The 118,450-nt window shown below is 31.1% G+C and overlaps 15 protein-coding genes across 29 annotated transcripts; 9 read left to right on the top strand and 6 right to left on the bottom strand.

Annotated features, from left to right (window-relative positions):
• Positions 1 to 4,760: 4,760 nt before the first annotated feature.
• LOC113855829 (cation/H(+) antiporter 15-like) lies at positions 4,761 to 8,004 on the top strand. Its single transcript, XM_027487459.1, has 3 exons — positions 4,761 to 4,952; positions 5,395 to 6,405; positions 6,766 to 8,004. Exons 1-3 carry the CDS (start codon positions 4,761 to 4,763, stop codon positions 8,002 to 8,004), a joined length of 2,442 nt encoding a protein of 813 aa, XP_027343260.1.
• Positions 8,005 to 11,640: 3,636 nt separating this feature from the next.
• On the bottom strand, positions 11,641 to 14,072 carry LOC113855075 (E3 ubiquitin-protein ligase RING1-like). Of its 3 annotated transcripts, XR_003502822.1 has the most exons (3): positions 13,103 to 14,068; positions 12,144 to 12,175; positions 12,037 to 12,063 (listed from the first exon to the last, which is right to left on the bottom strand). XR_003502822.1 is itself a non-coding variant. In XM_027486531.1 (2 exons), exon 1 carries the CDS (start codon positions 13,969 to 13,971, stop codon positions 13,123 to 13,125), a length of 849 nt encoding a protein of 282 aa, XP_027342332.1. In that variant the 5' UTR covers positions 13,972 to 14,072; the 3' UTR covers positions 11,641 to 12,063; positions 13,103 to 13,122. The 3 variants fall into 3 exon arrangements, 2 of the variants coding, with proteins under 2 accessions (XP_027342332.1, XP_027342333.1); XM_027486531.1 differs by lacking the exon at positions 12,144 to 12,175 and having other exon boundaries at positions 11,641 to 12,063; positions 13,103 to 14,072; XM_027486532.1 differs by lacking the exon at positions 12,144 to 12,175 and having other exon boundaries at positions 11,806 to 12,063; positions 13,099 to 14,068.
• Positions 14,073 to 20,647: 6,575 nt separating this feature from the next.
• On the top strand, positions 20,648 to 24,074 carry LOC113855429 (eukaryotic translation initiation factor 3 subunit J-A-like). Of its 4 annotated transcripts, none has more exons than XM_027487071.1 (7): positions 20,648 to 20,834; positions 20,911 to 20,970; positions 21,571 to 21,689; positions 22,106 to 22,233; positions 23,055 to 23,202; positions 23,291 to 23,450; positions 23,559 to 24,043. In XM_027487071.1, the coding sequence occupies exons 2-7, from the start codon at positions 20,958 to 20,960 to the stop codon at positions 23,648 to 23,650; spliced, it is 660 nt and encodes a 219-aa protein (XP_027342872.1). In that variant the 5' UTR covers positions 20,648 to 20,834; positions 20,911 to 20,957; the 3' UTR covers positions 23,651 to 24,043. The 4 variants fall into 4 exon arrangements, with proteins under 4 accessions (XP_027342872.1, XP_027342870.1, XP_027342873.1 ...); XM_027487069.1 differs by having other exon boundaries at positions 20,650 to 20,804; positions 23,559 to 24,060; XM_027487072.1 differs by having other exon boundaries at positions 20,651 to 20,834; positions 21,574 to 21,689; positions 23,559 to 24,074.
• Positions 24,075 to 26,357: 2,283 nt separating this feature from the next.
• On the top strand, positions 26,358 to 31,897 carry LOC113855828 (probable ADP-ribosylation factor GTPase-activating protein AGD15). Its single transcript, XM_027487458.1, has 8 exons — positions 26,358 to 26,450; positions 26,927 to 26,985; positions 27,825 to 27,915; positions 29,955 to 30,009; positions 30,379 to 30,475; positions 30,579 to 30,780; positions 31,256 to 31,436; positions 31,845 to 31,897. Exons 1-8 carry the CDS (start codon positions 26,400 to 26,402, stop codon positions 31,895 to 31,897), a joined length of 789 nt encoding a protein of 262 aa, XP_027343259.1. The 5' UTR covers positions 26,358 to 26,399.
• Positions 31,898 to 32,431: 534 nt separating this feature from the next.
• LOC113854773 lies at positions 32,432 to 35,758 on the top strand. 5 transcript variants are annotated; one of them, XR_003502794.1, is made up of 6 exons: positions 32,432 to 32,898; positions 33,001 to 33,050; positions 33,198 to 33,285; positions 34,320 to 34,436; positions 34,903 to 35,028; positions 35,455 to 35,758. XR_003502794.1 is itself a non-coding variant. In XM_027485985.1 (5 exons), the coding sequence occupies exons 1-5, from the start codon at positions 32,467 to 32,469 to the stop codon at positions 34,951 to 34,953; spliced, it is 738 nt and encodes a 245-aa protein (XP_027341786.1). In that variant the 5' UTR covers positions 32,432 to 32,466; the 3' UTR covers positions 34,954 to 35,714. The 5 variants fall into 5 exon arrangements, 3 of the variants coding, with proteins under 3 accessions (XP_027341786.1, XP_027341787.1, XP_027341788.1); XR_003502795.1 differs by lacking the exon at positions 35,455 to 35,758 and having other exon boundaries at positions 33,198 to 33,323; positions 34,903 to 35,201; XM_027485985.1 differs by having other exon boundaries at positions 34,903 to 35,714.
• Positions 35,759 to 37,590: 1,832 nt separating this feature from the next.
• LOC113854677 (rhodanese-like domain-containing protein 8, chloroplastic) lies at positions 37,591 to 41,654 on the top strand. 2 transcript variants are annotated; one of them, XM_027485826.1, is made up of 9 exons: positions 37,591 to 37,954; positions 38,227 to 38,280; positions 38,471 to 38,620; positions 38,876 to 39,038; positions 39,741 to 39,832; positions 40,205 to 40,308; positions 40,679 to 40,951; positions 41,095 to 41,287; positions 41,402 to 41,654. In XM_027485826.1, exons 1-8 carry the CDS (start codon positions 37,643 to 37,645, stop codon positions 41,252 to 41,254), a joined length of 1,308 nt encoding a protein of 435 aa, XP_027341627.1. In that variant the 5' UTR covers positions 37,591 to 37,642; the 3' UTR covers positions 41,255 to 41,287; positions 41,402 to 41,654. The 2 variants fall into 2 exon arrangements, with proteins under 2 accessions (XP_027341627.1, XP_027341628.1); XM_027485827.1 differs by lacking the exon at positions 38,471 to 38,620.
• A 1,294-nt stretch (positions 41,655 to 42,948) lies between these two features.
• Positions 42,949 to 43,637, bottom strand: LOC113854679. The gene is made up of 2 exons (XM_027485828.1): positions 43,204 to 43,637; positions 42,949 to 43,115 (listed from the first exon to the last, which is right to left on the bottom strand). Exon 1 carries the CDS (start codon positions 43,588 to 43,590, stop codon positions 43,222 to 43,224), a length of 369 nt encoding a protein of 122 aa, XP_027341629.1. The 5' UTR covers positions 43,591 to 43,637; the 3' UTR covers positions 42,949 to 43,115; positions 43,204 to 43,221.
• Positions 43,638 to 44,792: 1,155 nt separating this feature from the next.
• On the bottom strand, positions 44,793 to 46,784 carry LOC113856306 (universal stress protein PHOS34-like). Its single transcript, XM_027488079.1, has 4 exons — positions 46,601 to 46,784; positions 46,231 to 46,322; positions 45,128 to 45,249; positions 44,793 to 44,880 (listed from the first exon to the last, which is right to left on the bottom strand). Exons 1-4 carry the CDS (start codon positions 46,782 to 46,784, stop codon positions 44,793 to 44,795), a joined length of 486 nt encoding a protein of 161 aa, XP_027343880.1.
• Positions 46,785 to 48,801: 2,017 nt separating this feature from the next.
• Positions 48,802 to 51,278, bottom strand: LOC113856321 (pentatricopeptide repeat-containing protein At3g16610). The gene has a single exon (XM_027488103.1). It carries the CDS (start codon positions 51,216 to 51,218, stop codon positions 48,831 to 48,833), a length of 2,388 nt encoding a protein of 795 aa, XP_027343904.1. The 5' UTR covers positions 51,219 to 51,278; the 3' UTR covers positions 48,802 to 48,830.
• A 4,603-nt stretch (positions 51,279 to 55,881) lies between these two features.
• On the bottom strand, positions 55,882 to 58,786 carry LOC113856470 (homeobox-leucine zipper protein HDG11-like). Its single transcript, XM_027488289.1, has 9 exons — positions 58,665 to 58,786; positions 58,271 to 58,577; positions 57,689 to 58,177; positions 57,508 to 57,609; positions 57,204 to 57,413; positions 56,935 to 57,115; positions 56,582 to 56,850; positions 56,399 to 56,488; positions 55,882 to 56,271 (listed from the first exon to the last, which is right to left on the bottom strand). Exons 1-9 carry the CDS (start codon positions 58,784 to 58,786, stop codon positions 55,882 to 55,884), a joined length of 2,160 nt encoding a protein of 719 aa, XP_027344090.1.
• A 6,912-nt stretch (positions 58,787 to 65,698) lies between these two features.
• Positions 65,699 to 71,090, top strand: LOC113855415. Of its 2 annotated transcripts, none has more exons than XM_027487052.1 (5): positions 65,699 to 66,158; positions 67,399 to 67,460; positions 67,545 to 69,746; positions 69,908 to 70,013; positions 70,304 to 71,090. In XM_027487052.1, exons 1-5 carry the CDS (start codon positions 66,044 to 66,046, stop codon positions 70,927 to 70,929), a joined length of 3,111 nt encoding a protein of 1,036 aa, XP_027342853.1. In that variant the 5' UTR covers positions 65,699 to 66,043; the 3' UTR covers positions 70,930 to 71,090. The 2 variants fall into 2 exon arrangements, with proteins under 2 accessions (XP_027342853.1, XP_027342854.1); XM_027487053.1 differs by having other exon boundaries at positions 65,933 to 66,128; positions 67,390 to 67,475; positions 67,608 to 69,746.
• Positions 71,091 to 71,552: 462 nt separating this feature from the next.
• Positions 71,553 to 75,502, top strand: LOC113854827 (bifunctional D-cysteine desulfhydrase/1-aminocyclopropane-1-carboxylate deaminase, mitochondrial). Its single transcript, XM_027486077.1, has 7 exons — positions 71,553 to 72,241; positions 72,391 to 72,482; positions 73,340 to 73,432; positions 73,694 to 73,751; positions 73,828 to 73,941; positions 74,260 to 74,357; positions 75,033 to 75,502. Exons 1-7 carry the CDS (start codon positions 71,678 to 71,680, stop codon positions 75,235 to 75,237), a joined length of 1,224 nt encoding a protein of 407 aa, XP_027341878.1. The 5' UTR covers positions 71,553 to 71,677; the 3' UTR covers positions 75,238 to 75,502.
• Positions 75,503 to 85,334: 9,832 nt separating this feature from the next.
• Positions 85,335 to 87,241, top strand: LOC113856331 (transcription factor MYB52-like). The gene is made up of 3 exons (XM_027488115.1): positions 85,335 to 85,618; positions 86,002 to 86,379; positions 86,979 to 87,241. Exons 1-3 carry the CDS (start codon positions 85,504 to 85,506, stop codon positions 87,152 to 87,154), a joined length of 669 nt encoding a protein of 222 aa, XP_027343916.1. The 5' UTR covers positions 85,335 to 85,503; the 3' UTR covers positions 87,155 to 87,241.
• Positions 87,242 to 91,607: 4,366 nt separating this feature from the next.
• LOC113854353 lies at positions 91,608 to 101,899 on the bottom strand. Of its 2 annotated transcripts, XM_027485302.1 has the most exons (9): positions 101,788 to 101,895; positions 101,372 to 101,440; positions 100,025 to 101,262; positions 96,104 to 97,463; positions 94,671 to 94,950; positions 93,995 to 94,102; positions 93,634 to 93,912; positions 92,913 to 93,056; positions 91,608 to 92,617 (listed from the first exon to the last, which is right to left on the bottom strand). In XM_027485302.1, exons 3-9 carry the CDS (start codon positions 101,232 to 101,234, stop codon positions 92,429 to 92,431), a joined length of 3,570 nt encoding a protein of 1,189 aa, XP_027341103.1. In that variant the 5' UTR covers positions 101,235 to 101,262; positions 101,372 to 101,440; positions 101,788 to 101,895; the 3' UTR covers positions 91,608 to 92,428. The 2 variants fall into 2 exon arrangements, with proteins under 2 accessions (XP_027341103.1, XP_027341104.1); XM_027485303.1 differs by lacking the exon at positions 101,372 to 101,440 and having other exon boundaries at positions 101,788 to 101,899.
• Positions 101,900 to 103,761: 1,862 nt separating this feature from the next.
• LOC113854719 lies at positions 103,762 to 110,074 on the top strand. Of its 3 annotated transcripts, none has more exons than XM_027485897.1 (11): positions 103,762 to 103,961; positions 104,101 to 104,318; positions 104,413 to 104,577; positions 104,646 to 104,777; positions 104,873 to 105,011; positions 105,122 to 105,160; positions 105,268 to 105,342; positions 105,431 to 105,490; positions 106,130 to 106,194; positions 109,178 to 109,268; positions 109,734 to 110,074. In XM_027485897.1, exons 1-11 carry the CDS (start codon positions 103,884 to 103,886, stop codon positions 109,782 to 109,784), a joined length of 1,113 nt encoding a protein of 370 aa, XP_027341698.1. In that variant the 5' UTR covers positions 103,762 to 103,883; the 3' UTR covers positions 109,785 to 110,074. The 3 variants fall into 3 exon arrangements, with proteins under 3 accessions (XP_027341698.1, XP_027341699.1, XP_027341700.1); XM_027485899.1 differs by having other exon boundaries at positions 103,822 to 103,961; positions 104,403 to 104,577; XM_027485898.1 differs by lacking the exon at positions 105,122 to 105,160.
• The last annotated feature ends 8,376 nt before the right edge of the window (positions 110,075 to 118,450 follow it).

Raw genomic sequence — 118,450 nt, 5'->3', positions numbered from 1 at the left:
AATACCTAACAAGTAATAATATTAAGGACTAAAATAAAATAAAAGCATATATTATATCATATACAACATTACTTTTATCACGTAATCTATCATACATGTCACTTAACGTGATATATCAACATTCTTTTATCGTCTATTAATGGTGTTTAAGTCAAGTGACTAAAATATCTAATGAAAATGGAAGTCAGAAACTAATGTGATATTTTAAAATTTTCTGAAACTAAAATGTTTCATGGATTAAAATAAAGGTTTAGTCACCAATAATAAAGATGTTTGCCACCAAAGTAATCTTTTATAAAATTATTCCTTACATCAAATAAATAATTAATTCCAAGTGCACTAAATAAAGATAACATCATTGTTGTACATGTATCATAATGAATAAAACTTGTGACATGCTCAAATTTTTATTGCGAACTAAATACTCTTAGTAAATTATTGACCAATGATATAGTTAATCATTATCATATACCCACAATTCAGAAGGCATGTTCAAACTAATTTATTTTATAACTCTAATTATACCTACTAGTAAGTAATTTTGCATATCAACAAAATTGTTCATATATTTGCCTTTATATATCTACGCTTAAAAGTGTTCGCTCAAATAATGAGTTTAATTATTAAAAATTCTTTTATTTTTACTGTAGCTAAATATTTATAAAGAATAATATAAGGATGTTAAAGTTGAAATAGAAAATCAATTCCATGGTTACAATGAGAGAAATCTGCTAGTTAACTCCCGCTCCGGCTGCAGCATTCCAATGAAACAGAGCATTAATCTCTTCTTTATGTGCCGGCAGAGAAGAACACAACTATTCACTTCTTGTGCTGAACGACCACGAGAGAGAGATGAAAGTTTGGGAGAGTGTTCTGCGTGAATGATATAAAGAATGTTATAAATTTATTTTATTATAATATTTATTCTTTATAAATTTTAAAAATTTATCAATTTCTTTAATCCATATAATATTATAAAATATTTATTAGATTTCATTTTTTTAAATTATTAAATATAATATTCATTATATAATTAATTTTTATTTAACTTATTAAGATTTTATTTTAATTTAATAATTATCATATAATGCCAAAAGATTTACTAAATTATTTATTAAATTTAAAATTTTAAAAATTCAAAAATATAGATATGAGATAAAAAAAAAAGAGTAAAAATTGTAGGCTACATGCAAGTTTAGTTATAAGTTAGCAACCTTGTTTATATAAATATTCTGTCTATCTAAAATAGTAAAATAAATTTAGTTTATTAATAACTTAAATTAAGATTTCAATTATAACAACAATTTATTGTAATAATTTTGGGTTTTATTGTTTAAATTTATCTAATATATTGACACTAATATTTACAATTTTTACATTAATAAATAATATTTTGTTAAATTATTAACTAAAATTTTAACATATTGATTTAATATGTTCAATCTACATTGAAATAGTATGTTTAATTAGTTTATATTTTTTATAATTCAAATATACTAATACCAATACATATATTTTAAAATAGCAATCGTTCAAAATATAAAGTAATTATATTACTTTATAATAAAACAAATAAAAAATTTACACCATCAATTAAAAATATTATAAATTATTTTTTAAATAATTTATTACACTTACAATTAAATTTTTAAATGTTTATTAATTTTAAAATTACTAAAAAATAGAGACAAATTTAGAGATCGAATCATCTAACACGGATTTTGTTTGTCTTTAATTTTATCAATTTAATGTAAGCAACTATACTTCTCTTAGTAAATTTTTAAATTTTCTTTTTTTATTGAGTTGTAATTTCTAAGTTGCTCTCTATGATACAATTGGAGAGCAATACTTTAGAATCACTTTTTAAGAAAAACTTTGAAGATTGTATTTTTATTAATTGCTTTCTAAAATCATATCTTAGAAAAACACTTTTCAAAATAAAGCATGTTTAACTCATATTTTATGGATCTTTTCGTTGCTAACAACCTGCGTGCTCCAGCACCTGCTTGAATGAAAGTTGCTTTGGATGCATATGGAATATTGTAAGCATCCGAGGGCAAGTGCTAAACTCCTGTATTTTTAGTATTCATTATACATTTTAGTTTTTAAAATTTTAAATTTATTATGTTAATTTTAACTTTTATTTTCATTAGATATTTTATTATGATGTTATATTAATTTATATATATAATTAATTATATGATAAAAGTGTTTGTAGACAAATTTACAACTTAAAAAGTAATAGAGAATTTTAAAAAAAAATTTCAAGTTATCAATTCTTGACATAAACTAGATGAGATGAGCTTACATGCTTTCACCTATTATACTTATTTATGTGTTTTTTAATCTAATTTTAATATTAGTAATATTCATAATTATTCTATTAACACATGATAATGTAATATTAATATTTTTTTCTTAGGTTACCTTTAATTATTATGCAAGATAAAAGGTAAAAAAGTATAAAAAAATTTATGAATTTGTTAATTTAATAATAGTTGATAAGAAAAGTTACATTTAATTCACCTAATACTTTGTCTCATTTTATCTTATAATTTTATTAATTACATATGATATAACTGCCTATAATACAACTAATTATGAGATGTTAAAAATAATCAATTCTTAACACGCAAAATATAATTTAATAGGATAAGTGCCAAACATTAAACATAAACTAACATTGTCATTAAATATAAAAATCAAATAAAGTATATAATAAAATTTACCATAACCCTAGCTGTTAAACAAATTCATAAACACTTGAAAGAAGAATTCAAACTTAAGGGAACTTGAAGGGGAAGAAAATGAAGGAAACTTTTTTCTCCAAAAAGCACTTAATTGCTTGCTCAGGAATATTTGTCAACTTTGCCAATAATCTCTCACTCTCTATTAACTCTTAATGGTTGATGAAGTCAGGATTTAGAAGGTAGTGTGTGTAAAAATCAGAGTTCTTGCCACAATATTTAAGGTCCCCAAAATAGGAGTTATGCATGACCGTGCATACTCTTCCAAGCATGAATGTACCCAAAAGTCTATTAGTTTGCAGTCAATAGCACTAAAAATCTATTCAAATTAAGAATAAATACATATAAACATACTTTAGAAAAGTGTGTCAAAATATAAACTTATCAAAAAGTGACATCGTAACAATATGACATATTTTCATTTTATTTTAGTCTTTGAAATTATTATCCGTAAAATATTTGTCTCTGAAATTTTTTGTTAGTTCTTAAAACATTTTGTGTACCCATCTTTTTTCATCACCGTAAACTACCTTCTCTAGTCACTATCTGCGTTCTTTGCTGTCAACAAAGTCGTTGCTCACTAACATTGTTATCCATGTCTTGATTGGTGTTTGCCTCTAAGTTCTGGACAATAATTTTACAGGATACTCATAATTGAAACCTTTAATTTTTAAATATTTTACCTTTCTTTGTATGCCCCCTCCACTACTCTATATTTCACTAACTAAGAGAACAGTTAGTAAAAAATTACTCTCTATGATACACTTGAAGATCGATACTTTATAATCACTATCTAAGAAAAATTTTAGAGAGTAGTTCTTTGTCAATCGTTTTTTAAAGTCATACATTAGAGAAACATCCTACTAAATGAAGCATGCTCAATTCACACTTTAGAGGCTGAATCCATCTAACACAAATTTTGTTTGTCTTTAATTTCATCAATTTAATGTAAGCAAACATACTTCTCTTAGTAAATTTTTAAATTTACTTTTTTTATTTAGTTGTAATTTCTAAGTTGCTCTCTATGATACAATTGGAGTGCAATACTTTAGAATCACTTTTTAAGAAAGACTTTGAAGATCGTATTTTTATTAATTGCTTTCTAAAATCATATCTTAGAAAAACACTTTTCAAAATAAAGCATGTTTAACTCATATTTTATGGATCTTTTTGTTGCTAACAAACTTGATTTCTTTTACATTAGTATGTTCATTTTATATTCTCTATACTAACAAAGTTGATATATTCTTATGTTAAATATTACTGTTTTTGACTTTTTGTCTTAAATTTTATTTTTTAATAGTGGTTTAATCCAATCAAATTAGTGCAAAAAATCTTTTTATTTCTTTTTTTTTAATTTTATCAATTTAATATAAGTAAACATGCTTCTTTTTGTAATTTTTCAAGTTACTTTTTTTATTGAGTTGTAACTTTTTTAAAATTTGTTTTGATTAAAGATAAGCTTTTAGATTTATGTGCATTAATTAACGTCTGTATTGATTCAACTCTTTTTTTCTTACAATAAAATTTCTTGTGTATACTCAAAATAATTATCTATGATATGGTAGTGATTGATTGTAGTTGCGTTTCACTTCATCAATGGCATCCACAAAGGCAAGAAAGAGGTTTGTGTAAAACAAGCTAAGGATATTATGATTCGAATGCAGCAACACCAAAGATAATGAGTTGGCAAATGACAATATTGTATCCTGTGAATAATGCGTTAAAAAATAAAATAATAAATTAGAGAATGGAAATCCGTTACTGTCATCGTTCCTTTGGAAAAATGACAAAGGAGACACAGCAACAAAAGGCAGCAATAGGAAATTACAACTAATAATAATAAGGTAAAGGCCAGCTCAAATATATACGCATAGGTGGAACTTGTTTTCACCTATATTTGGATTGATTGTTATGATACACATAAATAACACAACATTATAAGCTGAGGTAATCTTTTATGTTAGTCACAATTGAAAAAGATCGAAAGTGACAAGATATCATAGAGGAATCATGGCGATGCAGCAACCTGCATGTTACAATGTATCTGTTGTTAATCCTGGTGGAGCATGGCAAACTGATAATGTCCTAAGATCGGAGCTCCCTATTCTCGCCTTTCAAATTGCCTTCTCCATTGTTTTTTCTCGACTTTTCTTCTTTATTTATAAACCTCTCCATCAACCTCGTCTCATTTCACAAATCTCTGTAAGTATACAATACAAACCTACAATTTAAGTTTCGTTTTTTGAGATGAATGATTATTAATAATAGTAAATTCTTCCACTTTATTTCTAATTTTTTAATCATCAAATATTACCGTTAAATACATTTTTTTTATCTCTCAAAATACATCAAATTTTATTCTTATAATTTTCTTTTAAATTTTAGTCATAATATTTTTAAAAATTGTTAATTTTTCTGTTTAAATAATAATGTGACTAATTCAAATATCGTGACATATCAAATTTCTACGTTATGTGTTGCTTTTTTTACAAAATCACATCAGTGAGGGTGACTAAAACGAACAATTTTAAAAAATTAGAGACTAAAACAAAAAAAATAATTTTATAAGATCTAAAATTAGAATTCAACATATTTTGAAATGCCTGATTTGTGGCATTGGAATAATTTGTGGTTAAATATGCAGGTTGGTTTCCTAATGACTCCACTATTACTTGGGAGATATGCTAGCCTTTACGGTCTCGTATTTCCTGTAAGAGGGGTCCTAAATATCGAAGTTCTATCACACATTGGTCTCATCTATTATGCATTCCTTAGCGGTTTGGAGACAAATTTAAATACCATTTTACACGTCAAAAAAAAGGCTGCATGCATTGCTATTGCGGGAATAATCTTTCCCATGATGATGGCGCCGGGCTTATATGCTTTACATCGAAAATTTTATCACTCTGAAAATCCTATCTTGCGCCTTGAAGAAAGCACAAGCAGTGCTTATCTACTTTGGACTTTGATTCTCACTGTTACAGGTTTTCCAGTGTTAGCTCACACACTTTCTGAGCTTAAACTCCTTTACACGGGTCTCGGCAAAGTGGCTTTAACCGCAGCTATGATCAGTGACACTTATGGTTGGTTTCTTTTCACCATTTTGGTTCCATTTGCGATTAATGGTAAAGTAGCAGTGTACTCAGTGCTAAGTACTATAATATTCATAGTAGTGTGCATTGTTGCGGTGCGTCCAATCATTGGACGCGTTATTGATCGGAAGACGGATAGGGATGAGTGGGATGATAATCAGTTATTGTTTGTGATGATGGGGGTTTTAGCTTGTTCTTACATTACAGATATTCTTGGTACACATGCCATTGTTGGGGCTTTTGTGTATGGGTTAATTTTACCTCATGGAAGATTTTCCGACATGGTAATGTCGGTTTCCGATGATTTTGTTGGCGGTTTTCTAGCACCGTTGTTCTTTATTGGGACTGGAATGAGACTTGCGGTGGTCACACTTTTCCTGGGAGGACATTGGTGCATGACGCTGCTCATTGTAATCCTCTTGTGTGTTCCAAAGATTTTGAGCACTATATTTGCCACTTTCTTCTTTGGCATGCGTACTCGAGATGGTGTAGCCCTAGGCTTGCTTCTGAATACCAAAGGTGCCATGGCCCTCATAATGCTCAACCTTGCTTGGGATAGAACAGTATCGATCTATTTGAGACTTTTTATTTACTTGCATTCTTTTTTTAAAAGGCTTAGACATGTTTTGTCCTTATATCCTTTCAAGCTTTTGATTTTAGTCTTTAACACTTTAATTTGGTCCTTAACAATAACATGACTACTTAAAAAGTTGTCATGTATCAATTTTGTATTAATTATTAGAGATCAAAGTGTTAAATTTAGAAAAGGCAAAGACTAAAGACAAAATTGACTCTTTCAAAAAACTACAATTAAAATTTTGCAAAAATATAGAGATTGAAAACATGTTTAAGCCTGCTTTTTTTTACTGCTAAAACAATAGCAATTGAATCTTTAAGTTCTTATAATGTGTTGTTGCATGCAGATATTTTCTCCACCTACATATGCGGTGATTGCTTCCGCTGTTATTCTAATGACTGTAATAGTGTCTCCTGTGATTAATGCCATCTACAAGCCAAGAAAGATATTTGAGCAAAACAAGCTAAAGACAATACAAAAGCTAAGAGTGGATGCTGAGCTCAGAATTGTGGCATGTGTCCACAGTAATCGCCAGGCCATGAGCATGATCAGCATAATTGAATCTTTCAATGCCACAAGACTTTCCCCTATACACGTTTTTGCACTGTACCTTGTTGAACTCACTGGACGTGCTGCAGCTCTTCTTGCTTCACACATAGAACAGCCTAGTGTCCAACCCGGGTTACAAACTCTCACAAGATCACAGCAAGAGTTAGAAAACATTTCCAGTACCTTCGGAGCATTCGGAGATGTCTATGATGCTGTCAGAATCGAAATCATAAATGTGGTTTCATCCTATGCAACCATTAATGAGGACATTTACAACTTGGCAAATGACAAACGCTCGAGCTTAATTCTCGTTCCCTTCCATAAACACTATAGTTCACAAGGTACGTTAGAATTAACCAGTGCCGTGTACAAAGACATAAACCAAAGTGTAATGCAGCATGCACCATGTTCCGTGGGAATCTTCGTTGATTGTGATCTTGGGTCAGTTCCAAAAGTAAACATGCGTATTGTTATGATCTTTGTTGGTGGGCCTGATGATCGTGAAGCCCTAGCTGTTGCATGGAGAATGGCGGGTCATCCAGGAATACGATTATCAGTGGTTAGGATTCTTTTGTTTGATGAAGCTGCTGAAGTTGATACTTCAATTCACGAAGAAGCACAAGGGATATTATCTGCTGTAATGGATAATGGGAAGCAACAAGAGTTAGATGATGAGTACATGAATTTGTTTAGACTTACAGCAGTGAATAATGAGGATTCTATAACCTATTCAGAGATTGATGTGCATGTTGGTGAAGATATTCCCGCGGTTCTCCATGAGCTAGAAAAATTTGGTTGTGATTTATACGTAGTTGGACAAGGAAACTGTAGGAACTTTAAGGTCTTCTCAAATTTATTGGATTGGTGTGATTGCTCGGAACTTGGAGTTATAGGAGATATTTTGGCGTCAAACAATTTTGGGTCACGAGCATCTGTGCTAGTCGTGCAACAATATGGGCATGGAGGAATGCATTTGGGAAGGCTAGGAGGCACCAATAACGATGGCTTTGACTCGCTTGTTGTGAAGACGCAATAAGAATTTAGGGTGGTATTGGAACAATGGAAAAAGGAACTAAAGTGTGTGCGAGAAATTGCTTGTAAGGATTAATTCATGAAACTTTTGGACAGTACCAGGTTTTTGTTTCGGACTAGAATTGGTACAATGACACTGTTGAATGGAAAATGTAGCTGGGCTCTATTTGAATCTTAACAATAACAGAATAAAAGAAAATTTGCTAAGCTGTCTGAGCATAATCGAAAGATCAAACGACCGCATTAGCATATGAAATTTTGAAGGTTGAAAACCTTGGGTCAATTATGTACATTTTCAAGAATTTTTGGTACAAGTCTATGACTACATTCACTTTTGTTGTGTTATTATGGAATCACAACCGCAGTATGAAGTTATCGTACCATAAAAATTATCTTTGTTAACTATACTATAACAACCAGCATTAAGTTAATTTACTAATTAAAAATCACCAAACATGCGCAAATGAAAATTAGAGTAGGCTAAGTTATATTTTCAATCTTTTTATATTGTTATAAAAGTATCATAATAAAATTCATCCAAATGTGAAAGACTATTATAGGTTTGAAAATCTCTTACCCTTCTTACAAAAATCATAGTTTAAAAAATGAGACCAAATCAGTTAATTCAATCAATGATACGGCGCTTTTTTGGATTGCAATTGAACGACAGTGACTCGACCTTACATGTAAATCGGATGGTTAATATTCAACGAACATGCTTGATGAAGCATGTTCAGTGGCAATAGATATTTTCCGATTTTTGAAGAATCAATTTTGTAGAAATCAATCAGAGAGATAATCAAATAATCAGTCTTAAAAAATTTAAAAAAATGAAATTATAAGGAATTGATCAAAATTAGATGAACTAGTGAGAAACCAATAAAATTATTAATTAGTGTTACAATTCAAGACAAAACCTTCGTAAAGCCTAAAATGGTGTTTGACACCACAAAGGACTTAGATGATGCTTTTAGTAGCAATAAAGAAAAATTAAAAATAATTGATTTATCGCGATTGAACGACCATCAAACCTATAAAGGTAAAATATAATTCAAGTTCATGCATATATCATTAAATTTTCAGTATTCTACTTTTTAGTTCATGTTACTATTTTCTAATAATGTGACATCTATCTAAATATATCACATTACATGTTATCATAGAATAGTCATTGACATTACATGATTAGATGCATGTCATATTATCATAAAGTAGTAGCAGGAATTATTTTTTAAAACTTTAAAAATTATGAAGAATAAAATTTAATAAAAAAAAATTTAGCAGATTAAAACCAAATTAACTATATTTATAATGGATAAAAATATATTTAAATAAATTTATAAATTGGAAATCATTTTCTCTTTATGATTTTAATGATTATATACTTCAATTTTCAAAACATCGTTTTGAATTCATTTTTTGTTGCAAATTTTATTCTGAAATGTAGGAGTAGAGTAAAATTAGTTATCCCTCAGTTCCTTTAGTTGACAAGCCCCACTTGTTACAAAATAAATCATCCAATTCCTTTACATATAAGTTAATTTGACAAGGGCTTACACTCACTTGATTCGCGTTCCTGTTCCTCAAAGATGCTAACAATGTCATTCATCACAAGTACACAACAGCATAATTATATTTCCACTTTCCAGTCCAATAAATAGCAAATCATGGAAGCTAAACATAGCGATAGATATTTGAATATAATTAGGAACCAAGTTTACAACTAAATCCAGAATCAGAGCAAGTTGTTCAAGCAATTCAATATGCCTCTAAGAAGGGAATTGTCAAGACATAATTGAAAAATATACTGAAAATACTGTAAAAGGAATCGGCAAAGGAGTCCTTAAAGGTTCAACATCCAATCCCTTCTAGTACTTTGCCCTTATTCGTCCCTAAGGGGGGTTTCTTCCCTTATTAAATGTACATTTTAATCCTTCATCCTCAGCTTTTGTTTACAGATGATTCTTATTTTTAAAGTGAAGATAAATCAATATGTTAGGAATTGTCGACAACTTGTGTTGATTCATAGAGCGTATGTGATCGGTATTTTTGCATAAAACTAAATAAAATGTCAAAAAAAGATTAATATTCTAACAGATTCAAAAAGAACTATATGCAGTGTAAATGCCAAAATTAATCCAAAATAATTATAAAAAAAAACTTATAGACTTTAATTCTGAACAAGAAAAATACTTGCACCTATTCTCGAGTACTAAGATACAAGTTTAAAAGAAGTTTTCGTAACATCCCAAAATCATTGTTTGATGATTTACAATGTTAAAGTACATAATCGTTTCTTGAAATGGTGGGATGAGATATAGGCAAATTAATCACGAGGAGAAGAGAGATTTGGACAACCACGAGGCATCACACTTGAGTGAGACGATAGTGTGCTTGGTTGCCTGATGGTGGTAGCCATGCTCCGGGATGATATTGAAGCGATGGCATTGGGTGGGTTGTGGCCAATGGTAGGACTTGATGAGTTCGTTTTTGCTGAGTATAACTTCCTTTTCAAGACAAAATTGTTTAGTTTTGGGGTTGAACCTTTGAATTTAACGGTTGTGATGGTTGTTTTCTTGACAATAATGTGTTGCGTTGTTCATTGTTGTATTTGGTATCGGTTACAAAAAATATCCTTCCATTAAGTTAACAATTAGTGAAGGTACTTTACGATGAGCATGTGATGATCCTTGCTTCTACCTTCACAAGCTGAATGGGTTATATTCTTGTCAGAAAAAATAGATTCTAAAAAAATTAATATAAAAATGAATAATTTTTTTTTTCATAAGTTAGAAACAATTTGTTTCTTTATTCTATAAAATTTTAAGAGATAAATTATTTCTTACTTATGAAAGAAGTTTTATTCATTAATTTCTTTCTCTTGGAAGGACTTCTTTAAAAGTTTATCTAACCTAGACAATAGTACACGAGAAAGAAAAAAAAAAAGATTGTTCCAGGCAAGTGGAAAACTTCCTGCTTAAGTTTAATAAACTTGAATTTTCCTACAGTTGAGATTCCCTTTAGCTGGCCAATGTGTGTTGTTATCGAAGATCTCAGATTTCAATGTCACCGAATTCAAGTTCTCACAGTGCAAGCAAAACTTTACTGTTCGATTTTAACCAAATGGCACAATTGGCCGAGTACAGGGAATTTCAATTGCAGCAAATCTGTCCTTTTACCTGCTTTCCAGCTTCTTCTTCTTCTTTGTCTGTGTGTGTGTATCTAAAGGGAACCTCATATAGTAAGCCTTATATGGAGGACAAAAAGATGGAACAAGGAAATGAGAAAGGTGTAGAGCGCATTGTGTGAGGTCGAACTCATGCACTTACTATTTTTGTCCTGCAACTTAACCATCTAAACTGACAAAAAGGAAGTGCCAGCTCCCCAATCTCAAGCTAAGATTAACATGCCAAGAGCATATGGCAATTATGACTGCCGCAAAGTCAATGAAACTGCACAAAATCACAAACCAAATCCTCCACCTCCATTTGGGCACCAAAAACCTCGAGTGATGATTGATCAAAATGTATTACAAAAACCAACACATGGAGCCCATTTTCAAGGAAGATTTCCATGCAACAAAGAAACTAAGGGCCACAAAGTTAATTAAAAACTCAATCTATAGAAAATATGCATTCATCAATAGCAATCCTCTGTTAAAACCATGTAATAAAACTGGGGGAAACTACAGATATCAAAAGGCATCATAGAAAGTTATATCTCTTTTTCTTTTAGAGAGATTTGGATAATGACTCAGTAGACACAGTGGAGCTTCATCACCAACACAACAAAAGAAGCTATTGGCCAACACAAGAAAAGCTGATAGACCACACAAATAGAACAGGTGAACCAACGGAAAGAAATCAGACAGTAAAAATTTCCCAAAAGTTCGAACCGATAATGTACAAGAACAATCTACAAAGAATCTAATGTCAAAATGGCGATGGATAGTTATCTATGTTTATTAGAACCAAATATAACATTTGCAATTGCCACTAATAACTAAATGACTTCTAACATTTTTCTATTAAACAATGCTGCAAATTTGAAACATTCTTCATACCTGCCATGAAAAAAAGGTGAAAATCTCATCACGAAATGGTATCTGCATAAGTAGTAATATGATAAAATTGAGTTTATTACCTATATTTTACCATCCTGCAAAAGGACCTAAACTGACAATGAAACAGTACTTATGGATAATTGGAAGTACAGTAAAGTTTCCAAATACAAGAGCCAAGATTTCTATATTAGACTCAAACCCAAGAACATGTTATTAAATGTAGGAACACTTGGTTTAAGAGGATTCGTTCCACAAAAAATGTAAATTTTCCTCTAGTTAAAAATCCCCAACCCAGCATCTCTAATAAAAATTCTTAAGATACTGACTTGACTTTCTTCGCCATGAATGTTACTGGATAGCGGTGGGTTCAAGTATGACTGGTTTACAGTATTATTACACTCATCGCTATAAATTTGACACCAATACACTACTTGTTGTAGCTATAGGAAAGGGTCATTCTTTCATCCGACATCACAGTTCCATCAGTGATTGGGTTTCTTCATTTGTGAATCAATAAGTTGAAAAAACAGCTGTTAAGTCTTCAAACTCTAAATATCGTTATCCAGTTTTTCTTTCCTCTCTATTTTCAAGAGATAACAGAAGCTTTTGCGAAAACCACAAGTCATATGGAAAATGTTATCACAAGTTTTTAGAGTTGATTTTTAAATAACTAATAGTAAGCTTTTATTGATTAAAAGAATTATTACATTGAGAACACAAAAAATGCAATCGATTTTTTTTTTTTCAAAAAAATCTTTCGACTTTTATACTCTTTAAAGTTAAAATTAGTCGTAAGAAGTGATGTTAACAGCCTGGCTCTTTAATTTATGCTCAGGAGGGTAGGGAGAGTTGCATCAAGCATGCACTTCTTAACCCATGTCATGTCCTTTGCTAAAACTCAGATACAAGAAAAAACAAACTCAATTCCATGAATCGCAAACCCAACAGTACCAATGGCATTCACCGCCATCACAAGCACGATACAATACAGCAATTACAGTAACCATATGAAAGAAAGAAAAGGAAGCTACATACTTACATATGAAACATGGATGATACTCAATCAAGGTCTTCTTGCCTGTTTTCAGACTCAAAATTACGATTCGATTCCCCACTATCGTTCCCATTGTTATTGCTGGTCTCAGCAGCGGCAGAAAACTGGCTAAACGGCCAAGGCAAAGAAACCCTAAACCTACGCTCTCTTGGGGAGGTATTTGTATCACCAGATTGGGAGCGATTCCTTTGCTCGTACTCAGGATCATCCGTTGGTAACTCAAACCTACACACGGGACAAGAATTGTGCAATTCCAACCAAGGTAAAATGCAATCGGAATGATAAATGTGTTTACACGGCATCTGCTTAGCCAATTCCCGAAGCTCGAACGTGTCTTTGCACACCGCACACTGTGAAGAATCGGAAGCCAACAATTCCTCCGTAACGGAGATGTTTGGGAGCGCTTCGATTGCGGACTTGGAAGCAGGAGGGGTTCCGTAACGGTTGGGATCGTTCTCGGCGAGGTGCTGAATCAATTGCTCGAGACCAGGCCCAAAGAAGTAATCGCCGAGGTTGAGATTTGAGGGAAGACGAAATGCTTCGGAGGCGGTGGGGTCCTCGGAGTTGTCGATGACGAATTGAACATTAGCGCCCCCGGCTCTGAGGGTTTGAATGTAGTTTTGAAGGAATAGGAAGGGGTTGAAGGCGTCGGCGTCTCCGAGATCGTGGTCGCCAAATTCGTAGGTGAATGAGAATGGATTAGGGATAGGATTTTGGAGTTGCTCGACGAAGCCACCGTTGCAATTGGGGCAGATGAGATCGGTGGAAGGAGTGATGGAGACGTTGCGGTTGCACTGGTAGCAGAAGTATTGGTTAGGCTCGTCGGGCGTAACGCCGGCGGTGGCAGAAGACATGTCAATGGGAAGGTGAAGAGAGAGAATGAAAAGTGAAAGAGCAGACAAATTATGAGTTGTAAGGAACTGAGGATACGCCCGTGGATCAGTGAGGTTGGGTAATGGGTAGGATTGTTTTTTTTTTAGGATGAAGAGTATAAAGAATTTAAACTCTTTACTACACTTTTTTTAATAAATTACAATTTAATAAAAATTCTTATATAAAAGTATATAATTTACATAATTTTTTTAATTAATAATTAAAAATATATTATAATAATATGTTGAGAAAAATACATTGTTATCATTTTCTTTTTGACAAATGTCAGTAATATCTATTCTTTAACCAATTAGTTAGCAAGACTTGATAAATATTAACTATTATCTTAAGTTATGTTTAAATTGATGAAAAATAATAAAATATATTGAAATGTATTAAAATGAAATAAAGTAACGTAAAAATTAATGTATTAAACAACTCTAACTTTCTTGATGTTAGCTCTTTTTCTTTTCTTAGAGAGGATAATAGAAATAAGTTAGATTCTCTTGTTTCTTTGTAAGAAATTAAAATTTCCCTCAAATCTCCGGAATTGGATGGACTCCATGCCTTATTTTTCAAAAATCAATGAAATTTTTTAGGCCCTTTTATCCATAATTTTGTTTTAGATGTTTTTCAAAAACCTATAAAATTGTTGAAGTCAATGATGCTTGTATTTCTCTTATTCCTAAGATTGATAATCATGAACATATTAGGAGTTTTAGACCTATTTCTCTTTGTAACGTGAGTTACAAAATCATAACTAAAATTATAGCTAATAGGCTTAGAGATTTACTTCTCCATATTATCTCTCCCAACCAGCCCAGTTTCATCCTTGGGAGGTAGGGCATTGGTAATTCCCTAATTTTGCAAGAAATGTTGCATTCCTTTCACAAGCTGAATGGTAAAACTGGGTATATGATGATCAAACTTGATTTAAAAAAAAGCATATGATAAGCTCAAATGGAGTTTTATTTCTGATTCACTTAATCTGGGTGACATTAATTCTAGTTTGGTATAGTTGATAAACCACTGTATTTCTTCTTCTTCTCTGCGTATTAAAATAAATAATGTTATGTCTCCACCTTTTTATCCTTCTAGGGGGATCCTTTATCCCCTACCTTTTTGTTATTTGTATTGAGAGGTTGGCCCACCTCATTATGGATAAAGTTAGGAACAGTGAATGGAGTCTTTTTTGCTTTAGGGTGGATGGTCTTAAAATTTCTCATTTATTCTTTGCAGATGACCTTATTCTTGTTTTCTAAAGCCTCTGTTTAACAAGCTTCTCTTAACAATTCTATAGTAAGAACTTTCTATTTTGCCTTTGGCTTGAATATTAATACTAATAAATCTTCCCTTTATTTCTCCAATAACATTGATGTTGTTTTAACTCAAGCTATTAGTAAGGAATTGGGCATCCCTCCCTCTAACCAATATGAGAGGTATCTGGGAATCCCTATTAGTCATAAAAAAACTTAATAGGCAGCAGTTTTCCTATCTTATAGATAAAATTTGGAGGAAGTTATTCCTTTGAAAAATGAATTCTCTTTCTATAACTGGGAGAGTTACCTTAGCCCAATCTTGTCTTAGGAGTATACCTTCATATACTATGCAATATGTTCTCATCCCTATTTCTGTTTGTAATGAGATTGATAAATTATGTAGACAGTTTATTTGGGGCTCCTTGGGAGGGAGGAAATGTCATCTTATTAGCTGGGGAGTCATTTGTAAACCTAAGATAGAAGAAGGGGGTCTTAGTTTTAGAATCCTCCATGAATTAAACTTGTCTTATATCATGAAATTATGTTGGAGGTTAGTTTCCTCCCCTATGAATCTATAGGTCCAAGTTGTTAAGAGTAAGTATAATTTTGTTCTTGGAAGGACCCCTATTATTAGAAATAAGAGTAATGTTTTTTATGTTTGGAATAGTATGTTGTCTGTTTGGCCTAATTTTGCCCAAGGTTTAGGGTGGATTATTGGAGATGGTATGTCAGCTAACTTTTGGAATGATAATTGGGTTCCCCAGGTGCTTGTTCTGTCCGAATTTGCTATAAATTCTATCCCTACCCTTGAACTTGATTTTCCTGTAGCTTTATTTTCTAATAATAATGGTTAGGATTGGGACAAGATTAACAATATTCTTCCTGCCCCAATCGGTAATAATATAGCTCATGTTCTTCCTCCAGATCAATCTAGGGGCTCTGATGTTGTTTTTTGGAATCTTTCAACTAATGAAATTTTTTCTATTAAAACTGCATATAAACTGTGTGACAAGGTTACTCATATTCCTAATCCCGATCATAATATTTTTAAATACTTATGGAATTGGAAATGACCTCTTAAGATTACTTTTTTCCTTTGGAAATTAGCTCACGGTAAACTTCTGACAATTAAGGAGGGGTATGTTAGGAAAATGACTAACTCTCCTATTTGCTCTAGGTGTGGTGAGGCACCTGAATCAATCATGCAGGTACTTAGAGATTATTTCTATGCAAAGGAAGTTTGGGAATATGTCATTTTTCCTGATCAGTGAGTCAAGTTTTTTAGCTTAGGTATTATAGATTGGCTGTTTTTGAATTTTGCTAATAATAGTTTTAGCAAATTCTCTAATTGGTTTAGTCTATTTGGGTTTACTACTTGGTATATATGGAAAGATATAAATTCTTTCATTTTTCAGTCCTCCTCTATTCCTCCCCATCTACTAGTGTACAAGGTTTTTTGTGAATTTAATTTCTGTTTCAATTGCTGCAAGGGAAATATCAAGCCTCTTTCTAACCTTGCTAACGACCATAGTAGAGTTAGATGGATTCCCCCTCCTCATGGCCAGCTTAAATTGAATGTCGATGGAGCAGTTCCTCATCTAGGGAAGCAGCTTGTGGCAGTCTCATTCATGATGAACATGGTAATTTTGTCTCTAGTTTTTGTAGCAAAATTGACTTTTGTTCACACTTGGTTGCAGAATTATGGGGGATCTTGCTGGGTCTTCAAATGGTTTCCCTCAAGGAGATTTATACTATTTGAGTGGAAAGTGACTCCAAGAAAGCTCTATCCCTAGTTCTTCAAATTCAACACTCCTCTCACCCCTGTTTGACTTGATTTGTAATATTAGAAAATTGATCAGGTCTATTAGGTTTGTTCATTTTACTCATATTCTTAGGGAAGCTAATTGTTGTGCTGACAAAATTACTAAAATAGATATAGAGGCTTCATTACCTTTCCATTATTTTGACATATGTCTTTCCTAATTGTTTCTATTTTTATGTTTTGATGCTTGTGGTAGTTGAAATAGTAGGACTCTCTTGGAGATTTGGTTTAGGCGTTTGGCCCCGTTTTATAGCAAAAAATATATATATTACATTATGCTATTTAAATGTGTAATACAACTATTACATAAAAAATTTAGTTATGTGATAAATATTTTTTTGATGAAAAGTTTAACCATGCAAAAATATTTACTTCTATGATCTCTCTAATAATACATAATTCATTATTAATAATATTTTATGTTTTCAATCAATATAAATTAAAAATAATTAATAATTGTATTTTTGTAAGTCATGAAAATTTATATGATTTAAAATATTATGTAAATTCTGTTTAATTGATTTTATTATATAATGTTTAAATTAAAAATTCAATTTAAAACATTATTATAGTTTAGAAAAATATATTTAAATGCATGCTTTTATTGAAGAGATAAATTCTTTTGATGATTTTTGAAAGAATATCACTGTAAATATTCATAATTAATTTCCAATAATGTGTGCAAACGAAAAATATTACAATAATAATTTTAATTATTAGGATAATTTATATTATACGTGTGTTTGTGATGAAAAGGATCTAACGCCCCTTTATAAACTGGAAAGAAATTATCTCCCTCTAGGCTCTATTTTCATCTTCAAAATTTTACCTATTAAATTATAATATATTTTAAGTAGGATTCTTATTTATAAATTGAAGCTTGGATTTATTATCATATATTTATTGATAAAAAATCCTAAATATGTGATTTTTTAAAATAGATAAATTTCAATCATTAACTGCTCGAAAAAAAAAGATTTTTACATATATTATATGAACGTAACTGTTGAAGTAAATTTATCAATTAAAAAAATATAAATAATGTGAGAATGAGTATAATTTTTATTAATAGAATTGTATAAAAACAGGATCGATTGCTATACATAAAAATTAATTTTTGTCATGTAAATTTTACTTTAGCACCTTTTAAAAAATATATGGAAATGTTTTTCTATCTATAAGTAAATTTGTCCAATTCTACTAAGAAAAAGAAAACTTGATTTGTTTTGTTAAAACATAATTTGTCGTTTATTGTATGCAATATAAGTACTGAAAAGGAAGATAAAACTGGTTTATGTTACTACTAGATTTAAAGATTTATATCAAACATCTTATCCAACTATAGCATAAATATTTTTTAATTTGTACAAGATATCTAACCTAGTGTTAAAATAACGTTACTGAAAAACAAATAAACAACCCACATTGCAGATAACTACCATTTGCGTAACTACAGATTATTGAGAATGACCAATGGAGCAGGTAAGCATAACTTGTGAAAAGAACAAAGCATTTTCCTGAGAAGAGGGAACTCATCAAATTGGCAGTATATATACAATGAATAAGATCGATTTTACTTCCATTAGCCGATTGTATCCACCAACGTTGATTTCTGATTCAATGGGAAACAACCGTTCATCAGAAGCAGTCAAACGCGTCTACGAGGATTTTGATCCTAAGTGCAAATATCACATGAAGAAAGATCCAATCACCATAGATATTGAGCTCAAAGGTAACGCCAATCTCATCCTCAAACAACAATCACCATAGAATGAATTTTCTTTTTACCCCACAATTTTCTATCTATTTTACAGATTTCAAAAAACAAGAAATTCAAGTCCGAATCGAGAAGCGTATTCTAGTAATCACAGGAGAACGAGCCCTTCAACCACCTAAATGGAAACGTTTCCGCAAAGAAATTAAAGTTGAAAGAGAGTGGAACACGGAAGGGATCGGTGCAGAACTTAGTAGCAGCGGTACTCTTTGCATTACTATACCTAAAAGAGAAAAGTTTGTGCTTAAATTGAAGAATTCAGTTTCAGCAGCGTTTTCCAAGATGATGAACTCTGTTCCGCAATTGCAACTCACAAATAGTAATTTCCTGGTTTTGGGGCTAAATTGGTTGTTGTTAACGGTTTTCCTTCTATGCTGTTACTATATTTTTTGCTTATGTAACAGTAACACCAAGGCATATACACACATACCAAACTGAGGCTACCAACTAAATCGTGTGTGATTATTGTATTTCCTATTTCCGATCTTTATTTAATCGTATGAAATGTGATTTTTATAACATTTTCCAATATTGCTTATATTAAAATATTGTATGAACTGGATAGCCATCAAAATATATAAAGAATTAAATAAAAATGCAATGATGTGTGTAATTTTTTTAATACTGACTTTCGATAATTAATTAGTTATTTTTATATATCTTGATTAAATTATATATATACTGTGGGTCTTAATGTTTATTAATGAAATACTTTTTTAATGATAGACATTTTTAATTTAATGAGAAATTTTGTAAAATAATTTTCAAATTAAAAAATTTATTAAATTAGGTAAGAATATTTTAATTTTTCTCAATATATTTGATCCTTTTTCTTATATTTATGTACACAGACGTTAAGATATTATTGCTAATTGAAATTAATGACCTTGGTAGAAATGGACATTTTTATTAGTTTAATATATAGATTTTGCTGATGAGTATTTTAAGAATATTGATTAAAATAGCATAAATATTTTTATTAAAGTCATGTTAAAAATATATTAATAATGTTTTTAACATAATATATATATATATATATATATATTAAATTTCTTAAAGATGTTAATTAGCATTTACTTAATATATATTATTTGGCAACGTGACTAATTGACCATGTCTAAGAAAATTAGAAAAAAAAATTATGTGATAGTTTTATAATGAAAAATAAAAATATAGTCTTTGAAACTAAATAACATTTAGCTTTTTAACTTTACTTTTGGTTTTATTTTAATTCTTTATCTCTGTTTTTTTTTTCTTTTAATCTTATTGAGGACTGTTTTAATCATTAAAAAATGCGTTTGTTTTGTGAATTTTAGCAAATTTAGTGACAAAGACATTTCTGTCGTTGTATTAATAATAAAAATATAAAAAAAATAAAATATATTATTAATTCATATACATTTATAAAAAATTCAAATAAAAATAATACTTGTTGTATTTTATTTTTTTTACTATTTTACACATTTTAAAGTTATTTTATAAGAATTAATGATGCATAAATTTTTTAATTATATTTTAAATAAAAAAGCAATTTAAATAATTTCAAAGTTATAAAATTAAATGTAAAAAACTAAAATTAAAAACTCTAAAATTACAAATAAATTAAAATACAAAAATACAAAAATACAAAATACAATTAAACTTAAATTTATAATGTAAATCGTGCCCCGGTAATATAGCTGGTTGCCAGAACACGCGTAATGCAAAATATGGAACATGATTTTTAAATATTGTTATGGCAAAAAAATGTAATTTTATTTTTTATTAGAGACTATATAAGAGAAAGCGATTTAGTTTTTGGTGTGAAAGAAAACAGTGCTTTTTGCAAGACAGAAGAGAAACTTTGGAAAGTAACGCAGCAGCTTCACCGGCCAAGTCCATTCCGCCCTAAACCCTCAAACAGAGTCTTTCCGATTAAGCGTTTCGGTGGCATCTCTTACCCTAGCAAGATTAGGGAAGGTGCAAGAAAATTAGGGAAATTTTGATTAAGTACTTGTTCTTCACACATTGTTATTTTCGGTGTTGCCATAGCAAGATTCGCATGACAATTTTCCTCTTCATGCAGTTGCTCACAACATTTTCTCTCTGTTGTTGACTAAGTGAGACTACCAAATGGACGACTGGGGTAATGATTCTTTTTCGCTTATTTCATCTTTCTTCGTTTGTTCTTTTCCCTTTTTATTCGGAATACCATTTTCCCTCCTTTCTTTTGGTTCTCCTGAAACCATCTTCGATCTTTTCCCGTCTTATCTGCTTTCTTGTTTGTTGGTTGAAGATGTGTTTACTTGCCTATGACTATCCGGTATGAGACTACTGTTCCATATTTTGAGGTGTTTCATCATTCGTCTGAACTATGCATGGGGAGAAAGAGTAAAACTGACCGTATTTGGGTATAATATAATAATGGAAAAAGGAAGGAACTGAATAAGGTCCATAGAATATTGGATTGCGAGGGAATGCATGTGTTAATCGGTTGGTTTACGTGTTAATTTGTCACCTCATGGTTAACGGCTTAACATGTTCTGAAAACATGGTCAGCCTGATTTATATGTGGTCAATACGTGCTATCAGATATTTCTGTGAAAATGGTTCATTCCTTAAGATTTCGGAGTCCAATTTTTCTTATGGTTTTCTAGTACAATAATTATAATTGAAGTATATTCTGTTTCTTCTATTGAATCTCCCATTATTATATTTTGAACAAATCTTATGTATATTTATTCAGAAGACGCGGAAATTCCACCTCTTCTTTCAAAAGATTCACCTAGAAATAAATGGGATGATGAAGATGTGGAAGAAGATGATGTGAAAGAATCATGGGAGGATGAAGATGAACCTGCTCAGGTATGAACAATTTAAAATGATGACGTGATGACAGTGGCATAGCTTATTCATAGTCTGTGAATTGCCTGTTTGTTATTGGATTATTATTTATTAGTATGCTTCTATAGTCTATTCTATTTGAAAGTCATTGCAAATTGTTGTGCTTGCAATTATTAGCATGGAGATGAACTGCTATTTAGGTCTAAGAATAAATTTTTATTCATTTTTTTCTCTATCTTCCTCCGTGTAACAAAGGGAAGCACTTGTATAATTGGTGCAATCTTGTAAATTGAGTATATATTTCCAATAATTATTGTATCAAAGATTTTGGGTGTCATGATTGTTATTAATGCAGTGATGCTGTGCAGTTATAATGGTTATCATTTTGTTCATTATCTCTTATAGCTAATTTTTCATTCTTTGCATAATTATGTCAGGCACCTGTGGCACCAGCAGCAAAACCTGTTGAGAAGGCACCTAAAATATCTTCTGAAAGAGATACTGAAAAGAGCGGAAAGAACGAAGAACCATTGGATCCTGTAGCTGAAAAACTTCGCCAACAAAGGTATGTTGTTTTCCATCATATTTGTTCAGTTGTTCATTTTAGAGATGTCGTGTTTAGAGAACAGATTATATTGTGTTGAAATTATAGGGTTCTAGCCTTCTGGGCATTGAGAGAGAAAATTGAAAGAATAGAAACTATGATTTTCTATTGAGTATTGTGATGTATTGCAATGTGATGATATGTTCATAATGCCCAGAGCAACAACCCTTATTTGCTCTAACCGTGATCTCTAACTAAATAGTAAACAATTCACGAGATAAAGAAATACGGTAACCAATCCTAAGACACAATGAAGAAAGAAAGAAGCTAATCCTAAAGGATATCTAAGATAAGATAAGATATTTTCATTTATTCTAACACCCCCCCTCAAGCTAAAGTTTACTAAGCTTTAAGCTTGTTGCAAGTAAGCCCTTTACTGAAAGGAAACTAAACTGTGAAATGGGAAGGGTGGAACCTCATATATTCGAAAGTCAATAGTCCAAACACATAAGTCAATAATAACAAAAACCAAGGAATCAAATAGGTTTAAGTTTAAGCCTCAAGCCTCCAAGGCTTAATGTAAAATGGTAAACTCAGAATTCCAATAAGAAAAATTATGGCGAGCAACACTGCAACAGAACAGAGGCATACCAAAGGCAAAACCTGTGAGATGCATAGTTATTGATAGCATGCTCTAGTGGCATAGATATGTGGAGTGGCTTTGGACCACCAAAAGTTTGAATTGTAGTGTGTTTTTGGATAGCAACCATTCACGACTAAAACATTGCTGAATGAGGCATTGATGAAGTAAAATTGTTTTATTAAATCATTTTCAATAGCAGGCTGGTTGAAGAAGCAGATTACAAGTCAACTAAGGAATTGTTTGGTGCAAGGGCTGATGAAAAGAACATCGACAGTTTTATTCCCAAATCTGAAAGTGATTTCTCGGAGTATGCAGAGCTCATCTCAGACAAGCTTCATCCTTTTGAGGTGAGTTGAATATCTTGGCTAGCTTGCATCCCCTTCAATTAAACATTTATTGAAAAGGTATCTTAATTACCTTATTGATGACATGCAGAAAAGTTTTCATTATATTGGTTTACTCAAGGCAGTAATGAGACTGTCAATGACTTCTCTGAAAGGAGCAGATGCAAAAGATATTGCATCTTCAATAACTGCAATTGCAAATGAGAAGTTAAAAGCAGAGAAAGAAGCCAATGCTGGCAAAAAGAAGACGGGTAAGTCTCTTCGGCATTCTTGAATATATTGCTATTATATTTATGCTGATCATTTTCTTTTATTTGGTGTCTTCATGTTGGGTTTTGTGCATGTGCACCAATATGCAGTGGGCAAGAAGAAGCAGCTTCATGTTGACAAACCTGATGAGGATTTGGTTACTGAACCATATGATGCTTTGGATGACTATGATTTCATGTGAAATTTTTGGTTCGGTTCCATCCAGATTCAATCATGGGATCTACTGTTTCAACCCTCGTCATGAATCAGTCAATTTTGTCTCCTCGATTAAATCACAATCTATTTGCATATACTTGTATCTTAGATTTTTACTAGATGATTGATGCAGGTTAGAATATCAAAGATTTAAACAGCAACATGCAACATGTCTTTTCCCCCAAGGTACATTGGATTTGTAAGAATGTGAACTTAATTTTTCTTACCAAATTAATTTGGGCATGCTTTTGTGTATCATGACCGCAAGCACTCACTGCTTGCTTGTGTAAAGAATGCATGAATGCGAATTGCAGTGAGTGGCCTCTGATATTTTTTACTAACATTGGAAATTTGTAAAATACTCGAAGTTGATAAAGTTAGCCAAAAAGCAAATCTACTTATGGTTTGAGTAAGTTATTAGTGCGTAGAACTATTACGATTGTTAATTTTATTCTGTAAATTTTATTTGACTCAGACTTCTGAATGTTGTATCTTATAGAATTGGTAGTTGGTACAAATTAATATTTAAACTTCGCAAAATGAAAGTTTTTTCTTTGGTCTAGAATAAAATGAAAGCATCTATTTGTACACAAAAGAAAACAAGTATTTACTTGATTTTCAAAATCTTTGTTACTTGTGAAAAATAAAAACTTTCAATTTTATAAATTTCTTCAAGAGTTTAAATTTTAAGTTTAAAAGAAAAATGAAGAATGACGTAATTTTTTGAAGGGTTTATTTTAATATACTAGTAGTATACAAATTTTATATTATTAATTATTTATAAATCAAATATTATTTTTAAAATGATTAATATAAAAGTCAACAAATTTTAATTATATTCAATCTTTTTTTTTTTTTGGTTAAGCAAATTATATTCAATCTATTATTAACTGATAATTTAAATTTTAATAGATTAAGAATCTTTTTGTTTTTGAAAAGTAAATTAAGAGATTAAGAATGTTTGACAAGTTATATCAACCATTTAACCAACTTAGAAGGTTATTTTTCAAAATGAAAGCAATTTGATGTGAAATTCTTGTCTAGTAGGAAAAGCTTTGAAAGAAACCGGTAATTTGATGTGAAAGCAATTTTTAACTTAACTTGATATTTTGCATCTATTAAAAGGGAGACACCAATTGGTAATTTCGTACAAAACTTGTTCATACTAAACAACACCCATTTTGGAGATATGAAGATTGGAAGAAGGCACCTTATCACCAACTTGTCCCGTCGTCTATTTATACGAAAATTGAAACTAGAGTGACAGTAAAGGTACATCCTATTTTAACCCCATCAACCTATTGTAAACATTTTATTTATTTATTTATCATTACTTAATGGCTGTATTCCCATATATATCCATAAATTTATAATGAGACATGGAAAGACCAAGCAAGCATTTGTGATAATACATTGTATATTAGTTTATATTGTTTTATATTTATTAACTAATTCAATTGTTAATCTTACCAAATATAGTTATAATTCAATAGACATATCTTTTAACTAAAATTTAACTTTTATTTGTCATATCAAATACTTGTATCAAACACATATTTTTTAAGAGTGTATTCTAATTTACCACGTGCCCCTAGATATGCACACAGATTATTTAACTGAAAATTTATAACACTTTATATAAATGATAAATAGAAAATTAGTATTAAAATTAAGAGTATTAAATGTAGAAAGAAATTAAAAATAAAAGAAAGGGCATGTGTCTTACAACGAAAAAGTCAAATATTTGACGAAAACAAAGAGTGTACAAGATAATTAAAATACTATCAAAAGTGCGTGCTCTAACTTATTATATAGAGATATATGCAAGAATTTGTGATAACGAGAAGAAAAATAAATCTTATTTTGTGAATTTTTGTATCTTTATCTTTTGTCCAGCATTTTATATTAATATTATTTGTATAAAATTCTGTGTAAAGCTATAATATAATTCAATAAAGTTTTATTATATTATTTAACGATTTTGAAATACATAGCTAATAATATCATTAAACTTATCTAATGAAATATTGGCATAAAATTAAACAATGAAGTAAAATATTATTCAGTAAAATATTGGCATAAATTACATAATGCCTTCTAAAGTCAAATATTTGCCAACTGTATATCTAACAATGACTAAATCGCTCAAGTGACACTTCCATTGTTTGGTTAAAGTAAAAGTAAAATGATTAAAAAAACGTAGAACTCATGGCAATTTTGTTCTCTTCAGATAAGAAAAAATAAAAGACAATTTTTTTATTAAAATAATGATTTTATCAAGACCGTGATAAAAATAATTTCTTATACAAATAGAAAAATAAAATTATTATTTGTTTTTTAAAAAAATTAACCCATAGCAAGATCCAATTTCCAAAGTATTTTATCAGGTGTTTTTTGGTATTATAGTTTCTCACATCATTCCAAAGTGGTGGTCCACAACACAGATTGCCGGATTGTGCCCGCAATGATATATAGTATTTTAAGGTTTATGTTTCGATGAGAAAGAGAAAAGAAAAAGCAAAACGTTGGAAATTGTAGTGTTGGGTGTGTTGATTTGATTTGTGGTGGTGTTGCCAACCAAGTTTATATGTAAAAGTCACAGGGAACGAGGGAGTGATGATGTAGGCAGAGTTGGAGTTGTAGGTCCCACAGTGCTTTTGTTTGGAACAATAAAAACGTTCTCCCACATAATAATTTCCTTCCTCTCTTCCTTCATTGTGCTGTGCTCCTTCAACATGAATGAGAAAGCCAAAGTATCAAAGGAGCTCAATGCCAAGCACACCAAGGTTTCTTCTATTTCTGTTTTAACACTTTGTGTTTAATTCAAAGTTATGCTTTCATAAATACTGTGAGTTGCAACTATAAATCACAGGGACTAAAGTAGTAGTTTAGCCTCTCTAAGTTCCATTGTTAGTTTTTGTGATTTTGGATACATAACTCCCACTCCTCTAAACCTTTTATAACACAGAAAAAACTACTACCTCCAAATAATTTGGTCAATGAGAGATTGGTTAATGTTTTTGCTCAGATATATCATATAAAAGTGTTAAAATTTCACATTAATTCATTTATTTACTTTTGTTTATCTTCAATTGAATTGCATATTTATTTCCTCGACTTACTAGATGTTGGGTGTTTTTTAGTACTGTGACATTTATAGTTGCAGCATTCTTAGCATGGCCATATTTTAATTGTAGTTATGCTAAAATTTCATTGTTTTTATTTAAAATTACTGTTTCTTTTATGTTGTGCCTATGAACAGATATTGGAAGGACTTCTTAAGCTGCCTGAGAACAGGGAATGTGCAGACTGCAGGAACAAGTAGATGCATATCAGAACTTACTATTTTATTTTATGAATAATCAACGACGTTTTTCTTTATTAAGTTTATACTAAAATAGATCATTAAATAAGGTTTTCAATTCAATTCATCTTTTTGCCATTGATGTTCCTCAGTATTTCTGTTTTATCCACTTGGATATCAGTGGTGTGCCTCAGTATCATTTAAATCGGGATATTTAAATGATATCTTGATTCCTTCCTTTTTTCACTTTGGAGTTATTTTCCCATCTTATGACTCTGGGGATTGTATATATCTCGATAAAATTTTATCTAACAACACATGTTTCAATATCAATGATTCATTTAGCAATGAGGGGTATAATACAAATTGAGGGTGTTTTTCTCATGAAGCAAATAAAAGAAAATGCCATTTATTGTTGAAACAAAATCCAATATAATTTTTAACTAGATGATATTATAAGTTAAGTTTTCCTCTATATCGGTTCTTTCTATACTTTAGTCAAGAACTTTCTCCTGTAGAAGCATGAGGAGATGATCACTTTATAATCGATCGTTATTGTGATTTTTTCTTCCAACCATACAGGTTCTTTCTTTGCAATCTTGTAAAATTTGAAATTGTTTTCAATGTGTTCATGTACAAATCTTTTAAAACATGTAACATAATGAAAATAAGGTGACAATTTTGTGATTTAAAGTAAAAAAGAGAAAATGAAAATAGAAAACATTTGGTGAAACCAAATGGCCCCTTGCTTTGATTTCCCAAATACTGTACATAGAAATTCATGAAGTTTTAAATTTCTTTATGGAACAAATTATTTTTTTATTTTATGGTTTAAAATTTATTTTTATAATTTCAGGGCACCGCGATGGGCAAGTGTGAATCTAGGGATTTTCATTTGCATGCAATGTTCAGGGATTCACCGAAGTCTGGGAGTGCATATATCAAAGGTTTACATTATTTCATGGGTTCTTTTAGCTTATCATTTTCTCTTCTATGCAGAGAGTTTTGACATGAGATTTTTGTACCAAAATGCTACAGAATGATTTGGATATGTAGAGATGGGATTTTACTCAAATAAGAACTATGCCTTTTCTTTTATTTTTTTCCCTAAGAGTTGTCACATACATCTCAGTAGTAAAGGTATCAATTTGTTGTTGCATATAATTTTTTTCATAAAATTAGTCTTCTCATACATTAATTTTAAAACAAAATTCACTTTAGTCTTCTAATATTTTTTTATTTAATTTAGTTTTCAAAATTTTGTGTATTTCTCAATTTAATCTTTTCCTTTTCTATTAGTTCTATTACATAGGTGACATTGATATGGTATAATGTCAATTATTTAATTCAATCTGAATTTTTAATTTAAAAAATTATTTAAAAATAATAAAATTTGTTTAAGTCCCGCCATTGTAACTCCTCTTTTTTCATCCTACTGTTGCAACTCTCCACTCCTTTACTCCAAACCCACTAGCGCCTTATCTCCCCCTCCTGCAATCCCAATTTTCCCTTCCTGCAGCCTCCTTCTTTCCTCTTTCTCCTCTTGTAACTCTCTCACCCTTCCCTCAATCCACCAACCTGTAGCCTTGATTTCCCTTTTCTTTGGCCTTTTTTTCCTTTTCTGCAACTTTCCCTCTCCCCATCCACTCTCGCAGCCCCTATTTCTCTGTAGCCCTCTCCCCTTCCCTTCCTTCTTTTGCAACTCCCTCACCTTTTTTCCCTCCAACTCACTAGACATTATTGCTTAAGTTATTATTTGTTAACACATAGATTGTTACTCTCCATACACCATTCTCATCATCACATCATCCATTTCTTTTTTAGTTCAACAAAACATGAAAATACATAACCCAAAACACATAAATTGTAACATAGAAAAACACGAAGTAAATTCCAATCACAAGAAAAAAAAATACAAATTGTTGCAAAACTAAAAACTTTTAAGTTGTAGCAATTCATGTGAGCTAAAAAAAATACTAAATTCCTTAAAAAAAAGCTTCAACTTCGGCACGTCCATGTGCATGCACAAGCCCTAGCTCACACTGGAAAAAGAAAACACACTCTATTAAACTCAATGTTTCAAAGTTAAAACAACACACTTTGAAAAGAAGAAAAAGAACATTTTGATACCACCCAATAAACAAAAATAAAAATTTAAAAATATAAACACAAAAATCCAAGCTGAAACAAGATCAAGCATACTTTTTTTCTTTTTTCTCTCTTTCAATTTTCCAATAATTTTTTAATTTTCTTGTAGTTGATTTTGTGTTTTTAGTTTCTTTATGATTATAAATTGTTTAATCCTAATTAAATTTTTGTAGACAGAACAAGATTAAAAATTTGAATTATTTGTAGTACCCCTGTGAGAGAGAGAAACATTGAAATATTTCACTTTGGGTAAAAGAAAAGGGACTCCGGAAGAGAGAGATAGAGTTGGTGGGTTTGAGGAGAAAGAAGTAAGAGAGATACAAAGGAAGGAGGAAGAAGAGGGGAAGGAAAAATGGACGAGTGAGTGTCACCTAGATTATTTTTTAAATAAAAAATTACATGTTAAATTAAATAAATGGCGTTAAGCCATTTTAGCATCACTTATGACATCTTTGTTATGCCATATAACAAAGTTAACCGAAAGGATTAGCTTGAAAGAAAAAATAAAATTTTGAGGACTAAATTGAATAAAAAAAAAGTTAGAAAAATAAAATAAATTTTACTTAAAGTTAAGAGATAAAAAGACTAATTTTGTCTAATTTTCTTTAATGATTTTTTAATCATGTAGTTTGTAAAATTTTCTTAATAAAATGTTGTGTCTAGATGACTGTACAGATAATTTTAAATTAGTATATAAAAGAAATTTCTATAAGAAATAGTTGACATTTCTATTTTGTGGAAGGTTGAAATAAACCACAATATTCAAATTGTTCTTTACATACATTTCTCTTTTTTATTAATAAATTGAGAATGATTGAATCTCTGATTTTGTAACTAGGTGCGGTCCACAACTTTGGATACGTGGTTACCAGATCAAGTTTCTTTCATGCAATGTAAGAAACTATATAATTTGTTTCTTGCTTTCTTAGTGAAAATTATTATTAACTGAATCACAGTAAGATGTGAGTGACACTTTTAAAATGCAAAGTGTTTGTGAGCTTCTTTTCTGATTAGTTTAGCAGTAGCACTGAACAAAATTAATTATATAACACAAATAGTCTACGCCACTCGGTATTCATGTAGAGAGAAAACATTTCCAGGAGATTATTTCACATACCTGTTTAAATTATTAGAAAAACTATTCATCACAAAAAGGAAAGAAACAAAGGTTAATTTTTCATAAAAGACTAGTCTTGTTTTTTTAACCGTGGATGCACATTACGGATACTGAACTAGTCTCTTGATTTGCATGTTTTATGCAGCTATGGGTAATCAGAAGTCAAATAAGCACTGGGAGGCGGCGATGCCACCAAATTTTGATAGAAGTAAAATGGGAATTGAGAAGTTTATTCATTCCAAGTAAACTTCTGATGGACTTTTTTTCAAGACATTGCTTGAAATTAGAAGATATTTTTCATCTACTTTTCCATTTCCCATTCTCAACTTGCTTAGGATCTTTCAGGTATGTGGAGAAAAGATGGGCTTCAAAAGATGAGTTACAGCCAACTTCAAAGTCAACTGAAACAATATGTAATTTTAATGAGTCACCAAACGGAGGGGCTAGGAATTGTGTTCCAAAGAACATTAGGAGACTTTCTCTTGAAGAAAGCATTCTAGCAAACCACATGGCACAAATTCTGCCACCAATGACAAGATCTACAGGGGTAACTATGTTTTCATGAAGTTCTCTTTGAGTCCTTTGTAAATAATGCCCTTTTGGATTTTAATTGCACTGATGCATGTTCCCTGGATCAATTAATGAACCTGTTTCTTACTACTACTTGCAATCCACTGTCCCAAATATTAGAACTTCGATGACTGAAGCAAGTGACACCAAGTTGGTGAGGCCAAAGATCATAGATCTCAAAGAATGAGGGAGGAGCTCCATAGAAGTAACTCATTATATTGATTGAACATGAGTATACTAGAAGAAAAATCTAACCAACTAACTAATGTCACAAATAATTAACTAATCTAACTAATTTCTAACTGTCATTAACCATCTCCAAATTTTCCCCTTCATTTGCCCAGTGTTTTTCTCTTTTGTCCATGTTTATTTAGATTAAATTTTGGCTTACCTTCCAATATTTACATCTTGAAAACAAGGAAATATGATTTAAGTTTATTAATGCAATTCAGGGTTCTTTGATCATGCAAAAGAAGAATTCACCTCCATTAAAGAGGCCATCTTCATCAGTTGATTTTGACAAGTCCACAGGAAAGAGTAATGGTTCAGCTGACATTTTCAGCTTGCTTTGCATCCGTGACGATAAACAGAACTTCTCAATTGTTCCTCCTTCAAGCTGGGCAACATTTGATTGTATGACAAAATGCTTTTATCTATAATATCTTATATTCTTTTCCTCAAATTCAATGGATAAAAAGAGTCCTTAGAGAATTATGAAATTGAAAGCAAGTAAAGATGTTTCACATTTTACACAGAATTTGAATACATTAAATGACACACACATATATATGTTTGCAGAGGTGTGTCAGTGGTGTAAGTTTGTAGATTGTTCAGCTAGCCCTTGGTGTTGATGTCACAAGATTATAGTTGCAAATGACATTGTTATGTGGCACGAGCATTGAGCTACGTAAGTTTGGTGTGTGCTTCGCTTCTCATTTCAATTTTTAACAATGTGATTTCTAGTTTCATATTCCAGTTATAGCATGTTTGAAATGTGCAGTATTTCCTTAAAGGAACTTAAATTATTTTTTGTTTTCGCAGGTTGGTTTGAGGACCAAGTTTTGAATCAACACACTGCCGCAGGATATAATTAAATTAGACTTTGCATCCACACCACTTTGTCATTTAGTAAAATGGTTTATTTGCGTTGTAATTCGTGGTTCATTTTTCTTACAACAATGACTAATTTGAAATGAACAAAGGGATGGAGGAAATAACAGTTATATTTATTTATTTTCATTCAAATGCAAAGACAACGTTAGCGTTGAATTGAATTTTGAGTTGTTAAACAATCAATGATTAGTTCTCTTTCTTGCCTGAAACACCCAGAAATTTTACTGCCAGCCAATCATGATAGAGAATCATATATTATAAAATTACCAAACAATTGTTAATTTAATTTGCAAATCTCTTATACTTTATACTTCAACTTTCATATTGTTATTTTAAAATCCATAAAAAAGGGTCAAATGTTATATATGATTATATCCACTTTTCATAAAATTTTTATCCTAAAAAGCTCAAAGATAATTTTAAATTATTTATATCACCATGAAAAGGCCTCATCCTAAAATTCATTTTCGAAGGTCAACGACCAAAATAATTTAAAAAAGCCGTTTCATTTAAAATATGATAAGGGAAAGGTTTGAAGTTGAAGTAATCAATGGACAACAGTTACACTCTCTTCCTCAGTTCTCCTCTCGCGATGGCTCCATCCGTTAAACGATGCCGTTTCAGTTGCTGTGCCAAAGCGCAACAGCTCCAAGAAATTCGGGTGTGCACGAACCGCACGTGCCGCAGACAGGGCTCATTTCAGACCCTAGAAACCCTCTCTGGCCTCGCTCCGCCAAACGTCGACGTAAAGTCCTGCGGTTGCTTGGGGCGGTGCGGCGGCGGCCCCAACTTGGCGGTCCTCCCTGACGGCCTCATCGTCGGCCATTGCGGTACAGCTGCTCGTGCGGCGGAGGTCATGGCGGCTCTCTTCGCCGGCGGCTATGACGCCAAGTGTTGTTTGGATGCGCTTGCTTTGAGGAAGAGAGCGGATGTTGAATTTGCGAAGGGAAATTTCGCTGATGCTGAGCTTCTTCTCTCACAGGTATTTGCACGCTTTTTTATTAGGAAACTGATTTGGTTCGTGAATTTAGAGAGAAACTGATTGTGCCATGCTATATTTTGATTTTGAAAATAATTGATGCAGGCTATAGATTTAAAACCTTTTGGTGGCATACATGTCATTTTCAAATGCAGGTTTGTTGATTATGCATCAGGTTTCATGATTATGGTTTTGTAGTTTCATAGCCATTCTCTATCATTCCCAATTCTGAAAAACACAAATTTTATTTTGGTGTGCTTGTGTTTCCAGTTGAAATAACAATGTTTTTATGTAACATTCAGGTCATTTGTAAGGCTGGAATTGGGTAACTACTCTGGTGCCCTTGAGGATGCTAGGGAGGCTTTGGCATTAGCTCCCGGCTATTCTGAGGTCACTCAAATTCTTATATTCTTTCCTAGACATTTGAGGTGGTACTGACTTGTCAATTCGTCATTTCTGGGCTGATATTAAAAGCTTCCCTTTAAAGACTACGGGTTCATGATTGATACCCATGCAGAAAAACAGCATTTATTTGTTCATTCTCTTGAAAGCTCACCAGTTTATCAATTATAGAGAGTGCTATACTTAAAATAAAACAAATGAAAAATAAACTGTTAAATGTGGAGCTACTTTGACTTTTGTCAAGGACCAGGGATTAGGTAGGTGTGGCTTATAACACGGATTGAGATTGTGAAAAGAGTTGGTTTGATTCCCACTAAACATACTTGTGGGAAGGGGTGAAGTGTCTTAACTGTGCCTAAGCCCCAAGTCCAGAATAGTCAGCACCAATATGATGACTAGATACCGGATGGTGCAAACCAAAAAAATAAAATAAAATTCCAGGGATTAGGTGATTAATCATGTGCTGGCATTTGTGATCACTCTGTACAATCATTAACTTATCTTATTGGGAAAGAATGTATGCCTTCTTGCACACTCAAGATAAATATGCTCATAATATTTGAGTGATAAAGAGTATAGTCTCTGAATTAATGAAAAATTCTGTGGAAAGGTGCAACCCGCAAGGGGTTGAGCTTTCTCAGCATAAGAAGCATGTTGAAAATTTCATCTTGATTTTTTTAACCACCTAAGTTTCTTGACCCTTTGGAGGTCCACCTTTTCATTTAAGTACCCAAATGCGAATTCAGTCTCTATGCACTGTTCCCCAGTTTTAGGCAGTTGGTGAAAACTATACCTTCTGATCATTTACCAAAATCCCATGATAAAATGCCATAGCTAGAGATTTTATTCCTGACTGATATTACCTTAATTTTATTTGCCTATCACCAGAGTGGGAATGTTCATTTTTCTCGTCTTTGTTGTGCCTATGTTTAAACAAACTGTTATTCTGTTAAAACTTATGATTTCAAGGTTCTCATTAAATTAAGCACTCTATTGTTTATTTTTGTTATTTCACTTTGCAGGGTTATATTTGCCAAGGTGATGCCTTTTTGGCATTGAACAAATTTGATTTGGCAGAGCAGTCATATTTAGCATCTATCGATATTGATTCTTCAATTCGTCATTCTAAATCATTCAAGGTAGCATTGAATATTTGACTTTCGGTATTCTTATCATATGTATTTATTTGTAGCATAAACAAACATCTGTGACTTTTGGTAAGGAAGATGTAGAAAAACTGATAAGTAAGAAAACAGATTGTATTTCCCCTGGATTTTGTGAGCTATGCCAAATATTAATCTAAATTAGTAAAAGTAATCCTAGAAAGAAATGAAAGAATATTCTTGCTGGATTAATATCCTCAAAAACACGGACAAACTCAAAAGAATCCTATAAGCATGGACAAACTCTTATTTTTTTTATGATTTAATTAAAAATGGTTGTCATACCTTGTACTGTTTTGAGAAGTGAGAACAATATTGAATTTTCTTTTCTGCAAGGTCTCTTATTTCTCCTGTCGTTTCTGGTGTCTTTGTATCCTGTTTGGCTTTGCCTTTCTGGTGTCTACTGGAATAATCATTGTTCATTACATTTAAATTTAAGCAGGCTCGGATATCAAAACTTCAGGAAAAACTTGCTGCTGTCAATACACCATAAGATCTGACTGGTAAATGAAAGTCCAGTTAATTCAATTACATCAGAAGGGTGAGAAAAATTATCTACTGTTTACAGGTATTAAAATGTCTTTTGTGTTGTATTTAAACTTTTTGGTCTCAAATATCAATTGATCATTGCTATAATATCTTATAGTATTTTAGAATATCATAGCATGTCTTTATAATACCCCAGAATATCGTGGAAAATATTTATAATGTATGGCGGAATTAATAGGTTATATAAATGATGAAGCTGTATTACATGTTTCCTAATTTCATTATGTTTCTTGATTTGTTTCCTTGATTAATTAGGGTTACTAGGCTTATTGTATTTCCTAATTCAGAGTTAATAGTGTAAATAAAACCTTATTTTAGTGTTTTGTTTCACATCCTTACAACTAAGAGTTTAACAAGAAAATCCAAACATGCATTTTATCTTTGAAACTTGGTGGCTATGACTTGCTGCAATCTTTTGGTATTTCGGCTGCAACTGGCATGACAGAAAGACCCTCTTGTATTGGCCAAAGGCTGCTGCTGCTCCATTCAACACTGATGCTGCCCACACGTGAGTAGACTAATAACTTGTGAGGCCTTTGTATTTACTTTGCGAGGGGGGTTGGGTGGCTTTGTTGTACAAAGTTAATACTTTTATGTAGACGAGCTATTGGGACCCCCCCCCCCCCCCCGGTTAAATGATGAAATCGGCAGCACTATTAGGATAAGTGATCAGATATGCAGCATTACTCTCCTGCATGTTATAGTTTTGGCATATTTGACGATTTCTATATTTTTCCTTATTTTTACCCTCACCCCAATTTTGTTCATTCTTTACCTTCCGAATCACATATTACAAAAGCTTCCTAACTCATACCATAACAGAAAGCCGCACAGTCTCCTGTGATTATTAAGACATTAAAAAATGGACTACCTGATGCACGTCATCTAAGAATAATTTGATTCTTAAAGGTAATAATGTGCGCTTCTAATATGCTTAAAGTTCAAAACGACTCTGATCCTATTTGCTTTCAACGTCTATTTGCATTAAATACAGGGAATAACGTTTAAAAGCTTGGTTATTTCCTCAACATTGCTGAAATTGTATTCAATTCTTCTTAGCTCTTATTCGATTTATTCTTTTTTTTTTTTTTAAGTTAGCTGTTCTTTTAGAGAAAATCTATTAACGATCTTTTTCTATTATTGTAAACCTCGAGAGATAACATTATTCTTTTTGTTTCTTTTTTATAAGTGTAAAGTCTGGAAATGTTTGATTGAAAGAATGAAGGGGTTTTAGTATGAAAATGCTTATACAACAATACATGAGTTTGTGAAGAAATTTTCCTTGTAACAAGTTCATATACGGAAATTTCCAGCATTTTATTATGGATTGGACAGTCCTAATTGTTAGAGGTTAACTAAATGTATTTTTATGTGTTTATTTTCTCTTCCCTTCAATTGAATAAGAAATCGAATTATGATTTGATGAACTATATTTTTTTTAACATAGTTGTTTCAAGAAAACTGCATGTCAAAACCTTAGAAAACTCGCGTTTTTCTAGTAGACAATTGTATTTTTATTTTTTTTTAAATAAGCCCTTAAATTAGTCATCGAGATTGAAGGAATTACGTTATCATGATTTGTTTTGTTGGAAAATGGTAATTATGCTACACTATGACATTGTCTAATTTTCATTTTTTTCAAAGAAGGAAGAAGATGACAAACGCACACACGCTGAATTCATTACAACGTATGATGATAATCTTATTGTAAGAAGAAAAAACACTTACTCTGAGAGAAACCTATTTGTCGAATAGGCTCGCACTTTTTGTGAATTTTGGGGCAGTTGTGCTCGTGTGGAATTTATTCATGAACAATGAACCGTTGTGACTTGTATTAGAAACGATGATAAACTAAAAATCGATGCATCTTCTTATGATACATTTGTGTCAACGAACAACGCTGACGAGATTTGCAATGCAATGTATTCTAACAAGCGATATAAGATGAGCGACAACTTCAAATTCTTTCTTAAGCGCATTTTCTAGTAGATCTGTTCAAGTACAAGAACAGGTTGAACCAGTCTTTGATTGATTTCTCAATTCCTTTCGTTGTTTGAGTCTTGAGAAGTATACTTCACCCAATCATCTCCCATTGAGTTTCAGTTAGCGGTGGGTACATCCAATATAACTTAATAATGTAGCTTTTGGGGATTTAATTATAAATTTTTTTAATTGCAATGACTTAATAATAAAATTATCATAAAGACTAGTTGAAAATTATTGAAGTGTTTATTAATTTGACTAAAAAATCAATGTTCTTATTTCATAAAAAAATTTACATTCAATAAAATAAATATTTTGGATGGTGAAAATTTTTAATATGTAAAAATAATTTATAAATTATTGCAAAAATTCAATAATAATAATAATAATTGTCGAGGGGTGATCAAAATTTAATGGTGAGAACTAAAGCAGGTAAAATGAGTTTACCAGTAAAATCAGGTCAATTAAATCTCATAAAATATAAAATTTAAACTTTAAACTTTAAAAATTGGATGTGTTAAAGGTTATACCATTAAGTTAAGAGAAGAGTAAAAGTAATAAGAAAAGATGGATTGGGCTTGGGCTAGGATCTAAGATTTTGTTAACAGGTGAGTGAGACTGAGCTACATCGCAGAGAGGTGGAAGAAAGGATGAGGTGGTGCAGTGAGGTGATGAGTGTGTCAGGGTCAGGTGCCCATCCACTCGCTCCTGTCACTGCTTCCTTTTGCAACAAAAGTCTTGTGTTGCAATTCCACAAGCCTCTCTTCAAATTCAAATTCACCTACTCCTCTTCTCTCGCTCTTACCCATCGTAAGCTGCTTCCCGCTGCTCAAACCCAACCTTCAGCTTCAACTTCAACTTCCAGCGACCACGATTTCGTGGTCGTCAATTTCTACCATTTTGTGTTCATCGAAGACCCCCTAGCTGAAGTCGCCAAACACCATTCTTTCTTGGACTTTCAGGTTCGTCTCATTTTCTTTTTATTGTTGCCGTTTTATATCATTTTACTTGGTTTTTTTAATTTTAATTTTCCAATCGCCAAGTGCATGAAGAAAATTCATACTACTTTACATTATTTTAATTCTGGTATCCAAGTTTTGTTATTGGTAAATCATTTTCTTCGCGAATGCATTCACCCATACGTTCATGCTCTAACAATGGTTAATTTGATGTTCTTAGTTGATAACGACAAGATAATTGTTTGTCACAGGTATAACTTTTTGTCTTTTGGCAGGGTCTTGACATCCATGGAAGAGTCTATTTGAATGAACAAGGGATTAATGCGCAGGTTAGTTTTGACATCAATGTTCAATGAGCTTTGAATGAACATTTTTAAATGGTTTACATTTTAGATTCTAATCATCTTGCATCGTAAATATTTACTTAACGTACTACAATGTTTATAAATTTTGCTACAAGACTTCCTTTCAGTGTTTCAGTGTCCAAATATGTCCTTCTTATGTGATATATTACTGCAGTATAGTGGGCCATCAAAAGATGCTCTGGCGTATGTCAACTGGTTAAGAGAGGATAATAGGTTTTCTGACATCTTGGTTCAGATATCTCCATCAGAAAATGGACATACCTTTCCGGCATTGAAGTTGCGTTATAAGCCATCATTAGTACAGGCAAGCCATAGTAGTATGCAATAAAATATTCTTACAGATTAAGCTTGTTAGCATTGGCATAGCTGTATTGTTATTTATTTATTTATTTATTTTTAGGGGTGGGGGTGGAGGTGGAGGGGTTCTCATCCAATAGATAGGACTTCCCTGTGGCTGTGCTGTATCTTTATAACAAGTTTCTACATTTCTTTATCCTCATGTCTTTAGAATGTGGCAGTAAGGCAACATTATCAACTTATGACTTCCATTTTTTTACAGTTGGAAGGTGGTATATCACATCTTCCATTGCTTGATCCTTCGATGCGGGCAAAACCTTTATCACCTTCAGAATGGAGAGATAGATTGCAAGCAATCAATAAAACTGATCTTACGTCAAAAGATTATCCTAATAGGAGTTACATTCTATTGGATGTGAGAAATGGTATAGATTTTATTGTTTCAAAGTGAATATACCTTTACTTCCTTAATTGAATTTAAACCCTCTCTCCCCCACCCCCACCCTTCCTTGTTTCTTATGTTATATTCCTAATTGGGTACTAGACTGTTTGGTACTTGAACCAAGTGCCTTTTGTAATGACCTTACGAGAATCACACCATAAAAGCTAGTTGTTATAGTTGAAAAGTCCAAGACCTAATAAGCCCTACATTAAAAAATTATTGAAACGTGCGAACAAAGTTTCACATTTACTAAAATTAGTGAGGATCAAGGACATATAAGTATGGTAAACTAGATATCTCCATTAGTATGAGGCTTTTTGGTGGATATTTAAAAACAAAACCATGAAGGCTTAGGTTTAAAGTAGACAATATCATACTACTGTAGAAATATAATAAAAAGTTCATACTTATTATAACAAGTGGTATTAGAGTAAGTGTGGGTACGCACAGTAAATTCCTAGGGTTAGGGGAGTGGAGCCTTTAATAATCTTACATCAAATTTTTTTGGCTGGCCTAGTATCTATTTTTCCTGCTCTTTTGAGATCTCCAATTCATGCTGTTAAATATGAGTATTTCCCTTTTTTTAATATATATATATATATATATATATATATATATATATATATATATATATTTTGTAGTTTTAAGTTCTAAGAATGAATACAACATCGTCATTGTTATTCAGGTTATGAGTGGGATATTGGACATTTTCGTGGGGCTCAGCGACCTAATGTGGACTGCTTTAGGAGCACTTCATTTGGTCTGTCTCAGGAAGAGGTCAGGTTATTATTTCATCTTTCAGCACCCTAATGTGATGGACTGATTTGGGACTTGATATGCTCTCATGATAAACTGAAACATCCCATCAACTTGCATAACTTTTATAATCAATGTAATGCCATAAAATCATGGCTTTATCGAATCTAAATTTCAACATTGTTATTCATGGAAAAAACATTTTTTATTTATTAAATTTTGTTATGATAAAAAGTGGCATTCTAGCTGCCATGCTGGTTTCTTTTAAAGATTTGTTCTTATTTTGCTATGAGCTTTGCCTTGATAATAGGTTGGGGTCTGTGAATCACTAGTTCAAAGTTTTTCTTTCCATTATGGTTATTAACGCACTCCTCTTCGATATGCCCTCTTTAGATCACTGCTTCAGATCCTTTATCAAGTGTGGATAAAGAAAAAACAAACATATTGATGTATTGCACTGGAGGAATTCGCTGTGATGTATATTCTACAATTCTAAGGTAAATTATTATACAAGGATTGTAATGAGTTCCTTAGCACTCTGATTAAAGAAACATAAGTAGAGAGTACTTTGATAAGAAAGAAATTATTTATTACATTGAAAACATAAAATTCATTTAGTAGTTGCTTTTTAAGCAACTAAAAAGATTTAATTGAGAGTGATGCTCCTTAACCAGTATCCTTAGGATACTTGTTAGAAAAACCCAATATTATTTCATGTGTTCTTTTATTTTTCTTTTGCTTCTTTTGGTATTATGTTCTATTTCCAGAAAACTCATACATTTCCGAGTTTGAACTTCTGTAGATCTTCTATTTTCTCTTTTTTCCATATTGTTAAATTTGATGTATTGCTTTGATTGCATGTGACAGGCAGCAGGGATTTCAGAACTTGTATACCCTGAAAGGAGGTGTTTCTCACTATTTAAAGAATGAAGGCCCGACAGAATGGGTAGGAAATTTATTTGTATTTGACTCCCGTCTGTCTCTCCCTCCTTCTACTTACTATCCCCAGGCCACAGCTGAAACAGAGTTGGCTCCAGTTTCCAGAGATGATAAGTTTGCAAAATGCTACATATGTAGTTTGGAAGTGAGTGAATTGAGACACAAAAACTGTGCAAATCTTGATTGTAATTTGCTTTTTCTGTAAGACTCCTTTCCCCGTTGAATTTGTTTCCGTTTTAACAGACTTAACCAGCCTTTTTGGTCCTTGGTGATTTACATTTTGCTCCCAATTTGTAATTAATTCATTTATATTTATGTCAAGCATGTTAACCTTTGTCTTGCAGATGCTGTATAAAATGTGTTGAGGATCTAAGAGGATGTTGTTGTTTGACTTGCACTACTGCTCCTCGGCTTAGACCTGTTTTAAATGGAATGCAAAGGTACAAAAAATGGCACATTTATCGGGATATGGATTTTCGAGGCAAAATGGAAATTTCAACTTGAACGCCCACGCCCATGTTAACCCATGGAAATTTCATTTCAACTCTCTCTCTCTCGTCATTTTCCTGCTGTGCATTGGAATCTATTGGAACAGTGCTAGTCATAACTGTTAATGAATTTCCCTGTATTTAGCTAATACCTTCGATTTACAGGAGTTGAAGTACTCTAGAATAGATGAAATAGGGAATACATCATACAATGCACCCTCGCCTATAAGTTTATACTGATGATCTGTCATGCGCAATACATCTTGCTAGAAAAGAATAATCGAAGGTTGCGACGATAACTTACTGGAATATTTAAATGTGAAATTTTGAAATTTCATGTAGTGTACGTTGAGAGAGAACTTGTTTTTCATTTTTCTGGTTATCTCACTACTCTGATTCTAATCCCTGTGTAAACTTGCAGCTAACTTGTAAAATGTTTTCAGTCATCTTAGTTCCACCTTTAGAACAAAAAGGAGGAAAAACTATTGAGGTTAATTATTATTGATCATGTGAAAGATAATGTCCAATATATGATTTGAATATTTGATATGAATATTTTGTCGATTATCTGGTTGTCAGTGACATCAAAACCTTGCCCGGATGCTATTGTTAAGGAAGGGTAGTGAAATCGCCTGGTATGCACCCTTGTAATAGCAAAATCTTTCAAAACTTCACATCAAGAGAATATGATGACCATTACTTCCTATTTTTAAAATCGGCCAGTTTAATAACTAAGATTATTCTCAGATAAAAATACAGGATTTGAGATTTAATTTAATCTCCTTAATCCTTTTAATTTAATATACTTTTTTTTCTATTAATTAATCTATTGAATTAATAAAATATATGTAATTTATAATCATCGAGTTAGGATTGATCTAACTAGCTCATTATGTATATATGATCCACCATGCCAACTAAAACAACTTATTAGCTACTAAAAAAGACACCGGTGCATGGTCCATTGATTTAATCCCCCCCTTTTTTTTGTCAAATTGATTTAATCATAGTTGAACTGTACACCGATAATATGAGGCACTTATAAAGGGTTTTGATTTTTCACTATAAGTTATTTACTTCAAATGATTAACCAATCAGACCTTTATTCCCCACTCAGTGAACACCAATGGCACACCCATATTCATCATCATCAGCCATTACACTAACACCGCCATCAATAATGACAGCAGAGCAGTGGTAGCTTCTTCGCATGTGAGCTGCAAAAAGTTCTCACGGCAGCACATGTCTTCCGATATTTCTATAAGGTGTCGACGATGAAAGAGATTACGGGGCTGATAATTGATAAATGAGAGAACAAAAAAAAAAAAAAAAAACAAACCTATAGCACAATTTTTTTTTTCATGATTGACTATATTAATTTTGAACATCTCCTATCAATTTTGCAACCTTAGAGGATAAATTAAAGATATTAGGTAATATTTTAAAGCTGATAATGCAATTATTTAAAATTCTATGACTTCTAAAATACTTGTATCAATAATAATTAAGTTGCTATAATACTAAGTTATAAAAAGATAAAATATCTTTAAAAGATAAGTTTATATAAGTATTTATTATTGTCATGTGAATTGTTTATATTAGAAAGACTAAGTATGACCCAACTCATATATCTTTCAAGGGTTGAAAGGAGAATAAAAAAGGAGAATGTAGCACACATTCCACAATACACAACAGCATACAAGTTAGGAGGATTGATTAATCACTATCACTGCAACTGAGACAGAGAGATGAACTAAACATGATTCTTCTGAAGCATACTATTGATTCATTCAAGATATTAAAAGATGTGAAACAGTGTATAACATTACAAGAGTAGGAAATCAGGAATGGCTGCATGGCACCACTAAGTGTACTACCTAGAGTAACCGACAAAGACAAACATGAAATTGGAGAGAGTAAACGAGTTAGGGAAAGAAAGGTAAATAATCAGAACTAGAATACATACAAATTTAGGGCTTCATTTCATTTACAATAACGATCAGCCTTCTTCTTGACACGATCATCAAGGGCATCCTCAACGGACTTGAAATTGATTTTGGGTTCGTAACCGAACTTCCTGGCTTCAACTGGGAACAGTTGTTCGTACTTCATTCGCTTCGCCGCGTCGATCGTGTATTCTGATCCCTGGCCCTGGCCCTGGCCCTGGCCCTCACCCTGACCTTGTTCTTCGAGGGTTTGTTCTTGGTCTTCAATGTTAGGGTTGTCGTCATTGTCCTTGTCCTTGTTCTTCTTTTTCTTCTTCTTCTTGTCAATGGATTTGGAGCGAGTGGCGAGGGTTCCACCTTTGAATGCTAATCTTCCTCCTTTCACTCGCTCGTATGGATCCGACATCGCTCTCTCTTCTCTTCCCTTCCCTTCTCTTCTCTCAGTCACTTCCTCAAGACCACAATGCAATCGCGTTTCGCTTCTTTTATATGTTATATGTTTATGGGCTTCATACTTTTGGGCCCAGTCACTTCCTACTTCTATGTCCCAAATTAACAGGCCCGTTTCTTAATCTTTCAAATTAACATTAGTTTTCTTAATAATCAATTATTCAAATAAGTCAGACTTTTTCCATTAATTATTTTAATTAATACCTAAATTTCACTAATCATCATTAAATATAACAACATAATTATAAATCCTCATCAAACTATAATTATATAAAGATAAAATAAAGTTTAAAAACCCAAAAATAAAAAATAAAAAATTTTAAATCATGTTTGATAAAATAATAGTTTAAGAGCATGAATAACTGAATAAGAAATACTAAAGGAACAAACTATGTAGGTTACAAGTATTAAATCCAATTTTATTATTTCCAATGCATTTTTAAAATTTAAATAAACTGAAAAAAGATAATATTTTTATAATTATTTATGAAAATGAAAAATAAAAGGCAAAAAGAAAACTACTAAATTTAGCTTCAAATATTGAATGGAATCAACTAAGGACCAATTTGGAATGTTTGTTAGTTACTGAAATTTTGAAATCGATTTGTAAAAGTTTTTTAATTTATTTTGTTATAATTTTTAATATTAAAATGTAACTTTACAGGTGAAAATGCGGATAGTGGCAATAATAACATGTGAAGATGAGTTTTATAGGTCATTTAAAGGGAATTGAATTTTTTTTGTAACCAATAATTAATTTTTAAAAAACTTGAGCTTAAAATATTCAAAATTACGTTAAAATTTCATATAAGTTTAATTTAACCAAACACAATTTATTTTAAAATTTACATTTAAAAATAAAAATTGAAAAAAAAAAACCTTCTTATACAAATGTTAGGGCAAATAATTTGGGTACTTTTGTCTTTCTTTTTTTATAAAAAAAGACTAAAGTATTAAATAAGCAACAATAGACAAATCACTAAATGAAAAAAGAATTAATTCATTTTTTAAGAAAATTTTAAACATATATAAAAACATTGAATATATTATAAACTCGTACATAGTTATAAAATCTAGTTGGGATATGAACTTCATATCCATATTATATCATATATGATAGGGATAATTATTAAGTACAGTACAAAGACAGGGATGGATTTAATTTTTGAACTTGGGCCTCTTCACAATCATCACTGTACAATGAGCATGATGAGCACAGTGGTCACTCACACTTCCAAGAACCGCCCTGCAATAATAACCACTATCATGCTTCATGCCCTTATCAAATGGATCATACAAATATTTCAAATTAATTGCATAGAACTAAACTAAAATAACATTAAAAAAGAAAACTCAAAGAAATTTAGTGATAAAAATTGCTATATATTTCCCTCTAATATCATTCTGCACTTTGCACTAGAATCAGCAAGGACTGGGAATTCTGGAAATGTATTAATATATAAGAAAATAGCTCATGGTTAATTAATGGATACCTTTTGATAGCTCCATAGCCATGGCTACCTAAAACCAATATTGTTGCGTGGTGTCTATCTACGGCTTCACACAGAACATTCCTAGCATCACCTTCAGCCACTTCCACTGTCACTTCATGAATCTGCATGTCATAAACCAATATTTTAAAAACAAATTAGAAAGGAAGGATCACCTATCATTGTATAACATTAAACTATGAACAAAACACAATTCAAAAACACTACTCATTGAAACCATATCAAATTTTTACCCTCCTTTTTATCATTCCTTGTTATTTAATCAATTGAAAATTTTACTTTTTGGTCCCTCTCTTTTTTCTGATTATTCATCTAATACAAAATGTCTATTTTATAATTTTTTAAGTTAAGAAAATTTTACAAAAATTATACACATATTTTTTCACATTACATTAAAAATTGTTTAAGAAAACATATTAATACATAACTGACATTATTATATAAATGATATATGCGAGCATTTTACATCAATATATAATTAATATACTCTTGGCATTATGATTAATAAAAGATGTGAAATGTAATTTGTCTGTAATAACCTAAATTATCAATTGCTTTTGTTAATAATATTTTTTTTAATACATGTATTGTTTTGAAATTTTCAAATATTTTAACATACACACCTTGCATTTTATTGTATTGGACAAAAACTTTGTGTGAAAATATAATATATTATTTGAATACTAAATTAGTTAGCTTGATATTTGATTTTAATGATAAATAAATATGGCAGTGTTTAAATAAAATCACCCTTTTTAAAACATTAAAAATTATGAGATTTTAAAAGTTAATACACCAGAAGGTCTGTTAATTGCGACGACTCCACACTTTATTATTCATTTTGATTTGTACGTTAAGTGGGTATATATATATATATATATATATATATATATATATATATATATATATATATATAACAATTGTCATTATTCAAACATTATTCTTATAAAATATAATATTTACAACAACATATGTTTTTTAGATTATGTATGAATTATATTTGTTATGTATTAATCACTTAAAAACAATATATATAATACTTAGGTAAAAAACACTACTTCTAGACAGAAAGAGAAGATAAGTACCGATCTACTGGAACAAATTTGCATAGCCCTTTCTATAATTTGTTCAGCAATCACTTTCAGCTGCACTTCTACTGCAGGAAAAATTTCAGACCCTAGGGCCCCTGTTCCATCAACATGTACTTTAGTACTTAGCACTTTACCTATATACACAATCAAAATTAATTGGTAAACATAAATTATTGCACTAAGTAATAAATATGACAAGTGTAATGCGATATCATCAACAAACAAAATGAAATACAAGTATATAATTTGTAGATGCAGAGAGAAGCATGTTATATGATCATGATGAGTTTTTAGTGTGTTTAATTTTTTTGTGAAATTTAAAATCATTTCAATGCTACAAGTTAAAGATAGGAGAATAGTTTACCAGGTCCTGCCATGCTCACAGCAAGAGGTGGAGAGGGTTTGGCATTGACAATAACAAGACTGAAAGGAGCATTTGGAGCAAAAGGAGTGAAGAAATGTTCTAAGGTCCACTCCAAGGCATAGTTGCTGTGCTCATGCTCATCCATCGCCACCACCATTACTCGTTTCTCTGAAGAACTCGCCATTTAATTTCCAAAACACAACTAAGCTAATAAAGACACTATTAGTCTCATCAATGTTGCTTGTCTATGGGAGTGGTATATGCATTTGTACAATCTAATGCTAATATATATATATAGCAAATTTGACATGTAATTCTTATCTCTTTTTTCTTTTAATCTATCATTTTATTTATATCAATCAAAATATTTTTTTTATGTATAGATTAAATTAAAATGTAAATCAAGCACAGGAACTAAAATTATGAATTGACCCTTATTTTTATTAAACAAGTTTGTGAAATAATCAATTAAGAACTATAAATTAACTAAAATAATTAGGCAGATAATGCTAATGTTGTGAGAAAGATGCAATAAGTTTTTTCAAGTAAATTCTTTGCACAGATTTCTTATTAAACATTATTTTCGTTAATTTACCTTAAAAAAAGAGTGGAATTGGATTTTGGTATTCTGAAGGGAAGATATTCCGATTATAATATGACTTCTTAAAATACAATATTTTGCTAGTCGTGAAAAAAAAATATTATTAAATAAAAAGGATTTCGATTATGGAATTATAGTTTATCTTAAATAATTGGATATGGTTATTATTAAAAATAAAAGCATATAATCATTTTTAAATACAAATAATCAAATTTATAACCAATCATGATGAATCATAGAATATTTAAATACTCATACAACTTATGAAATATTTAATTTTTTTAAAAAAAATAAAAATTTCAGAGTTGTCAAAATTATATATAGTCGAAATATTTAAGTAATTTAACAATATAATATGTGATTCCTATGGTTTGCTTCCCACTTTTAACAATTTCAACCGAATTCGTCAATGTCCTTTACTATTTTTGAAAGGAGACAATAAGTAATTGCATTGTGTTATTATATTTCAAATGTCCTTTGTTAATTATGAAAAGAAAAAAACAATTAATATGGCCGTTATTTAAAAAGAAATATTTTGATACATTATGCGCATAGTTTCGTTTCAATAGTTTTTATAAATTATTTAAATATTCCGTTGTTAACCTTTACCTGTCTCTAAGTAACAAAACAAACATATAAGATGAAGTAAGGAATTAAAGAGATAGCTCAAATATTTAGTTTAATTATCTTTATTTTATTATTTCTCAATTTTAAAGGGAAAGAAGAATTATAATTGAATAAGGAGAACTTTTGTTTAATTTCATTTTTACTCTTTATATTTTGGTTTACATGTGATTTTAGTCTTTTTATTTTTAATCACCCACATTTAATTTCTTAATTTTTTTAATCATTCAAATTGAATTTTTCACTCCAAAATTTCATCCAATAATTTGCAAACCTATAACATATTATTGATTTATAAAAATTTACAAAAAGAAATAGAATAAAAAAATTTCTTATATTTTTTCTTTTGCTAAGTTATACAAATCAATGATATGTTACACCTCTATAATATATTTTTTTTTAATTATTGGCTTAAATTTTAGGATGGAAGACTTTTTGAAAAGTTAGAAAAATTTTAAAAAATTACATATACGTTAAAATACAGAAAGAAAAAAAAAATACAGTTAAACTAAGAACTTTCAAAAAAATTTCCCTTTCTTTACCTTCAACCAAACACCGTGGATTTTCCTGTGAATAACTTAATTCAAATATCCGGCTGCGCACCTTGATTTTATTTTTTGTATTTTGTGGGTTAGAATTCTAATGATAATTTATAATGGTTTGGAAGCATCCCCCTCTTTGCCTATTATTGCCTTGAAACGCAAGCTGCTCTGCTTCATTTTCTGCTTTCTACTCCTATTTTGTTCTCAAGAGCCAAGACTGAAAGGTTAGGAAGCTGGAGTAAGAAACCGAGTTTCCTTCTTGTGTATGATCACATATAAATATAAGTAAAATTTTTTATAAGAAAAACCTTGGTTTTTTTCTAATACCTAATTTTAAAAATAAAAAGATAAGTTTAAACAAAAACCTGAGAAGTCACAATTTTATATGCTCAGGCAGCAGCAAGTGGCACAAGAAAAATAATTTTTTGGCCAATGGGTGATTCTATCTCCACCCTCCATTTTCTCACCAGAAATCTTGACAATTGCAAATTCCATTCTCAAAATGATGAAATCGACTTGCATCTCTCACTGTTATCTTCCTCCTTGTTATAAGGGTCATAAATTTTATACCAGTATGGCAGTCTACACATACACGCAAATTTTTAGTAACTAGAACATGGTCACTAGGGTTGGTATTAAGAATTCCAAATGCAATGGCTATTTTTTCACTATGATAAAGGAGAATCTGTTCCTTCTCCTCTTCTTCAACATCCTGGAGAACCAAATTAGGATCTGCACGATATCCCAATTTTTTCATCTGCACTAGCAATTCCTGTAGCTTGTTATTTATGGATGCTGATTGAGGATGGGATTGATCCCCACCAATAAATCCATGGATTACCCCAGATATCTCAATCCAACTACATCCTGGGCTTTTCTTGAAACCGTGATGCCTTTGTATGCTTCTAATATGTGCTGCATCATCCCATCTGCCTACAGAACTATAGATGTTAGACATAAGAACAAAATTCCCAGTACTTTCAGGCCCAAGTAGCTGAATCTTCTTTGACACTCGTTCACCCATTTCAATATTTTTGTGGGTCTTACATGCAGCAAGCAATGCACTCCATACACGAACATCAGGCTCAAATGGCATCCTTTGAATAAAAGAGTATGCTTCATCCAAGTTTCCTGCTCGGGCCAGAAGGTCTACCATGCATATATAATGTGCCATCCTTGGTGTGATGTTGAGGTTATGGCTCATGGCACTAAACCAATGTTTCCCTTCTGTCACGAGCCCTGAATGGCTACATGCTAATAAAACAGCAATAAAGGTCACATCATCCGGCTTCAAGCCTGATGCTTGTAATTCACGAAACAGTGAAAGTGCATCCATGCATAGCCCATGAATGCCATAACCAATTATCATTGCATTCCATGAAACAATATCCCTATTTTGCATTCTATCAAAAACTTGCCGACTGATATGAATTTTCCCACACTTTGCGTACATGTCAATAATGGCATTACAAATGGAGGTGTCTGCAGCGAAGCCTTGAACCACCGAGTATCCATGGCAACAAGCCCCGTGTTGTAGAGCGGCCAAATGTGAACAAGCTGGAAGTAGACCAATCATGGTTGCTGAATCAGGGTCGGATCCAGATAACTGCATCTGGCGAAAAATAAGTAAACCTTTCTCTGCATGCCCATTTTGCACAAAACCTGAAATGATAGCATTATAAGAAATGGTGTCTTTCGTGATCATTTCATCAAGAAACTCAATCGCATCTTCCATAATCCCACACTTGGCATACATTGATATCAGTGAGTTTCCTACCATTGTGTTTAGACTCACCCCTGATTTAATCATGTAACAATGTAAGTTTTTCCCTTTATTCAAATCAGTGAGCTTTGCACAAGCTCGAAGTATGCTTGCAAGAGTGACCGCCGAGGGGTTCAAGCCATAGATGCATACCATGTCATCATAAAGTCCCAAAGCATCTCTCATGGAATCACAGATGACATACCCTCCAATCATAGCACTCCAGCATATGTCATTCTTTTGGTTCACAGTATCGAAGATTTTCCGGGCATAAGATAAGTGACTGCACTTAGCATACATATCCAAGAGCCCCGTGGCAACAACCACATCACGAATGAAGATTTTCCTAACAGAATAAGCGTGAATAGCCTTCCCCAGCCCCAAGGCATTAGCTTGTCCAACTGTGGGTAAAACACACACAACAGTTGAAGAATTAGGGGTGATTCCAGCTTGCTGCATTTGGACAACTAACTGCATTGTTTGATAGTGAAGAGCATGAAGTGAAAATGCAGCAATGATGGCATTCCATGCAACAATATCCCTTTGGGACATACAATCAAATATCGTTTGTGCTTGAAACAAGTCCCCACATTTGGCATACATGTCAAGCAACGCGGTGGAAACATAGACATCGGTTTGGAGACCAAGTGTGAGGGCATGATCGTGTATTTGTCTACCAACTTGAATTGCTTGCAAAGCTGAACAGGCTTTGAGAACAAAAGGGAAGGTGAAGTTGGTGGGTGTGAGACCCAGATGCAGCATGCGATGGTACAAGTGAATGGCTTGTTGAAAGGGGCCAGTCCAAGCATAAGCTCGAATCATCATGTTCCACAAAATAACGCTTGGTTTTGGAATTTGGTCGAACACGTGGCGAGCATGTTCTGTTTGATTACGTGAGACATAGAGACGGACAAGGTTGTCAAGGATAAGTGGGTGTTGTTGATGAGGTACGTTGTTCCATTGAGATTGAGAACGAGAATTGGGTTCATGTACGTTGTTGACATGGCGGTGAGTTTGGGTGTCAATTGAGGAAAGTTGGTTCTTATGGTTTCGGATCAAAGCTTGTTCACGTTTCAAGCATCTTCGCATTTTATTCCTTGCCCCACCCAACTTCAGAAGAGAACGCTGATTTTTCGTTTCTTGTTTTCCTTACTAGCGAATTTGTAATGGGCATGCCTTCCACGTATAGAAGAGCCGTGCTACCAACACTTTTTTAATATATACTAAGATTGAGACTCATAATTTTTAAATAAATTTTAATTAACAATTTAAAAATTATTTATTAAAAAATATATTGTTAATAATTTTTTTAATTAAAAAATGTTCTTTGAACTTGGTAAAGGTGGAAACCATTTGGTAAGATAGGCTTTAAAGTTATGGTCAAGTTTGGACCATTTTCAATGGATATTTATATAAAACAAGAAAATAATACTAATAAAATAAATAAATTTATTTTTATAAGTTAATATTAACTTATACTCTTTTATTTTTTAAATAATTCTTTCAATTAACTTCTTCAAAATTTATAACTTAAAGTATATGGATTATTTTTAATTTATAAAATAAGTCTTATGCATATTATCTCTTTATTTTTTTTTCACGTAAATAGTTATTTAAAAGCTTATCCAAATTGAATTTGTGTAAGAACAACTAATATATTAAAAAAAAGTCAAGAAATTAATAAAGTTATTTAATAAATAAAAAATAATTTTAAAAAAATTTATTTGAATTAATATTTTATTTTTAAAAGTTAGCTATCAATAAATATAACAATTTTATTTTAATTATTTAAATATAATTTTTTAATATCAGTTCTTAGTTTTTAGTTTAAATAATTAATAATAGTAATATTTTACTGAAAAATATTTGTTACACTTTTTAATCTCCATTATAATGAATTTTATTTCTTAATAAAATTTATTATTTTATATATTTAAATTTAATTTTAATATTTAAAGTTAATAAAATTATTTTAAATAATTCATACTCATATAATAGTTAAATATTATTTTTAATTATTTAAATCATCGGTAATAATTATATAACTATTTTTATCAATAAGCCAGATTTAATTAACTAACTATACAATTATAACCTTCTAATTGACTTCTCAACTAAAAATGTTTTAAGCTGTTAGCAAAAAAATGTTTCAAGCTAGTTTTAAAAGAGGAGCCCAGCCCATGTAATGTATCCCAACTGTTGCTTTTACATGACCAAAACAGAAAACAAAAAACAAAAGATTTTGTTTTTCCATTTTTTTTTCTTTGAAGATTTTTGCGTGAAAATGGGAGTGAAAAAAAATTGAGTTAAAATTTAGTGTATTCTAATGTTAAAATTTTTATATTATTAATTAATTAAAATATATTGTGAATATATTTTTTTATTAATTATTACAAAAGTCAATAATTTTTACTGTTATAAGAATTTATAATTGGATGATAATGTAATTTTTTTACACTATATTTAAATTAAATTTATAAAATAATTTTAATATAACAAAAATATATTTTCTCTTCTTTCAAGTCATTAAATATTTAAAAATAATAAATACATTCTTATATAGTATTTTGAAAGACTGAGACTCCAATACAAGCTAAATAATATATTTTGCTAACTTTTTCTTCTTCTTCTATTTGGTTGCCTTTGACAGGAGGCAATATGGATTTCTTAATAATACAATATGTCTTCTTGTGTAATACATTTTGAATTAGTGAAAAAAAATATATAAATAATATGTATTTTTATTTGATTAAAAAATTAAATAATTTTTATTTTTAAATTTAAATTTCAACATATATTTTTAATTTTTTCCTTATGATCTGAATATAATATTGATGACAACAATCATTTAAATATTTTGTGGTATTTATCTTATTTGGTATGTAACTTTTTTTTTAAATTCGAGACATAACCTTTGAAAAATTTTATGAGAAAATGAGAGTGAATATAAACTATGAGTTTAATTTAATGCATCCTAATATAAAAACCTTTATATCATTTAGAATATTATAAGTATAATTTTGTTATTAATTGTTATAAAATTTAATGATTCTTATTGTTATAACAATCCACAATTGGATAACAGTATAAAAAACATTATCAGTATATTTAAATTAAATTTATAAAATATTTTCCAAAATAGATTTAATAACAAAAACAATATTTTTGCTTATTCCAAGTCATTGAATATTTAAAAATAAGAAAATCATTCCTAATTTATACAATACTTAAATATATTATATTTTGAAAAGAGTTTCTATATAAAGTTGTTTTATTAAAAATTGACTTATTAATTTATTTTTATAATTTTAAACAAAACCTAAATTTACTAAATGGATTTCATAATTTTAATTTCAAAATTTAATTTATTATGAAAATATTTTGTTAAAGACCCTGAAAAACCAAAAAAGGAAACGAGAACAAAGGAAAAAAAATTATTGAAAATAGGGAATGTAAAAGGCTTTGGCTTTATTGAAGTATTTTGAAATGATAATCTTGTGTTGCATAAATGAGTATCACGCTCCCTCAATAAATTTTCAAGGGTTTGGCTTTGTTGAAGTCAAACTGTCCATGGTCCTATCATTTTTATACCAAGTCTTCATTTGTCACTTTTCCAAATTACTTACTTATTGCTGCAAGAGCAAGTTTCTTGCTAACTAAGTTTTCTTACTATCTATTTAATGAGGAGTTTAATTATAAGAAGACTCTGAAAAAAAGTATCTATAATAATTCAAATCTTAATAATGAAGAACCATATTTGAATTTGAATGGAAAAGTGCATAGACTCTGAATACTCCACCTGTGTATATCACATATCATTGTTAACTTGTTCATTTTGTATACTAAGCTTATTAAATAGAACGTTAATTCTCTCTTCAACTAACAAAAACCAGAGATCTAACGTTTGACTATTACGCAAGCTTTTTATTTAGCTGTTGGTGTCAACGCACCCTTAATATAATTTTAAATAGAAAAACATAAAATTGTATTTGCTATTAATTTAAAGTTTGTTAAGTTTTAAGTTTATGATTTGTTTTAATTTAAATAAAATGATAAATATATCCTAATTTTATCACTTTACACACCTATTCACTTATTTATTTAATCATTAGAACTGATTCAACAGGATGACGTCTTCGTTGAAATAAAGCATAAACTAATGGTAAAAGAAAAAAAAAATCCATCTATTGTGTGCACATGCTGTAAACTATCAGAGAACTTATCAAATATTTTATATTATTTTAAAAAATAATTATTTTTAATGTTTTATTATAATAATAAATTTGTATCATGTACTTATGGACACAATAAAAAATCTTATGAAAAATAATAACATTGCCTGAAACAGTTTTAACTTGAACAACAATAACGAGTGATATATGGTAATTCTTTTTAGGAAATAAATGTGAGAACTTCTGCATTGAATTCACGAGACATGGCATTTTATTCAAAATAAAAATGTCCTCTATAAGATAAAAAAAAAAAGGATAAAATTGAAGTACACCATCTTATATATATTTTTTGAGTTAGTTATTAATTAAAGTTAAAAGTTCAGCTCAATATTAATATATATCTGTAATATTTTTTTTTTATAAATGATTAAAATAACACTGTAACTTCAATTTAAAATATTAGCATATGTTTGATTTAATTTGTGTAAAATATAATCATTTATTTCAAACACATACCTAACTTTTGTCTGATAAAAAATATAAAATAAAAAACAAAGTGAATTTACTGTTAATTTTAATTGAATTTATAAAATATTTTAATATACAAATTTAATTTAAACACAAATAATATAAATGTTTTTTTACCTACTAATAAATTATAATATAAATAAAAATAATAATTTCTGTATTGAATAATATAAAAATCAACATCAACAGGGTATTTTAATTAATTAGGCATGCACTAAAATGAACATCCTAATATACATAAAAATAAACATATCACTTGATTATATATTTTGTAGATGGGCACTGAAGGAAAATAGAAAGGAATAAAAAGAAGCTTTTGATTAAAGTTGAAAAAGTATATATTGAAAATACATGGAGCCCACTAATGATGTGAAGCCACAAAAAGTATCGAAACTGTCAAAATCTGTCTGTGATGGGCCCACCAGCTGGACACCTCCGATATAAATCCAACACTGACCGTCTTCTTAGTTCATCACTTCATGCAAACTTGTTTTTTCCTTCTTCAATTTATGTTGGGAGAAAACGTTAGTTATTGCAACCAATAAATTATCAACAGCGAGTCAATGCCCGAACCACACACTTTTTTCATGATCTGCTGGCTAATATGGGAACATGAACAAGGTAAAGACCATGTATGGTGCGTTCTTGACTCCCTCTTCTAATGCTTCCAAAACTAATGTGCAACACTCCTAGTAGCAAACAAAAATAAAGACTTTATTTAACCCACCAATGTACCCCAAAAAAGACCAGACCTTACCTTACCCCAATAAGCTAGAACAAATATGGTAGTTGGCTTGGTGTGAGATTGAAATGTAACGCAGCTTCAACTTTGAAAGCAAAAAACAACTAGCTCTACCACCACCACATAAACAGCTAGCAGTTGTAAATAATGAGGCTTCTGCTTCCCATGAGGGGGCATTCAAAGTCCCAACTAACCCAAAAGATACTTCTCCCACCGGCAGAAAGAGACTATGAAGTCTGAACCACTTCTGGTAAGCATATTTAAGGATGGTAGAAGAGTAAAAGCCAGGCATCATCTGATTCACCAGGAACTAGGTGGGACAACTCAAGGAAGCCTTTATTTGTTGGATAGTGGAGCCAATAAGATTATTAACAGTTGTCACTGACTCCATATTCAGCTTGGCAGATGGCAAACTGCTCACTAGAATCTGGAATGCAACTGTGACTAGTGAACCACCACTGCTCCCTATGTTCCTATTTGCATTTGAACTCGTCGATGCTCCATCTCCTTCTTGCTCGGCCTGGCCGTCAGGGGAAATGGTAAATCCTGACGGTAGTAGTGGTATGTATGAAGGGTCTTCGCCACTCATTGCTATGTTGATGGATGGTAGATCAACTGGGCAATAAACCACTAGTGAACCAGATGAATCTATGCAGCTCTCTTGGAGTATTAACATGTTGTTCTGACTGGTGTTGAAAGCCTATATATGAGCATGGTCATGGTAGAATTTAATTGTAAAGGGAATGAAAAAAGGTTTCTATTGCAATACAAATAAAAAGGGAAAATAAACTTCAATTGGGCCATGAAGGAGAGGAAGATAGTCTTACTCTAAGAACTGATATACTGTTACCCGGGTGTGAACCATTTGCTATGTGAGCAACCTCTTGCACAGCATTACCATTGGAAAGAACATCCCACTAAAGAGACAAAAGATAAAATAAAATTAGAAAACATTTTCAAGGTCACAACATCAAGTAAGTGGATTGACATAGCTAGGTCTCAGTCTCAACCTGGGGTCTTTTTCTTTCATCCTTGAAGAAATTGAACACAGTGTGTGGAGGCATGGGGAGCCAAATGGTAGTGGCTGCACTTAGCACCACACCATTAGGTTGTCCAGGATCTGTGCTTTTCTGAACAGTGACTCTGACTCCAATTTCATTCAACCCAGAGAGCGTGGTCCATCGGTGGCCACTTGATGTGCTAATGCTGGCACAGAAATTGGTCACCATCCTTTGAGCAAGTTTCATCATGCTCCTCTTACCCTCAGGAGATGAAATTACTGGAATTCAAATCACACGTCAAGTAAGAAAAATATAAATTATTTCACGTAGATGGTGTGAATGATAAGATATAATATATATACCTCCTCCAAGATCCCCGGTATGACTGCTTGTAACCATTAGACAGTTAAGTCTTTCACACATCCTCTGAAGAGTAGCAAGCCATCTTTCAGCTCCAAATGCCAATCCACTATAAATAAGAGTTCTGTAAAGGCGATGAGGTAGAGTTTTATCTTCAATCTCTACGTGTTCAACCCAAGTAATCTACACGACAACTTAGAAGAGTAACTACAGATGCCTGTTAATGGTTTCATTATTTCATGCCAAAGCATATTATTTAACATTTAATTACCTTGGAATGCCCATTAGGCATGTCCTGGATCAAGCAACCAGAAGGACGACGATGAGACCGAAATTGAGGGGCGAAGTGGTTGTCTTGGGGAAAATCATAAGAAACATCAACTATAGCCCACGTGCTTTGCTCAATTTGCTGACAGTAACGCAGGAAGTAGAACTCCCGAGTAGAAACAAGTGGAGAAAGCACTAACAACTCTTCATACATCTGAATAAAAAAATGGTTAAATGGAAATGGGTACGAAGCATTTACTAAAAATAATAAACATATTTTATTTGCATTGCATCTTTATTCAACTTACCAACTGCAAAGAACCGCTGCAACTACCCATCATCCCAGAAGATATGACTTGAACAGTCCTTGCCGCAGAAACAATAGTAGGAAAAAGTTCCATCCACTTGTTCTACAAAATGAATTATAACATTTGAGCAATTAAAAATACATGCAAACAAGAAGAAAGTGAAAAAAAAAATAAAAATTACTGGGTCCATGAACATGTCTGCCAAAGCCAAGCTATTGATGGATACAACTCGAGAATCTCGGGATGCTTCCACGCGAACATTAGGATTCTTGGGCCGAGCGTTGGGCTTGGGGAACATTCTTTCGTAGGTATCAAAATTAAGAACATCTCTCCCGTCAGTGTTTGACTTCATCCACAAAGGTTCGTTCGTGTGCAAGAGCCTCAGTAATTCTTCCATGGCATTGGAAGCAATGTCCGACACAAGTGACTTGTCCATGTCGGAAAGGCAAGGAGGCTGATAAGGCAAATTTGGCACAGAAGAGGAAGTGCCTGCAGGGAGAAGATCAAGATTAAGGGAAGGAGCAGGCCCAGGCCCAGGCCCAACCATTCCTTGATTTCCAAAACTCGCCATGGACAAGTCCAAAGACGATATATGCATAGGCTGAACCGGGGGAAGTTGAGAAATTGGTCTTCCAATGTACTTTGCAGCAATACTGGATACTCTATCAAGCTGCAGAATTTGAATACTTACAATTATTTTTTTTATAAAAAAAAAAAGGAACGTTTTGATTTGATTATACGAATTTTAGTAATTAAAAACGACCTCTTCTTTGAGATGGGCGTTTTCCAAACGCAACTTTTGGTCATCAAAATAAGAATCATCGTTGAGAGGAGGGGCACCGCAAGAAGGGCAAATAACGTTTTTCAGGGCCTCTCTGATGGCTATGTTCTCGCAACGTATCTTGTCGTTGTCTGCACGAAGAGCGCAGTTATCGGCTCTTTCGTGCTGGGCCTTCATCTGGGTCCTGCGGTTCTGGAACCAAAATTTGATCTGCCTCGGGGCTAAGCCCAATTCTCTGCTTAACTGCATCCTCTGTTTCTCGTCTGGATGGGGGCACTCCTTAAACATTCTGAATCACAACAAAGTGCAATCATTATATAATAATAATAATTATTAAAATGAAAATAAAAAGAAAAGTGCAAATGGGGTGGCTTACGACTCAAGCCTCTGAATCTGGTTGGCTGTGTGACGATGGTAACGCTTTCTCCTTCCTTGGGAATCCGAACCATCTTGCTCCCCTGGGGACTGCGACCCACTGCCTCCGCCACCGTACTCCATTTTTACTCTACCTGTAAAAGGAAGAAAGAAATGAACGGAATTTGAAGAGATTGGTTATGGTGTTGGTAGCTACGTATTAATGCTATAAAATGATGGCATGACACAGGTAAAGAAAGCAAATTGTTTAGCTTAGCAACCTGCGAGTGAGAGTGAGAGTGAGAGTGAGAGATAGAAGAAAGCAGAGAAGTGAAGTGAATGGTGTTTTATGAGTGAGTGTGGTGAGAGGTTTTAAAGCATTGAGAGTTGAAGAGAGAAAGAAACGTGTCGTCACGAATCCTACGAAGGACGATAATGGTATAACCATCGGCAGCTTTAAATTACCTCGCCGGTCCGCTCTTCTTTGCCCTGACATATATGCCCTCACTCTTCTCTCTGTGTCTCTCTTGTTTATGCCCCTAAATTGTCTTTTTCTAACACCTAGCTATAATGTTTTAAATGAGGGAAGAGGAATAAAGAAAAATATTATTATAAATAATGCAATAAATGTTATAATAAAAAACATAAAACTATAAATAAAAACTGGGTATTAAATGAAGACTTTAATTTTATGGTTTTTTAATAAATAAATAAATATTATAATTAATTTTTAAAAAGTTGTGTACAATAAATTCATATTATAATTTAAAAAAATATGTATAATATTAAATTCTCAAATTAATGAATTATATATTAAATGAATAAAAAAATCTAATTGAATAATTTTAAATCTTTTTACAACACCTTCCACAAATTTTCTTAGTTGTTAAATGAAAAATAATTAAATGCGTTTTATGGATTTAAGAATTAAATGCATTTATATTTTGATTTAATATTTGTCTAATTAACTATTAAGAGAATATAGTAGGATGATATAATATTACTTTAGGAGTCATGAGTGAATGTTAGTTGACTCATGCAAATAAGAGTATGAAAAAAATTTAATAATCCATAAATTTTAAAAAATATTTTTATCTTTTATAATAATTACTAGTTCTACACTTTTAAAGTGCAACCCCATTAGAAAAATGGAAAATATACGGTGGAGGATTACTCGTACAATGCCCCAAAATAATTTGATCACGGTGGTTCTATCAATCATTGTTATTTTCAAAAAAAGAAAAGTTCGATATTTTGAGAAAAATTGCTAACTTTTTTCCCTGAATGATACAATTCTAATCAATAGGCACAAAAAAAGGAAAAAAACTTTTGTTAATAAGGATTTTCTGGTTCATAAAGCAATTAAACATATTCTTTTTGGTATGTGCAAAAATGGATGGTCTTTTCACTATATTGATTAGCATCATATTCTTATCAAACAAAAACGTGCGTTTATTATGTATCTATCTATCAACGGATAATTCAACCTTCCCCAAAATATGCAATTTTCTTTCCATTTTTTCAAATGCGTTTTCCACAGTGTTGCCATTGATTATGCATTCAAAACTCACACAAAAAAGGTTCAACTATTTTACCCCCTTTTTTTAAATAAAAAATAAAAACCTATCTTTGGCCTCTTATTTGTTCTTATTGAATAACCAAATAAAATGTTAATTCTGCCATCTCACGTTATGAGTTTCAGAGACTCTCCACCTTCATTTGTTCTATGTTACATGCAAATATAGGAAAATTACCATAAAGGGCTTCCGTTATAAAACCAAGATTGGGTATCAGATATCAGCATTCAAGTTTCTCGAAATTTCTTTGCCCCTATATTCAATACCAAATCTTAACTTACCAAAATCACATTATGAAATATACGAATAGATGGTAAGATCAAATCTACCAATAATCATATTATTAATGTGTTAATTTTATTTTATTTTTTGGTAAAAATATTAAGTGTTGATTGTATTGAATGTTACATATTTTTAAGGAATAATACTTGATTGGTCTACACTCCTTTAAATATATATATTTTTTCGTTATTATACAACTACTGATATTATAAAGTGATCATCATTAGCTCTCATTAAATTGAGCCTATACATTTAAACCTCAAATTTGTTTCTAGCTAGAATTTCCCAGTATCAAATTAAAATGCCCCAATTTTCTCCAACTTTTTCATTTTTCGAGGTTAGATACGTAATTTTAAGTATATTATAAAGTTTGCAAAACACTCTAATATTGTAAATATACTTAAATAGTGGTGAAAAATAAAGTTGTAAGAGAGTTAAATTGAAAGGACACATATACATAAAGAAATATTCAAGTTAAGAATTAAAGAAAGATTCATAAAGAGATAGAGAAAGGCAAAACATTGATCAATTTTCGTATCCAATTTTCTCTTTGAATATTACTACGATTTGAGTAATTGTGTATCTTGTAGTCTGAACAGGAACTGATGCAACGAAACAATTTGAATAACATTTAATAATTGCTAACGCAGATTACTTGGATAATTGAGAAATATTATGACTTAACAACAACATGATGTGTTTGGATGAGAAAAAAAAAATTATAAATAATATTTTTTTATGTTGACAAAGGAAAAATTAAAAAATAAACAAATTTGATTTATTAAAAAATAAAAAAATTCTTCTTTTATTTTTTCGATTTAAATTACTTTCTTTATAAAACAAAATAGTTTATTATAGCTTAATTTGTAATGAAATTATAATATATGACTTATTTGAGTTTATATATAGTTTAATTTTGTTTTTAAAAGAATGTCAAATATAAAAAAGCACTTTTAAGAGAAAAAAAAATAGTACTCTTATTCTTTAATTCTATTTATTTTTTATTTTATTTTTATATTTTATTTTAATTTAGTCTTCTGATTTTTTTATTTAAAAAAATTAGTGTGAATAAAATAAATACTTTTTTTTATTAGTCATCTTTGACTCTATTAATTTATATTCTTATTTATTTTTAATAATTATTATTATTATTGTCTTTATTTTCTCTCTACTTTTCTTGTTAATTGATAAAATAAAAATAATTTATTTAATCAACTCCTAAAAGTTAAAATAGAAAAATAAAACGAGAAAATAAAGAATTAAATACTTACAAAAAGAAAATAAAACACTAAATCAACATAAATACTAAATTTTCTCTCATTTATTATGTTTTCTTTCATTGGCGTTACCTTTAAGAGAGGTAAACCTGACTTTACTCTGTTTTTTCTTCTTCTTCTTTTGTTTTTTCATTTGCTTAAATACTAAATTTTGCTTAGTACTTGGTTGTCTGACGAAAATCTAAAGTTTGTGTTTGGGATTTTTGAAAGTATCATCTCTTGAACAGATGTGGCATTTGGTTAAACGATGGGCGAAATTTGATCGATTTGAATGATGATAAGATCACTTAAACTATTTAATTAAGCAATGAAGCAATTCAACGATTCAATGTGGAAATTTAGTGATGAGGGAGAAGACAGATATACAGTACAACTTATTTTGTTGGTTGTTCAATTCAATGGCCATCTTCTACCATCGTCACTAATTCCATGAGACCTATCAAATAAATATAGCATTTACCAATTTGGTAAGGAACATTTTCAGCCTTTTCATTTTACATATATACGAATAACTGACATTATAATATAAGTATGTGCATTGCTTCTTCAGCCTCCATTCTTGATTTAATTTAAATGCACTACGTATATTATATTTACGGCATTAAAGCATGCTAATCCCTCATCATAACATAACCATCTTATTCACCAACACTTCTGCACCCATTAAGTCTTAATCAGTTGTTTTTCTCCTTTCATTTGATTTGAGATGTTAAATTAAATTGTGTAATGGAAAAGCATATTTAGTTTTAATTTAAATGATCTCTTAGACTAAAATAAAACACCATTGTATATGATAAAAATAAAGATGCCTCCACTCTCTATTTAGTAGGTTCAACTATCTATTTAATAAATCTCACATACATTAATCTGAAGGCCGATCAAACAAAAGTGTTGGTTTAAACCTTAATTAGCTTAATTGTGTCCATAACAAAAAAATATATAGGCCTCAATGGCCCAACCTCAAAATAACTTTGGGCTTTGTATGAGAAGTATGATGATCAGCCCATGAGGTTTCATTAAGGAGCTTCATGATGACAAAGTAGAAAAATTAATAGACATATTTTCACTAAATTAATTTCAAAGCCATGTTCGATTTGGACCAAAACTGAAAAAAAAAAAAAATCTTGTTAGATCAATTTTCAGGGAGCAACAACTGCAAGATTTTTTAGTTCCTCGATTTCTCAGATTGAACTCACAAGAAGAAAAATTATCTGCTCTGTTGGAAAAGAAATGAGTTTTTTTTTTCTCTGACATTTACGATAATTATTTCTCTCTGTCTTTCTTTTAGCTCCATAATCAAGCTTTGTAAAACTTGATGCATTCTCTTAGTTTTTTCCCTCATCATTAGATCTCATATTTTATATATGTGAAGAATCTTTAAATTAATTGGTTAAATTTTTATCACAAAAAGCGAGTCAACAAGCAAGTTCCTTAGTTAAAGGGTTGAAAATGAACCAATTTAAATAGATTAATATTTTTTTTCCACTCACTTAATTTCACTCAAGATGGGTTTTACCCATTTTGATTGTCTTAATACCCGAAGCTGATCTACCAGGTACCAACAATGTTGCTAGAAGTTAAGTCATAGTTATGAAATTTAAGCGTAAATGCGCATTCGGCCATTATTTTGGTCATCATTGGTGGTCGAAATCGAATTTTTGTCTCATTTGTGACCTTGATCTGTCATTATTTTTTTTAATCACAACACTCAATGCAGGAATGAAATTAAAGTGAGATTAATGTATGAAATTAGAGCTTGCATATACATGTTAGTATTTTATAATAAGATTCATACTCAAAATTATATACACTACGCTAAAATAGAGATGTTAGAGCGGTTCCGTTTTAATTTAGAAAGCATTTATAACTGTTCTAAAATTTTGCGCTATCTAATATGTTGCATTTAAGAGAGCGGTTAAATTACTCTCAAATGTTGACATAAGAGAGCGGTTCTACGTGGAATTTAAAATATACCGCGAATCTGGAATTTAAAATTTCTTTCTTAGTGAGTTTTTTATTGTTATAAATCTATTTCAAACTAAAATTAATTTATTGTTATGCTCAAACTTTCTCTATTTTTATCACAAATCAAAAGTACATTGTATTAACCAAATAGTCCACATCTACAACACTATTAAGCAGAAAAAAGAAAACAAATTAGAGAGAACATAGAAAACAATGAAAAAAGTAGCAACAGATATAAAAGAAACTAACTTTTTAACGCAAAGAAGACAAAAAGAATCTACACTGAAAGAGACAGAGAACAACTTTATTAGGATAAAAAAGACGAAAAAACTTACAAAAAGTGAACAACTTTGTTAATAAGACGAAGAGATTTGAGAGCAGTTCAATATTACCGGCTCTTAAAAATATGCTTTAGAAAGCAGTTCAACACTAACAACTTTCTAAATATATTATTATAAAGCGAATCATATTAACCGCCGTCTAAATTAGCACTTCAAAAGTTCATTTCTAATATGCAAGTTAGGTATTAGAATTGTTTATTAAACCTTTAGGCAAAACCTTACTTATAAAAAAATTTGTGAACAATTATTTAAATTTAGAGTAATCACATTGCGAGTATTTATTTTCTTTAACATTCATTAAATCAGTAATTATGTTTGTGTTTTTTTAGCTCTGAAAGATAGCAAAGGTATGGATGAGATGTTTAGACTTGCTGCATTTGGCATGCCTTACAATTTGGTTCTTATGGCAGAGAGAAATTTATAACATATTTGTCTGAAGATAAATTAAATTTTTTACAATTAATTAAAGATATCTTGCATACATAACAAAATATATATTATGTACAATGAAGTTTATTCAGTGTGTGTTTGGTTTTTGGATGCGCTCCTGGGTCTGTGTTTACCTGATGGTGTATTGTGAGGACGTAGGATGTTTTTGACTTACCGATAATGTTGTTAGCAAAATTTTGTGCACACTTAACGGGTATGTGAAGTTTCAACATGTCAAACTATTTTTGGTTTGTTAGATTTGGTGTGTATTTATTATAATTGTGCTCTTGTAAAGGGTGAATAATAGGTTAATTGGTTCTTTAAGAAAAACTTGTGATTATTTATTATTGTTTTTATAATTATGATTTAATGTTAAGATTTTTTTATTTGTTCGAAAAGTAAGGGAAATATAGATGATTCCGTTTAAATAGAATTCTGAATTTTGTGCTGAACTCGTTTTCTGGAGAAACTTGTGCAACACTGGAGATGGGTGAGATGTCCACGCATTTGTCAAAGAGAAGGAAGAAATAGTGTGCACCAGTTGAAGTATAAGTGTCGTTATTATGATGACGGTGGCTATGAATCCAAAGTTAGATTTTGACAGTCACCAATCAGATGGCAGTGTAATAATTTTATCGTAGAAATTGCAGAGGCAATGCCTCATATCATATTGAGTGTTTAAGAAGGACATGACAATAAGTGGATACAAAGTAGGGAGTCAAAATTATGGTCTCTTTGCTTCTTAATAACCCCATGGATGCAAGGGATACAAACACCTCTCTATTCTTTTAAGAGATGTGAATATTCTGATTATTTTATTTTATGTTATGTTATGTTATACAGTGAATTATTATTATTGTTGTTGTTGAAACGGGTTTAAAGCTCAATTTATTCTCAAATTAGAGCTTTAAAACGATTAGGAAAGAAATATGAGATAATACATTGGCGAAGATAAATAAAAAATATTATGAGAATGTCCAATATTTTCAAATTTCAGACCCTAATAAAAGAGGTTTGACTTTGCTATAGCTGGCTTTATCTCTCTCTCTCCCCCTCATCCCTTTTTCTTTATAATTTAATAAGGTTTGGCCCCATGATATCCATGAAGAATGGAATATTAATTGTGAAGAGCAATGAGGGGTGTGAGAGAATATATTATATAAGTGAAGGAAGCAAAAGAAAAGTGGTGGGAGGGTAAAGAAACTTAGGGAGAAAGCCGCATGTTGAGATCTCACCTTAAGAATTGCTTAGAATAGAATAAAAGCGAGATGCTTACACCAACATACACGCACCAAGTGAGTGATAGAGAGCTATAACTTTCACGTCAATCTTTCTCAGTGTCAAATATTCACACAACAATGAATTGCTTCATGACACTGACACACTTCACCCCTCACCCAACTCTGATAGTACCCTCTCAACCATTAAAGAAACACACCATCTCGTACGTCCAAGAAATACTCCCAACACATTGCCAAAAACATTATTCCAGACTCAATCTTACGTTGTTGGAAGTGTCACAGACACAACATGGCCAAGAAATCAGATTTTGCACAGAAACTGCTGGATGATCTTCGGTTAAGGAAAGAACGAATGGCTTCATCTCAGACTCAGAGGTCAAACCAATCCCACCATTTGCCTATTGGTATGTTTCAGTTGATTTTAATTTTTTATTGTGACCCTTTTGGTTAATCACTCCTTTGGCTTCTGAAACTTTATTGCTAATTGTGTGTATGAACGCAGAAAACAGTCATTCAATTTAAATGAGTCATTTTCTCTGGTTATTTAACCAGTCTTCGTTGGAAGTTTCATGTTTTTTTTATGTATGTCGACTTTGTTTTGTAAATGTAATCGATTACTAACAACACGTAATGCCTCGTTGCATGCTTCATTTCACAATTTATTTTCTTCTTTTCTGGATTTCCTCGTTCACTGCCAGCATGATACATGTTCCAAGTTCTAGTAATTTCACCTACAAGTTTGTTTATTGTCATCAAATGAGACTTATGTAAAAAAGAGAAGAGAAATTGATAGATCAGCTTTAAATCATAAATAGTTATGATATATTAAAGATTAAAATTTGTAGGTATATGTTATATAATGTACTATTGAGTGTGTCACATCAGATCTGTGGGGCAATGCTGTCTTTAACTAAAACTCAATTTTTTATGTTACCGCTTATATGACATATTTAATGGTATAGAGCAAGAGATTTCTTTTGTTCCATGAGCAATCTGTTGTTGAACTTTTTGTTTCCAATCAAACATTCAACCACCTTCCCCATTTACTCAACAATACTTTAAAGAGAGAACATGCATGGACAAGTTTCTATCCATTTTAATTCCAAGCACATGTTGGTTTAAATTGTAAAATTTTTTCCAGGAAACCATTCCTTAAATTAAGGTGTTTGTCTTTGATATTCTCTTTTCTGTACTCTTATTATGCGAAATCTCATGTTTGCCCGACTGAAATTAACTTTTCTGGTTGAACGTTCCATTTATTTAAGAGAAACAAAAATTTCAACATATGGAAAAGGATAATTATATTTTGGATCTTGGAAGCACGGTGCTTGCGTCGTGCGTAGCAAAATTAATTTAACTTTTCGCCCCAAAATGACAATATACTTGTGTTTTTACATAATGAGACATTCTAATGATTGGTGATGTGTAAGAGAAAATGCCCTGTAATGTCTATTAGTAAAGAGACTTCCCAATGTTTTTTCCCCCCAGTTGATGGTTGAAATCACAGAGACAATGTATGGAATTTAGATATAGATCTGAGAACTTTATGTCATTACAATATCCGCTCATGGTAGCTAATAAACAGAAATCTTCTACTGTAAAAGAGGTTTATGTGATCTAATTTTGCCAAACATGTTCAAACAGATGCATATGCTTACACCAAGCAGACATACAGAGGATCCAGAAATACAAAAGCAAATGAAATTGTAAGATATTATTTGGTATTCTATGTATATATTAAAGCAAGACAGCAAACATTTTTGTTGGTTAAATTAGTTGATGTCGTGCAGGTCAGTTCCAGAACTGGGGCTATGCTGAATAGTTCTAGCAGAAACCACAGATCAGTGAACAAGGGACAAGTTTCAAATCAGATGGTTCCATATGGGAAAGGTCAGAGCTCAGGGCAAATGGGTGATATGTCCCTAGCCCTGGCTTTTGCCTTTGAAAATGGAGAAAAACTAAGGAGGACTGATTCAATTATGGGTTTTCTCCATCAAATTAAAAGGGGAACATTGGAATTCAGCATGTCAGAAGGACAACTAGCTTCAACTAGCCACTATCCTGTGCAACTAAATGACATATCCAGAGGTGCACGGAAGCTAAACCAGATATTGAGAACATGCACCAATGGTCTTAATATGGATACATATTCAATACAATTTGCAAAGGAACTATTACAAGGAGCTATTGATTTGGAAGAGTCCCTCAGGATGCTAGTAGACCTGCAGAAAAATTCACAGTTTATGGTTACCCCACAGAAGAAAAATCGAATCACACTATTAGAGGAGGATAATGATGATGAGGATGACACAAGGATGGAAATGCAACTGGTGGCACCACCAACTTTCTCTTTTGACAAGCATACTCGGGACTTGCAACAACTTGGAAAGGCTATTTTCATGCAGAGGCCAATTACTCTCACCAATTCTAAGGAAGCCAGAAACTCAAATAAAGAAAACAAAAATGTGAAGACACAAGTTTCTCAGAGGAGATCAACTGCAATTAGTTCTATCTCTACCTCTACCTCTAACATTAAGAATGTCAATGCTATTTCAGAAGGGAAAAACCAGACAGCCTCCAACACAGAGAAGGGAAGGATTCCAAATGTAATAGCCAAATTGATGGGATTGGACAACCTTCCTGAAAGAGTGGAAATGGAATCAAAACACACGATGCTACAGAAAACTGAAGGAATATCACACAAGCATACTGCAAAAGGAATCACTAAGAAGCCTGAACTGAAGAAAGATAACACGGTACCTCTGAAAAAGCAAAAAGTGGTAGAAGCCTTCAAAGTGCCTGCGACACAGGGTGAAGAGGTGATATATGGTCCTAATAAAAATTTGTTTGGCCAAAAGCCCATCTCTGAGGTGACTGTTCAGAATGGAAAACCACTATGGAGGGACCTGGATGGAATAAAAGCATTGAAAGGCTTTGACAAACCCAGCATCAAAATAGACAAGCATACCAAAAGTTCCACTCAAAAGAACCTTAATAGAGAAAGTCAAAATGATGTGGAAGAGAAAGGAAGAAAACAGGATCACCCAAATAACAATATTAGAGAACAGAAAGGATCTGTAAAGGGCAGAACCAATGATCTAATTCTTAACAACATGCTGGCCCAGATGGAACCAGTGCATGAAAGATCAGAAGTTAAATATTCAATTCAGGAAGAAAAGGAAATCAATGGAAATATTGTTCAGCTGGAAAAAAGACACACAAACAAGCACATCCTAAACAATGAAAAGAAGCCTCGGAACAATGTTGGAGTTCAGAAGCCGAACATACTTTCCAAACAGCTCCAGCTAAGGGAAGAACAAATGTTGATGATGAGATCACATGGAGGGAGTGACATGACATCCAAGAATTCATCAAAATCCCCTCATCAGAGGAAGCAGCTATCTACAAACCATGCCACAATGTTTAAGAAAAACTCCGGAGAAAAAAATGTTGCTGCTATGAAATCAGAAGGCCTTTTAACCAGTCACTATGATGATCATGATCTAGTCAGAGATGAAGCACCCAATGACACAAACGAGAGAGTAAAAGAAATTAACAATAGAACTTCATCAAGAGATCAGGAATTTGAACGAGCTAAACGAAGTGGCATCAAAACACTGGTGGATGAAAAACATGTCTATAAACTGGCCAGCAAGAAAATAAACAACACCAGAAAGCAGAAAATTGATGTTCCTGGAAAGATTGATCAAGTGTTGACCGGTAGAAATGGTGCAAAGCTCACAAATAAACCAGGAAAACAACACATTCCTACTTCTGACAAATTCAAAGTTTTGAATGAAGCAGAACAAGAAAGGGTTCTCACGCTTAGAGAAGTAGATCCACACATCATTAGCTCCAATGAACCAGTAGCTGTGACTCAACCATTGGAAGTGAGGCGCCAACCCCGTAAAGAAGCTCCTATGTTATCTGGTTCTGGTGGTGGAGAACTTCAAAACCAACAAGAATTGGTAGCTCGAGTTTCCAATGATTTGGTAAGCTTTTTTTGTTTTTATACTAGAATCTAAAACTTCTATACATTAAGAACAAAATATAATTTAATTGGTGAAAAGATTTCTTCCCAAACGAAGAAAAATAAAGCTAAAGTTCTCTACAAGTGGTTAACACAATCCTTGTTGTTTGAATGAATTTACAGCATTACCAAGATGTGCAATCGGTAGCAATAAATTTGAAAGGTCAGGTTGTTCCTGTGGCAGCAGAAGGATTCAAGACTGGTGAAGTTGCATTACATAGAATAAATGGTGAGCATGTATAACCATAATTTTGGGTTCAAGTTTTATTTCCTAGAAAGAAAATAGCATTTCTTGTTGTTCACTTGTGCTATGTAGTGCATTGAGAGAGAGTTCTTTATCTTTCTCATTCTTCATGTAGTCATAATCTTCCCATAAAATCTATCATAACCTTTCTTCTGGTTCAGCTTAGTAGAAGCATGGCTCAAAAACAGAACTTTTGGAGATAAATTTGTTAAATAATTTGATGGAACGAATCAATTGAAGTATTATATTTAACTCCAATTTGTTTAATATTACAGGAATTCAGGAAGACACAATGTGTGTTAACCACTCACAACTACAAGATCAGAATATTCCTGAAATAAGCACCCAACAGCCACTAACAGAAAGTGAAAACTGCCTCAAGTGGACTCTGGTGATGAGTCAATTATTCGTCAACACTGCAGAAGCGCTTTTCAGACTCAATATCCCGTTTAACGTTCTACAAGGTGGTGTTCTTCAGGAGAATCAAGACCAAAGTAGCAAACTCATATTAGACTGTGGCTATGAAGTGATGAAAAGAAAGGGGATAAGGCAGGAACTTAAAGTTCATAACTGTTCAAAGATATCAATGTGTAACATGAACATAATATCCTTAGATGACTTGGTTAGGCATCTGAATAAAGACATTGAGAAGCTTAAATTCTACGGAAGGAAAAGAAGTTGCCAAGTTGATGGTGATGACTACCTGTCTAAAATGCTTGAACATGACGTTTATGACAAAGATCCAGATATAGATTGCATGTGGGATATAGGTTGGAATGACGAGACATTTGCATTCATTGAAAAATATGATGTTATAAGGGATACAGAAAAACATATCCTTAGTGTTCTTCTGGATGAGATCACAGTAGATTTTTGCTTGTTCAAGGAGGATTCAATATGATACTGAACGGAACAAAGAGAGCCAAGGAGGGAGGGGGGATAAAGTTTTTCATGTGTACTTTTTTAATGCAATTTTGTGCTTTGTAAATTATAAGCACGAGGATTTGATTACTGCAAGTTTTCATTTGATGATTTCTAGCTTTAGAAATTCATTCTGGTTTTCTTTTTTATTATCAATTTAACATGCTTCACAAAAATAAAAACTCCTTTGTTGGTTTTTCCTTTTCATGTCTTCCCTCCCTCTTTCTTGTTTTGCTACCCCAAGAACGTAGCACCAGAACACAAGCTATAAAATGATGTCCTGTGTCATCATTCCTGAAAATGAATTTTTAGTTCGTCAATTCATCCATCTTTTCTTCTAGTGATTATTCTCTGCATCTCATATTAATTGTTTATTATTTTCAAGTATCAAAAAAGCATTTACTATATTTTTCTAATAGTACTCATTTATTAAAGATAACTTGTTTATTAACAACTAAATGTCTTTAAGATTAGTCATCTAACTACTACAATAACTTCAACTCATTTAACAAAAGCAATTTAGTAAAACTAATTATGTTTTACCTAATAATTTTTAAAATATATGTGTGTATTAATAGTAAGTGACAACGAGACAGAAAGAGTACTAATTAGCATATCGAAAATTGATTAGAAGACAAAGAAAATGTTGATGCTTCTGATTCGTGATGAATTTGACCCCGAACCTTTAGAGGATAGGCTTATTTGATCTTCTCTGGTTTTGGTGACGAATGAAGGCTTGGCCCCGTGTCTCTATCTCACTGACTAAGTACTCTGAATCGTATCGCATTCGCAAGGCTTTCTTGAACATGGCATCGTCTTCACCCTTGGGCTTTGAATTCCTGACGAAGAGGCCCTACACTCCTCCTTCATGGGCTTCCCATCTCCACCCTTTACCTTCTCAAGTCTTCTCTCTGGCCCATGTTCCCACTCCAATTCACAAATGGAACATTCCCAATTTGCCCTCCAACACCGAGTTATGGATAAAGCGCGACGACGTAACGGGAATGCAATTGGGGGGAAACAAAGTGAGAAAGTTGGAGTTCTTATTGGGCGATGCCGTTGCTGAAGGTGCTGATTGTGTCATTACAATCGGAGGCATTCAAAGCAACCATTGTCGTGCCACTGCGGTTGCTGCTAGGTATTTGAACCTTGATTCTTTTCTTATTCTTCGCACTTCCAAGCACCTTATTGATGAAGATCCTGGTCTCGTTGGCAATCTCCTCGTTGAGCGTTTGGTTGGAGCTCGCGTTCAACTTGTATCTAAAGAAGAGTACTCCAAAATTGGCAGTGTGGTTTGTGTTTCTCTTTTTCAAACTCTTTCGCTGATTTATTTATTTGATTGTTAATATGTCTAGGCCATATTTTTGAAGCATCATCTTGTTGATTTATTTTTATTGAATATTTTCTGAATAATGTTTTATCTGTTGAATTTTTTCCTTAGACACTCACCAATGTCCTAAAAGAAAAGTTGATAAAGGAAGGGAGGAGGCCGTATGTTATTCCCGTTGGTGGATCAAATTCTTTGGGAACATGGTTAGTGATACCATATCATTAAGGTCATTCTTTTTATGACACACTAAGGTATCCATTATATTGCTTATTGTTGCAAATGTAATACAAAATACTATATTTGTCTCCACTTAGCAGCTTGAGCTTTCGGGATAATTGATTTATGACATGGTCAATGAGTTGGACAATCCTTCCCCCTTAAGCTAGCTTTTGGGGTTTAGTTCGGCTTAGTTTGCTTTCAATTTTAATATCTATGCTCAAATTACTGGTTCTTTTATTAAAGGAACATACACTCTCATATTAGGGGCTACAGGTGCGTTTAATCTATAATTGCTTCAATTCAACAGGAAAAAATAAATTATTCATCAATTACAAGATTGATTTTTAAAAATGTATAACTTTTCTGATTAGTTATAAAGTAATAAAAGCCTTTAAAGGAGGTTTATATTTTTCACTGAATGAATTATTGTTTATCGGCTACTTATTTTGTGCTGCTATAAAGATTATAATTATTATTCTTAAAGATATATGGTGTGTTGATTTGCTAAAAAATGAAGGACTAGACATTACGAAAATACTTGTTTAATGTTTGATTTCAAAATTAAAAAGGGTCATGGACAAATTAAATGAAAAACAAAAGAGGAAGCACAAGACAGAAGTCTTAAAATTTGTTACTCAGTAATCCAAGTAACAAATTTTAGTCTCACATACACCATCCCAATGTGAAAAATACCCAATCCCTTCTTCGTCTCCCCAATTGTCCTCTGCGCTGAGCCCCTTTTGAACTGCATTGTTTTCCAACATGTGATCATGGGCACTGTATTATTTATTTATTTATTTTACATTATTATGATGATTAAGCTATAAGTTAATCCATTCAGGGGTTATATAGAAGCAGCTCGGGAAATTGAGCAGCAGATTCAGAGGGGGGCAGGCAATGTCAAGTTTGATGATATTGTTGTGGCTTGTGGCAGGTTCTGGTCTACTTGATTTCTGTATTTTTTTCATTAGCGACCATCTTTATATATATCCATGGGACTAGCCTTTACAACAACTTTCTGGCATGTTCTAAGATGCAATTCATAGTCAAGTTCAAAACTTCCTAGTGAATGTGAACTGAATCAGTATTATGGTTCATTTTTTAATTGAAACACTACCTTGAACCAGCATTATCTATTGAGTCATAGTTAATTTTATTTGCAGCTATGTAACATTGTGCATTTATTAATTTTCAGTGGGGGCACAATTGCCGGTCTGTCACTAGGATCATCATTGAGTACATTGAAAGCAAAGGTATATCTTTTGTTAAAAAGACTCGCATAATCTACATTTTTGCAAGCCTCATATATCATTTATGTGCTCCCTTCAGGTACATGCATTCTCTGTTTGTGATGACCCAGATTACTTCCACAACTTTGTTCAAGGCTTGCTTGATGGACTCAAAGCTGGCGTTAACTCAAGAGACATTGTCCACATACAAAATGTGAGTGTCTTGGTAAAGTGGAAGTGTTGAAAAGATTTCCTTTCATGAAATTCTATATACACACTATTTCTTGGTCTTGCTGCTGTTTGTTTTCATACTCTATTCAAATTGGAGCTATCTTTTTGTTGAGGGGGGAGGAATACATGCTGGTAATTATTGAGTAAATCAGTGATCAAACTCCTGTAGACCTAGCTTGCTAGTGTGACTATTCATGACATAAAGTCAAATAATACATACACTTGTGATCCAGAAAACTTCCTTCTTCTTCTGGGTTAATAATGTTTTATTAATTGATGATGGGAATTTAACTGTTTACAGGCCAAAGGTCTTGGCTATGCTATGAGCACTTCTGAGGAGCTTACTTTTGTAAAAGAAGTAGCTGAGGCTACTGGCGTTGTTCTTGACCCAGTATACAGGTATTTATTTGTCCCAGCGCATTGTATATTGTCAAAGTGCTTTGTACATTGTTTGGATATATTAAGAACGAAATTATTTTTTTGTCTTCTTCTCTCACTTACAGAAGACCATTCTTTGTACATCACATGAATATCTTCTTTATAATCTTAGTAATTTCTCCATCTTATTTTATTTGGTTTTGATCAACTAATTAATGATTATTCTATAACTGGAAAAAATGTTAAATGGAACAAAAACGCCATGTTGTATTAGTATATTTTGTACAAGTTTGTGTAGATGCTTCATCCGAAACTGCTGAACTTTTTGATAAAATTAATATTGAAAATTGATATAATTATTTGATTGGGATCATAGGACTCATGAGCCCTCATCTTTAGTTTATGGCTGATAATTAATCTTCAAGAGATAGAAAATGAGTCCTATGGAACTTATGAGCCTTGTTAAAAAGTGTTTAATACCATTCATTTGTTCCTCGTAATTTCCTGTATAAGAGAGTATTAAATGTTCTTTTGGGTTTTCAGGATAATAAATTTTGAACTTTTCATTTAATATTCTTAATTCCTTAGTATATATCTCAAGAAAACTTAAAAAGGCAAGAAAAAAAAATCTCAATAGATGTTGTGCATTGAACTTCGCTGATTTTACTTCATATTCTATTGTTTATACCCTCTCAGCGGTAAGGCTGCTTATGCAATGCTGAAAGATATGTCTGAAAATCCAAAGAAGTGGGAAGGGAGAAAGATCCTGTTCATACATACGGGTGGCCTCCTAGGAATGTACGACAAGGTCGATCAGCTGGCTCCTCTTGTTGGGAATTGGCAGCATTTGGATATTAATGAATCTGTTCCTAGGCAAGATGGTATTGGAAAGATGTTCTAAAGAAGGAAAATGAAAAACCCTGGCATCCCTGCATCTATGTTTTGTGGCAGCTTGCTTAAAATAAGTTATACTTTAGGTAGTTGCTTCGATGCCTCTAAATTTGAACGCGTATTGATACCCATATTAGGTGCCATCATGATAATTAAACATGGTTTAAAACTTGCAGCTCATTGGAATATTTATCTTTTATTTTGAATATGTAAATAATAGTTTGTATATTTGTTAAAAAGTTCGCAAGGACTACTCATTAAATTACAGAACATAACGAAAGGACCTTTGATTAAAACTTAAACACTAGCCCTACACCCAAGGAAGAGTTGTAGACTGCTAAACTGAAGAAAGAATCTGGCCAAAGTTAATTGGTATAAAAACGTAAGATATTATAGTGTACAACATTCGTGTTGAACCTTTCGGAGATTGTTTTTCAGTTGTTCATATATCCCATTAAAAAAAATCAAGAAACATGACATTTGTTTTGAGCCATTGGAAGGAATCGTTGACGGAAAATTGTTTTGAATGCAGTGAAGGAAATTTTGTTAATTTGTTAATTTGCTATTTTGTGTTTGTTTCTTGGTCCTTTATGTGAAAGTTCTGGTAATCTTTGGTTCATGGAATATAAAATGAGTTTGACAGCCTTTCATATATTTTTGTTTGTTTAATTTTTCATATTGATGCAACTCAACGAAAGGCTGTCAAATAATAATAATAATAATAATAATAATATTTTCAAATATCAAATGGTTTATGAGGCACTAAGTACATGTTTAGTTGAGATTGTTTTTAGAGGAAAAAACACTTTTTAATCTTTTAAAAAATAATAATCATTTCTTTAAAATAAACAAAACTAAATAAGCACAAAATATTGTGACAGAAGATTGTTTAATTTCTACAACTTTTGCGAAGAGGGTGAAGTTTTTATCTCGATTAAAAAATCTGTGGTTGTTTCAGAATTCAGCATAACAATAATTTGCAAATTGAAAAGTTGATCATGTTTTATTTCATTTATATGTTGTACCCCTGCCGACCTGAAATTGTGTTTCTTTTATTTACTTGTAACAACTTTTGTAGACAAGTTGGCATCTAATTTTCTAGGCACTGAAATGCCTCATCACTTGGATTTTGATTCCTCTGGAAACTGTATTATAACGCCTCCCTTTGAAATTGTGTGTTCCATGTCAACTGTTGCACTTTTTGATTAGGTCCTTTCTCTTTTTACGCATCTCTTAAGGTCAACTTGGTTACTGCATTACTGCAGTTGCATGTGACAATAAAGCGAACTGAAGGACTAAACAATAAACATGTACTTAATGCCTCGTAAATAATAATAATAATAATTATTATTATTATTATTATTATTATGCTTTCAAGTAAATAGGAAAATTAGTTTAAATCAGATTATAGTTGGTTTAGATTATGGGTTTATTTATTCAATAAAATTAAAAAATAACGTGTCATGTTATCAAGCCTGGTTACGCATGTATAAGCAAATCACGGGAAATTGAAAAAATAAAATAAATTAGAGAACATAAAATTAGATCAAATAATTCATACGGGCATCAGGGAGAGCTCTAATTAATGAGGAAATGCAATACCTTAATTTCGTAGGAAAGAACTTGGACAAGAACCGTACTGGATACAGCTTAGTGATGCTTCTGTTCATAATATTTCCAATGATATAGTGAACTGTTACAGACTTTAAGCATATATGCCTTTATTTTTGTACTTTTATAACTTTTGTTTCTTAAGTAAGGTGTCAAATTCAAACCTAGTGAATGGAAAAAACTCTAGTTAGGAGAGCTAGTCTTATAGCATGTCGTAGATATTCATGACTCGAATATAATTATATTCTGTAGAAGATACTTGTCATTTAGAAAGAAAAAAAAGTTCATAGATATTATAGTAGACATAATTTGTACATAAAAAAGACTACTTGTTATCATTTAAGGCTTGCATAGGAAAAGTAATAGGTAGTAGGGTCATTATGTTGCATTATCAGTTTCCAGTCAAAAGTGATGTGATGAATATGTTTTTTGTTGGGATTTGATTATGATAGGAATCAGTAAATAGCTAGTCTCACAAAAATTCACCTCTCAATTTCTTACCTGTACTACGTTTTGTATTTAGTATAATTAAATGTTGACTGTTATATCAATCAGAATAAAAAAGAAGTCAAGTAGGAAATTGTAGAGTTGTGGATATTCCTTCATTCGCACGCTGTGATTTAATAATTTCTTCCTTTGTGGTGTCCAACGTGGCATAGAAGTCCGATTCAAATTTCTAACTTCCAAAATTATGATTGGAGAATGAGTGGAACAATTTTAGTGGGATGTATCACTGTAATGCTGATGCAGTCATCGAGTAATGCTGAAGATTGTAGAATCTTTTTCACTATGACTCTCTAGAAGGGATGTCACAAAAAAATGAGCTTTCATTAGTCGAATTTATATATGACAAAATATTACGATCATCCTAGGCCTAGACTCAAGAAATCATTGCATCACTATACACTTAAGCCGAAAGATATGGTTATGATAGAGTTCATGTTCTACATGCTTTTGATAGGTTTTACTACTTGTTTAATGAAGAGTTTTCTTTAACTACACATCTTATGCAATAGTGGGGTCACCGTCTATCCATGGAACGATGGCTGAAGTTGCTGATTCTATTGAGATTGAGGTGTCACCTTTATGTCACTTTTTGATGGATAATTAGTTATCAACAACAACAAATGTTACCGAATTTTATTTTTCTTATTAAATGCAAAATTGAGATAATCTCATACCCACATGCTTGAGGACTACAATGAGAATTTTAAAGGTGTATCAAGGTCCGTATTATTCCTACTTCTACAACACAGAATGAAAACCTGCCCAACAAGGGAATTTACATCTGTGTCCCGTACCTAATACCCATAAACCCAGAAGTGAGTTGCACTCAAAAGTAGTGCATTCAATCTGAATGGTATTCACAACCTAGTCTGAAAAGTAGTATTGACTAGTATTTTAATTCTAAACAAGTCAAGATAATGGCAAAAGGGTTGACAGTGACATTGCTGGATCTGGTAATCCTAAAAATAACACAAGTGATATATACTTGGTGGGAAAATTGAGGACACATAACATAGTAATAGTTATATCGTGTATTATAGGTTGGTGTACCATTTTTGGTGGGTGTCATGATCAAATAGTAATACCTTGAAACATTTGAAATGTTGGTTTTCAGTAGTTTTTACGGTTGAGAGGTGAATATAACTTCCAAAAACAGAAACCTTGCTTCCAAATATAGGTGACTGCATCCAATCAATACATTTGAAGCAAGCCGGGGAATCAGATAGAGGAAGATTCTTCCTGTGGAAACTTGGAACAGAAAAGGGTATTGAGAAAAAAAAAAAAAACACTCTCTTGACTACTTAAAACTAATCAGAATCTTTACACGCTCGTTATCTATAATATTGCCTTTATGATGAGAAAGTAGGTTATTGGACTATATAAACTATAAAACAACACTACTCAATTTAAGCTTCGTGCATATCTTTAAAACTATTCTCTTACCAAAAATTAACAATAAAGTGTTTTTTGAACTATGAGAAACAACTTTTGGTTGTCGCCTTCACTTTTTAATGTATTTTTAAAATGCGTGCATATAAAAATATATTAAAAAATTAAGTAATAAATAAAATTATTATAAGTATCAAATCATTTTTTTTGTAATTCAAATATTAAAAGTGTAAAATAGAACCAATCCATGGTTGATCAACGGACAAGAAGCTTTCAGTTAGGCTTCACCATTTAAGCATAACATTATACATTGACCAGGTTTTCTCATTTGTTAAATGTTAGGTTTGTTGATGAGTTATCTTCGTGGTTAGGAGAGAGTAGCTAGCACAACAAAAATTCCTGCAATTATGTTTTGCAAGCATGCAAGTACAAGAGAGTTGAAGTTCTGGTACTACCAAAATCTATTTCATGCAACAGTTAAATTGTTAATGCTTACAAGAAAAGTTGGTAAAACGGGTGAACAGTCAAGGATGCACTCTGTTCATGAAAGTTGAGCCTTTCATGTCTAAATTAATGATGCAAGGCACTGTGCCACCACCTGTGCGTGCTGTGTGTTCTGAAAACCCCACCACCGCCACCACTATAACACTAGAGAAATTGCAATTTTTTTTATAACCAGAGAAATAAAAAGAAATTTGTTTAAAAGAAGATGACTTATATAAATAATAATGATATAACTCACATAATCAAGTGTACTAAAAAAGCACATGTTTCCGTTGAGAAAAGGCGGGTTAAATATCATAAAAAAATATATAGAAATGTTTAATGACACAAAAATAATAAATATAGAAGATAACTTGAAAAAGCGTAAAATTATAGGAAAAATGTGTTCTATCCTTTTACTTAGTTCATGATATAAAATTTTCTATTTTGTGATTTTCTTTGCTACATTGCTGTTGAGAGATAAATATAATACTTTTTTTAGTCTTTTTTATAAAATAAGTTACTATTTTTTAGTTATAAAAAATAAAGATTCATTTTTAAACACATTAATTATTAATTTTTAACATATTTATTTATTATAAAATACATATTAACAAGACATTCACTTATTACACATATAAATAAATATAACTATTTATTTAATATACGAGTCATCATCATTTATTACTATGAGTATTTTTTTAAATATATTGTAAATTTATAATATATATAATTATTATTAGTCTTAATAAATTATTTATTTATTTCTTATAAAAGACTAGAATGTGTATATACTTTTAATTAGTGTATTTACAAAATTTAATATTAAAATTTGGATTAATTAATTTATAGTCTCCTAATTTACTTATATTTTAAACATCATGCATTTACATTTTTTCCAAGATCTAAATTGTAAAAGAAAAAAAAAACTATCTATAACTATTTGTCATGACTTGAATGAATACTTGCAATTTTTGTGCGTAATCTGAATAATTTAAAAATTTCATTTTTATTTAAATTTTAAATAGTAAGTGGTAAAAAAAATTAAATTTAAGCTTATGATATAATACATAACATGATAAGTTATAATTTAAACATATATTAAAATGTTAAATCTCTAAAATAATAGACACACGTTACTAACGGATTGTATGATAATGAAAGCTAGTAATATTCTGTAAAAAAAAATTAATATACTTTTAATTATTAATTAAAATTTATTAAAAATATTAATTTAAAAATAAAAAAGAGTAAAATATACTTATTTTATAATTTGTAATAAATTTTAACTAAGAGTATTACGATTCATCATTCTTCTGTGTTAATTTATTAATGCACAGACGGCATCTCCGTTGTTGTTTTATGATTCGTCATTCTTCCCATTATGGCAAAGTTGACTTTCTAAGCCCTCTGTAAAACATGTATTGGTCGGGAGAGAGAGAGAGAGAGAGAGAGAGAGAGAGAGAGAGAGAGAGAGAGAGAGAGAGATGTGGCACAGCGAAAGGTTTTGTTCAGAATTGAAGAAAACGGCTGAGTTAGCAGTGACAGTCAGCAACCTTAGACAGATGGTGGGTGAAAGATTTGGCTCACTTTTTAAATAAGCAATTTCTGCATCTAAGGCCATAGTTAGGCCAACGGTCAATGATGATCTTTTCCTCATTTAATATAACGGAATGTTTACTAACTCTGCAAGTCATTTTGGATCATTAATGGACATTTCAAGCATATAATAATAATAATAATAATAACTATATTTATTCATTGATTTACATTCATAGTAATTGCTCCCTCCTTTTTGAGATTGTGCTTGTTTCTTTGTTGCTGTTGCACGAAAAACAGTTACCTATTTCTCATTTGGAATTGGCAAAATGGGCAGATAAAAATTCACATTCTTTAATTGAAAGAGGGTGGCAGTTTAGAAGTCTCTGATAGACTTTTAACGTACTTAACATAAGTCTTCTGCAAGACATTCCAACACTTCAGCCAAATGTTAACGTTGTTGTTCTAAGCAGTGTTCAAAAGTACTATAAATTATTAAGAGTTGTTAAATCATGGCCATCAACGAAATTGTTATTAATACATTCTCATTAGTTGTGTAACGTCAATCACTTCCTAACCCAATTTTAGCAACTATTCATGCCAGTTAAAATCTTATCCTCCATCACTTTTTCATTGTGGCTCTTATATATTTGTTGACACATGGGACTGCTGTAAAATTAAAAACACCATAATTTCTTTTTGTAAAAGTTAAGATTATTAGATAAGTTGCCATACAAAAAATAGTAATTTACATTAAAAAAATTACAAATATTTGATGTATAAATAATATATATTAATATTTTCTATGACTTAATTATTTATTGGTATAATATATTATGTTATATTACTATTGGCATAAATTCATGGTATTTTTATATTAATAGTTTAATATTTTATTATAAAAATTTTAATAAAAGCCAATTTAATATTAAAGCGTTAATGAATTTTTTTTTTGTTGTACTGTAGAGTTATCTCACTTTCATATAAAAATATATTCTCTCATACATCACACACACGTATACCTATAAAGTTGAAATATTCATATCAATCAAAGTTTAAGCTTAAGCTCTGTAGCTCCGTCGTGTATAATTAGTATACCTCTGATCGACCAACTCTTCAAATACTCATATATTTTAAACCAAACTTTCATTTGACTGACAATAATTAAATATATATCACTTCCAAATCTATCAGTAAAGGAAGAAAACATAGGAGAGAGTAACTTATACGAAAAGATTAATGTTTGATACATTAATAGCATATAATCTAACTTATTCCTATATATACAGATAGAATACATAATTTAATTTTATATGAAACACCGTGACTTTGAAGCTTAGGGCTACTATTCATCAACAAAACAACAAGAATTCTTTAATACGCAGCTTCGTAATACTAATTGATGGGAGATAACTCTTAGAAGTTATCCTGGTTCGAGTTATTAAAAAGAAAAAAAAGAAATTTATTTTCTACCAAATCATTATTAGTTTATTCCATTAAGCTTTCGGGTGAGACGCTAGCCAGCATATATAAGCCTTATAATTTAATTAAAAAAAATATCAAGCTCATATAATTTTCAAAATCAAACAATGAAATTTGAATATTTCCACAATATTAAACTGTCAAGAATTAATTACATAGTTTATAAAAAAAATTATATATGATTGTTTAATTTGAATATTTAGACGCAAAAATATTTAAAAAAATTGTCTAATTTTTGTCCTGAAATTTAAGATATTCTTTATTCCTATGTAATTTATATATGCCTTCTTAATTTATCTCTTACAGATTTTTTTTCTATCAATAAAATTACTTATGAGAGTAAGGTAATTATATATAAAAAAATTACAAGAGCGATTATGTGACATATAAAAGCATAAGATTGTTTAGTAAAAAAAAATAGGAGGTAAATTGAAAAGTATGAAATTACAAAGAAAAAAAAGTGTAATTTACCCTAAAGTTAAATTATCTCTAGGGAACTTATAGTATTCTTTTATAATTGTATGGATTGTGTAATCAATTTTAAGCTAACAATTTAGCTAGCAAAATATATATTAGTTTAGAGGTCGTTTTTTAATCCAGATTAGTCGTTTGAGACGTACCGGCGTGTGATCTGTGTATCTTGTAATTTATATACTACGGTAAACAATTGAAAAGTGTCTACTTCAAATTACATATTGTTTAGTTTTTAATGATATCCACTGTTAAAAGATCAATTTAAATATAAACTTGTATATTCCAGTTAAATGAAATAATATTTTATCAACTAAATGTTACTTTAAACATTATTTTTATTTTTCATAAGCTTTCTCTAAAAAAAGTATCTTATCCTTAGGCACTAATTTAAAATTATACAACCCTATGTGTGTGTCTATTAACCCGTACATATGGTCATCCATATGCACCATATATGTATATGTGTATCTAAATAAAATAAAATAAAAATAGTGTAATTTCTTAATCAAAATGTTGGACTACAAGGAGAACTTAAAACATTAAAAAGGTACGTATAGAGTAAATTAAGCAAGTTGGATATTTTAACGAATTCAAAATTTTCAAGACAATAAATATATGACTTTTTATTATTTATATCTTGCTTCATTCGTCCATTCATAGTTAATATGAGAAATTACTCACACAATACAGCTTCAACATAATTTAAGGATATATATGTTTTCTATTCTTAAAAAAAAATACATGTACTTATACCACAATATACAATACTACATATATTCTTAAATTTATAGATATGTTATAAATTCTACCCAAGATAAATGAAGTGGGTGATAAAAAATAAATAAACAATACAATAGTAGGTATGACTGCTATAATGAAACATCATTGTTTCTGTAAAAAAGTAGAGTGAAAGTACGTGTCTAATATATTAATGTGTGCATTTTGTAAGAATATATAAGATTTTTTATCAACAAAATATATAGAACCTGTAAAGTATAAGAAATTACAACCCTTACATCTAATTCTGCTCCACTATATATCTATTACTCAGGGAAATTGATTGATAATCAATTGATTTAAAAAAAAAAGGAGATTCCAATTCCAAATTAACTTACTAGAATTCAAGTCTATGATCTAATTTTAATTAGTTTCATCACCTTTTCAGGATTTAAAATGCTACTATTAAAAATAGTATAATTCTTATGTAATGAAAGGTTAAACTACAGCAAACCAAATTGACCTTATGAATTTAACATCACTACAGCAAACAAACTTTCGTCTTGTATTTGTTTTGTGTCAACATGATTTGTTTTTACATAATTTTGTATTTTCTAGCAGCATTAAATAGTACGGAGTACATATGAAAAAGGACTTCCATTCCCAGCCAAATAAATATAAATAGATACGCAATTGAAAATTGGGAAAACTTGCCCCCTTATCCTTTTTTCTTTAAATAAATTATATACCAAACAATTTTAAATAAAACAATACATGAAAATAAACGTTAACAATCATAAGAAAAGTAAGGAGCTTAAAATTCAAAACATATTAATAACACAAGCATGTAATTTAACTTTATATTGAACTTCATTATAATTTAAATATTAATGAGATAGGATTGATCGGGACAATATTTATATATTCCCAATCTTACCCGCTATATACCTATATCGATGGACCAAAATTTAAAACCTGACTCCAAATTCAATTTTATTGAATTTTCTTTATCAAAATCCGGACGGAACAGGAAAGAAACCTGCAACTATGTAATGGTCCTTTTTTGTTATGGTTAATAATGGGGGTAGACCAACGTTTGACTCAAAAGGGTGTTTTGTTCTCTAATGACCAACGATGGGAAGTCTTCATTCCACGTGCAGTTTGTAAGGATTGTAAGATAAATATTGCTAGTTACGCCTGAAAGCTTATCAAAACCTAAATATAATTCCAAATGGTCTAACAACAATACCAACCCCCCATCTTTTTCTTTATGTTCAAATATAATTCCTTTGTTGTGTTCTTGTGAGACAAACATGCCCCAATGGCTATTCTTAAGTAAATGTTATTTCTTTTGTTGATTTTTTCTGTAGATGCAATATTAAACATTTCTAAAAGCATTTGATTTGGATCATTTAACTCTTTTTTCCCTCTCTCATATATAATGGCAAAGCAAAGTGTGATATATACGTACTTTATGGTGGATGTCACATACCAAGGCACACTCGTTTGGCAAAATAATCTAATTTCAATTTCAATTAATTAATCTTAATAATAAATACATAAATATTAAAAATAAGCAAGCTTGGTGGGTTATAAGTAGACGTTGTAGGTTAGAAACTTGGAAAGACGTTGAAAGCAGAACCAAACTCGCTCCACTAAGCAACCTCTTTTCTACCCCTCACATCACATGTATATATATTTTATGTTACTTATAAGAGGGTTTGTTAGCCAAAACGTTTGCATCAATCGCAGGTGTAAGGTCTGTCTAAACCTTCCCACTCTCTAACGGAAAACACTTTCCCATCTTCCCCACCATATATTCTCTTTTGCGTCTCTTTCCCCTCCCTTGTCTTCATTGTTAGTTCCTTTCCCTTTCCTTCTCTCCTTTTGCTTCCTTGTTATTCTTCTCTCATCATATAGCTTAGCCTTAGACCGTGTGCTAGCTCGGAAGAACAACCAAGAGGGAGAGGAGCATAGAGCATGCAAACCCTATTGATCCTGAGTTAGGGCTTTCTGTTCTTTCTTTAAGTTGTTGTACTTTTTCTTATTTTATCTATAGCAAACTAGGGAAAATATGTGTAGTAGAGGGCATTGGAGACCCGCTGAGGATGATAAACTTCGAGAGTTGGTGGAACACTACGGACCCCATAATTGGAACGCTATAGCTGAGAAGCTCCGAGGAAGATCAGGTCAGACATCAATATTCATTCGATTAATCTTCTACCTTTGTTTTACCTTTTAGCCATCTAACTCACACAACACTTCATTTACTTCAGAAATTCATATTACCTTATTCCTACTCTGCCCTAGCTAAAGACACATTCTTAAAATGCTACCGAGCAATCCTAATGGAGTTTTCTTTTTTCTGAGATACTGATTAAAAAACAAAAAATTAAATTTTTTATCAAAAACAAATACAACAATTTATTCTTCTACTAATTTTTTAATAAAAATATTTGTTATTTTTTAAATTATGGTATCACAAAAATACTAGATAGCTAATTTGTAGTATATGTAAACTTAAATTATAAGTTATATATGTAGTGAAGTGTGTTGAATTAAAATTTTTCAGGGAAGAGTTGCAGGTTGAGATGGTTCAACCAGTTGGACCCACGAATAAATAGAAGTCCTTTCACAGAGGAAGAAGAAGAACGTCTTGTAGCTTCTCACCGGATTCATGGTAATAGATGGGCAGTGATTGCTAGACTTTTCCCTGGAAGAACTGACAACGCTGTCAAGAATCATTGGCATGTCATGATGGCAAGGGTTCGTCGTGAAAGATCTAAACTTTATGCTAAACACCCTGCACTTCCTCGAACAAACCCTCACCATAACTCTAACTATGACACAACAACCTTCGCTTCTAGTTTTGTTGACAAGTGTAGCCCTTTCCAATTTACCAACAACCTTCACTTTCGAGTTCCAAGTTATTGTTCCACAATGCTTCAAGGTAAATAGTTACGTACATTAATACAGTACTTTCATTTTTATTTATCTGGTTTAAAAAATTATATAAATCAAAATATTTAATCGTTTTATTAAAATTATTTGGTAACTTTTTTAATATATCATTTATTATTAATTTTTTTTTAACTTTTTAGTTACTCAATTAGTATAATATTTTCTTTATTGTACTTAAAATTCTTATATGAGTACAAAAAAGTGTTAATAAAAAATTCTAATTAATAATATCTTAAACTTCTATATAATAAGATAAATAAAAGCATTTTATCTTTTCTCTTGATAGATAAATGAATAGAGAAAGTATATGGTATCCATTTTTCAGCATACTTGTCCATATATAAATCTAATTACATGTATATAATTAATTACTCCTTATGTCTGTACCCTTGTTAATTTTGGCAAGAGTTTTATTTAATATTGAAAAATGTTCAGTAAAAATCTCAATGGGAGTTTATATCTTGAGAGAAATAAGAATAAAAGAGAGAAAATATGGTATAATATAGAAAGAAAGAAAAAAGAGATAGATTAAATGATTATTGACATTGTTGAAGTATTTATAAATATAGAAGTTGTTTAATATTGCAGATAGGAGTCAATCAGTTGAGTTCTACGATTTTCTTCAAGTAAACACCGATTCGAATAAAAGCGAAGTGACGGACAATGTCAAGAGAGATGATGAGGAAGTAAATCAAGATGCTGCGGGATCGAAGAACAAAGAAGATGTTTCATTCATTGATTTTTTGTCTGTTGGAAGCTCCTAACATCATTGCAAAAGATCACCCATTTGCACCAATTAAGCCAGCTGACTAGAATTAAGTCTCACCCTAAATACACACATGCATGCACACTGACACAAAGTTATGTATTTAAGAATATAGATCTTGTTAAATTCTAAAGATAGTAGTTAAAGATTAATAAATAGAAAATTTTTTATTAAAAAATGTTATAAGTGCATTAAAAATTATGATGAAAATGTATTAATAACATTTTTTAATAAAATATTTTACTTCAAAGAAACTGGTTCGTAAAGGTATATAGTTAGTAAAACGTGTTCAAAATCCTCAAGAGCTATATATATGTCAAAATATTGTAAGATTTATATATATATATATATATATATATATATATATATATATATATATATATATATATTGCATTTTTAATTTCATAAATATTCTAAAGGTCGGTTCTGTTAATTCCGGGAAGGGATCGACCATCTAATGGTGTTGCTATAGCAATGATAAGGTTACATCTTAACATGTTATGTTTCGAGAGAAAGAAAAACAAGAAGCAAAATTGTACAGATTATTGTTGCCATAAAATTAAAAATGAAATAAAAAAACTCTTTATATAGTTGTTCTCATTCATGATAAATTTTAATTTATTTAACAATTTATCTCATTTGATGCATTTAAATGAAACATTAGGGTTTTTTTATTTCAACAACAGTGTTGATGGATTAAATCGAATGCTTTAAGAAAAAAAATATATCATTCAATCTGATTTGAAAATTTTTAGTAACATATTCTTTTTCATACACTCTTTACGATTAGTCTCTTTATAAAAAAAATTAAGACATTTTTTTCATAAATTAAAATTTTTTAAAATTAATTGATTACCAGAAATGTGTTAAAAAAATATTTTAGGAGAATTTTTCATTTGAATTGAAAAATGTTAGTAATATGCTTTTTTTTTCACACATTATATATTAGTCTATTGTTTAAAAAGTTAAGACATTTGTCTCATAAATTGATTTTTTAAACAAATTATTTTAACTTTTTAAAAATTAATTAATTATAAAAAATGTGTTAAATAGTATGTAGCTAGCATTTATCATTTAATTTATACAAACTTTTAATTTAACTCATCCAACTAATTTAGCTTGAAATTTAAACATGATCCAATATGATTTAAACAATTTAGACTGAACATGTTACATGTTTTTATTTTTTAAAATAATAAATAATTTTTTTTTATCTCTTCTACCGATTTTTATTTAAAAAATTAATAAAAAGATACAAGAACTATATAATAAAGAAAAATAAGACAAAAAATACATTAAAATAATAGAATCCTAACCAAAATATGTTAAAAAATTCTACACTATTTTTTAACTTGATTCTAAAAATTTTAACTAAATTTTTAAAATATAAAATAGTTTAAAATTTTTGCTTTAATTCTAAAAAAATTAATTTTATATCATCCTCTTCAAAAACTCATTTATTATTATCATATCTTAAACTAGTATCACCATACATCATTGATAATATTATTATCATTATTACCACTAATTTATCATCAATTTCACCACCATTATTTATCACTGTAATAAATTTTATTGTCATTTTCATCATGATTATTATTGTTATTATCACCATTAAATTAATATTCATTATCATTATTATAATTAACACTTTTATTATCCTCTCTATCGTCCATTGACAAACACCTTCGTCGCTAATTAATTAATCATACATAATAACCAATTTATATTTTTAATTACTTATTATAATAATAATTATTGATCAACCATCTTTACCACTAAAATAAGTTTAAATAAGAAATTGATTAGTAACTTATATGTTTTTTATTTAAAATGTAGTATCAAAATTTAAAAGTTAAAATCACAAAAACACTGAAAATAACCTATAAAATTAAAAACTACTTTTCATTACCTTAAACTGACAACTATTCTAATCAAGTCTTTAGTATGTTACAAATCCCCTGACAAAGGATATGCCTTCCCAAAACTGAATTTACTACTTGAAAATAGAATTGGGTTGATGATCTAAATCATACCAGTTTAATAGATTAAACTTATTTTTTAAAATAAGTTAAACTATTTTAAAAAAACCTGGGCAAACTTCAGGCCACTCTTGAAAAAATTGTACGTCTAACAAGCTAATTTATTTAAATAAGTAATAATACATTAAGCTTTATTATAATATTTTAAAATTATATATATATATATATATATATATATATAATTTATGTATATTTTTCCTTTAATTAATCTTAATTTCATCAAGTAAGATTTAAGAATTAATTATTTTCTTATTCTTATTTTTCACAATAATTAAGAATTTTTACTTAAATAATTTCTGTCTTTAATCAGTAAAAAAAAGTCTACATAAAAATGATTAAAAAACATCAAAATTTGAAAAACAAATCGAAGTTACGTAAGATAAAAATCCAAATTATTGCGTATGATTATGGTTAGTATATTCTCTTACTTGTCCTGAGAAAATTGTCGTCTCAGCTGATATAATTGAGGGATTACTTTTCTCCACCTTTGTTAATTTGAAACTCATGGAAGGATTGTGACGATAGTTTCCTTGCAACGAAGCATGATATTCAAAGGACAAAGCAACCAGTAAAATTTTAACATAAAGTTGCTTTAATGTAATAAATATATATTTTTTATAAAAATTTCTATTTATAAATGCTTAAATTTAACGGATTTAAATCTCAATCGTTTCACTTTAATCCCACCATATTTTGGTGGTAAAAAAGCTTTTGTTGGCTACAGAATTAGAAAACAAGTGTTTCTACAGTCGTCGATCACCTGGTTAATCATCACTTTTACATTGAATGAATTGGTTCCAATTTCCAGCTAGGTATAAGAGGCAAAAGATGAAATAATATATCAGTTTTGCTATATTTTTTAATAGTTTTTTATTATTATATAATATCCTTTGAGAGGAATCAAACCCATTTTTATGATTACATTATATTGGTCTCGATTTTTTCTGCATCCTTGATTAAGTATTTTCACTAGCGTTATGGTAAAACTAATGCTTCAAAAATGAGCACAACAGAGAAATATTCCCAACATATTGTATCAGAGTTAACTCATGTTTTGAAAACCTTGTTTACTGATCCAGTCTTTACTTATAATTGTGATCACTCATTTTTCACATCTTACTGTGGCTAGCTTCCCATAACAGAGAGCCTATATAATCATTTGGTTTTTTAATTCTAGCCACAAACATATAGTTTACTAAATAATTTCTTGCATGTACAATCCGCACATATGATATGTATAACTCTATGAATGTAAGGATATACATATGCTATTCAACATTAAAAAGTCGTATAATTTAAAGCAATCTGATTGCATAACTCCCAGTTCTCTTCATTTCCCTAATTTTCTAAGCAAAGATTGGTTCCTTCAAGCTCGTATGAGACAAAACCCAACTTTTGGGGTTGGCAAAAACTACTATTCATTTATAAAATATTTAATGAACTTAACTGCATTCACCTTTGTCTTTAGCGCTACCAGTAAACCCCCCATTAGTCAAAAAGCTAATGCTTAATAATCAGCATACACTTGCCATCTAACCCTATCAGAATATAAGCATAAATATCAACCATTGAAGTTTTATATATGCTACACGTAGAGCCATACTGGAAGAAGAGCTTAGGAGATGGTTGATTAATTCTTGGCGGTCATTTTGATCAATCTTCAGTAAGACGTTGATAAGGAAATTGATAGTTTAATAATTCACCTAAAATATGCATTTTGTTCTGGCTAAAAATAATAATGCAGGTATTATTATTTTTTTCTATGAATAAATTCAGTAAAGAAAATGTTGGTGCACAGGATTTGGTTCCCTAGTTAGTGCCTGGACGGTAGCAGTCCCTGCATCTCTCTCACGAGAGAAAGTCAAAGCATGCAAGCCATCCCCATTGTTATAAGAGCATCTCGAAAAGTGAAATTCATTTACTTTTTAAGTTACATAAGTTTTATTTTTATTAATTTTTATGTGAATCTTACAATGACATCATCATCATTTAAGTAACCCTAACTGCAATCATATAATTTTTAAAACTTTATTAATAGATCTTATAAATCACTTCAATAATAATAGAAGACTTTTTAGATAGCTTGAATTTCAACATTTTTATCTAAATAATTTTTTCTAAAAATCTTGACCTAATCATAGCCATACGAATCTCTAAATCTTGAAGAATACATTAACAAAACAAAAAAAAAAAAAAACTTATCTGTTCATACTTAATTAATGAAATTTATATCAACTTTCATTACTTATAAGTGACGTTATTTACTTTGTTGTGCGTTATTGCATTGATTTTCTTTGACAAATACCATGAAAAGCTATTGTGTAGTTGCCTATTTCTGAATCAAATATAAAACATTTGATGCAATAAAGATTGATGCAGAAGTTTTGATATTACACCACGATAACTATAAAACATTGTATGTACAACTACTTGTTAATGATTGAAGCCAACAAAAAAATTAAGGGGTATTAACAAACCATAACGTCAATAAAGAACAACACTAGTTGCAAAAAATTACGAGTTTCAGCCGGAACATGAAATTTTTGCCCGATGAAAACAATAACTATATGTCAATGCCTAATGTTGTCGTCCACAGTTCATATCCCTAATATTACCCATTAGCTATCAAATTCCTAAAATCGTTAGTAAAAGTAAAACCAAACAATGTTCCTTCCTTGACACTATCAAGATACAAATTGATAGCTCCCAGCGGAAACTACAGGCAATTTGAGTTTCAAGTTCCACACAAGCACGTGCTAAATGATTCACATTGTCAGCAGCTTTGCTTTAATCTTGGATTGGTGTCTCCCAAACTGTGGTGTCACATCATGCAAAAATTGGATTGAGTATCTACTTCACAAAAATATTACTAAATACCCTAAAAGAATTATCACACACCATGTACAACAAGACTTTACGATTTCCCTTTCCAGCAGAACACGGCAAAACCTAACATTACACCTTCGTGCAAAATTACATCCTTTGATCATATGGTTTATCACTGGAATACAGTTGGTGAGGGGAAGGAGAGAGACATTTCCCACTAAACCAAAAACACCTTTCACTGCATTACGCAGGAATATGAAAGGGCACAACTCTTTCCATTTCATCTTTAAAATAGATAATGAAAAGCGGTGAGGATCGATCAGTGGGGCTTTCTCTCTGAACGATGAACCTAACCCAACTTAGGGTAGGTGACATTATCCACCATAAAGAACCCTCCAAATATTTCAAGATGATATGGGTTCATAAGGGTATGATAACCAAGGGTGCTTCAGAGCCTCAGATGCAGACGGCCGCTTCTTAGGGTTGACCTCGAGCAAATGAGCAACAAAGTCAATGAAGCCCTGATCTCCCATTGGCAATCTATGCCTCAATGATGTCTTTTTTGGAATTAAGTATTCTAACCTGTTGGTTTCCTGCAGATTTATAAACAGTAAATTTACTGACAGTTATGGTGTAAAAAAATGTGAAGGCTACAGCAATTTCAATATAACATGACAAGAAACTAAAACACCGAGTAGCTAATGTGTTGGAGTAATAACTGAAAAGTCATGTTTTTTTAAATCTTCCAGTCCAGGGCAGATACCAAGAAATTTAACTTTGCTACACAATGGCCCTCGCCCCTCAGGACAAGCAAATTAACGTTCCAAATGGATGGCCAATTGACCAGTCCATTAGGAACAAAAGTTAAGTTAGAAACAAAATTCTTACCTGATTCCGTTCATAAAGCATGTGATTTTTGGTAAAGTACTTATATGTGTCCCGTCCTTTTGCAAGCATACTTTGATCAATTGCACCAATGATCCCAATCACCCGAGCAAGTAATGTTGCAGGTGAATCATTTTGGAAAAGAACCTACAACATCCTTAGTTTAGCATCACTGAGGAAGAAATAGAAAATTAAGCATGTATTTAACAAAGTAAAGAAAGAACTCTTCAAAATACATAAATTCTGCAACTGCATTCAACCAAAAACTGATAATAACAATCCCACAACTACAAAGAAAGTCAATGTATTCTGAATCACAACAGAATAACCCACTTTTAAAACGGAATGAAATACAGGAATAATCAGTAATTGCTCAAATAAAACAATCATAACACAAAGCTATGCAGCCCTCAGTGAGTTTGAGGTCACTTCATAGCCACAATAATCCAAGTTTATTTAATCATGAACTTCATTATCGAGAAGATAACATCATCAAGGAGAAACAAGTAACCTCGCGTAAAATGGATTTAAGCAGTGATCGTAACTTCCACCAAAATAAACCTTTAGAAGTAGAAACAAATACAAAAATTTTCTATAGTAGTGCATTTATGTTAATAGACATGAGAAATTTAATGGCTCAAGAGATAAATTTCTGGTAATAAAACTGAACTATTTATCGAACCTTATGCCATTTTGAAATACATTAATCATTAATTGTCCTTACATTGCCAGTACAAAGTTCTGCCAAGATGCAGCCAAGAGACCAGATATCAATCTTCTTGTCATATGGAAGACCCAAAATAACCTCAGGAGCACGATAGGACCTTGACTGAACATAAGAGCAAAGGTGATCTGTCTCGAAACAACTACTTCCAAGATCAATGACCTTCACCTCACATCTACTATAGCTTTTAACCAAAATATTCTCTGGCTTCAAGTCGCAGTGTATTAGTCCAAGGCTATGCAAAAACTGAAGTGCTTCCAAACATTGAATGGTAATGGACTGTGCCAAATTCAGAAGAGTTTACACCGAGAATAGATAAGATGAAAATTAAACATCATGAAGTAAATAGCACACCACAAACCTGCAATCTCGGCATTGTAAAGTACACTTCACCCCCTGATTCTCTATTAAATTTATGAAACTCGTACAAGTTGGCTTTAAGTAGTTCACATACTATTAACAAATGTTCCTGCCAAACAATGGGAAAAGAATGTAGAGTGGTAAAGTCAGCTGACCAATATGGAGTTCAACTAATAATAAATAGGCCATTCTTAAATTGCGTCCAATTATTAATAAATAGGTAATTAGGTAGATAGATAGGTAGGTTCACATATTAAAAGAAGGAAGAGCGGTACAGTCAGTTGACCAATATGAGTGCCCAACTATTAACAGATAGGCAATTCATAAAAATATATATATATATATATATATATATATATATATATATATATATATATATCTAAGAATATTTGACAAAAATTGAAACCAGCTTTGAATGTTTATACCAAATTCAGGAATAATTTGCAAATTGCTTATAAGAAACAATTATAAACAACAGTAGTATTCAACATAACCCAAATATATGAAGTGACAACAGTATAAATAAAAGTCCAAATAATGGATGACAAAGTAATAATAAAAAAGGGAGAAATAAATAGTACAAGAAATAAGGAAAAAGTATATCTATGCCTAAAATGATGATTGATTTGAAAGCAAACTGTAATAGTAATAACAGGATCATCGAGAAATCCACTTACTCGATAATAGAAATAATCATATAATCGAAGAATGTGATACTTGTCTGCAGGATCATGCTTATTGACATACTTGAGAAGCTTGATCTCATCAAGGCTTTGGTCAAAAAAGTCCTTGTTGTTCTTTATAATTTTAACACAAACATCCATGCCTGTATGCAGGTCATGAGCTTGTATAGCCTTGCTAAATGCAGCAGATCCCAAATATTCTGTGACATGATACCTTCCAGCTATTACAGAATTTAAAACAACGTGGAAATTCTTGTCCTCCTCAAAGCCAGTTCTGAGCAGCAAAACATAGTTTAAGAAAGACTATCAAGGCTAAAGAAAGGGAGAACATAGAGCAATTAAGAAAACATACTTACTTTACAACATAACAAGAAATCATCACAAGCTCATTAAGATTCATTTACATAAGGGAAACATGAAAAGCTTAAAAGTTCTGGAATCATCAGCACATTTATTTCGTAGAAAAGCCAAAAAAAGTCATTTTTAAGGTTTCTATGGTAATGTGTCAGCAAACAAGTTGCCCACGGGTTTTTGGGTTTAAGTGAAAAAATTGGGTAAACAAGAAACACAGTGGGATCACACAATCCTATTATTTTACTCAACAATCCCATCAATTCTACAAAAAAAAGAGTAACAGTTGAGATCTGGATCACAAACAATGGCAAAGATTGTAAGATCATACAACCTTAAGAGTTGACACCCAGTGTTAACTACCACGCTCTCAATCACATGACCGAGCATAAAATTATCAATTTAAATTTAAAAAAGACTAAACCAGAACTGCTGTAGACATGGAAACATTAACAGCACAAATATCCTGACAACAAAATGAGGACATGTGTTACTTAACATTGCTGATGATAAATAATGCATTCTATTAATCATGGACCATAAATATACTCACTAAGTTCTGAATACAGCTTTAGGAAAGTGGTGGAAGTTATACAAATCAAAAGGCAAATAGATGTGCCACCATCCTAGTTTTATCCATGTTTCCAGGACCAAAATTTTCATGAAATGTATAGATTAATATGAATTTTTAAATCAAGTGTCTACAATTAAGAAAAATGATGATTATGATACGCAACCATAGATTCATGGTGACCATACTATGAATTTGTAAGTAAAGAGAAGAGAGAAAATGAAACAAAATGATATTGTTCCCCGTATAAAAACTCAAAACAGAATTGGGAGGATGCACAAAGTGCATGTCACTGTTTCAACAGTTAAAATTTTTTTCTAAAATACTAATTCCAAGTAATTTGTAAATTTGTGAAAAAGTAAAATGTCCATGTCCTGTATTTTGATTTAGAACATTAGTTGTGTTGAGGTGTCTATGTCATGTTCAGTGTCCATGCTTCATAGTTAAATACCATGATTAGTGATTACAGCTCTCAGATCAGCACAAACACACACATTACACATGCCTGTTTTTCCTGTGCACAATCTTTAGATTGAAGGTTTCAAATTCCTCCTCCTGTGCCTTGATCTGCCTTACTTGTTCTTGTACAGCAACTGCCTCTTCATCCTCTAGCGATGCTCCAAGATCATCTTCCCTGACAATTCCAGCCTTTACATCCTCTTCAAGCTTCACATGTTCTCTTTCAGAATATCCATAGTTTGAGACTGTTGTCGGAGAAGAGTTTGTGGATCTTACCAAGTTAGCATGATTTTCATCCCTAGAACTTTTGATAGGTGATGAATCACTGCTCTTCCGCCTCCACGAAGCAAGCATGTCATCAGTTCCCACAAATGCATTAAGACAGTCATCAGTTTCATCAACATTGCAGTTATTTGACCACAGGGGATTATTGGAGGCAGCCTGAATCATCTGGCCATCCTTCAATGTTAGGGGAAATGAGAAGTTTCCATCACCATGAGTTTTCACGTGCAACTGAGCATCGTTATCACATCCTATGACGTATTTATTTGACTCACTCTTTTCATTGTTCATGTTTTTGTTTGATTTGTTGGTAGACTTCTTATCAAAATCATGATGAGAGTGTCTGGAACCACCAAGCCCAAGCCCAACATCACGATCACGGAAATATTCTAAATCTCCTTCACTACTACCACCAACCAAACTTTCACGCACTTCACTGCCAATATCTGCAGCATCACTGTTGATCCCCACCCCAATTGACCTAACTGAACCATGTTGATCATCATCCATACAGGTATCGTCTAGTCGTGATCTTACATTATCATTCAAAACCCTCCCATGGCCTAGCATGATGAGTTCATTTGTCTGAGGGACAAAGCCTCGCCAGACAGGCTCTGCACACATCAGATTCAATTCTTCTTCATCCATCAATTGTCCATCATATTGAGCCATTAAATCATTATCATTAGTCCTTCCATACTCGGTAACTGTTAGACCAATAGGATCATCGGTAGCAGTGACCGGTTCCACATTATTTGCCTGAAGATATCGCTCTCCAGAGAAGTAAGAATCCTCCTCAGCAAAAGATTGATCATCATCCTCATCTTTGGCTGGACCTCTTTCCTGAGGATCTGGAACACTTCGAAGCCCAGTCCCCTTTTCATTGTCACTGGGGTAATCAATTTCATGTGCCAAAAACCAGGCTTCATCCTCAATAGGTTGTCTCATGTACCCAACATCATCATCATCATCATATTCATCAGAGTCCCAGTATTCATTTGGATAGTCAACAGATTCACTCAACCCATCACCAACTGTTGCAAAACCCGATACAAGATCAGAAGTATCCTCCGCAATCCCTTGACTTACAGATAACCAACTGCCCCCAGCAGGCCTCCTCATACCTGAAGCACATATTAAAAAAATCAAAGACAGCCTTTAGCACATCTGAACCACCATGTCAACCAAATAATAAAGTATGCACACAATAAATGTACCACCACAATAAGATCAGTTACTGATAAGTAAATCGTCAATAAATTGCAGTTAGTCAATACCCACAAAGTTGACCAGATTGAGGATCAATTCTACATTCGAGATGGAGTATTCAATCCATGCCACAGTTGTACCATTTCCCCAGATTTTCCCCCCCTTTGGCAGAGGAGGGACTAACATTGCTTTTTCAAATTATGCACAATTCATTCCATATAACTTTTCTTCTCTTCATGGAAAATTAACAGCGGAAGAGAACCAAGAACCAATCCTAGCTTATTTCTAGCATTGCTATTGAGAATCTTTAAGAAAATAAATGATATGCATAGAAACAAAAAAAAAGTGAAATCCTGCATCAAGTCCAGTAGAAACATTTGTTTCTTTATTATCAAATCAATATATTACCTTTCTTCACAATCAGCATATCATAAAAAATTAAACATGAGTACGTAACTTTCAAAAATTTGGCAACCCTTATTATAAGAAATTTATAAAAAATATTCAATCTATTTCTATGGATATTTTTTTCAACAGAAAAAAAGCAGAAAGTACAACCATTACAAAGATTAGATATCCCTCCCAAATCCGAAATAGAAAATTCCAAAACTAAACATTGAATTCCGATCTCTTACTAGCAATTTTGGTACAACTGGCAATTCAGAATTCATTAATAACTCAAATTGTCAACCGTTGAAAACAAAATATCCCAAGTCCATAGTGATGCAGCAAGAGTTAAAACTAGATCCCAAGTATGGAGTCATGCAGCCCACAAATTTACTTGAGAAAACAAGTGTCATCATGGCATTTGGTTAACAAAACAGTAGAAAGTATTAAACGGAAAGTAAAAAAGTCTAATGCATTAGAACTCAAAATATATTTATTACATTCTTTTTTAAGTAATTAAGAAAGATTAATAGAAGCTGTTAATTGCTCCTTAATTAGTACTCGTTGGGAACTCATTTGTAAGACTCCGAGTTATTAGAATCATGCATTTACGATTCAAATAGCACGTTTCAATACAATTTGGCGAGCCAGTGATACATGTCAGATGAAGAATCATAGATGACTTTGAATCTTTCGATACCAGGATAAATCACTGCAATCAAACAAAATTCAGCAATTTGTTATTTTTATTTTTTTTTTTACTTTTCTTTCACCATTTCATATCAAAGAAATTGAAAAGTCAAATAAACATAAATTGTTAAATGAAAAGGATCTGTAGGAGAACTACTTGATTATTCAAATGCTTTATTTTCATTATTCCAAAACAGAGGTTTCACACCATTACTTACTCATTCTACCCATTATATTTTGTTTTTCAATTGTTCTGTAAATAGGGTGGGAAGGCATATAGGATAAAAAGGGTACATATGGGAAGAGCTACACATTTCCTTGGATAGAAATCTAGAATGATCTTAATTCTAATTCCAGATTAAAAAGAACAAAAAGACAAATATATTTTCTGAATGTACTTCACAAAATACTATTCTGTAGAAATTACATAGAGAATCATTAACTAGCCTCTTAAGTGGCTTTAATTGATGACTTTTGACTGACTTAGACAACCAATAATTACTTGGACCCAAAGTTACAAGATTGGACCCTTCAAAGCTTAATTAACTTATCAAACAGCTGACATTTGAGTAGCTAAAATATCTAATACTCTTTAAGAGCACAGATTAAACACTTGACTTCTGAAACTCTCAATTTATCCATGAAGATCAAGGAAAAGATTCCATTAATCACACAATATAATCATCATCATGACCGATAAACAGTCAATTTTGTTAGGTTACAACAACAACAAAGCCTTATCTCATTAGATGAAGTCAGCTACATGAATCACACGACGCCATTGAGTTCGGTCAAAAACCAAATTTTAAAAAATCTGATTAATCAAAATGTCTCTTTTCAATAATTACATTTAAGGTTTTTTTGAGTATCCCTCGATCTCTCTTTACCAGACTAAGAGTCATGTAATCCATTCTCCTTACTAGCACTTCCAAAGGCCTTCTCTACACATGACTAAACCACCTTAGACGATTTTCAGTCATTTTATCCACTAAAGGTACTACTCCAATATTCTCTTGTATATTATCATTTTGTATCTTATCATTTTCAGTGTGACAATTTTATTAGGTTATTTATAGAATATTAGGTAAGTTATTTGAGCTAATTAGTTGATCAATCTTTTTACCTATTTTCCCTAATTTACTGCAAAAACAGGTAAAGAAACTAAAGGGTCTTTTTTGGCGCAGAAAAATTTAAATGAGCCATTTTTTTGGAATTTGGAGTCAAGCACATTTATGATGAATCCTACATGCCCAGATAAGCACAGCTGTGCTCATAGTTGACATGACCAACCAAAAAATGTAGCTGCTATTAGCTCGAAAAGGAAACTGCTAATGGACATGCAGAAAACATTTGTCGTCATATGAAAAAGCTCAACACCGTAAGTTAAGTATAAGCTAACCTGATGGATTGATTTCTTGTCCAATAGGTACATCTAGATATGAACCAATAAGCAAAGTGTTATCAGCACCAGCAAGTTTTGAAGTTGGTCCATCTCGCTCAAACTTCTCCTCCCAGTTAACGATCAAGGGCTTATCATCTGACTTGAGTTTAACTGGAGGAAGCCTAGGGAACTCTTCCTTCTGATTTTCAGGTGGAATAGGAAAACTTAAGCTGCCAATCATTTTCTGTTCAGAACTACCTTGTGACTTGCCTGAGTATATAGCTCTCCCCATCTCATCCACCTGTTCTTTTATAGATGTCCTAATATCAGTAACTTCTACCCTTCTTTTCTCCTCTTTTTTGTCAGAATAAGTTGCATCACCAAAGCTTGTAGACTTATCCCCTCCTTTTGAGAAGGGGAAGACAGTCTTGACAGAACAGTCTTTGCACGAGTCTGAAGACGAATTTGCATTCTCATCTGTTCTTGACCAGGGATTATCTGTAAAGTTCACTTTAAGAGATGAATCATTGAATTTAAGCTGCCAATCAAGTTCCCTGGGTTCTTTGCTTTGCACGAGGTCATACTTAGGATCCACAAGGGCTTTACTACTACTTTCAGGCCACAAGGATTTGTTATTAGCAAGCATGGCATTCTCCTCCCCAAACTTTGAATTGGTACTGGCTGCAATTGCATCAACACCTTCATTAGTTTGATATTTTGATTGTTGAGATACAGAGGTCTTCAAAGTATTATTAGCCCTACTACCACCATCATTTTGGTAAGGCTCCAAGGGACCATTACTGGGGTTAAACTTCCATGAATATAAATCAAGGGGACCATCCTCCGAACTCTTAGAGAAAGTGAAGTTCTTTTCACTTGCCCCAACCACTTCCTTCGACTTATTCCTTTCCACCGCAGAAGGAACAGTAGCTTTCCATTTGCTTTCAGTGGCGTTTCGACCAGTCCCACACTCTATTTCTTTCACAATCAGTTCTTTAGAAACTTCAACACCATCATGAGATTCTACCCCTTGAACCTCAAGCACGGGCTTTCCCTTACTATTTTGAGGCGCATCTCGTAAGGCTTTTTCTTCCAATGTAAGCTTCTGTAGAAAGCCATTCAAGTCAGGACGATTATTAATCTCACTGCGCAGAGCAGCCTCAGCTCTAGTGAATCGATTCCTCTTGAGAAAGTCCAAAATCACATCAACTGAGTTTGATTCCGCCATCGTCAAGGCAAGCCAAGCTCCTACCAACCTAAACTCAAACCAGAAAGAAACAATAACCAACTTCACATAAGAAAACCCAAAAACAACAGCTACCATTCAAAAGCTTATATTTTGAAAGTAACCAAAACCTAGCTTACCTCGTATCAAGCAAAAGCAAGTAGTATCATTTTCTATCCTTGTAAGTAAGTGGCATTAGGTAGCAGTACCTGATTAAACCAAAAAATATGTACAAGTTCAAATGCTAGTTGCTAATCAAGCAAAAACAAAATATCCTTTTTGCCCCTCCAAAATGACGAAACCTAGGTTCCAAAATCCAGTAATAGAAGGCGAGGGGTAGCAGGAAATCGCGAAAGTGAAAGAGCGATCAAGAAGAAACGAAGGGGAATTGGGGTGGCAGCACTTAAACCTCAATGTGAAGGGGAAAACCAAAATCAAGATCTGGAAGGTTCCGAGTTTGAAAGGAAGAGAATGGGTACGAAGAAATTAAAATAACAACAACAACAACAATAATAATAATAATAATATTAACAGAGAAAAAAGAGAAGAAGAGGACCTGTGAGAGCGAAAGAAGAAGGGGTTGGTTTGGTAGTTTAGGAGTGGGGTTTGGTTGGGTTGCTTCCCTTCTTGTTGGGTTGCTGCTGAAGGGCTTCGTTCCGCTGCTATGCTCTGCAGTTTGCACGGGTGGACCAAAGCTTCCTTAGTCAATTTATTCTCTTCTTTCTTATTTTAAGGTAAATGCTAATCACTGTCGGAAGGGTTTTCATTAAGAAATTCAAAATATAAATATTTTTATTATAAATTTTGTAAATTTCATATTTTTTATTGCAGGCACTGATTGGCCCTTATTTTAACTAACACCATCTTAAATCTTTCCGTTATCATCTCAAACTAGCGTTTCTATTTCTAATCTCTTCTCCTCCTACCGTTGTCATGATTCTTATTTCTTATCATTGTCATTTATATCTTTTCTATTCTTTTGTCTGTTAAGTCCAGCTGTTCAAGTATTAAATTTTTAATATTTTAAAACTAAAGTATTGTCTATTTGTGTCATAAAAATATTATTAAATATACAAAGATTATTAAAAATATCTTTACACGTGATGAAAAATAATAAAGGAATATTACGATGACATCTTAATTTTTCAAAAATCAATGATAATTTCTTTTAAAATAAGGCGATGAAATCAATAATTTTTTTATCTAAAATAGAAAGAATTTTATATTAATTTTATAAACAAAATTATGAAGTTTATCCCAAATGTTATAAATTAGATGATAAAGACTGATTAAGAAAAGTTATATATAACTTTTATCAGTATGCTTCGTTTTCTATTCATAAACATATTTTTGCTTTTCTACTATTTTATTACAGTCCATGACATTTATAATTTAGGGCTGTCTAAACAGTTACTTTTTAAAAATATAATTTATTTGCATTATAACAACGTGTTTTCTCGTTTTTTAGCAAATGCAATTCTAATTTTAAAAAACAAAACTTTATTTTATTTTGTTTTGTTTACTAACTCATTCTCCAAGACGTATTATCTTTAAATTTGACCTGTGTTTGATTTTAAAAGTGACAATTCAATTTTTGGGTAAGTGTTACATAAGATAATATTTTAGACATTCTTCAAATATCTGCGTAGTTCTTAAGATTCACAACTTAGTTTGAAAATGTTTCTTTCTTCAATCTTTTCCAATTCTATATGCTCTTCAACGTGTATTGGTTAGATGACTTTTCACCCATATCATTGTAATTTACTTGATATGCAATCCCAATAAAATAACACACTAGTTTAAAATATATATTGTGAGTTTTATTTATTAATTATTTAATTAATATTTTTTTTAAGTATAATTTACTTTTGTTTTTTAAAAGTTAATTTATTTGTTTAAGAAAGTATAACCATTTTAAATAATAAAATATTTTCTTTGGATACTTAGCATAATATTCAGACTCAAATATCATAAATTAAACTAAAATAACTTCTTATAAATTTATTTACGATATTTCATATTTGACATGATATAATTTGTCAAGTTAATAATTTATAAATTCAATAAAAACTTTTAAAAAATAAAATTATATTTTAAAAAAGGAAAAATAATTTGCAATTATTTGTTAAATTTCATATCTTAATTGATAATTTTTTAGAAAAATTTATTTAAAATTATTTAACAAAGTTAGTTTATAAAAAAATTTGACGGGGAAGTTAAATATTTTGAAATTTTGGATGATAAAAATTGGCTCCATCGGAACATACCAACATCCAATATAATTTCTGAATTTTAAAAATCTCAAACTAAAATAAAATATTTGAAAATAATAATAAACACTGCTTATATTAATTTTCAAAACAATTTCTTAAGTATTTAAAAGTAGTATAGTTTAATTGAGAAATAAAGATACGTTAAATTAGAAATATAAAGGCATAATAAAAAAAAAATTCCCAGCAAAATATGGTTGGAAAACAAAAAACGCTAAGCAGAAGAAAGCATTTATATTTTTATTTTATAATATGTCGTATTGTATTGTATGTGTGGTTGATGAGCAATAGCTATAGAACGAGTAGCGTTGTCCAATGGTGAGGAATTGAACCCTAGAAGTAGTCAAGTAGAAGCGTTGGTGTATGAAAGAAATTGGTGAAGATGACTGCAACTGCAGCTGCAGTGGCCATGTCTTTGGGGACAGTGTGTAACTGTTGCACTCACCCACTTCCAGTGACCGTAAGCTTCCTTAATCTCTCTCTCTCTTTCATTCTAATTCAATTGATAATGCATTGAGATTAGAAGTAACTAACTGAGGTGTTAATTAATTCATTACCGAGATTCGAAGGAATTCATTAGTTATTGTTGTTCTTTAAAGGAATTATTTCCGTCTACGTGCATTCGCAATCCGAATCGGAGTAGAAACTATAATAGGAGGCTCTTTAATCAGAAAAGGTTTTGTATCGAAGCTGCAAATGCAAATTCCAATGCAAATGCAAATAGTTCCAGTGAATCTGATCCCGAGCTACGATCAGTGCTTGAACTTGCTACCGATTCGGAGTTGTATGAGATTGAAACAATCCTTTTTGGCCCCAGGTCAGTTTGACTTTGACTACTACTACTTGTATTCATTCCCCTTTTTCATTTTTCAAACTCAATTAATTGTTTTCTAATATATAGTATCTATCAGCTACTTGAGTCCTTTGCTCAAATCCATCCCATTCAAAAACACAAGTACCCTTGATGACCTCGACCGTTCAATGATTGGAGTTGATCTTCAACTACGCCAACGATTTATAGCGGCTCTAGAGTCCCGATTCTTCTTCCTTGCCGCTGATGCCCGCTCTACTTTAAGGTTCTTTTTTCTTCTTCATTATTTCTTACCTTCATTGTCGTCCTCATATATGTAATTTTCATTTGCAGGGGTTGGAGACCATCTTATAGAAATGTCTTACTTCAGCTAAGGAAAAAATTGAATATTCCTTGCTCAACGCGATTGTCAACTCACGACCTTGAACTAGAAATTTTCCTCAACCTCCTGCACTACGACTCACCGTAAGTAATGCAACCTTTTTTATATTAAGAAGAAAATGAAAATGAATTCTTTTGTATATTTCTAGTCATCATCTGAAGCTTGAATAATCTTTTAGTGAAGAATTAGGACACTACCCTGGCTTATTGGATGTAAGCAGTGCATCTGAAGGTCAGGGCAGTCTACAACATGGACTCAGTCAATGGAAAGTGCAATCAAAATCTGGGATGGAAGACTTTCGATCAATTATTTTGAAGGTTGTTTTACTCGTTACTTAAATGTTTCACTTCATGTGTGACTATTTTTAATATGATCTTGAACTTTAGGTGATGTGTTCTTTCCAATTTTTTTCCCTTGTTGTTTAAAGGGAGGTGGTGTATTTACGTTGGCAAAGATATATCAATTGGTAAGAGGATGATATCTATGCTTTATTTATTCTCTATCTTATATGTTTTTCCAAAAGAAACTATTTTGGGCTTTTCCCCCTATTCATGACTAGATGCTGACTTGTAGTTAGCAAGGAAATTATCTGGGAAAGTCCTTGTAGAAGCTGCTAACTACCAGGTTAAGAAAGAGTTATTGAAGAAGGTATGCATTGGTACTGGTAGGAGTTTGGGTAGCATTAGTATTTCCCCAGAATAGCTTCAACATCCATTTTGCACTTGATGGTTTACAGGGTGGGCAGTTAGCTATGATTAATCTTGAATCCAGAGCAGCCTTGCTTGCAGCAAAACAGGTGCTTGACTGTACAATTTGATATGTTTCTATTGTTATGCAATTCAATTGTGCGAATATATTTTAGTGCTATGAAATAGTTTATTTCCATATTGATAGATAGATTGGCATTTTGACGCCTAAATGTATTATGCATAGCCAATAATTTGTATGTCAACTTCATATGCCATAGACAATAGTTCAAGTTTTGATTCTTTGTTGTTGTAGAACTTTATACACTATCTGTTAATAAAATACTGTCACACCATTCAAGGAACCAAAGCATGTTGTAGTAAAAGATTTTACGCACTTTCTAGTATGTGGGAATAGTGATTCACTCAATGTTAATTTCTTTTTATGGGATCATGCACAGTTGGATTAAAATTGAATTTGATATGATGATATGTAATTCAGCCACTTCTTGTAGACATTTCTGAATCAACTTAAGCATAATATTATTACTGATTATTTAGTTTTAGTATGCAAAAAAAAAATGTAAATATCAAGATAACATTAATGATTTCTTGTAGTTATATCAGAGAATTAGTTATATTTTTTGTCTCTTTCTTACATATATCGTTTTTTAGCTAAAATTAACTATTGTTTCAGTTTGTACTGTTTTTATTGCTTCTTTCTCATTCGATGTTTTGACTTATTCCAGGGTTTCCTTGGTGCTGCATCAAGATTTCTTGGCTTTAGAAGCATGATCACATTACTCGGACCTGTGTATGTCATACAACTCATCTTTTTTATGATTTCAGTTTCTGAAAGCTTTGTATTTTCATAATACTACCTTTTCTTTTGCTTCTCTTTATTAAACCACTAAGAGTAAGAAAAAGAATTCTCCTCAGCAGGTTTTCCTTTCATACAGACTTTCTAATTCTATGTATGGATCCTTACATCCGTATTCCCTTTATTTATCTAACAAGCTTATGATACACCTATGCTGCAATATTTGGCGGAGTGGATTACTTATCCATGTGCGTGCTTTGGTGTGTTATAGTACCTACGCTCAACTGTGTAAAGATATTTAGCCATCTAAGCCCTTAATTTGGCACCAACATGACCTCGAGGGGTGCTTCCACCTATACTTCTTGCCAAAACTGTATAAAGATACAGATATTTACCAATCTCAACCCGTATGTTGGCCCAAAGACATGATGATGGCTGCAGTGATTTACATTTCATTATAACAAGCTCTTTTGGCAGTTCTTCCATCATCATCTTAACTGAAAGTGAGTTCATGAAATAGTAAGCCATTACTTCATCTCCACCTCTGATTTCTGCTTGTGTTTCATTACCACTGGGTCATTCTGTATTTCTATCACTTAATTTTGTTCAGCTTTTGTTTCTCGTTTTTCAAACACCTTTTTCATATTTCATTTCTTGTTTCTCTAGCTTCCAATCCAATGGGCCACTTCCACTGAAACTACTATCATAGCTAAAGAATGGGATTTGCAACTGCCTAGCACCGAACCCCCCTCACCTTGGCATTTTCATGCTGCTTGTTCAATTGTGAGGACACAAGCCCTAGAAACTGTTGTGCTTATGCCTGTGATTGATTCCCTGCTTCTTCGGCAACTTACACAACTTTTTCTTAAGCTTTTCAATTCTGTAAATACGCTTCTTGATATCAGAAATCCTGGAATCCAATGAAGAAGGCTGTGGTCCCCAATCTCTGGTCACTTTCTTCATTGAATCCTCTATTTCTTTCCCATTAAGAGATCTGGCAGGTTCAAGCAATTTTTACAAACCCAGGAAAGAGAAACAAAAAATTGAGAGAAACACAGGAAATGAACAATATTATTGAATGATTGCAAATAGGGAAAAGAAATCTCCTGCAAGATTTTCCTCTTTCTTGCAAACTTTATAAATTTCTAGTTCTTTGAATGAATACTTTGGTCCTTATTCCCCACTATGAATCTAACTAGTTCCTCTAACTAATTAGATGCTCCAACTGACCCCAACCAACTGTACTAACTGTCCTTGACCAGTTTGTCCTTCCCTTCTGTCCTAAGAGAGATATATTTACATATTGATAGAAATCTTAGCTTCAGTGCTTGGTCAAATTCTAGATGGAAGAACTTATTAGATGTATTTTTGTCGACCTTATGAATCCATCTTTGCACTTTCTGTACTCTAATAAGTTCTTTTTTTTATGACTAGCTGTGGGTAGTGTTTATGTTGCAATTTGACAAAGGACCGCTCGACATCATTAGTTCTTTCATATATATGAAGGAAACTGAGTTTTCCCACCTCACCCCAGCCACCAAAGAAAAAAAATATTTGACCTTGCAATGCTCCACATACAACAATTTATTCTCTCACTCACACTCTGTGTGTACTTGCAATGTAATTTTCTGTAGCACCACTGCACCAAAGATTGAACGTGGAAGAGTTAAGAAGAAAATTCCCAATGTGAAATATGGCATTTCTTTGTCTAATTTGGTGAACATTGTTTGTCCTTTTCCTAAATCCCTAAGAACATGTTCATTGTAGATGATATAATATTAGTTGAGGAATTAAAAGAATAGGTTAATACTAATCTTAAGTTATGGAAAGAGATTTTATAATTTAAGGATTTTTACTTGAACAGAAATAAGATAGAGTATATGCATTGCAACATTAGCCAAAAAAAAAAAAAAAAACATTATAAGAATCATGTATTAGAAGTTAAAATTAAAATTTTTCAAGTTTAGGTACTTAGAATTGATTCTACAAAATGATGGATAAATTAATGAAGAAGTTACACATAAAATACAAGCTGAATAATTAAAATAGAAAAAGACATTGAGAATTATTTGTGAGAATAAAATACCTATTAAACTAAAATAGAGTTTTACTGCATTATAATACGATTAGTTATCTTATATGATAGTAAATGTTATACTTTAAAATAACAAGAAGAAAAAAGAAGTAAGAATTACTAAAATGAAAATGATAAGGTAAATGAGTGATCATATGAGAAAGGAAAGAATAAGAAATGATCATATATTCAAGAATATTGAAGCTACACCTATGTGAAAAAGATAACTGAAACGTCTAAAGTCATTTGATCAAGTGTAGAGAAAATCACTGAAAACATAGGGAAAAGAGTGGATGACATGGTTTTTAATATAAAAAATTGTAGAGAGAGATTTAAGAAAACCTTAGAAGTTATTAAAAGTGATATATTAATAATATTTTTTCAAAATTTGGCTATTAATTAAGTTTAATATGTTGTGTGATTTACATAACTGACCTTATTTAGTAGGATAAAACTTGATTATTGTTGTATTGAAGAAAATTTGGCAGTTTTTCTCAGTGGTCATGATCTCCTGCAGGGATTGAGATAACTTTCTCCAGCACATTACTTATTTTTCTTAAGTGTTTCTGTGCAATCTGAATGAAAGAAAAAGCTTCTAACTCTCCTCCTTCAGGCTTTCTTCAACTGTCCTAAATCATGTGATGCTTTTTTTACGGATTAAGTTTTACCATTTTTTTTCTTGCATCTTAAAGCACCATCTAAGCTTTGATTTTTATTTTTCTCCATGTACGATGGAGCCATTTTTTATTTTCCACAAGTAGTGAGTCATTAGAAAGCTTTTTATTAAGTCATCAGTAAACTCTGTTAACTATATCTTCTACAATACGATGCACCACAGCAACATTTCTACTACCTGCACAATTAGTGAGGATTTCTGATCATTTTATTTGGCATGTGGGACAGGCTTTGGGGAACATTTTTGGCTGATCTTGTCATTCAAATGCTTGGAACTGATTATGCTAGAATCTTGCGAACAGTTTATGCTTTGGCTCAGGCAAGATATTTGCTCTGTTCTTCCATTCTAAAATTGTTGCCTTACCAGATCCTTGGTTTACCTGCCTGCCCAGCTTGATATGGTTTACTTCATGTTGTGATTATTTTGTTATTTATTGAACACTTGTGGTCTTTGATTTACACTCATTTTTTTTTAACAAAAAGAAGGCTCTAAAAATGAGATAATTATTGATCTTTTGGAGCAAAGGATGATATTAGCTTGACTGTCTGTTGGATGTGTAGAGTAACATGGTTTTTTTCTGTGGATGTTCTGATAGAGTCAGTGCCTGTCATCCATGGATGTTCTGTTGTGTTATTGTTTTGGGAGAAAACTTTAATTTTGTTGTCACTTTGAATTTCAATTTTCATGTAGACATATGAGTGATTTTGAGATAATATCAAAGAATTTTTATTGCTGTGAAGCACACTAGTTAGTTTTCTGACTTCCAGATTGTTTTTGCTTCAGATTCGGGTCATCCGCACATATAGGCTGTCTTCTGATGTTTCTGATGAATAGTTAAGGAGTTCATCTCATGGATTTAGTAGTTGAGGATTATGTTGGATTTTGAGCCATTTTGAAGATTTTGCAGGACTGTCATGTTTAGGTAAACAATTTAGAGCAAGACAAGTACCGCTCTTAAATATGTACATAACTAGGTATTGATCTTTGTACATAGTTTTTTGCTACCCAACTACATCCTTCCTCTGAGATTTATTGACTTTTGTTAGATAATTGTAGATGGACTAACAGATTTTGTTGTGTATGATGCCATAGCTTTTCTACTTGAATTTGAACTTTAAGTTTATGAAAGCACAAGCATAAAAAAGTGAACCTTTCAAAATTCCAAACTTTTTTGTTTTCTGAACTCTGCTGCTTTTTGCATTGTTCTGGTACTGCTAAACCACTGAAAAAAAAATTATCCAAGTTTGATTATTTCTGTTCGTGTAACTTCTTTAACTAAATTATTTATGTAAAAAAACAAACATTATTGAACGTACAATAACCTTAACTAAAAAATAACACACACGGTATAAATTGTTATAAATATGTATTATAGAAAATGTTATTCTTTTGAATGTTTCCTAAAGAGACTAATCTCTTTTAGGTATAATCAGGCTAGTTTGGGTTGATGGAAAATAATTGAATGGAGTAGAATAAAATGAATGATATTAAGTTTTATTGTTTGAATCGTCTAAAATAGAATATAGTCAAGTTTAATTGTTTAAAATAGAATAGAATGAAATGAAACTAAAAGGAATATGTATTATATTTGTTCATCTCTATCTCTCTCTTGTTTCACTCCTTATTTAAGTGAAGTGTAATGTAATGTTAGTTAGGACCAAGAATGCATGACATGAGGATGAGTCAAAAGGTCAAACCATGGACAATACATAGTGTACAACTCATAATCAGCCATTGATATATTAGCTTAAAATTAAGGGTTGAGATCAAATGAGTTGTGACCTAGTCATGAAAATGTTTTGTTAAACTTTACTAAAATTATGGTGCAGTGTCACAGCTAAGAAAATCTCGAGAATTTTCTTGTTCCTCTAAGAATATGCTTGGGAGTAGAGTTTTATTAGAGCCAGAAGGATAGGATAGTTTTTATTTTTAATAAACATTCTCTAATTTTATATTTTTTTCTAAAAGGAAAAGAAATATAATGATAGATAATATAAATTGAATACACTAACCTATTATTTATTTCTTTTATTTTATAGATTTTTTAAAAAATTACTCTTCCCTCCTTTCATCTTATACTTAACTTCCAATCATAAAAGTCAATGTCTTTGTAATACGTGAGGGTGGTCATACAAAAATATAAAGGATCTTGATTCTGAGCTAAACCCGAACTACAGACTAGAGCTCTATTGAATATTTTGTGGACCTACCTTCGCCTTCTGCTTGTTGAAGCTTGGGCTGTAAACAGTAAAGTCAGAATATCGATTTGACAGGCTACAACATCACCTCGGGTAACAAAGATGACTTGACCAATTTTAGGGATCACTGGCCCAATTCCATGCTGAAACAACCATTTAGTCGAGGGAGTCGGCTTAAAAAATGTCGAGGAATACTACTTTTTGCATCACTAATTTTTGTTATCCACACCTTTTTTATTATTTTAAGAATTTAATTTTTTAAATTATATTTTATATCTTTTAAAATTTTAATGGTTTGAAAGTAATTTGTCAATCATTTTTAAAACTTAACTTTTACAATTGATTTTATATCTTTTGAAAATTAAATTTCAGAAATAATTTATAAATGAATTTCAGAATTTAATTTCTAAAAATATTAAACTCATTTTTAAAATTAAATTCCTAAATTAAAAATAAAAAATTGATACAAATAATTAAGGTTTTTTTGGGAGTTTAGAGTGAGGGAAAAAGAAAGAAAAGTTTGAAGGGTGAGAGATGAGAGTAGAAGGGTGGGAGAATAAGGGTTAGCTAAAAATCTTCTAATTCATAAGAATTTAAAAACATAAGTTTAGAAGGGTTTATAAAAAAATTATTTCTCATTTAAAAAGTCCAAATAAGAATTATTATCAAACAAATTTTTTATTTAAAGATACAATATTCATGAATTTATTTTGTAAAACGATGAAAGGCACGTTTTAATTCGTAACTGTTAGTTTAGTTTCGAAAAGAGAAATAAATATATAAAAATACAGAAATAGTTTCATCAATGGAGAAAATGCATAAGCACATATGCTTGGAAAGTCTTTGATGTTGATCCCATCACCACATTCGAGTTCCTACAATAATGATAACTGAATTATTTTTATAAAATTTTATTGTGAGGATAAGTTTTAAGTAATACATTATTTTAGTCTTTGAAAATACAACTACTCGTTAATTTTATTTTTAAAACTATGAAAAACAATTTTTATTTCTTAACATTATCAAAATTAAGTCATTTTTTGTCCTTCAAAATAGAGAGAAAAACAAAGTCTCTAAAACAACTAAAAATCAACTATTTTAGTTCCTAAATTTGTAGTTACTTATCAATTTAGATTTTGAAATTACGAAAATAAATTTGTAATCGTATAAAAGTAACAAAATCAACCAGTCTAATCCTTCTCATTAAATTTTGTAAATCTAACAAACATGGCAGATTAAGTGTCGAAATGGTTCATATATATAACATGTAACAATGAATATTCAATCCTAACATGTTAGATGTTAGTATACAGCCCATAAAGAAATTACAAAATAATTTTATTGCATGTAAATAAATCTTTGAATGTAGCTTAAGAGAAAGAGCTAGAAGCTCCATGCTAGCGACAAATTCTTTCTTATTATTTTTTTCAAAAATAAAACTACATTATTTAAAAAAATAGATAATCAGATAGACATTTTATCCACACGTAACTAGTTACATATAATATATCATTAGACAAATTTAATAAAAAATTTAAAAAGTTATTCGATATTTCATGAAGTAAAAATTCTTTATCATGATTTCAAGAAATAAAATGATCAATTTAGGAAAATTTTAGGAATTAAAAGTTTTATTTCATAATCTCAAGGAGTAAACTAATAAGTATGTGCTTATAATGTCAGGAATTAAAGTATTTTTTTTTTTTTGTAGTTTTAAGGATTATTTTATTTTACAATTTTAAAAACTAAATTGACAAATATTTATAGATTTAGAGACTAAAATAAACTTATAACCAATATTTATAATTTTTTTTTATTATGATAAACATTTATTAAAAAAATATATTATGTTGAAAAAATGAAAATGAAAATATCAGTACTTATTTTTTAATAATTTAAAATATTTAATAAAATGTATCTAATATTTGTATATTATATGCTTATGTAAACATATTAAGAAATTACTTAAAATATAAGAGTTTAATAAAATAAAAAGAAAGTGGTGTGGAGCATGTAGAAGGCGCATACATATTTGCAACTATATTAAAAATTAAAACTATGAGGGATATATATTGAAATATGTATGTGTGCATATTAGTAGTTCTTGAGTGGTTCCTAAAAATGGAATTGGCTGATGGGTAACTGAAACATGATGAAAGGTCCTCTGCGTATTTATCTCCAAAGATCAATTGGGACATGACATTGGGTATTTCTTTTTTTTTTAACTGTATACGCAAACGAAGGCTATAATGTATAATTTGAGAATTGGTTTCTTTTGCAAAAAAAAAAAAGGGACTTTTTTAACTTTTGGATTGGATGCTTTGACTTTTGGACTTGCACAAGCAAATTGCTCTTTTTGGATTTAAAGATAGGTCTTCCCCACTCACATGGTTTGTTTCTTCAGCTATAACTATTCAATATAGTAGAGAAAATTCCTATGGAGGGGATTGTGGATCAAGAAAGATGCCCAAAAATTAGGGAGGGTCCCACTACCCAATTTGATGATTAGGGTTTGTTGGCCAAACTTTTCCTTGCAAGGAATTAGATAACTTTATCATATTGAAATGCTTGAAATTTATTATCTCACTTAATGTTACATCACTATTTTTAACAAAATATTTTTTCTTTTCTTACCTATATCAGAAGTATAACTTATTAATTTTCATGTTCTGTAATATAGAATTATAAATTTTAATAATTAATCACTTAAAATCCTAATATTTGTGTACAATAATTTGTTTTCAAATATAAAGTAATTAAATTTAAAAATTAAGGGGTATATTGATTCTTAATTTAAAACAAGAATATAAAATATTAAAATTACATCTTATATATCTATGATATTGTAAATGTTTGTTATTGATGATAAAAATATTAACTTTTGAAACTTGTTAAATTTTAAAAAATTTATGTATTACATCTTTAATTTTTATTTAAAAGAAGTTAAACCTAAACATTTTACACACAAATTCATGGAACCTTTAGATCCTTCCTTACAAAGCACATGTCAATTCATGGAAGCTTTTGTGTTGTAAATAATTTCATTATCTTTATTCTTTCTATTGTGTGTGTGACATGTTACCACTTATAACTTCTTTTTCGTCACTTTTTGTTTGTTTTTCTTTCTGAAAATTCTTTGACATTCAAGAAAGCATGGAAACTCCATCCATTTGCTGTCGTGTCATGATCCATGCAACACGACCCAGGTGCCCGATTTACGTGTCATCGATGTGATGTTGGTTTCGTGAGAGTTCCATGCACTTGAGGGTGAGCATAAGCCCATACTTTTAGGGTGTTTGTCTTTCATGTGAGATGATCCTGCCACTATCATGCTTGAAGGTGATGGAGAGGCACATGGAGACTAAAAGGTCATCTTCTCAAAAAAGAGTTCACATTACAATCAAAAAGATAAAAAGAAAAAGGGCTGAAAAGAAAAAAAAATATAAACAAATAAAGGTAAAACAACCCACGCTCCTCTGTCTTACTCCTACTAGATAATGTTCATCTTCAACTCTTCAATATTAATTGAGAAGAATAAAGGAATCAAGCCATGCACTGGCCCTGAGTTGTGTATTTATCTATACATGATTATAATGACACATAAAGGGAGAGAAGATAGATTGGCGACGGATATTTCGTAATGAAATTAATGTAAGGTCGACATGGAATGCCAAGAAGGCCAAAATTAACCAACCAATGCCATTGTAGGAAAAGTTCCAAGTAGAAGGCTAACTTTTATTAGCATAAATGACAAATTAACATTTCCAAGGAATTTCGTTGATATATATTTGTGTCACTTTTTGTTTGGCCTATCTCCATTAAGGGGGAGAAATAATTCCTAAGCTTATCTTCCAACCTTTATGTGCTTGTGCATTTATTTACATCATTTTCTTCTAATGCAGTAGCCCTCTTTATTGTTTTACTGCATTAAGGTGCATCATTTGTAATTAATTAGCTAATAAGGTTCTTCTGGATAAAAAGTTGTATCACGTGCTCACAGCTGCCTCCTACCCATATTCTTAATAATCCCACAAAATAAAAGGGAACAAGAAGAACCTTTGTTTAATGCTTTTCGTGTTCCGCAAAGGATTGGTATACTAATATTTCTTTTACTAAGTCTTATTTATTGTTCTTGATTTGAAAAACTTTGTATAAGGGTTGGGTTATCCCTTATAATCCCTTAACAATATTTCCTTTTACTGAAAAAATTTAAAAAGGAGGGAAATGAGAACATACAGAAAATCAAACAGGCATTATTCTTATTCTGTGCTTTTGTTGTTATTGGTAAACAACCATTGCTTCATTAATTTCCATCATCATATAACATATATGCCCAAACAATTAATTAATTCAATAAATCAAACAACTCTTTTTCTTTTTTACTTTAAGGAACTGACACAGGAAATAAATAATAGATTTAATGTTTCTATTTCTTTATTAAAATTATCATTTAATTTTCTATTATATCTTTCTATCCCTTTTATTAATAAAATTGTTCTTTTGTTTTAAATTATAAATAAATAATATTGTCTCAATCTTTTAAAGTGATGAATAATTAAAAATACCTTTTTAAAAAATATAATAGATAGAAAATAGAAGTAAATATATTTATTTATGTGGATGTATAGATGTCACAAAAAATAGTCAGTCGAAGAGGTAACCCTTACTGTTCTATTTAGAGTTTAGACCCATCCCAATTAAAGGAAACAATGTTTAACAGCATGACTAAAGTGGTAGTGCTATTAATTACCTATAGTATTAGCCAGTACTCCCTCTCATCTTATTTATATGAAAATGTAGGAGATTATATTTTTGGTCTGATTACAGGAAACATTAATTTTTTTAATGTACTAATTATTAATTTTTTAAATTTATATCTTTGTAAGAATTATATTTACAAAATAATTATCCATTTATCATACACGATGTATTTATACATATAAATTATCAATTTAACTATTTAATATTATAAATATTTTCATACTAAATAATAAGTTTATAACATATAACCATTTTGTATTTAATGAATTCATTATTTATTTATTAATAAAAAGAACTCAAGAGAATATTAATGTATAACGTGCTTATAGAAAGAGAGAGAGAGAGAAAATATATGTTTGGTAAAGGTATTTTTGCATTATTTTGGTTCTTTTTAAGTAGGGAACAATAATAGAATTAGGTATTTCTCACAACTCACGAGTGATAGCTTCAAGATTTTAACCAAATGAGATTTGCTACTCTCATTTGCCTACTTAAACTTTGGATCAAACTCACTTTTTTTTTTTTTTCATCAATATGAAGAGGTAGGTGATATCTAATTAAATGACCATATACCCAACATCTTACGCCTCCCTTCTCTTTCTTGTCATGGGATTCATGATACAATAATGAACAATATATGTTTGTCGTGTGTAAAGTGATTGAACATTGAAGATCATTGAGTGGATTTCAGAGGAGTCTCTTACATTAATTGTCCATGTATTTCAAACAAGGAAATTGAAACAAAAAAATGGGGGGGAATAGGAGAGTGGGCAGCTGGTGAATATTATCAACCTAGCAACATGAGAAGACATATGGCTTCAAATCAGGACATCCTTCGAGGAAGAAACAATAATATAATACACACAGCAGAGTTGCAATAATTAATGGAAAAAACTGTTAAGAGGCCCCCCTCATTGAGATAAAGACAATTTAAGAATATAATGCCTTGAAAAAGATCTCACCCCCACCTTAGAACCCCACCACACCCTTATTTTTCAACCCATTCATTTTACGAATATTATTTCTTTCACCTAGCTTGTGATAATGACCAGCCAAAACTTGATAGCTAGATCACCAAAAGAAAGAAAACATACACATGTAATCAAAAGGAAAATTCTAAAGAAAATTTGTCCATTCATGTCTCTTTTCTTATTTCTTTTTCTTGAATGTAATAATTAGTGCCGCCATCAATCACAAGTTTTCATGATAATCTATAATTAATCATGATGCCTCTTATCTTACTTGAAATGGTGGCTTGTTAATTGCACTTTTAAACATGCTACATGTCATTGGATTAACGAAAATTTTGCATATACTGGATTTATTCTTGAATATGTTACTCGTGTTATGCAAATTTTAAGACTAATATTTTAGAGACATTCATAAAGTGTCTATAGTTAGAACAAGAAAAAATATAAAAGAAAAATTAAAGTAATAGACATAATAAATAATAAGATATAATAAAAAAATGTTAATATAAGATTAACTTTGACGTATTATTAATATGATAATTTTTATATTATCAACTAGTAAGAATATATGATAAATACGACTTTTATATGAATTATTATATATTAATTTATTATTAGATGGAAATATAATTTTTTTTTATAATGTAATTATTTTTAATTACATTCTATTAATATTACGTGAGTATTTATAAAATTGTAATTACATTTTAAATTCATTTCTTTTGGTGTGAAACTCTGAATGATTTGGCCACAAGTATTGTTTATTAGTGAATCGATATATATATATATATATATATATATATATATATATATATATATATATATATATATTCAGGTCAATATCGTAACAATGATATTGTGTAGATGATTAGATAGTAGGGTGTTGTGCATTGGGAAGCTAGATTACATATTCTTTAAGATATTAAATATATATGATTAGACCTGATTGTCTTTCTCATGCAAAAGCAGAACCCTAACTAACTACCTAATGATCTCCTGCTTGCGGTTAACTCTAAAACATGTTCTTCAACATTTTCAATATGTCATTTCTCAATTATTTTAAGTCAATAACCAAACTAATGGTAGACACAATCGTGAATTGTCCGCAAATCTAATCTAATTATTTTATTTTTCCACGCTGACATTATGTTTGATACCCTACATAATTAAACTGAGATGATTACTTATGTTCAACTATCAATTCATGTATGCCTATATTCTATGTTAAAATAAAACGTGCTTCATATATAGGAATATGAAAAGATACACCGTAAGCCATACAAATTGATTAATAACATGTACATTCTACTTTATATTAAGCATATCATTTTCCATACAATTTTATGTTTCACACATGTGCTTTTATAATAAAGTAAATAAATAGCTCAAATTTAATCAAATTGACTCAAAACTAATTATTTTTATGCTTTCTATAAAATTTCAAGAAAAAATATTTATTTTCAAGCTTAAGAAAATTAATGAACGCATCATAAGATTATAGTTAAAAACTATTGTAAATATATACTACTAATAAAGTAATAATTAACGATAACAAATTTTTAATAATTTA

Source organism: Abrus precatorius, unplaced genomic scaffold (genome assembly GCF_003935025.1).
Source record: "Abrus precatorius isolate BTA unplaced genomic scaffold, Abrus_2018 Scaffold11, whole genome shotgun sequence".
NCBI lineage: Eukaryota > Viridiplantae > Streptophyta > Magnoliopsida > Fabales > Fabaceae > Abrus > Abrus precatorius.
Note: the sequence above shows the minus strand (reverse complement) of the source record. Positions and strands in the feature narration are given on the sequence as shown.

Excerpts from the sequence above, each read along its gene's own strand:
- LOC113855828 (XM_027487458.1), top strand. The coding sequence starts at position 26,400 with ATGAATGAGAAAGCCAAAGTATCAAAGGAGCTCAATGCCAAGCACACC. Across the intron at positions 27,916-29,954 it reads TGGGAGTGCATATATCAAAG|GTGCGGTCCACAACTTTGGA; the intron begins GTTTACATTATT and ends TTTTGTAACTAG. Across the intron at positions 30,781-31,255 it reads CAATGACAAGATCTACAGGG|GGTTCTTTGATCATGCAAAA; the intron begins GTAACTATGTTT and ends AATGCAATTCAG.
- LOC113855829 (XM_027487459.1), top strand. The coding sequence starts at position 4,761 with ATGGCGATGCAGCAACCTGCATGTTACAATGTATCTGTTGTTAATCCT. Across the intron at positions 4,953-5,394 it reads GTCTCATTTCACAAATCTCT|GTTGGTTTCCTAATGACTCC; the intron begins GTAAGTATACAA and ends TTAAATATGCAG. Across the intron at positions 6,406-6,765 it reads ACCTTGCTTGGGATAGAACA|ATATTTTCTCCACCTACATA; the intron begins GTATCGATCTAT and ends TGTTGCATGCAG.
- LOC113854677 (XM_027485826.1), top strand. The coding sequence starts at position 37,643 with ATGAGGTGGTGCAGTGAGGTGATGAGTGTGTCAGGGTCAGGTGCCCAT. Across the intron at positions 38,621-38,875 it reads ATAAGCCATCATTAGTACAG|TTGGAAGGTGGTATATCACA; the intron begins GCAAGCCATAGT and ends ATTTTTTTACAG. Across the intron at positions 40,309-40,678 it reads GTATATTCTACAATTCTAAG|GCAGCAGGGATTTCAGAACT; the intron begins GTAAATTATTAT and ends TGCATGTGACAG.
- LOC113855415 (XM_027487052.1), top strand. The coding sequence starts at position 66,044 with ATGGCCAAGAAATCAGATTTTGCACAGAAACTGCTGGATGATCTTCGG. Across the intron at positions 66,159-67,398 it reads ATCCCACCATTTGCCTATTG|ATGCATATGCTTACACCAAG; the intron begins GTATGTTTCAGT and ends ATGTTCAAACAG. Across the intron at positions 70,014-70,303 it reads TGCATTACATAGAATAAATG|GAATTCAGGAAGACACAATG; the intron begins GTGAGCATGTAT and ends TTAATATTACAG.
- LOC113855429 (XM_027487069.1), top strand. Across the intron at positions 21,690-22,105 it reads ATGAAGATGAACCTGCTCAG|GCACCTGTGGCACCAGCAGC; the intron begins GTATGAACAATT and ends TAATTATGTCAG. Across the intron at positions 22,234-23,054 it reads GAAAAACTTCGCCAACAAAG|GCTGGTTGAAGAAGCAGATT; the intron begins GTATGTTGTTTT and ends TTTCAATAGCAG.
- LOC113855075 (XM_027486531.1), bottom strand. The coding sequence starts at position 13,971 with ATGTCTTCTGCCACCGCCGGCGTTACGCCCGACGAGCCTAACCAATAC.
- LOC113854679 (XM_027485828.1), bottom strand. The coding sequence starts at position 43,590 with ATGTCGGATCCATACGAGCGAGTGAAAGGAGGAAGATTAGCATTCAAA.
- LOC113854719 (XM_027485897.1), top strand. The coding sequence starts at position 103,884 with ATGACTGCAACTGCAGCTGCAGTGGCCATGTCTTTGGGGACAGTGTGT. Across the intron at positions 105,343-105,430 it reads AGAAAGAGTTATTGAAGAAG|GGTGGGCAGTTAGCTATGAT; the intron begins GTATGCATTGGT and ends GATGGTTTACAG. Across the intron at positions 106,195-109,177 it reads ATCACATTACTCGGACCTGT|GCTTTGGGGAACATTTTTGG; the intron begins GTATGTCATACA and ends CATGTGGGACAG.
- LOC113856321 (XM_027488103.1), bottom strand. The coding sequence starts at position 51,218 with ATGCGAAGATGCTTGAAACGTGAACAAGCTTTGATCCGAAACCATAAG.
- LOC113854827 (XM_027486077.1), top strand. The coding sequence starts at position 71,678 with ATGAAGGCTTGGCCCCGTGTCTCTATCTCACTGACTAAGTACTCTGAA. Across the intron at positions 73,433-73,693 it reads ATTGTTGTGGCTTGTGGCAG|TGGGGGCACAATTGCCGGTC; the intron begins GTTCTGGTCTAC and ends ATTAATTTTCAG. Across the intron at positions 73,752-73,827 it reads TGAGTACATTGAAAGCAAAG|GTACATGCATTCTCTGTTTG; the intron begins GTATATCTTTTG and ends TGCTCCCTTCAG.
- LOC113854773 (XM_027485985.1), top strand. The coding sequence starts at position 32,467 with ATGGACAACAGTTACACTCTCTTCCTCAGTTCTCCTCTCGCGATGGCT. Across the intron at positions 33,051-33,197 it reads CATGTCATTTTCAAATGCAG|GTCATTTGTAAGGCTGGAAT; the intron begins GTTTGTTGATTA and ends TGTAACATTCAG. Across the intron at positions 33,286-34,319 it reads TAGCTCCCGGCTATTCTGAG|GGTTATATTTGCCAAGGTGA; the intron begins GTCACTCAAATT and ends TTCACTTTGCAG.
- LOC113856306 (XM_027488079.1), bottom strand. The coding sequence starts at position 46,784 with ATGGCGAGTTCTTCAGAGAAACGAGTAATGGTGGTGGCGATGGATGAG. Across the intron at positions 46,323-46,600 it reads TGTGAGCATGGCAGGACCTG|GGTCTGAAATTTTTCCTGCA; the intron begins GTAAACTATTCT and ends CAGGGGCCCTAG. Across the intron at positions 45,250-46,230 it reads AAATTTGTTCCAGTAGATCG|ATTCATGAAGTGACAGTGGA; the intron begins GTACTTATCTTC and ends TATGACATGCAG.
- LOC113856470 (XM_027488289.1), bottom strand. The coding sequence starts at position 58,786 with ATGGAGTACGGTGGCGGAGGCAGTGGGTCGCAGTCCCCAGGGGAGCAA. Across the intron at positions 58,578-58,664 it reads CAGATTCAGAGGCTTGAGTC|AATGTTTAAGGAGTGCCCCC; the intron begins GTAAGCCACCCC and ends GTTGTGATTCAG. Across the intron at positions 57,414-57,507 it reads GCAGCGGTTCTTTGCAGTTG|ATGTATGAAGAGTTGTTAGT; the intron begins GTAAGTTGAATA and ends TTTTTTATTCAG.
- LOC113854353 (XM_027485303.1), bottom strand. The coding sequence starts at position 101,234 with ATGGCGGAATCAAACTCAGTTGATGTGATTTTGGACTTTCTCAAGAGG. Across the intron at positions 94,951-96,103 it reads ATTGTGCACAGGAAAAACAG|AACTGGCTTTGAGGAGGACA; the intron begins GCATGTGTAATG and ends TTTGCTGCTCAG. Across the intron at positions 92,618-92,912 it reads TGCTTTATGAACGGAATCAG|GAAACCAACAGGTTAGAATA; the intron begins GTAAGAATTTTG and ends ATAAATCTGCAG.
- LOC113856331 (XM_027488115.1), top strand. The coding sequence starts at position 85,504 with ATGTGTAGTAGAGGGCATTGGAGACCCGCTGAGGATGATAAACTTCGA. Across the intron at positions 85,619-86,001 it reads GAAGCTCCGAGGAAGATCAG|GGAAGAGTTGCAGGTTGAGA; the intron begins GTCAGACATCAA and ends AAAATTTTTCAG. Across the intron at positions 86,380-86,978 it reads TTGTTCCACAATGCTTCAAG|ATAGGAGTCAATCAGTTGAG; the intron begins GTAAATAGTTAC and ends TTAATATTGCAG.